Below are 121,896 nucleotides of genomic sequence, written 5' to 3'. Positions count from 1 at the left end.
GACCCGCAGGTCGCGGGATCAAATCCCGGCTGCGGCGGCTGCGTTTCCGATGGAGGCGGAAACGTTGTAGGCCCGTGTGCTCAGATTTGGGCGCACGTTAAAGAACCCCAGGTGGTCAAAATTTCCGGAGCCCTCCACTACGGCGTCTCTCATAATCATAGGGTGGTTTTGGGACGTTAATCCCCACGTATCAATCAATCAGATGACTACTTAAAGCTTTATTTCGACTCGCCTCGCAAATTATGAGTTCATTCTACGACAAATTTAGGGCTGAACCTACTTAGTTTCCACACATTCGGAATGTAAGCACAGCTTTTGTGACAGTGACGCCACACCACATGAGACATCACCCGTGGTATGACAAAATACACATGTGGCGTGTTGAGGTAAACGTATCAGCACACCGTCAATTTGCTTTTTTTTGCAGGGAATTTAGTGTGTGGCAATGATAGCAAGAAAGATGAATGCGTATACTTTATCTTTCATTGCGTGACGTGGTAGGCGATAGAAATTTGCCGCACTTGCGTTTTAATGACCAAAGCACGCTACGGTGGACGATATTCGGCGACTGCAATGTGCCACTACACTCATTCCTGTGAAATCTATAAGCCGTGGTCCGCACGATCAGTTGGTTTTGGAGACGGCAGAAATGCTACACCATATAACAGAGAAAGGGCATCAAGGTATATTTCAGTGGTTGCCAAATCACTGTGGAATCATCGGTAAAGGACGAGCTGATTAAGCTGCCCGTTCAGCTCATGCATACAGAAGATCACGACCAGTCAATACCCCTCTGTAGAACGGACGCTGCTAGAAAGCTCTGCATGCTTGCTCGTCAATGCTCCATGTCACTTTTGAATGAACCTCTTTTTTACGCATGCAAGATTGCGATTCCTTGACCCTACGTTAAGCTTAAGACTTTCACCAAAACTTCGACGAGGTGACGCTGCTGTTCTGTGCAGACTATGATGGTTGGGCGTTGTGTTTCCACGTGCTTACGCGTTCCTCATAGGAACGACCGACACCGCTGCCAGAGCACACTGCAGAGATGAATAGATAACTAGACACCTCCTATGTGACAGCCCGAAATATAACCTATAAAAAACAATACCTTTCTAATACACTCAACAAGCTAGATGACCAGCCGCTGTCATAATGAAGTATACTGAGCCATCTTCATCACTCATCACGAAAGAAGACCGTGCAAGCTTTACTGAGCTTTTTGTAAACTACAGGTCTGTCGTATTTAACCCCTCTCTCTCTCTCTCTCTCTTTCAACCCTCTGTTCTTCAACCATTGTGTAGGGTAGCATACCGGGTACTAGCCTCTGGTTACCCCCCTGCCTTCCTTTTCTCTCGTTTCTGTCTCTCTGTTTCATCGAAGAGCAGGTCCATGCTTACGCATACTTGCGCCACTCATCTAGAATTTCTGTGTGATGTCTGAACAAATAATAACTTAACAGTCATTCACAGCAGGGTAAACGCTAAATGAGTGCACCAGTGAGTGAAAGGGAGTCCATAAACTTCATGACGGTGTGAAATAAACTGCAAAAGACTGTTCAAAACCATATTTGTGGACTAGGTCATTAAACAACCCAGGCAAACACGCAAAGGCTTTTCAGGGATGTGGTTCACGAAAAAAAATGCGCGAAAGATATGTAGCCAGCCTTAAACATATCATTGAATTGTGTGCGTGTCTGTGCTGAGCACTTAAAAACCTAAGTGTTTATACTTTATACTTAACCACTTGTTAGCACCTTAGACGTGGCCAATTTCATTAGCTGACTGTCAAATCATTGATCAAATCAACAGTATTTTATAGTAAATACAGTTTACACAATCCGCTTAACGAGCTCGTCATCACGTCTCGCGCGTCCATCCACGTAATTAGTGCACTGTACGACCGTTGTTGATTTCGTAAGAACCGAAGAACGACCCTGGTATCGTGGTTTCTGAATAGATTATCAGCTATGAACAATCGGTTGAAATTTTACAGTAGAGCTTACTCAGTGAACAGTGAAGCTTATATGAGACACTGAAAAAAAAAAACACACCATCTATTTCAACGGGTGACCATGGCCCTACCGCGGTGGTCTAGTGGCTAAGGTACTCGGCTGCTGACCCGCAGGTCGCGGGATCGAATCCCGGCTGCGGCGGCTGCAATTTCGCTGGAGGCGGAAATGTTGTAGGCCCTTGTGCTCAGATTTAGGTGCACGTTGAAGAACCCTAGGTGGTCGAAATTTCCGGAGCCCTCCACTACGGCGTCTCTCATAATCATATGGTGGTTTTGGGACGTAAACCCCACACAACAATCAATCAATACGGGTGACCATGGTAGGATGCGAGAGCATCGCCGTGGGTGCGCATCGAGTTCCCGCTTCTATTATACGACTTATGAGGCGGTGCATGGTTGTCGATGCGTTTGAATTACCACTTGCCAACTCGGACGTTTACGTCCGGCTTCCCGAACCTTCTTCTGCTCTGCGGCGAAGGCGCTGCTGCTGCAACTAGCAATCAAGCTGACGTTGTTCATGCCGTTTCGCACCCCATTGCAGAGAGAGAAAATGACGGAGGCACAGTGAACGCGCGCTTTTGCAGCTTCGGTATTCGCTTGCCGGCGTTGTCATTTACGTTCAGCTTCACGAGCGTACAAAGCAACGTTGCGAAGGAGAATGCAACAGGAGGTAGCGTGTGCCGTATTATATATGAGCGCATTGCTGTGGTGGAGACTGGAGAAAGAGCAAAGGGAGAGCAGAAACAAAGGGGAGGCAGTGCTCGCGCCACCTCCTCCACCCCACTTCTTCCCACCTGCTCGCGCTCACGCAGAGGGAGGGGGAGGGTTCGCGCGTGCGTAGTATGGACGATTGATCGATTGGTACGTGGGGTTTAACTTCCCAAAACAACCATATCATAATGAGAGACGCCCTTGTGGAGGGCTCCGAAAATTTCGACCTCCTGGGGTTCCTTAACGTGCACCCTATTCCGAGAACACGGGCCTACACCGTTTCCGCCTCCATCGAAAATGCAGCCGCCAAAGCTGGGATTCGATCTCGCCACCTGCAGGTCAGTAGCCAAGTACCTTAGCTACTAGACCACCGTGGTGTGGTATGCGCAGTATGGTGGCGTGCAAGCCACAGAACGGACACTAATCCGAGCATAACATGAATCCACATATGACACTAATATAGAGCTCTAGAGAATGCGAGTGAAACGACATCCGAATGCAAAGGCTGAATCTATCTAAAGTGACAAAAGATATTGTCAGCATCATTTGATCGTAATTTAGTTCTATTTTTATGAGGTAAGAGGAGCATTTTGTGCTGTATTTGTTGAGAGAGGTCACGCTGTTGTGGTCTTGAGTGATTTATAAAACAGTATTAGAGTGAAGGCATGGAAACAGTGATGTCGTTATTTTATTTATTTTGGTGCGTCCTCTTTCAGGCATGGCGAGTAACAAAAATGATGGACGATCAGTGAATCTTAGGTTGAATAGCAGAACTTGTAGAGTAGCGACAACCGTCTCTTTAAATACGCCGGAACAAACAGTACACCTTAAAAGCATTTTCAATAAGCGTTTGTGAAAGAAAGGGTAAATTTAGGACATTTCTTTTGAAGAGATGCTGACTACCGGGCCTCGGCAAAGCCCACGCGGTCGTTGCCTCTGTCGAAGATGGTGTAGTAGCGGCCTATGAACATGTCGCCCAGAATCCATAGGGGACCCGTTTCCGGTGGAAAGTCCATGGGGGTGAAGCCGCTCATACAGAAGGTTTTTCCTTGTTGTTTCACCTGCATCAGACGGAGAGATCGCCAAGATAGTTAAAGTGCGCCCGATCAACGGTAATCCGGCAGCAAATGTTTTAGCAAATTACCGGAAGTAAGCATTATGCGAATCGATGCCATAAGTTCGCGCAGTGTGAGTTTTCTTTTCGTCAAACAGCCACAGCCAGCCAAAAGCAAGAGAAAAAAAATTAACATAGGTTCACACTAGAGGTGCCAAGTCTACAGGAAGTGCAGAGCTGAAGAAGCTATCCTGTTTCTCTTCGTTTTTCTCCTCCTTTCATCAGCACTTTCTATCTTTTTTGTATTTGATGGTTCCTGTGTCTCTTTTATTTCTGTTTATTTCTATTTTGCTTCATGCTTTTCTCTTTTTCTATATTTTTGCTGTTTGTCGCTTTCTTTTTTTTGATTTTTTATGCGTGGGTTCATTTAGTTCTCCACTCTTATCGTTGTCAAAGCGGCTGGAGATCAAGATATGAGCGACTTGTCTTCGGCAGAAGCGCGCACTCGTAATGCTAAAGATGGCTCTCCTATATGTTGTTTCGCCTGCTTAAAAGCAGTACTTAATGCTATCGGAGAACAAGAAGAAGAAGGCAGCAGTTCGCTGTGAAAGCGGGCTAAAACCTGCGCAACGCAAATAGGTCTTTTCAAATTCTATCTATCCCTCAACATATTGATAGTATAAACAAATTTGTTTACAAAGCCAGGCACTGCCAGTTGTACAGCCGATCCTCCGCGGTGCGTTGTGCTAGTTTTATAAGGGTCCGTCAATCAATCAATCAATCAATCAATCAATAAATAAATAAATAAATAAATAAATAAATAAATAAATCAGATGGCTATGCTATATGTGATTTTGCCTGCGTTACGTGAAGTGATGAACCCCGCCGTGGTGGTCTAGTGGCTAAGGTACTCGGCTGCTGACCCGCAGGTCGCGGGTTCAAATCCCGGCTGCGGCGGCTGCATTTCTGATGGAGGCGGAAATGTCGTAGGCCCGTGTGCTCAGATTTGGGTGCACGGTAAAGAACCCCAGGTGGTCAAAATTTCCGGAGTCCTCCACTACGGCGTCTCTCATAATCATATGGTGGTTTTGGGACGTTAAACCCCACAAATCAATCAACGTGAAGTGATGAGGACATGATATAACAGATTCTCCCCCCCCCCATGAAATTCTTTGCTTTTTAAAGATGGTGCAGCATGTGCAAGTGAAACTCAGATCTTTCCGAAGGAAGCCCTGATGTTATGGGAGCAGCAGCGTTGCCTACGGCGATTCGGCGGGTGATTCGGCAGAGGGTGCACTTTCGAGACGTTGCAGAGGACGACGACTTCGAGGATTCTGGTGTTGGCCTGCCGGTGTAGGTGCTTCCACTCGGCTTCCTTGGCTGGCGTCTTATCAGTAATGCCCGCGTGCCGTTTTCATTCTCGAACTCGATCGGCGTGGTTGACTCGCACTTCGTCGGTGTTGCAGGGGCGACGTCGCCATTCGCAAACGAGATCGGCTGTGCTACCCCCCGCAACGCCGGCGACGGCTGCGTTAGGTCAAATCGCTTCGGCGCATGTTTCGGCGGGCGAAGGAGCTTCGCTTCTAGGCGTCTTCTCCATAGCAGATAAGCGAGCCGAAAGACTGTTCACTAGATGAGCACTCGAACGTTGCGAGCGGTGAAGAAGCTGAAGTGAAAGAGAGGTGACACGTGGCGAGTGCGTCAAAGGCGAGGTAACGAGTGACGTCACCGCGCACTGTGAGAGAAGGCGTGCTCTACATGCCACCGCCACAACACATGCGGCAAAGACAGCGCCGTGCGGTGCGTTGGCACGGAGATACAGACGAACAGCGTTACACAGGCTAGTCAAAGAGCTGCTTCGCATTTAAGACATTTGTCATTGTAACAAGAAAGCTCATGGGGAACAAAAATTATTTCAAAATTGTAGCATCTTCATTGTGCGGTGGTTATTGGTTTTTCAGAATAGACCCTTTTTTTGTATCTAAAGGACATTTGCTGAGCGATTATGCAGTTATTGCACAGAGTGACCTCCTTTTATTTCTGATGCGAAATGTGCTTGGACCAATTTATTCTGCTCCAGTCATCTCGGCAAATATTTACGCTATTTTGATTCTAAGGTGGCTACAAAAGCTTCAACATGTTAACACAGCGCGTCTAAAAATGTGGTTATGCTCATCTTTGAGCAGTTATAACAAAGACGGTTAGTTTTTTGCACATGTGACAAGTGCCTTCATATTTCAACATGGTGTGGTGAATGTTAAGGCTAATTAGGTAAACGGGCTAGCTCTGAGAGCAGATCAACATTAGAAAAACATAGGCACTGTAAGAAAGAGTCGATGAAAGCGGGAAGAAAATGTGACCTTGGCGGCGAGAGTAAGAGACGTGGAGAAAAGTTAACAAGGTGTTTATGAGGCTATGGCTAGAGGGAAGATGGTGTGGAGTATACTGAAAATGTTGGCTTTTGCGAAATACTAATACTTAGTGTGGCTTGAAGTTGCGCAAAAGATCTCTGTTGCACTTAACAATGTTGTTTGTTTCTTTTTTTTGGCGCATAATAGGCCAAAATACCAATTGCAGTCGCACATATGAAGGATTTGTATTGAAAAGTTAATAATTCACGATCTTCTAAATGTGACTCATTTACACAACTTTGCCTCTTAGCAAAGTTGTGTAAATGTAGACAGCCATAGTGTGGGGTAGCACTATCAACGTTACTAAATGCATTCGTAGTGCGACTTTTCTATTGCATCTTACTGATATGCCCTTCCCGAAGTCTCAACTTCGAATGACTCAATGTCGCAGGAAAAGGCACGCAGTGTACGCAAGGGTGCAACTGCTGCACCAATTGTGCCAATTGGATACTATACTCTGTTGTTGCTCTGAGCAGCGGCGAAACCATGAAATTTGTGAAAATTGTGTCACGCTGCGCCGAAATTCCCGACCAGCCTCAAGGATTTTTTCGGGTGCGCTAATTTCATCGAGAAATAGAGACTACGTTGGTCACCTGAAGTTTGCGTCATCAATAGATCCAAACACGCAGACCCTAATCCAAATCCGCGGTGTAAAGTGAGGTGAGGGCACATGCGAAAAGGCATTGTGACAGCGCCGCGCAAACATTGATCCCCTGACCACAGCGGACACCTAACGGTGGGACGACGGAGGAGGAGGAGGAAGAGAAGAAATGAAAGGCAGGGAGGTCAACCAAACGCACGTCCGGTTTGTTACCCTGCACTGGGGAAGGAATGAGGGAATTAAAGGAGAAGAGAGAGAGAAGTGAAGGGCAACGTGTGTGTAGGTGTGACCTTGTCCATTGCACGCTTATAAGCGGTCGCGTAGTCCGTTCGTCTTTAGAAAACTTAGCAATGGCCGCGTCGCTTTGCTGGCCTGCGACGCGTAGAGCCATGAACCAAGGATCTTCTCTTTGGAAAATGATCTACTGTCTAGTGTCTCTAACGTTTCACGCAGCAAGTTGCGTTCGCTCGCAAAACGTTCACATGAACACAGTAGATGTTCTATTGTCTCGTCAGTGTCGCACGATTCACGTCGGGAGCTATCCGCCATTCCAATGCGAAAGGAGTACGCCTTCGTAAAAGCTACGCCTAACCACAGGCGGCACAGTAAAGTTGCATCCTGGCGGGAGAGGTCAGATAGAACTTGAAGCTTTCTCGATGGGTCCAATTTGTGTAGGCGGCAGTTCCCGACACTGGGGTCACTCAGCTGTGTTCTGTGTTCTGCGACTCCAAGGCATCCCTTCAGAGCTTGCAATCAGCTTTACGACAAAGGGTGCATCAACAACTAGTGAATGAAATAAGAGAAGTGCTTCACGAAGTTTCGTCGAAAGTACATGACGTGGTGTTCCAGTGGTTACCGCGACATTGTGGTATTGTCGGTAACGGCCTTGCTGATAATGCTGCCCGATCCACACACGCGGACGCCCAGACAACCCCAATGCCATTGTCGACAACCGACGCTGCAAGATGCCTTCACTCGTTCGCTAACACAATGTCGTGGGACGACGGAAATAAAAAACGAAAATGCATTGCCGTAGCCACCGACACTTCGCGGGAGATATCAATTTCCTAATCAGAAAACAACGTAATTGTGGCATGTAGGAAACTGAAGCTTGAAGGTATGCCACGTTTCCTTCACGCAAAAAAGCTCGGTATGCTGCAAACGCCGGTGTTGCCTGCCACCACGCTGGTTGCGATAGCAAAGGCACATAAAACATTTTTCTGTATTGAAGTTTCGTCGTCACTACGATAGATATCCGGCGCCATCGCCGGGACAATTGACGCGTGCAGTTGTTACATTATCCGGTAAAACGCGTTGTGCAAGCGAGCCTAGAAGTGGTGCCTTAAACCTAGCCTTACTGTGAAAAAAAAACAGAAAAAGTAGGGGCGTGAAAGAGAGGGGAGTGTTGAGGGTCGAAAATATTTGGGCCTCGTTCTAACCCGCGCATAACGCTCCTTCGGCCACCTCCAACCCAGTACAGTAATGCTTCGCAGAAAAGCGCATTATGTTTTGGAAGTTCTGCCACTCGTGTTTCTGCATTGCGGTGCTCCTGTTCTGGTGTGCGGTTTCAGCGTTGGAGTCCTCGTGTCTATTAATGCAGTGTGTTTGTTAGCTTATAAGGTCTAACGTGTTTTTTTTGCTTCGCACAACCCACAGGCTAAATTTGGGAGGACCGAGGTGCTATTTCTGGACACTTCCCAAAAGACGAGTCCGTTTGACGCAAACATTTAATACCAATAGCTCCAGAGTTCCTAAACACAACACAAGTCCTAAGCACTCAGTTTCTACACAGAGAGTGTCGCGGAATGTCGAAGGAGTGGCGTCTCACACATATCGTTGTGTAGGAGCCTGGGTGCCGAGCACGGGTCGATGCTCTTGTCGTCCTAGTTGGCATCGGTGTTGGGCAGCCACACGAGTCGTAGGAGAAGCAGCCTTCCTAGGCTGTCGGTGGACGCTGCACCAGCTGACGCTGCATTTTGCGCACCGGCCTCGAGATAGAGTCACGGCCGGACAGACTCGCCTGAGCTCGAGCCCGAAGATCGACAGCTCAGACCTGTCCATGGGTACGGGAATGTCAGCGTAGCCTCGTAGTTCTGGAGCCCATCAGGTCACAGGACGATGAAGGTAGCAGCCTTGGCTCAAGTCCGAAACCCCGACGCCCTAATGCGTGCTTTATCTTCCTCTGGCCACCGCTGCGACTCCTCTCCCTTTTCTCTGTCTCGCACGTGCTTCGATGAACGCTGCGTCTGCGTCGAATTGGCGCTTCAGTCATTTCTTGTTATTTATTATCATCCTTGCCAACTTCTTCCTTGCCGACTTCCAACTTCGTTCATGGCGCGCACTTCAAATTCCGCTCGCCCCGTTTCAAGTTCCGCGCACTCCACCCACTTTGAATTCTACGCACTCCATCACATAAGGATACTTGCTTGGGCGAGTTGGAAGTTATTATTGTTACGTTATTGCGCACTGCATAAAAGACCAACACTTGAGATGAAGGACTAGATGGACACAAGTGCAAAGGCTGTTAGCGCTAATCACGTGGCATAGCACATTTTCTTCAGTTACTGATGCATGTATGCGCCGCGTAATTGAGTGCAAGTATGATAGTTGATGCCTAAAAAGGTTACTGGCAATTTATTTTAGCATTGAATGACATTTCCGCTGGCCTAAGAAAAACAATTTGTGCACCCGTATTTACTTTCGCCACCCGTGCTTCTCGGTTTTACGATTCTGTCAAATATAAAGGATGGCAGCTTTTAGTTCGCAGTTTGTCAAAGGATTTGAGAGGCACGGCAAGTGATAATGTGGACTTACTCATTGTTTGCCCAATGTGGTTGTTAAAAATAATATTTTTGTTGAAACAGCAGTAGTGATGTACATTCTGCACGATTTGCGGAGGTTGTATGGTTTGTACATACTTTTTTTCCCCAAATTTGAGCCTAGTTTTTATACGGCTTTAAACTCTGTCTTTTATGATAAAAAGTAGATGTTTGCTTTTACGTAAGCTGCTCCAAACTTGGGCTTTATTGCTCCAAAATTAACATATTGCTGCTCCAAATTACATCTTGGCTGTTGCACCCCAGCCTACGCAAAAATCTACCTTGTGGCTAGGTACACTTATATACGACTACATCGCACCTGGTAAATAGAATTCTATTTTATAATAAAATATTCAAAGAGGAAAGAATGATTTCATTTCGTAAGAAATTCATAGAGCAATTTGAAGCCACATAGAACCAAAATAGCTGGTACGCTTCCCCGAACGGGCAGTGCGAAATGCCCCGAAAAGTTGGCTTTGTCTTACGGATGGGGGCTTTTTCCCATAATTTTAAGACTGCGAACTGTGAAAGGGTTTGTTAGAATCTTCAGGCGCCTCACGTGTTCGCACAGCAGCACATGCAGGTACTAATGTGTTCTTTACAACGTTAATGTATTTTTTTCGTGTATAACTAAACTCCATATAACCCGCACCTCATACTGCGAAACATGGAAATATGAAAAGTAATATCAATAACTTCCCGTAGGTTGCCATCAAATCTCCTCTCCTGCAATATTGAGAAGTGGAGCAATGAAGCCAACATCAGCACCAATGATCGCAAGTTTTATACAGAACTGTGCGATGTCTCGATCTGACTCCCACTTTTTCAAATTGAGATTTCCGAGTGAAGTGTATTATAGTTTAACCAAATGATGCATTTTTATACCTGTGAGCTGCAGTATTATTTCCTCTCACAACATTTCAAACAACATTTACAAATTGCAGGGCGAACAATTTTGTTGTAGCAGTGGTGGTCAGTGAATAAAGAAAATTGATGGCTATATCATCATCATCAGCAGCAGCCTGATTACGTCCACTGCAGGACAAAAGCCTCTCCCATGTTCCGCCAGTTAACCCGGTACTGTGCTTGCTGCTGCCAATTTATACGCACAAACTTCTTAATCTCATCTGCCCTCCTAACCTTCTGTCTCCCCCTGACCCGCTTCCCTTCTCTGGGAATCTAGTTAGGTACGCTTAATGACCAGCGGTTATCCTGTCTACGCGCTACATGCCCAGCCCATGTCCATTTTCTCTTCTTTATTTCAACTATGATATCCTTAACCCCCGTTTGTCCCCTAATCCAATCTGGTCTCTTCTTGTCTCTTAACGTTACACCTACCATTTTTCTTTCCATTGCTCGCTGCGTCGTCCTCAATTTAAGCTGAACTCTTTTTGTAAGTCTCCAGGTTTCTGCTACATAGCTAAGTACTGGCAAGATACAGCTGTTATATACCTTCCTCGTGGGGGATAGTGGCAATCTACCTGTCATAATTTGAGAGTGCTTGCCGTATGTGCTCCACCCCATTCTTCTTCTTCTAGTTACTTCACTCTCGTGGTTCGGCACTGCGGTTATTACCTGCCCTAAGTAGACATAGTCTTTTACAACTTCAAGTGCACTATTACCTATCTCGAAGCGCTTCTTCTTTGCGAGGTTGTACATTACTTTCGTTTTCTGCAGATTAATTTTAAGACCAACCTTTCTGCTCTCCTCGTCTAACTCCGTAATCATGAGTTGCAATTCGTCCCCTGAGTTACTCAGCAATGCAATTAGCGGCGATGGCGTAGTGGTTAGAGCATTCGCCTCGCATGCAAGAGGTCCGTGGTTCGAATCCCGGTGCCGCGCAGTTTTCAACCGGATTAAAAAAATCCGCGTGGTGATAGAAATGCATTAAGAGGCCTGGGGTGCGGCCTCACCGGTAACCACCGCCGGGAACGCAGTCCCTCACCAGAGAAGGATTGGCCACCCTCGTGCAGTATCTGGCCACTACCTCCCACATGCATACGTCAAATAACTCGTGGCCCTCAGTCCCCAGCAGCTGCGAAGCAACTGACCACGGCAGTGGTCAGATCTGCAACGCAGCAGAGGGTGCTAAGGATCTCTGAATCCGGACAGGCCGCCATTGGAACCTGAACTTGGCAACGTTTAACGCTAGAACTTTATCTAGCGAGGGAAGTCTAGCTGTACTATTCGAGGAGCTAGAAGGTGTTAAATTGGATATAATAGGGCTCAGTGAGGTTAGGAGGGCAGATGAGGCCTATACGGTGCTACAGAATGGGCACGTCCTTTGCTATCGGGGCTTGGCAGACACGAGAGAACTGGGAGTGGGGCTCCTAATTCACAGAAACATAGCTGGCAACATAGAGGAATACTATAGCATTAATGAAAGGGTGGTAGGTATCGTAATTAAACTGAATAAAACATACAAGATGAAGGTAGTACAGGCTTATGCGCCTACATCCAGCCATGATGATGACGCTTCAGTTGAAAGCTTCTATGAAGACGTGGAATCGGCAATGAGTAAGGTAAAAACACAGTATACTATAGTGATGGGCGACTTTAATGCAAAGGTAGGAAAGAAACAGGCTGGAGACCAGGCAGTAGGAGATTATGGCATCGGTACTAGAAACGCCAGAGGAGAGCTACTGGTGGAATTCGCAGAACGCAATAATTTACGGATTTGGAATACCTTCCACCGAAAACGAGAAAACCGCAAGTGGACATGGAGGAGCCCCAATGGCGAAAATAAGAACTAAATAGACTTTATAATGAGTGCACACCCAGGAATCGTGCAGGATATGGAAGTGGTTGGCAAGGTACGATGCAGTGACCATAGAATGGTGCGGTCTCGAATTCGCCTAGACTTGAAGAAGAATGGCTATATATAGTTGTCTATTAGCGAGATAGACATGCCATTGTACGACATTTGAACATGGAGCATAAGCTAATGTCTAAAGATGTAGGCTATACAGCAATGGGTAAGAAACTATAAGATAACCACCCGTTGTGACCGGCATATTTCGTGTTACATGGCTGTGCACTGCTGTTCCAAAATTAAATATGTTATCCTTTTCATGACGTTTTGCAGGTACAGCTTGGAAACCAGCGACATCGTCGCATAGTATCATTCTAATAATATTTGAATACATGCAGTCATTTACTGCTTGCCGTAAGGTAGAGTCTATGTGGTACATGTATACATAAGCGGTCTTCTCTAAATGCTGAAAATCCATGCAAAACCGAGTGTAGGGCAATAAAGGCCTCACCTTCAAGATATAGTCGTCCGCACTTAGCACAAATTCCTTCTTGCTAAGGTGAAAGGTGACCTTTGGCAATGACGGCAGCGCTTCGCAGTCCACAAGATACTGCAAGTAACAGCGAAGAGAAATTTAAGTTCCATGAAGTACAGTATCACGGAAGCCAATTCGCAAAGCAGTGAGTAATTGATGAACATGTATCAACCACCCCAGACCTTCCTTCATATTGAAAAGAAAGGTATATACGGGCACATGACAACATTTGAAGGGACTACCGCAGATGGTATCGTGATATGAATCCCAACTTGGTACTCCAGCTGTAAGGTACTGACTATGATACTGTCACGTAGTCGTAACGTGGATAAAGACAGCAGACTCGATGCTAAGTTCAAACTTGTGGCCAAGGAACTGAAGGTGAGATTGCAGCAACACACGGGTGCTGATAACGGCGAACAGAGCGTCGGCCGGCGGTCAACAAACAAGTGGTGATGCGCGTCGGCATTTATACACGTGTCATAAGATATTCTAGCGTTATCACTTGTGGCCACGTAGGTTCCAGAATAATGTACAATGTTCTCGAAGTGCACGAGCGTAATCTTAACGTCATTATCTACAACATTCTGGATCCTTCGTGAACAGTGCATGAGTGGTTCGCGCTCGTAATTACGTGCAGCGTAACGGGGTGATAATAAGACTTGTGAAGGAACTCAGCAATACATACAATAACAACAATTATGCGCTTTAGGCACGCATATTGCGCACTCACTTACAAACATATGTGCACAAAATAGTCAATATGAACTTTGGTTAGGTCCAGTGGTCCCAAAGTAATTAGTAATTCCTAATTGCAAAAGCAGGAATATCTTCGTTCAGTTTTCGAGCGCTCACGTTTGGAACATGCGCTGTTTCAAGCTTTGCTTTTCGAACTAAACTGTCCACAGCTTCGCATATGACGTAATTTGTGTGATTTTTCTTTCGGCATGGCTTTTGAATGTAAGTCGCGTTTACAATAATAAATGGCTTTTGAAGGAACAACAAGGCGCACCGTCACTTTCACGAATTCCGATAGAGTAGCGACTTCCATGTCCTAATATTTATTATTGAGAACTGAACAAAAAAGACCCCTTGTCTACAATGACTCGTTAACAGCCCACGTCGAAAACCCCTAACAAAAATATGTTAATGATCGTTATTTTCTGTATTGTAACGCCGATGGCTTATGAATCGTGCATTGTAAATTTGGATTGGTCTGTAGTTGTATAGTATTTTGCAGCAAATTCAGTTTTGTTTGAATGACTCTGAGGACCTCAATGAAAATCCAGAGAACAGGAAGTGCGCGCTAGAGCAGACGTTTCTACAAGCAGATTTTTCTTGTTGAAAAAAAGTGAGGTAGATGCGCCATTGTACGCCATAAGTCTATAGTGAATTTGAAGAAGGCAAGTCTGCTTGTCGCAATGCCGGCTCCAGCACACATACGAGTTTTTCATCGCAAGCCTCCATCATCCCCTCGTTGCCTCTCCTTCAATTGATTTTCGTCACAAAATAACACGTGAACTCTGCAGCGGAGCGAGGGGCTTAAATTCTGGTGGTCCACGACTTTTCTAATATTACAGTGGAACTTAACTCTAAACAGACTTTGTGCGTCTTTTCCTCAATGAATTGTGAATGCGAAGGCTTCTAATCGCAGCCACCACTCTTTGTTTACCAGTCTCTGTTTGGGGTTGAATGACTTATGATATCAGTAGGCGTCTGACTTGATTTAAGCTCACTTACAATGTTCTTTGTCTGTTTTGAATGAAATTTACCCTTCACTTATTTTTTGAATCATTGATGGGATACGTTCCACTTCGACACAAGTAATATTAATGCCCTCGTGTGACACATCATATATTATGTCTCACCTGACCAGGTGAGGCTTCCTTAGCCCCAATAATTCTGTTGATCTTCTTGACGTCAACGGATGGCCCAGTTAGCAAGGACGTGCCGGTGTCCGCAATTGCTTGGCAGCCCTTTTTACAGAAGGTCGCCTTGTCAGATAGACTAATTCTGTGGAGAACAATATTATGCAATAATGGTCAATGCCGAAGGCGTTCAGTGCTGAGCATAAAAGAAAAAAAATCATCAACGTCCGCACGCATCAACCTCCCACATAAAACACGTGTATACACACATCAACGAAACACTTTGCTGCCATCATGACAACCAATAGGTGATGAAGTCAAGGCAGGTGTAGTGCAGTTTTTTAATTGTGTTAACTATGACACAAGTATGAAAAAATGAAGTGGCCGCAACTATAGCTTGCGCCGGCAAGGATCAAATCAGGAACCTTCACATAAGTAGCGTGATGCTGTATAAATTGAGTTAAGGCACCGTTATTTCTCCCGTAAAAAGACAGTCGACTACCCCCTCCGTATATTACCACTTTCGCTGATTTCTCGGGAGAGAGATGTCTGATTGTTTATAAAATTGGACTCCCCATTTTCGCCCACCTACCTGTGCTGAAAACCAAATCGCAGAAGAGCAACGCTCATGCGCTTAAGACAGTGACTGGGCTGGCTAATGTGCTTGGAGAGTGATAAATTACGGAGGCCTGTTTGATGGGTGCACTGGCAGTTGAAGTGTAGTCCAAGCGTGGTTTCTCTTTGTTCAATATATTTTCATTTTTGGCACATCCACAGCCGCTTTCTTAACCACGTTGTTCGAACAACAGCTGTGGTCATCATTGATTTGACACGCAAAGCCTGAGTGGGAAATTCTGGTAACATATTGCCAGGTGTGTTGAAATACTCCTCCGGCAGAGCCGCTGAAAGGCCACCTAATAAATGAAGACAACGACGCTGTTGTTGTGGGGCTCGGTCTGGATTGTCCTGCTGACTGCTGACTCACGGGAATGTTTGCGTGGCCATATGCGATTTTCTAAAGGCAACAAAACAAATAGAATGTTAAGCTGAGGCAATAATTCAGTTTATTTTATATAATATTAGCTTGATCGTTTTTTATTAGTGCTATTCATTTTATTTTTTATTCCACCGTTTAACACTCTGTTTTTTGTTTAAACATCCCTATCTATATATCCCGGCTGGTAAAACAATTCAATCTCACAAATGAAGTGCCGTCCGTTTCATGGCCGATCCCCCGTGGTGGGTTTCACCAGGACTCTGAGGAACAATCGACCAACCAACCAATCATTTTGTGCGCCCTGTACACTGTGATTCCGGAATGGTAGCGACTCACGACCTCTAAATAAATATTACCCGTAACGTCTTCTTTGGCCGAGGTTGTGGGTCTTACAGCAACGCGGCTCTGGATCTCCACCATGCCTGAAGGTGGCCCACAGTCTTCGAAATCTGCGCCAACACCGGCCCTGCGATCCCTTCGTGCTTATTGACCCTGACACGTTTTGCGGAACCGACAAAACAGACGTCGACGAATGCCTCGCCTTGTACGAGCGAGTGAGCAAGCACCACAGGTGGGACGAGACGCTTATGCTTGCCAACGTCCTATTCTATGAGGTACGGCACGCGCGAGGTATGAGACCCACGGGGAAGAATCGACTTGTGCAAACCGAAGCTCCGCGATTTGTTTTGTTCGGTCGGTCTCTTGCTCGACAAATGGCAGCCAGACAGGAACTCGCTTCACGTGTTCAATTGGCTACTGAATTCAACATCGTCTACATTCAAGACGTGCTCGCCCCTTGTCGCAACTGCGACAAAGACATGCCAGAGGTAGACAAGGTCAACAATGAGTTTAAGACCATAGCTGACGATGCCTTCAACATTTTCATGTGTACGAACTGTGCCACAGTCGACTGCATCATCACTGAATGTCTGCGCTTTCAGCAAGCTGAAAACAGGCTGATGACTCAGCGCTTCAACCACCTTCCGAACACTGCTGCGACTTGCTCGTGCGAATATCCTGCGCGACCCCGCCCATGCGCGAATTCTGCTATCACCAGGATTGTTCACCAGAAGCTGGAAGCCATGACCCCTGCTACCTGTAGGCCCCCTCCTCTGGACAACATGGCAACTATTTTTATAATTCAAGCCGTCGTCTGGCAGGAGTTTGCCAGCATGGGCTTGCTACCTTCCTCCTTCGCTCGCCTTGCGCCTCAGCCAACATGGACTCCCATCCACAACCCTGACCACAACGCTGCCCCACTTGTTGCCGCAGCTTCTTCAGTTCCACAATTCCCATAACGATACCACAACCCATCTGAGTGGTGCACGAATGACGATAGACCGCTTTGTTTTTTTTTGTTCTCACGCTGCCCACATTTCCAGCCATTGCCGTAACCGATGGTCTTCCCAGCCAAGGTTTTCCAGTGACATCCGTCAGGCTGGCGTACAATATATTCCCCTGATGACTCGCGTACAGGACCATATTCCCCTGATGACCCCCTTCTGGACCTTCCATCACACTGCTCATTTACTAAATCTCAACCCACCTACGCGGACGTCGTCGCCCAGAGGAACTTCTCCAGCCGGTCGCTGTTCCCTCAGGTTAGCCAATCTGGCTCCCCTCTGCGCCATCGCTTTCCGTCACCGGATAATTCTCGTCACTCTTCGGAAAACTAACGTTTGCAGATCCTGGAGGTGGCGCTGCACTGGCGAATTGGACGCGAAACCCTCTACCGACTCCTCTTACTGAACGAAATTTACTTGCTGTCGTCGTCGATGGCCTGGCCGTTGCAGCACCTATTGGCACTGGCTACCGTTTATTTGTGGTGAGTTCAAAGCTTCGATCCCATCTCAAGGAAGCCCTGACACCTGCTGTATTTTCAACTGTGCGCGTAGCTAACGGTAGACAAACACCAAATTCGGTATGTGCACTGCTCGTGTTACTGTTGCAGGTCAGCAGACTTCGTTGCTCTTTGCTGTCCTTGCCCCTTGCCCACATGATGTCATCTTAACATTGATTTCCTGGCTAGTCACTTTGCCCTCATCGATTGCTTATCCAGCGTTTTAAAGCTCGACTGCCTTTGTGTGGTGATGCCCCTCCTGCAAGTTGCACGCGGCTACGGGCCACAGACTTTCTTCGAATTCCACCCCCAGTTGCGGTTTACATCCCTAAGATGCCGTTTTCGCCAGTCCCTCATGACGCATACTTGGCGGCTCCACTCCTTCACCTCACTCTTTGCCGCAACTCGTCGCAGATGAACAACAGCGAGATACTGTATTGGTTGTGGCCAACAATACGCTTCTTCCTGTCCTAAACTTTTCGAAGTCAGCCCAAGTTCGTTCCAAGGTATCACGCTAGCAGAGCTTTTCACTTTCGAAGGACGTAGAATTTCTTCCTTCACCCCTGCTACAAATACTGGGACCAAAGCTGTTATACCCGCGAACAATAGTACATTCCTAGGCAAAATGATATCCAGTGACCTCTAGCCTAGTCAAGTTGAAGTCTTTTGTGGTGTTTTGCTTTCTTACATCGATGTTTTTGATGTTCACGATCGTTCACTAGACCGCACAGGCATCGTAACCCACCGTATCGGCGCCGGAGACGCCAGTCCCCTTATAAAACGCCCTTACCATGTGTCGCTCTTTGAGGGCCATGTTATTGAGAAGGAGGTCAAGAAAATTCTAGAAAAAGATGTCATAGAACCTTCTTCCAGTTCTTGAGCATCATCTGGGGCATCACCTGTGGCGTCACCTGTGGCATCCCCTGTGGTGCTAGTTGAAAAAAGGGACAACAGATGGCGCTTTTGCGTCGACTATCAACATCTCAGTTGTATCACTAAAAACGACGTTTATACACTGCCTCGAATAGAAGATGCACTCGACTGCCTCCTTGGTGCCAAGTATTTTTCATCATTCGATCTTCGATCCAGATTCCGGCAAATTTCTGTCGATGACTATGACCGCGAGACGACAGCCTTGATCACACCCGACGTGCTTTACCAATTTAAGTTCCTGCCATTTTGGTTGTGTAATGGTTCTGCAGGTTTCGAACGCATGATAGACTCTCTCCTACGCGGTTCTAAATGTTCAACCTGCCTGGGCTATCTGGACAATGTCATCGTGTTCACGCCCACGTTTGAAAGCCACATCCCACGTCTGTCGGTCATTATTGACGTATTTCGCCTTGCTGGCCTCCAGCTGAATCCGTCAAAGTGCACTTTTGGGCGCCGTCAAACGACGCTACTTAGTCACCTTGTCGACACTACTAAAGTCCAACCCGACCCTGACAAAGTCCACCTTGTCCGTGATTTCTCCATTCGCGTTCCCCAAAGGAGGTCAGCAGTTTTCTGGGGCTCTGCTCATACATCCACCATTTTGTCGTCAACTTTGCGGATATTGTTCGATCTTTCTCAGATCCCCTCGAAAAGAACGTGGCTTTTTCCTTGGGCGCGGACCAGGTACATTGCTTCGCATCAATGATTCCCGCTCTCAGTTCACCGCCAGTACTGGCCCACTTTGAGCCAGCAAAAGAGCTTCGCACCAACGCAAGCGGCAGCGGCCGTGGCATTGGGGTATATACTCGCTCAAGTACAAAGTGGCACTAACCGTGTTATGGCATATTCCAGTAGCCTTCTGTCACAGTCTGGAAGGAATTATTCAATTACCGAGTGGAATGTCTAGCTCTCGTCTGGGCCATCGCCAAAGTTCGTCCGTATCTGTGCGGACGTCCGTTTGCAGTCATCAAAGATCATCATGTTCTGTGCTGGCTGTCAACGCTAAAGAACCCTACTGAAAGACCCGGCCGCTGGGCATTACGACTGAAGGAGTAAATGTTCTCGGTAGTGTACAAATCTGGGAAACTGCACAGTGATGCCGACTGCTTGTCCCACCACCCCGTTGAACCACCCGACTCCCCTAAATTGGAAGCCGACGCCTGTATTTTCGCCATCACAGACGTTCTGCACGTCGCAGATGAACAACGGCGAGATCCATCACTACTCTTCATCATGACCGCTTACAAGCCGATAATGCCGACCCTTCTATCAGCATGTTCTTCTGCAAGACTGTTTTGTATCACCGAATTTTACATCGAGAGGGCGCAGAACATTTATTTATGGTTCCACATCATCTGCGCAAAGACATATTTCTAGAGCTTCACGACCCCTCATCCTCAGAGCCATTAGGCGTCACCCGAACATACGACCTTATTGGACGGCGGTTTTTCTGGAAAGGCCTTTATCGTTTAATTCACCACAACGTTGCTGTTTGACACCTTTGTCAGCGCCAAAAGAAACCTACGACTCCTCCTGCTGGTCACCTCCAACTTATTCAAGTACCAGCTGAGCCGTTGAATCAAGTGGCATTGGACTTGCTTGGCCCTTTTCTAACTTTTATAAATGGAAATAAAGCGTTCGCAGTAGCCACGGATTATGTCACTCGGTACGCAACCACCCGAGCACTACCAATCAGTGGCGCGACTGATGTTGTTGATTTCCTCCTGTACCACGTCATTTTTCAGCATTGCGCTCCTTGCCACCTACTCACAGATCGTGGTCGCTGCTTCCTTTGTCGGGTGGTCAATGACCTACTGCGATCATGTGCTACTCATCACAACTTTAGCACTTCTTTTCATCGTGAGACCAAAGGGCTGACAGAACGAATCGACCGCACACTGAGAGACATAATTTCCATGCATTTTAAGGCAAAATTTCCTGAAAAAGGAGTAATGGAACCCAATAGGCGCGCGCGATGAACGGATAGACCGTTGAGGAGCAACCGCAGAGGAAAGATTGCAGCGCGAAACAACTTAGTCTCTAAAAAGGGATGAACCGCCCGGGGAATGCAGGCAGCGCGTTGCCAAGGTGACTAAGCCCTCCTACTCCACAAAACAGATGTCCTTCTCCTCCTCTGCAGGCTCAGTCTTTCCCCGTATTTTGTCGGTGACAGTTAGCGATGCATCGCGCTCGTTGTGCTCGACCACGGCAGCCTGGATTCGACGATCCAAGAATTACGACGTGGTGCTTGTGTGTACGCTTGGATGAGAGTGGGTGCTGCTTTTGCGTTTCGCTGCACCCATGAAGTCTGGGGCAAGCCTCGACACGTCACCAAGCGGCGCTGTATATCTCTGGCTTCAAGATAGTCATGACCAACAGACGACAGCAACAGTTGGGGAGGCCAATATGGCAGCCGAGAAGTCAACAGGCCTATCGGATATATACTTCAGTCCGACTCAGGGCAGAAAACAGTGCTCTATTCTAAAGCAAGTAGGTTATTATTATTTATTCTACCTACTTGTCGCGTGTGCGATACGGATCGCGCTTGCCAGCAACGGGCTTGGTCATGTTGTATATCGCACGCACGAAATGCATCGCGAAAGTCAATCTCGGCGTCTGCAGTTCGCTGTGTTTTGCGACCGCCTGGAAATTGGCCGCCATTGCCGTCGGCCACCCGTACGCTCGCTCATCGAGTGCTCGCCTGTCTTCGCCACCGCGATGAGCTCCGGGCTGACGATATTGGGCTGAGACCAGGTCGCTGTGTTGGCAGTCGTCGAAAACACGTTGCCGGTTCTCATAAAGAGCTTGGTCTTGGTTATAGTATGTCGCGTGCTGTGTGTGCACCAGCACGGGCTGGCGTGGTTTTCGCTAGCGTCGGAACTCACTGAAAATCGGTCGCCATTACAGTCGGTCGCAAGCAGCTCAGCGCCGTCCGCTGGCCACGTCGGCGGACTCGCGTTTGCCCGCTGCACTCGCTCGAATTTGTGGAAAAGGGCCGCCTTACCGTCGATTTCTTCGGCGCTAGCTCCAAACCAGCTCGGCGCTGTTCGTGGCGGCGGTGAAGCGTACGCTCGCTTCACCGAAGTTCGCTGGCGGCAGACACTCCGCGTGCAACGCTGTGTTGGTTCTCGCGTTCGCTTGCTCGAGCTGAACGACGTTGCTCGCTTAGGACTCGCCGACTTGTTAGCGGCACGGAGGTTCGCGGAGTTGTGGCTGCAGCTGCCGCTCCTAAGCTGTACCCTACGATGATCGAAATGAATCTTTGACGACGTGTCACATCACGGTGGAATCATTAGCATGTCATATCTCACGTATGTTTTCATTTCACCTTGCACGTATTTCTCATATGCATTTGTATTCATCCTCTGTCACGTGTGACTCACTATTTTACATACTTATTGTAAAGCCGTGGGCACACAGCGTGCTGAAGACTGTGTGCGCTGGCTTCTGCGATGCCTGTCATCCATCTCTTTTGCCAGAGCAGCTTCAGAAAGACATTGCGAGATGTGAAGGTAAAGTTATTAGTGTGTCATATTTTAACGCTTGTTTTTATATTAACGTGCACGTACTTGTCATATTCGTGCATATTCATCTTCTGTCACGTGTGTCTAACTATTTTTACTGTATTGTTGTACATGTAGCCGTGGGAACACAACGGGCAGAAGGCCGCGTGCGCTGTCGTCTGCAATACCTGTCATTATTCGCTTCCGTCGGAGGAGCTCCACAAGGAGTGAACAAGATGTGACAACGAGACTGGACTTGTACACTTCACCATGAATTCACTTCTCTATTTTTTCTACTTTTCGCGTGTTCTTTTCTGCTCAATTTGTTTCTCACTGCGCAGAAAAACAGGCAAAAAAAGTATTAGGCCTGGCGGAAAACAAACAAAAAACAACATTTGAACTGGGGACAAAAAGTTCATCCGATTGGGGTATTTCAGTGGATCAACCGTTCGTTCGGCAGGTGCAACTGTGAAGACTAATGGTAGCCCGGTAAGGTGTAAATGTGAAGATTAACAGTTGCTCTATAAGGTGCAAACGTGAGGACTAAATGTTAGTTCCTTGAGGTGAATTGTTAGACTAACAGTTACTCACTAAGGTGTAAGTGTGAGGACTAAATGTTAGTCCCTTGAGCTCATCTGTGTGGACTATTTGTTAGACCCGGTGCCGTCAGTCCTTAATGGGATTAATGGTTATGGCAGCCCCATTAGTCCCCAAAAGAACGAACCACACACCCTTTTAACACCCTTTTGCCTGAGTGTGTACGTTTCAGACGATCACACAGTTTGGGACATTGTACTATCATTTGTCACCTTTGCTTATAATTCATCGCGCTACAAAACTGCCGGCTATGCGCCTGTTTATCTACTCTTTGGGCGTGAACCTTCGTTGCCTTTTGTTTGATGCTTCCATTTGTCCCGAAATTCACGACTTTATACACTCAAGATGCTATCACCCGAGCTTTCATCGCACGCACGGTATTCCGCACTCGGATATTACTGTCCCAGGCTCCACAAAAGACCCTGTATGATGGCCAACACAGGGAAGGTGATTTTCCTCTGGCCTTTGTCGTCCTACTGTAGCTCCCATCTCATAGTGTTGCCCTCAGTGAGAAGCTTCTATCGCACTACGTTAGGCCCTACCAAGTTGTGCACCAGGTGACACCTGTCACCTATGAAATTTCTCCGACAACCAAATCTTTTAATCTATTTCACTACTACTCTCAGAACCAACATAGTGAATGTCTCACGCCTGAAGGCCTACAATGATGACGCGCCCTTTTAGACATAGCTGGCACCGAGACGGTGCTTTACAAGCCGGGGTAATGTAATGGATGTTGAAATACCCCTCTGAATTAGCCACTGAAAGAGCACCTAATGGAAGAAGATGATGACGCTGTTGTTGTGCAGCTCGGTCTGGGTTGTCCTGTTCACAATCATTTTGTGCTGCCTGCACACTGTGATCCCGGGCTGGAACCGACTCAGGACCCCTAAATAAATACTCCCCGTGAAAAAATCGCTACATGCATGTTGACATTTTGTGGGACGATGCGCGTGTGTGCCTGACGAAGAGGACGAAAGGTGGTCTCCGTATTTTTTGGGGGGGCTTTGTCCCTGGGATTCACTGACGGGAAAGTTCCCGATGCCTTGCAGGAGTTTATCAAAGCTTCATAAAGATTCAGACTGTAGAACGAATTATTACTCCTAAAGGACCTTTTTTCAAATTGCTTTATTCATTCATTAACCTATTGTTGTTGGTGAAACCATATGCTTCATTTTCTGTATTCGTTATTTCTAGTGTTCTATTTCTCAAATATTTTTGCCCTTTTTCAATAGTTTAAAACCGTGAGCTAACAAATTAACAGTATTACGTCAACCTACCCGGTTCTTTTCCAATCCCCAGCGTGGGTGCGTGCCACAGTTTCCAGGCAATTCTTTCCTTCCTTCCAACCGGTCACAGCGCTGCTGCTTGTTTGAAATATATTTCATTCACAGCCTCATCGATACGGCGTCTCTTCTCTTCCGTAACACATAGATGCTAACCATGTGGTGGGCACATTTCTGAGATTTCACTCGTGGTATGCAGGCGTGGGAATGCAGGTATGTAGAAAAAAATAAAAATCAGAGAGAGAAAGAGCGCAAGAAACGTTTTCAACGTCTTGAAAGAAAACGTGAACTTTGTTTCGTGCAAGTAATTTTGCTAGGTACGATGCGCCTTGTTGACCCAATCAAATTAAGTTGGAGACCGGTAATCGTCGAGGGTCGCGTATTCCAAGACTGGTGCAATGTGCGCTGCGTAACAACTTTGAGCCACTCTAACATAAGGTTCAAGTGTATGCAGAAGCTACAAAAAGTAGACACCTAGACGAAAAAAAAAGAAATACTACTCACCCGTCCATGTTGAACTGCCAATAAGCTTTTTTAGTCACCGGTACGTAGGTGATATCGCCCTTGTAGTGCGCTTCGTCGATGCCACCGAAAAGCACTTCGCCTCCACTTGGGTCCTCGGCGTTGCGGTCGAGATAGAAAGAAAACACAGGTTTCTCCGCTACGCCTTGATCCAACATGAGATCGAAAACGGGCGGTACATTGAGGACTGCCATCTGCGGGTAACCCAAGCCCAGTACACCATCAAACTTTCCTGCGGCGAAGCTTTCGCCGTCCTCCTCTGTGATCTCGGCAAAAGTCTGGCCCTTGACTTTCACGTTGCCCAAGCCAAAAGTATCCGAGCTCAGTTCGCCCTTCACGCTGCCGCTGCCGTACTCAATTTCGATGTGGGTGCCATTCTTGACGTAAGTACTGGACTCATTGCTGTAGTACTTGTGGTGTACGCCTGCGTACAAGGAGAAAAGTGAAGGAAAACAAGTTACAGTATGCCGTATTGAATTCTCTGCACGGTGATGGCGATTCTCGGCAAAATATCAATGCTGAGTTTTGTCTTACTAAGATTCCATGAAATGAAGACCAAAGGCTATAAGAGAGAGAGAGAGAGAGGTTTATTGACAGAAAGGCGGAGAGGTCGGCCTGAGCGATAGCTTGCTCTAGCCTGCTACATTACACTGGGGGAGGGGAAAGGAGAGAAGGAAGACTAATGGAAGTCGTTGGTGAGATAGAGAGGTGAGTATATATAATTTTTTCTAGCTGAGAAAAATGTTATAGCGGCGCATATAGTCAAGTTGCTTCCGAAATAGTTATAACCGCTCTTATGACCACAGTTGTACTGTTGGTGTCTGGCCGAGGGCCCAACACGGTCTCATAAGTTAATGACTTGCTGTGATATTGTTCAGTAGAAAAAATCCGTGTTTGTCGATGCTTGGAACTCACAAGGTATGTGCTCTAGTGTTTCTGGCACATCACAGTGTTCACAATTAGGACCGGTGTCACTGCGACCGATGATATGTCTGTAACGTCTGGTGTACGCGACACCAAGACGAATGAGGTGGATCGCACTTGCGAGTTGCCGTTTAAATTTAGGAAGCTTGCGGAACCTCATTTCCGGGTCCCATTTGTAAAGTCACCGGTGTCGCCGTTCCGGTTCGGTCCAGTGCTAAAGTGTGTAGCTGCGATCACACAGCAATGCAGGGCATTCGTGTCAGCTCGTGAAAACGCAGTGTGTACTACAGGGGCACTGGTTAAGGCATTTTTAGCTTCAGCGTCTGCCTCTTCGTTTCCCATCACGCCGCAATGCGCGATAATCCACTGGAAAGTGATGAAATGGCCATTTATTGAAGCAACTTGAATAAGTTCCGTGATTTCTATTGCCAAGATGTAATACGGACTTTGCTTACGAACCATTAAACTCGGCGGTACGTTATGTGGCCGTGTGCCCATTGCAAATTCTCAGTGCGCGGCATCCAAAACTATATCGCCGCCTGTATGAAGCTTATGTGATGATTTATTCTGGAGAGCTAGTATACATTGAATAGAGCTAAATCTACAAGCGCCACGTTTTCATTCCATCACTGATAAAAAAATTCGACAAAAGATTACTCCCAGCCTCACATTACGGTACTGCGTCGACCTTGCACCTTTCCGCACCGCTTTCCTACGGGGCCGCAATATTGTTTTGTTGTGTTTCATGTAACAAATAAAGCAGAAAGACTGCCAATATTTTCTTGTATTAGCGACACCTTTTTCTTCTTTATTTGAAATTCAAAATAAAGCCGTTGATTATGGAACATTTTGTCTGAGGTCATTACATCGTCCTCATTATTTCACATTCTTTTTAAATGCGAAGCATTTCTTGATAAACTTCGGTGCCTTTGAGCGTATCTATCTATCTATCTATCTATCTATCTATCTATCTATCTATCTATCTATCTATCTATCTATCTATCTATCTATCTATCTATCTATCTATCTATCTATCTATCCGTTTACGACTTCTAGTTCTCCTGGTCGTTTTGTTAATGGTATCAGTACCAAACTTGGCATGGCATAACATGGCTGTATAACGAGCATAAATGACTAGTCACAACATGACTTTCATGACAAGTATGTCATGAATGTCATGATTTACATTTTATGGTCTTGTTGCTCTTGCGGTGGTTTCGTTCACATAATATCTTGCAAAACTTGTATGGTATGACATGACTGCATGGCGAAACAAGTGACAGACCCTAACGTAGAAATCATGACATGCATGTCATGCAAGGCATGACTACACACCATGCTCATGATGCGCTCGTAGCCGTCTCACTAGCTTCACATATATCAAATTTGGAACTACATGACGTCAATAGACAACGAAGTTAACTGACACGTCCGAACATGGTAATCATGATATGCGTGTCATGTAAAAAATGATACATGCTACGCTCATAGCGTGCTCGCGGTCGTTTCACTAGTTCCAAATATGCCAAATTTAGTTCACGTGACGTGAATGACTGACGAATGTAAAGGACACGTCCAAACACGATAATCATGACATGCGTGTCATGTAAAACTGGACTACATGCTACGCTCATAGCACGCTCGCGGCCGTTTCACTAGCTCCACATATACCAAATTGGTATCAGTTGGCGTGCATAGATGATGAAGGTAAATGACACGTAGAAACATGCTAATTTTGACAATGTCATGAACGACATAATTTACCCCCGCCTCGTAACGTTGTGCTGATTTTAAACTAGCATATAAACCTTCCTCATTCGTGCTGCATATCATTGATTCCCACTGTACGTCGGATCTGCGAATTTTTAAATTGATATTCTGATTTTTTTAGTGCTATTGTTCATTCTGTTTCTGCTGGTAGTGTTATTTGAGTTTCTATCTATTTCATTCCTTCCTCTTTCAGTGACAATTTTTCACAAATCACTTTCAACCGTCCTATTCTTAGTAGATCCGACTTATCAGATATACCATAAATACTACAAATAGTAGCCATATAAATGCAGAAAATCATCATTAGGCCTACTTTATTCTAAATCTTCTGAACATTACGTAGCATGTGCAAGACTTGCGTTGCTTCCTGACGAGAGATGCCACACATCATATGCCTGTCGTATATTCTAGTTCACCATTGAGTTGTACTCCTCAAGTACTCAGTACGCGTATAGGCACAAAATCCCACTTTCGTTGTCTCGCCTACCACAATCAGGTCACGAGATGTTTAGTTCGCAGTAGCTCACCTTCGTTTTGAAACTACGGAGGTTTATCTATTCCGCAACTGCGCAGAGCATCTACACAAACATAGTAGTGTAGAGGATGCTTTTTTAGGCATCAAAAATATTCAAGGAAGGGTGAAAATGATGCTTTGTTAGTCCGCCTGATGTCTCATGTAAAAGAATATAACAGTACTCACGGCATGCGGCACTGCTCGATGGGCACCGGCTGGAAGGCACCCACAGGTTCGATGAGCCAGTGTCGAAGATGACTGCGAAGACTTGAGGTGGGGTGCCCAAAGTGATGTTGCCATAGTACTGGACCTGTGCCACATCAGACAAGATGATTATATTAGTCGCGTTCTTTTTTTGTTTATAAACTTTAAATTGGTGGCGTAAACCATTAGTTCCACATTTTGTACGAAAGGCTCTAGAATAGAACGTGTAAAAGGTGCGTCTTTGGCATTACGTTAGCTGACAATAAAAAAACGTCAATGATACCGTAGGGTCACCCTCGGAATGAAGTGTACGATGAGAGCGCATGAGCCGAGTTGGCAAGGGTAGGGGACGTGGTTTTTCTTTGAAGTGCCAAGCCCGCATTAAACAGGCTTGGGGAAAATGCAGTTTGCTACTAAAAATGCCTGCCCCAACCATTTGTCAGCACGCTCACTCCCCAAAATGCCTCAAATCTACATTGCAGTTGTAAATATGCATATCTCAGTAGCACCACTACTCAGGGGAAACATTTTGATACCGCTAATGTAGGCAACACACTCAGTGTGGCTAAGTTTGATTGAAACATCTTATTTGGCCTTGAAGTGGCTAATAAAAATGTCCATATCGAAGCGCGTGAACGATGCCGCAAAGCTATGCGTCAAAGGTGGCACGACTGAGTTGCTTTACTTGGTACCGCGCTGAGTTTCGTGGGTCTATAGGTGGTGACTAGATTTGTAGAGTGGCCAGTCTTCTCTGGTAACAGGCGCACCTTGCTGGAAAGTCGGCAGCATTTGCTTATTCTTGGCATGAACTGATGACCCCGTAAAAAAGCCTCATTTCGTATTATCTGTTTTTTACGCAGCACTGTTTGTGTGAACTTCTCATTATTAAATATCTGGGTCGGCAGTTTATTCGCTTTTGTCATTTTATATGCGTAATATATAATCCTGGAACAAAATAGGCATTAAATTGTGGCGGAAAACTTAAAATCATGGCAGAACTGAGAGGCAGAAAAGAACATTAAATGTTGCCTCTTAGTCCTTCGCTAGCTATGCGCTCAGTTTAATTCAAAAATGGGTAGCATAAAGATCGGGGTTTTTATTCTTAACTGCTTTTTTGCAGTCCTCATCAAAACGACAAATGGGCGCGTTTTGATTCGATTTTTTATAGTACAGCGTTTAAATGCATTTAACCTTTCTGTGAAATTTAACACATTCTCGATGTTTGGTGATCGGCTGTTTCAGCGAAAAATCTCTCATATAATTTGTTAGGCATGTGCAGGGAATGACCTAACTTTGCAGCTGCCATGAAAATTAAAATGTCATACTGGCCAAATGAAGAATGAGCTTGTTGTTTTTATTAGCTATTTTACTAGCATGTGTTGCCACAATTCTGGAGCTGCTCTCTATACAGTTTTATAACCAGCACCTGCCTGCTTGTTAGCGTAGCAGGTGCCTCTAAATCTTCATCTTCATACACTTGCATACATGATCAACCTCAAAGGACTGACATTCACGTCATGCAATCGGGTAAGTACGTTTTATTATTACATTTATTCATTTCTTTCATTGTTAAGAAAAGGGTTTGGCGAGAACGAGGTATTATAGCGATATATGAATGCTGGTCGCCCAGAGCGTCCAGCGCAAAACTTTATGTTTCCTTCATTTAGCAAATATAGCACGCTGCAGCATTATGTAGGAAACCCCAGGTGAGTTTACCCATGAACGGCACCATGCAGAAAATAGATTTTCTTCAGAACGCTGGCACACGTGATATTCAAGGCGCGTTACCACGATGATTGCTCAGTTGTAAGGAGAATTCTGTATTTTTTTACTTGTCATATTTCTCTTATTTGTCAGATACTGCTCTAGTCTATATTACGTGGTTCCAGCAAATACATTTTTTTAAGACAGTGCCACTGTCTGTGTCTTACTTTTCTTGTCCCTCTTTATTGGCGCTGTTTTTATGTGAATAATTGTGAGTGCTGTATGTGCACAGGCACAAACAAAGAGAAAAGCTTCTCCGTGGTCATTGTGCACTCCGCTGTAAGCAGTCAATGTACAATGGTTTCTTCCCCACGCAGAGTAGCAAGTTAGCGACATACACACGCCGGCTAAATTCTCTGCTTTTCAATGAAAAGCTCTCTCTCTCTCTTTCTTGCCACATAGGCCTCAGTCCGTGATGTCGGCCATCCCAGTGCGGAAAACCTAGGCGTTGGTAAACGCAATGCCTAACCTCAGCCTACCCAGCAAAAGGGTAAAAGGGAGAGAAAGAGAATAAAATGAGAGAATGGCAGGGAGGTTACCCAGAAATTGAAGCATCTGGTTTGCCACCCTGCACTAAGGGAAGGTAGAAAGGATATTAAAAAAAAGCGAGGAGCAAATAATACGCGCGAAAAAGAAAAGCACAAAAAGTGAGCTGGGGTGCTATAGCCTATTCAGTAGGCCACTACCACGCAAAAAGTTCAATAAGACGTTCAATGACTATGTGTGCGCAGACAGATTCTGTCGCCTTTCAAGCACTGAACTGACTGTTTTGACAAGGGTCTGTCGTCAAGGCAAGCTAACGCAGCAGATAGCTGGCCTCTTTGCATGCTGTAACGAGGCCAGTGACAGAAAACGTGCTCTGTCGTTTCATTGCTCCCTAAATGATCGCAAGCAGCCCTGAAAGGCTAAAACATTTGCATGCTCCCCTGAACTAACGTTGATAGATCGCCCTAACTGAGCAATGTATTGCTTATCAAAACTGAATAATTTGATTGATATGTACGGTTTAACGTCCGAAAACCTCCACATAATTGTGAGAGACGCCGTAGTGGAGGGCTTCGGAAACTTCGACCACCTGGGGTTCTTTAACGTGCACACGTATCTGAGCCTATTGGCCTACAGCATTTCAGCCTTCATTGGAAATGCAGCCGCCGCAGCCGTGATTCGATCCTGTGACCTGCGGGTCAGCAGCCGAGTATCTCAGCCACTAGACCACCACGGCGGGGCTGCTTATCAAAACTAAGAAGGATTCTGCACATAACACAGGTGTCCCTCGCGCAGTAATTCTTGACATGTTTGATGTCATCCTTCCTCTACCGAGCAGCGAAACCCTCTCACACAAACTAACAGGTCTGCTTTATGCAGAAAAGGCCAGTCTATTACGATTTCTCGCAGCAAACTTCTTTCAAAACTTGTCGCATCGTGTTTCTCTTCACGTCAAAAATCGAAACATTGGCTCCAGCGCCACTGGTTATGCCTCCTGTTTGAACAGATATTTCAAAATCAGTTGCCCGATTGCGGCTTCCATGATTCATGGTGGCTTTCATGGTTCCTATAGCCTTGAGTCGAACGCGCTTTGTGTTTGACCTCACGAGCTACTTATCCTTTCAGTTTCAAGAGTGAGTTATTCACGTCTACGGGGAAATTGAAACGAGCACATTTTTTTGCAGATAAAAAATGCGATTCAATTTCCTCAACTTTGGCCAAGCACTTGTGTAGTTTTTATGCATTTTCACGCTTTATTTGACAAAACTGTTGGATAGGGTATCTTGGAAGTTTCGTGGGTTTCAACGCTGTTACGTTCCACAAAAAGTGGGTTGACTGTAGTGCTTATGAGCTTGGGAAAGGATTGTCCGGCTATGGATGTGAAGACAAGTCATATAAGCCAGAATGTGCGGACCTATATGTGTCTGCAACAGCTTATAAGTGGGAGGCTCTGCACCAACAAGGCCTATCTTGGCTAATCGCTCACGAAAGCTATCTGTTGCGAGCCTCGTATTTGCGAAACTTGTCCGGGTACAATACAGGCCCTGTGATAAAATGCCGTGTAAACATCTCTGCAAATATGTATACACGCACGCTTGCGCCTTTTTTCCCCTTAACGCTAACGCTTATAGTTGTGCTCACATGAAACAAATACAAACGCACCCTGTATAATAATAATAATAATAATAATAATAATAATAATAATAATAATAATAATAATAATAATAATAATAATAATAATAATAATAATAATAATAATATTATTATTATTATTATTAAAAGGTCCTTTACCTTTCATCATGCATAGGATGAGGAAGCTGGGGAGAAAAAGCTGACGAGCATATTGACTACGACCCCCCCCCCCCCCGAATGTACACTTCAGCACATTTACAGATGACTGTGCCGAACACAAAAGAAAAACCAAAAACTGACTTCCAGAAAGACAAAGTGATAGGCAATAAAACAGTTTACGTAAAAAGGGCAGCGAGAAAATCCGGGAAGAGGAATTTAGGAATAGTACAATGCAATTTCATTGAAAACATCATGTAATCACACACTGCAACACTTGCTTGCTTGCTTGTTCCTTTCTTTTGTGGCTCTCACCCACTAAGGGGGATTGGCCAAGAAGCCGCTAGTTAAGGCAAGTCAATTACTTTAGATTTTCTAGACTAGAAGCATATGATTACTGTGTTTTAACTGTAAAATTAATTTGGCGCAATGTAAAAAAAAAAGAAAAAAAGGGGGGGGAGAAATAATAGAGTTTGTTGAAAATCGGAGGTGGAATCACGATATGAAATTCTCCTGAAAGTTGAATCATTGCAGTGTATCAGCTAAATAATAAGTGGTAGTGTGGCTATTAAAATTCGAGAGCTGATCGCTGACTCAGCAAGGTAATCTTTTCGTGTTATATAGGAATTCGCGGAGAGCCCCGCAGATGTTCCTGTCGCTGTGTCCCAATGAAGTGGCCCCAAAAGACATAATGTTGGGAGTATTAAGTGATATTCCTAGTTTTTTTAATAAAGTTTCGAAGCAGTTTTTTCTTTGATTTTTGAAACGGTGACATGTGATAAGAAAATGGTCGATATGTTCAGGTTCGTTACAGCTTGAGCACAGAGGGGATGGCACCAGACCAGATGTTTAAGTAGAAATTAAGAGGTGGTACACGGCAACATAATTTTGTGATTAAGACTTCCAATTTACGCGTGGCACACCATTTATTATTCCATGTGAAGTGCAGATGCGAGAAATCTGGATTCGGTATCATGATGTTTTATGAGTCTTCAAGAAGGGAAAGTTTTCTAACCTCGCTGCTGTTACATAAGCTGTAGAAGGCATGATTGGCACAATTGGAAGATCAAGAGATGTTCGCGCAAGTGTGTCAGCCATCTCGTTTATAAATATACTACGATGGCCTGGCACCCATATTATTCGCACTAGACGAATGATTTCTGGGATTAATTATTTAAAAGTTTCTAGTACTGCTGATGTCGACGAAGATGATAAAAATGAACATACGGAATACGGGTCAGACACTATCACAGCTGTCGAATGAGTCGCAGGAAGTTTACGAATAGCTAGTATAACGGCCATTAATTCCGCTTCAAATATTGGTGTATAATCTGGGAGGCGTAATGAAAATGACCAGAATAATGAGAGAGAAAAAACACCCACACCTGCCTTCTCGCCACTCATAGATGCATCTGTTGCAATTACTATATTAGTACCTGATTGAGACAGGTGTTGTTCTAATAAACCAATCAAATACTTATAGGGCAAGTGTTTAGCGTTCATGGGGAAGATATCGTCAAATGTTATTTGCACTTGGCCGATTGGTTTGACAGATGGTGGGATCTCGAATATATTAACATTTAAAGCATCTAGAAGTGTTTGAACAAATAGCACTTGTGGTTTATATACACGGGACCAATGCTCATTGAAAAAGACACCAGGCTCGGCAAAGAATACGAACTGTCGCCTTCTTAAAGAGGATTCAGAAAATTTTAAATATGTTTTTACTGTTAAAATACGAAATCTGCAAGCAAGGGTGGGTATCTGAGCTTCTTGATACAAAACATTGTTAGCTGTGAATTTTGGCACACCTAAACAACTACGTAGAGCTTCCCGCTCTAAGAGAATCAGGGGATTTATTTTGTATGCTGGTCCACCAGAGAATAGTACACATCCAAATTTAAGAATCGGACGAACGTAAATGTGATAAATCATGATCAGCGTATCTCTGCGAAGACCGGAATGGAGGCAGCCAAGCCTACCTATCATTCCAACAGTGCGTGTAGCCTTAATTTTAATATATTCAATGTGGTCACACCAGCTCAGTTTTTGATCGTACAGTACACCTAGATATTTAATACAGTTAACCTGGGGAATTCTTTCTTGATGGTACTGAAGAGAAATAGTAACTGGTGCTTCCAATGGAAAAACTATTAGAGCACCTTTAGTTACGTTCAGGTTCATATAAATTTTCAGAAACCAGGTTTCCAATGTTGCCAAATAACACTGTAAAGTCGATTGTAGTAAATAAATATCGCTGTCAGATGCAAAGAACGCGATATCATCTGCATATACATATACTTGTACCTTATCACTCAGTGGTATTGAACTTAACAAAATGTTAAATAGCACAGGCGATAGAACAGAGCCTTGAGGAACACCTCTCGTTTGGCTATACTTCGGCGTGGAAACACCTCGTTGGAAGCAGTAAAAGTTTCTGTCTTTTAAAAATTTGTATATCATATTTGTTATGTACTGCGGGAACGTAAGCTCTTTTAGGACATTGATAAGAATAGGATGTTCAACACTGTCATATGCCTTGGCTAAATCAAGGGTTACTAGGGCCGCATATTGTCGTCTGTGCCGAGCGAGCTTTATACGAGCCTCTAAATCAGCATGCGCCCACCATATAGAGTAACCTGGTCTAAATCCAATCTGGCACGCTATGAGTATCGCATTATCTGATATGAACTTTTTAACTCTAATGTAAAGTATTCTTTCTGTTAACTTAACCACGTGTGATGTTAAAGCGATTGGCTTAATGTTATCTATCTGCATTCCTAGTCCCTGTTTTTTAAGAAGCGGTATTATTTTTGCAAGTCTCCAGTCAGGAGGTATCCAACTATTTTGAAGTGAATAGCTGACAACGTTAAGGAGGTCTTCAGGAAAGATGTCGAATTACATTTTTAACATTTCTGAAGTGACGCCATATGGTCCTGCAACACTTGGTAACACTTGGTAAATGCAACACTTGGTAACACTTGGTAACTGCAACACTTGGTAACATATAGCCATTCACTTCTTTGCTCTCTTCTGCCACCAACACAAAAGGTCATTTTGAGCATGGATTTCCCGCAAGAATATGGAACAATATTCAGTCTGCGTGATTTGTTTGTCAGTTTTCTCCAGATTCCGACATCGAAAACGAAGATTGTGGCGTGGCCTTACGCGTAGTTGATGATTGCGTCACGTTGCCACCTCGCAGTAGTATCTTCGTGCTTGTTGAGTGTCCACGGGAGCAGTCAAATATGGGCGTCGCCGAAAGTAACCTGACGTTATTGCTTGATCGAGAAGCCGCCATTGCTCGAAGTCTTCTCCGAAATGGCCTGAGTATGTTCTTTGTTACGAACTTCAGTGGCGAATAAAAGCATTTTGCGAAACTCACAACCGTAGCTCATTTAGAGGCATTGCATAATTTGGACGCCTTCCCTTTGATTACGACGACCTCGACTGAGAGCAGCTGCGATACTGACGTGACTAGTGGCCTCATCGTCAATCGCCAGTTAAAACAACCTACGAGGGCAAGGCTTCTCAGTCGCCTCTCATCATTTAGTGACTGTTTTGCCACAACGTAGAAAGTCCGGTAGACCCTCCAATGAAGCACAGAATGATCACTAAGCCCAACGACCAACTAGTGCACCAACACGCTTACCGCGTGTCGCAGAAGTAGCAAGATGCCATCCATCATCAAGTGAAACAAATGCTCGACGACGACGTAATTCAACGACACGCCCGTTACTTCCCTTCCATGAACCTCCGTAGAAGACCTTGGCAGGTTGAAATAGATAAATGGGACCGAGAAAACTAGCGTTTAATACACCTGATGGTCTTTATGAACTTAAAGTTCTCCCTTTTGGTCTGTGCTCCACTCCAGCCACATTCCAACAAATGATGGACACAGTTTTATGTGACCTGAAATGGCCCTCGTCTTCAGTGTATTTAGACGACGTAGTCGTTTTTTCTACGACCTTTGAACAGCACATCAAGCGGCTTGTGGCTGTTCTTCGGGCTATTCGCAGTGCCGTCCTGTCTTTAAAACCAGAAAAGTGTTATTTCGGATACGAGGAACTCAGATTCCTTGGCCATATTTTCAGCAGCAGTGGTGTTCATCCCGACCCTGGGAAGGATACGGCAGTGCCTTTGTTCCCGATACCGAAAACGAAGCAGGATGTACGCCACTTTTTGCGCCTTTGTGTATATTACCGCCCCTTCGTGCCAATTTTTTCGAACATCGCCGACCCTCTACAACAACTCGTCAAGGACCACGTCGCCTTCGTTTGGGGTCCCAAACAATCCGACACTTTCCGCGACCTCAACGCCAAGAAACGCCGCTGAAGTTTGGTCACTTCGACACCAAAGCTGACGCAGAAGTCCGTACTGGCGCGAGCAACCTTGGCCTCGGAGCTATTCTCGTGCAATATAAAGATGGCGTGGAACGCGTCATCGCCTACGCTAGCCGCGCGCTGTTATCAGTGGAGAAGAACTACTCGACGACTGAAAAAGAGTGTCTGGTGGTTGTACAGCCATAACGAAATTCAGGCTCCCACTTGTATGGACGCCCCTTCCAAATCTTCAGTGACTACCACTCTCTCTACTGGCTAGCGAATCTGAAAGACCCTTCGGGCCGTATCGCAAGATGGAGCCTTCGGTTACAGATGTTCGATATAATGATGGTTTCCAAGTCTGGCCAGAAACGCACTGGTTCTGACTCTGTTTCCCGCGCGCCCGTCGAGATCACTGCAGAAGACAAGAATGAAGACTTCAGCTGCCTTGCTATTCTCGCATCATTAAACGTCGCCGAGGAGGAACGCGAATACTTAGAACTGCAACCACTGATAGAATACCTTGAGGGACGTCTCCCACAACCGCCACATCAGTTTAACGCGATTTGTCATCTTTCTGTCTACGTCAAGACATCTTCTAGAAGCACAAGTTTCATCCAACGAAAACTCTTTACCTCCTCGTAGTTCCTGCTGTTCATTCCGATGATATTTTGCGTGCTTGTTACGACGAGCCATCGTCAGGGCATCTTGGCTTCCCGCGTACTCTGGCACGGATCTAGAACAAATACTACTGGCGGAAACTTACAAAAACCGCCCGGCAGTACGTCAAGGCATGCGCAGCTTGCCAGCGTCGCAAAAACCCAACGATAAAACCAGCTGGTCGGCTTCTGCCTTTGCGGCTCCCTCGCGCACCTTTTGAAAAGGTCGGGATTGCTTTACTCGGCCTATTTCCGAAGTCCACGTCTGGTAACCGCTGGATTAGAGTTGCCACTTACTACTTGACCAGATACTGCGAAACAAGTGGCCTAGCGAGCAACTGCTTTTGATGTGGCTACCTTTTTTAACAAAAACATCGTTCTCCGCCACTGTGCTCCCACTGTCGTCATCACAGGTCGTGGTACTGCTTTTACGGCATAGTTGCTCCGAGAGAGATCCTGTTGCTGAGTGGCACAATGCACTGAACAGCATCTGCGTACCACCCGCAGGATAACGGGTGAACCGAATGCCTCAACAAAACAATTGCAGATATGCTTTCGATGTATGTCGCCAAGGATCACAAGAATTGGGACGAAATTCTCCCGTATATAACCGTTGCCTACAATACAGCCCTGCAGGAAACCACCGGCACAGCTCTTTTTCGTCTGGTTTACGGCTGTGACGTAACCACAATGCTTGACACCAAACTGCAACCAACTCTGCCCGACATGATTACACAGGACGCAGATGTATTTGTTCAGGGTGCCGAAGACGCCCGGCAGCTTGCGCGCTTTCGCATTTTATCGCGGTAAAATCAAGATGCTCGCCGGTACAGCACCCACCACAGACCAGTAATATACGAACCAGGTGACCTATTATGGGTTTGGACTCCCATACGTTACCGTGGGCGCTCATAGAAATTATTATGTCAGTACTTCGGACACTACCGAGTTCTTCATCGCCTCGGGGAACTCAACTACGAAGTTGTCCCAGCAGACACATCGCACCGTTCTCGTTCACATCTCCAGGTCGAAGCCTTACTATTCGCTCTGACTGCAAGTCACGAACTTCGTCATGTGGCACTTGCCTTCAAAACAAGTGTACATTTATTTCTCGCTCTCTTTTTCATGTCCTGTTTTTCTTCTCAGTGGACACAGACATTTTAGACAACTGTTCGTTGTTTTTCCGAGCCGCGTAATTCATGCGATGCTACTTTTGCTTTTTTTTCTTTGGGGAGAGGGTAACGCCACGCTGTGGTGGCAGAATAAGACAGCGAAAAAGTGAGTGGCTGCTGCGGCTAAGTAAACAGTCGTTCACTTCGAGTTATATATATATATATATATATATATATATATATATATATATATATATATATATATATATATATATATATATATATATATATATATATCGTAGTTTCGATTCCTGCTCACGGCTGGTCATTTTTTCACCCACTTTTCTTTCTTCTTCTTTACATTCCATTGGTTCTAATAACTTCCCCTATACATTTCTTGGCATTACTGTCTGTTAGATTTCATTAATATAGTGTCAAAACACGAAAAAACTAGCCCTTAGGCATACACTTCTTTCCCTTATTCATTAACGAGGGTCTCGTACTGGCAGACTTCGTGTCATTAGGTTGTATACGAGGAACTATTGATCAGCTGCCCGCTCGTAATAAGTTCACGTGCTACGTGACGCCACATATGCGCATAAAAATAGTGTTTCACACTCGTCGCTTGGCTTATAGATGGCGCTGACTGACACTCTTACTTCTAAATTCACATATAAACCAAAAAAGTGGATGGAGGGAAGGCCGCTGTGATAGCTCAGTGGCTAGAGCATCGAACGCATTATCTGAAGGTCGCAGGTACAATTCCTGCTCACGGCTCGTTTTTTCACCCACTTTTCTTTTTTCTTATTTACATTCCATTGGTTCCTATAACTTCCCCTATACATTCCTTGGCATTACTGTCTGTTAGATCTCATTAATATTGTGTCAAAACACAGAAAAACGAGCCCTTAGGTATACACTTTTTTCACATATATATATATATATAATTGCAGGGAATAAATTCTTGGACGCCGGTAAATAGTATAAATAAAAAGAAAACACAGGTCGAAAAAAAGAAAAGTTTCTTTACGTTTCGGCCGTGGGACCGGCATATATATATATATATATATATATATATATATATATATATATCATGAAGGCCAGACTCTAGGCCGAAACGTCGAAATAAACCACGTTGTGACCGCTCACGGAGGATCTACTAAACTATATATATATATATATATATATATATATATATATATATATACGTTTGAAAGAGACCTGTAGAGGTTGAAAGAGGCCGTTTATTAGGTCGTGAGGGGCAGCTCAGTAGCGGCTGACTGGTTTTGAGATCTTCCTGATCCTCTTCTTCCTTTCTCGCTCCGGGTGACAAGGGTGTTCACCGTATACGCTTTTTTGTCTTCATGCATGTGCACAACATTCCTCTCCGCGCAGAGGAAGGCCGCCGGACAAGTCAGTCGAGTTGTCGTGGTGTGAACAGTTTCAGGCGGGTAACGTGAATGACTTGAGTTTTGGCAGCTCGTCGACCACATGCCGTGAGACGAGTTATTACATTGTTGACATCTGTAAATCTGTCGACAATGACAAAAAGTCCATCGTAAGTGGCCAAAAACTTTTGGCATAACCCGCGCTTGCGCATCGGATTCCACAACCACATCAGATCACCACGGCGATAAATCACTGGTCGATGGCAAATGTCATAGCGTGCCTTCGCTTTGTCTTGCGATGCCAATTTCGGTAGTCGAGCTATGCGACACGCCTCTTCAGCGAGGCAGAGAGTCTCGGCGACAGTGACGTTGTCATGATCACAGACAGGTAATATTGGGTCGATTGTGTGCCTGGGAGAACGTGCATAGAGCAAAAAGAAAGGGCTATAACCTGTAATCTCATGCTTCGCGGTGTTGAACGCGTACGTAAAGAACGGGAGTACGTCATCCCAGTTCTTGTGGTCGCATGAGACATACATAGACAACATGTCGATAATGGTGCGGTTGGTACGCTCCATCAGCCCATTAGTTTGGGGGTGGTATAGTGTCGAATGACGCAGGCGGGATTCACATAAACGGAGTAGCTCCTCCACGACATCAGCTGTGAATTGTCGTCCGCAATTGCTGATAATCAGAGGGTGGGCCGTGTCGGAGGATGAGTTACTGTATCAAAAATGACGAGACTTCACTGGCAGTTGCGGAGGGGACGGCTGCCGTCTCGCAGTAGCGTGTGTGGTAGTTGACGCAAACAATTATCCATCGGTTGCCCTTAGCCGATTTTGAAAGGGTCCCAGAAAGTCAATCCCCACTTGTTCGAAAGGTGCGCTTGGAGATGGCATCGGCTGTAGAAGACCAGCTGAACCAGTTGATGGGCGTTTGTGACACGGACATTTAATGCCGCTTGCCACATAACTCTCAACGGACTTCTGCATACCAGGCCAATAAAAGCGCTCTTTAGTCCGGTGAAGCGTCCGCGCCAAATCTAAATGTTCAGATGTAGGGTCGTCGTGCATGACACTCAGAATAACAGTTCGCAGGCTCTCCGGGACCACTAGAAGAAAACGCGCACCACTGCTGGAGAGGTTCCTTTTGAACAATAGTCCATCACGCATACTGAAACGGCGTGCACTAGTGGAAGCGGATGAAGCGGCAAATAGTGGTGATAGTTTAGCGTCCTTCCGCTGTTCTGCTCTGAAACTGGGATAGTCCGGAAACGTAGGCGAGACAGACGCTACAAGCTGGTCAAGGTCATCAGATTCACAGTCTGTTGTGCTAAGTGGCTTACGTGAAAGACAGTCCGCATCAGCATGTCGACGACCACTCTTGTAAGCGACGGTAAAACTGTATTCTTGTAGCCGGAGTGCCCAGCGCGCAAGGTGGCCACAAGGGTCACGAATGTTGACAGGCCAGCACAACGAGTGGTGGTCGGTTACGACTGTGAATGGGCGTCCGTACAGGTAAGACATAAACCGCTGAATTGCAAATAATACCGCCAGGCATTCTTGTTCTGTGAGAGTGTAGTTTTGTTCCGGCCTGCTTAGGGAGCGACTTGCGTGTGCGATGACGTGTTCGTGGTCCCCGTAACGTTGTACTAGGACGGCTCCAATACCTATGCCGCTAGCATCCGTATGAAGCTCTGTCGGAGCAGAAGGACTGAAGTGCTGAAAGACGGGTCGTGACGTCACCAAAAACTTTAATCGACGAAATGAAGAATCGCACTCTGGAGTCCACACAAAGGAATTGTGCTTTCGTAAGAGGCATGTGAGAGGATACGCAACGTCGGCAAACTTCGAAATAAAGCTGCTGAAGTACGAACAAAGCCACAGGAAACTACGAAGCTCCTTGACGGAACGCGGCGCATTGAAAGCCTCAACTGCTGCTGTCTTCTGGGGGTCAAGGTGGATGCCAACCTTGTCATAGAGATGCCCGAGCACAAGTGTCTGGCGGTCTCCGAAGTGGCGTTTCTTCGAGTTTAAAACTAGGCCAGCGTTTCGGATGCAGTTTAAAACAGTATCCAGACGAGAGTTGTGTTCACTGAACGTGCGGCCAAAGATGACGACGTCATTGAGGTAGCACATGCAGATGTTCCACTTCAAGCCACGCAGAATGTTGTCCATAAACCTCTCGAACGTTGCCGGTGCATTGCCCAGTCCAAATGGCATCACGTTGAATTCAAAGAGCCCATCAGGGGTTACAAAGGCAGTCTTCTCCTTGTCCTCTGGGTGCATCGAAATTTGCCAATAACCGGCTCTAAGTCTACGGAGGAAAAAAAAGAGGTCGAAGGTAAGCAGTCTATTGCGTCCTCTATACGGGGCAGTGGGTATACGTCCTTTTTAGTCACGGCATTCAGTCGGCGATAGTCGACGCAAAATCTTCAAGATCCATCTTTCTTCTTAACAAGAATTACCGATACTGCCCACGGACTGGCTGACTCTTGTACCACTCCCTTTTGCATCATTTCGTGCACTTGGTTGCTAATAATTTGTCTTTCTGACGGGGAAACATGATATGGGTGTTGGTGAATCAGACTTGCCGCCCCAGTGTGTATGGTATGGCGCGTTCGAGACAGGGCGATAGAGATTACTTTGCCCTTCTGCACAAAGTCAAATACCGAAACGTGCTTCAATAGCACATTCAATCAATTTCGGCGCTCGCTTGAGCTAAGCGACTTATTTATCGTTGCCATAAGCGCCCCGTCCAAATTGTGACCACCAGTTCCGTCACGTTCTTCCGGTACGTCTGTGAGCTCGACCACTGATAAGGTCGTGTGTTCTTTGCTGACCGAAGCTAATTTCAAACCATTGGGTAGTGTCACGGGCTCAGAGGAACAGTTTACAGTCCATAGACTAGTTATTCCGCCATCGATTGACACCACACAATGAGGAACACACACATTCTTCTTCACGCAAATTATGTGCATTGGTTCTACGCTCGCATCGAAGCTGTCTGAATCCGCGCCGCGACAAACAACAGGAACACGTACAGTAGTCAACGCAGGTATGAACGTATAGCCACAGACACACAGCGTAGTTTGGTCATCCACTGGAGTTTTCAGAAGTTCTGACGGCATCTGGCCACTCACAAAGACTTTCCCCATGCGACAGTCTACAGTGGCACCACATTCTCGCAAGAAGTCCATGCCGAGAATGATCTCATGTGTCGACCGAGGAATAATCGCAAACTCTGTCGTTATCATAAGGCCCCCCAAAAATACTTCAGCACTACACACACCAATAGTGCGCAACGGCTCTCTACTCACTCCACATAACGTCGAAGTTTCATCCCAGGTAAAAACAACTCTCCGCCCTAACACGTCTTTAAAGGAAGCACTCATCACGGAAATCGTTGCACATGTGTCCAGCAAGGCCATCACAGGCACATAATCCACCAAAACACAGACTTTGTTTTTAAACATACATATAGTAGGTGTTTCTGTCAGTGGCACGTTTCCAGCGACCTCACCCCCATTGGCCGCGCTGGCTAGTTTTCCGGTGGCGAAGAGGGCGCTTTGCGACGCAGCGGTGAAGGATAACGATGAGGACTAGCTCGCGTTGGGGGCGTTAAACTCCTGTTAGATGCCGGGGAGTGGTTGCGGAAGTTGCTGGGAAGTTGCTGGGTACACCGCAGGAATAGCAGACCGGCCGAGGTCGAAACGTGGTCGCTCGTCGATGAATAGAGCGTCATCATTTGCTCTTGTGTGACGGATGTACTGGTCGGGTACGTCGTACCGAGACGTCGGGTGTCGAGGAGGCATGCGCGGAGAGCGTCGCTCATACCACGCCGCGGGAAATCTGGTTGTCATCCTTGACTGTGGGGCTGGGCTGTACTCCACAGTTGCCGCGCTCATCGTCGGTTGCCATGGGGTCAAAGGAGGCACATCCATAGCCTCACGTGGCAGACACAACTCGGCATGGTCAGCTGTCGAATACGACATTTCTCGGTGGGACAGTTCTTTACGAACAATCTGTGAATGGTAGAAAAGAGGTCGAGGCCAGGATTCATGTCCACACTGGCAATAGTTGTAACGTTAGCCAGCTGACCAAACTTGGGCGCAATTCGACGCATTTGAGCGTTTCAAACGTTCGGCAATGCTGAATGACGTCGGACACAGAACTGAGGCTTTCTTTTCCAATGTAAAAATTATACACGTCCTCAGCAATCCCTTTAGGCAGATGCCCAACTTTGTCCTCTTCCGACGTGGTAGCACAGACCACCTTGCACAGCCTTAACACTTCTTTTATGTAAGTGGTGCATGTCTCACCTGATAGCTGTGCCCATTGAGACAGTGTTTGCTCAGCCCGCTTTTTTCGTGCAACCGAGTCGCCGAAACATGCCCTGAGCTCTTCAACAAAAAGATCCCACGTCATGAGTGCGTCCTCGTGGTTCTCGTACCATACCAGTGCGGTGTCGGTCAGGGAGAACACTACGTTGGCTAGCATAGCGGCTGCATCCCAACCGTTGGACTTGCCCACACGTTTGTACTTGGTGAGCCAGGCGTCCACATCTTCTTCGGTTTTTCCTTCGAAGAGCGGTGGAACTCGATAGTAAGGAAGCGGACCAGACGATGCCGTCCTGGAAATGCCTGCTTCTTCGGGCATGTCGAAGTCACTCACGGCAGATGGTGGGATACCGGCAAGTTGAAGGCTGTGTCGAAGCTGTGGCAGTGATCGTTCCGTAGTTTAAGCGCTTACCCAGCTCCTCCACCACTCTGTTACGTTTGAAAGAGACCGGTAGAGGTTGAAAGGGGCCGTTTATTATGTCGTGAGGGGCAGCTCAGAAGCGGCCGACTGGTTAGAGATCCTCCTGATCCTCTTCTTCCTTTCTCGCTCCGGGCGACAAGTGCGTTCACCGTATACGCTTCTTTCTCTTCGTGCATGTGCGCAACAATATACATATATATATATATATATATATATATATATATATATATATATATATATATATATATATATATATTCTTAACTAGAAGAACTAGTGTTTTAAGTTATCAGCAGTAAACGAGCCAACGTATGCAGTATAATTAGAAAAAACCATTTTGCTAAAAATGGTGTAATAATCAAGTGTAGCGGATGCGGAACATGTTCTCGACTTGAATGATCCACAGGAGTGATTGGCAAGTCACAGCTGCGTTAGCGTTAAGGTAGTAGTACCTCTAACAACATCGGAAACGGGTACCTGGCCGGGTGCAGTGCCAGCAGTACCAGGGTTGAAGCCGTGGAGATTCTCATGCCGCTCCATGGAAGGTCGAGTTCGTAGTTCAGGGACACCAGTAAATGTAACATTCTGAGACGCGGTTTCGAAAACGCAGCGTGGTTTATTCCGCCACCGTTGCCACAACCTCTTGTTTCTATTTTGGAGACTACACACAGCCAGTTCATGTCCCAAGTTTGTCGTGTTAGAAGAAGAAAAAAAGTACGCCACACAAGTGCTTGATTATCAAGGGAGAAGCAATTTTAAAACTATGAATACAATTACCGTCAAAATATAAAAAAACGTACGCAGATTTATTTGTAGATAATCTTTGCGGTGCTATACTTTTGTTGCTAAGCGGGTTAAGTGATTCTGGAAGCTTGTGTTTAAGCATTTGGGTCCCACAATTTGTTCGACATAACGGTACTTTCCAAGTCTCTGGATGGCGCACTGAATATATTTGTATCCTCCTTTCTAAACAGGGTAATTGTGCTAAGAAATGGCCGTTAGCTTTAACTTCTGATTTGTATGCTATGGAGAGGTGGTAGGAGTATAGAGAGAAAATGCGTAGAATATAATGCCTATTGAATAGCAATGCTGAATGGTGGTAAAGCCTAACTACCTGTTGCAGTGTTTACCTACGTGAACAATGCAGCAATCTACATCATATGTCAAGCTCCTGAGATTTGATCACTGTATTTATTCGAATAAGTAGTAGGCAGTGCAATTAAAACAATCTATTTTCCTTATTTATATGACGTAAGGGTGTCCGCCAAAATGTATTTAAAATATTTATTTGATAAGGTTTGACATCCCACAACCACAAAATGAATATGAGAGGCGCTGTAGTAGAGAGCTCCGCAAATTGCAAGCACCTAGGTTTCTTTAAAGTGCAACTAAATTTAAGTACTAGGCATTGGGCAATTTAGACTCCATCAAAAAGGCGGGCTTCTGCAGGCGCGATCCGATACCGCAACCTGTGGGTTAGCATTTGAGCCCTATAGTGAAACGTCCAATATGGCGGGCCTGCCTAAATACTTAAATTTCACACGGCGTGTTAGTGCTAACTTCGATTGTAATTGTGCCTTATGGACGCGCGTTTAATCTACAAGATTAAACGCGCGCAAGCAAAATACATTACAGCTTTTCTCCTTCAGATAGAATGTCAGTGAACTTGAATATATATTGCTTCATCAGAGAGGTAGTTCTACTTCGCCAGTTACAAAAGTAAAGGTATTTAAACTGAGGGCAAACTATGTTTGCGTTCATTTGCCAGCGTACTTACTAAGTATTACAGCTGAACTCCTAAAAGGAAAAGGCAGGTCATGTACTGTCAATACATTAATATCTAACGTGTCCACCAATGTCTAAAGCAAGTGGAGTTCTTCAATATAGTTAGTCACTGTATTTTATTGTTCACGTCTTTTCTTTGTAAGCTGAACGCTCTTCTTTTCTAGGTTGCTCTTTTCGTGCTTCAACGTCAAAGAACTGATGAGAACTGGGCGCCATTCATTGGTTCTTTCTCGTTTTATGCTTTGTGTAACCGTAAGCTGTACACGTTAATATATAACGTGTACCAAATGTCCAAAGCATGCCGAGTCTTTCAATATAGTAAGCCACTGTATTGCTTAATTTACGTGTTTTCCTTGTTAATTTATAGCTCCACTTTTTTTAGGTCGCACGTTTAGTGCTTCAACGTGAGCTTATTCTTTATCGTTTGATACTTTGTGTAACCATAAGCTGTATTACCTAACCACATCAGCAAAACCTGGCTGCTCGAGTTTTAAGGAACACTGAGTTCCAGTTTTCCATTAAACATTTTGTGAAGAGCAAATTCTTTTTTAGCGATGGGGCTTCTGCCAACTTCTTGGACGAGGTCAGAAAGAAATGACACGCCGCTGGGTCGTGCCTTGCTGCTCTCGTCCAAGTAGCCGGCTTCCATCCCCTTGCTATGTGCAACCAATGATCTTAAATTCATTATTTTTCGCTTTGTTTCACATTTGCTTAAGAAAACTCACCGCTGCCACTTCCTGGAGACCTCTAGGTTAGCCCCAGGAAAGGAATTGCACGTGTTTGCTGACATATATCACGCTGGCAAATGATGCCTTCAAGCCCTCGTGAAGTGAATGAACAGTTCCCTTTTTGTGTACGTGTCGTTTCCTTTGTGGAAGTATGTTAATGGGTATACCTCTATAATGAATCACCTTTTTCCCCGCTCACCCCCACCACCCAAAAGTATCGGTGCCAAATGCAACTATAAGACTGCTACGGACGCGAATCATAAAGGTGTCGTCCGATTGGGGCGCTGATAGAACGTTTGCAGGATTAAGTTAGGGCAGCCAGGGAAAAATGCGTTCTTCTGAAGTATGGCGTTAGAACCTACGGATTAAAGGATTTAAGGACAGACAGAGCTCCAGGATAGGTGAGCGTGTTTTCTGAGACGAAGCGTTCACCGTTGTTTTAAACGTTGGCCCTAAAATAAGCAATCGCTGTACCCATGCTAGAATTCAATGATAAATTTGAAGTGTACTTTTGGGAACGCTTTCGGACAGTTGAGTGGGGTTGATTGCAAACCCAGCGCAAGCAATAAACATGAAAGGCAGCATTGTACTTATAATGTTTCGAAGAAATGTTTTAATCAGTTCTTTAAACTCAGATGAACGCTCTTTGAACGCCTGTGCATGGACAACAGCTATAGCACTTACAGAATGTAATAAGAAGAACTGGTGATGAAAGGTGTAAGGCGATGAACTGGGTGTAAGGCGATGAAAATAAAGCTTCAGAAAGAAGTGTGGGTATGTCTTGTATCCGTCCATTTTACAGTGATAGCTGTTATGAGATCACAGCTGCCATTTTTTTTGCGCCGTAGTCTCCCATCATGGCCGCTGCTGACGTTCATCTCCAAAAGTAGACAAAGTATAAAAATAAAGAAAAAATATTTCAGAGGTAATGTCTTTCTAACCTAGGCCCTATGCTTAGGTTCCTATTTGTTCTGCTACTCTGTAGAGAGTGGGAAAAAAGTCACAGCTTTGCCACAAAGGCGATGCAATGAATGCGATAGCAACAAATTGGAAGGTCACGTGCAGAATGGCAAGCAGATCGAAACGTGCACCGCGTTTCTAATGCACAGATAACGCACGAAACGTACTCACAGGTACAGATGAACCCAAATAAGCGTGTCAATTCTTACTTCACGTGCCTGAAAAGCGCGCTCTTTTTGCTAACGGAGACTGCACAATGGCAGTGACCTTTGTGCGCCCGATAACCACAACAGCATTGTTGCGGTGAAAACTTCAGGACAGCCAAGACAGAAGATGCTCCCAACCAAGAGATAAGGGCGCGTGGGCGTTCAAGGGCTTTACAACCACCTACTCCTCTCCGCGAGGCAAAGTACGCGTGGGAGATAAGAGCACGCGCCCCAGCGGGCTCACTGGGCCATATTGCTGGTAAGGCTGAAAACACGATAGTTCCCTTCCGAGGTGCCACTCACACGTGGTAAATGGTAGTCATATATAGCTTGCCTTTTGACCGCGGAAACACGTGCTTCCCCGTAGCTCAGTGGTTAACGCCTCACATACACGACTCGGAGATTGCACGTTCGATTCCACGCGCCAGGTTCTTTTTCTGGATTTTTTTCTTTCTTGTATTTACATATATCGTTACGTATACATATACGGTACATGACATCGACGTTGACGTTGGCGGCGAAATCCAGCTGAGAGTGCCCATATAAATGCTATCGCAATGATAGGGATCTACGCCACTTCTTGGAAAGGCTTTGCAAATTCAACTTTTGCAGGCTTCATGTTTTCTAGAAATTGAAGTTTACAATCAATTTAAGTTTAATAGAGCATTTTAGAAAATTAAGATAACAGCTAGGAGTCACACAGTCCAAATTGTGTAACGAGTGAGTCGTTAAATGTTTCCAACCCATCACGAAATGCTTAGCCATAATAATTTATTCCTGGACGTAGACCTCTGCCCCCCTCCACACAGTAAACTAAACAGAACTCAGGAAATTACGCTAGGACCCTTACAAACAAGAGCCTACCCAAACGCAATGTTACTTAACAATATTATTCTGTAGTTTTGTATTCCTACAACATGCGACAAATGCCACAACACAATAGATCTCTTTAATACGCGCTGGCGTGGCCCCGCGTTACGCAGCTACAAGGAAAAAACTTAGGAGTGGTGGGACACAGCTGTGCTCAGTGCGCCTTTTTGGGGGCGGTTACGGGCAGTCCAACGGGCCCGCAAAGCGGCTGGAAGGATAGATGTCTCGGTTGTAGCGCGGGAGCAGCCCGATTTGAGCTTGGACACTAGTACAACGTATTACACTTTAACGAAGTTCTTTCATCCATAATCCACCCTCAATTCTTCATCGTTATCAGCCACAGCATCAAGAAACTGCACGTGCCCTACAGGTGTGTAGCGGTTTCCACGCTTCTCCGAAGATGGAATAATCTGAAAATGATGCTTCGTTCACAGATATTATGATGTTTTATCGCATAATAGCTGCCATCAAACAAAGTGTACGGCATTAGCTGGCCAAGGAGTGTTTAAAATGGCTCTATTGGGGTAGGGTGCTCAACGCCTTTCACAAATCATGAGGTCGTGAAAAAAACAACAGGTTTAGATAACTTTCTAAATGATAGAATAGACTACAGAAGGCAGGAGGGGGGGGTCATAGTCTATCAACTATAAAGGGGTGCTCATTTCGCTATAGCTTAAACCCGGGAATGTGATTCGGGATTTTAGATCACGTCCTCCGGTTGTTGAAAACCAGTAGAGCCCTGAATGAACGGCTCCACTGGTCCAGTTTCAATTTCACTTTGTTTATTTGACATATATATGCATTATTCACAGTGTGAAATTTCTCTACAAGGCAAACAAAAAAAAATCACAGCATATCCACAGAGTAAATGATGACTGGTGGGGCGAAGCCTTCGTCAGTCCGTCAGTGCTTTCGTCCACCCATTCGTTCTTGCTTCCGTCTGTCCATGCGTCCATCCATCCGTGTGACCGTCGGTGCGTCAGTCCGTCTGCGTGTCCCTCCATGCGTCCGTCCATATATCCGTTCTTCCGTCTGACCACCCGTCCGTTCATGCGGCCCTCCCTCAGACTCCCTCTGTCTGTCCGTTCGTCAGTCCGTCCGTCCATCTGTATGTCGATTCGTACGTATGTCGGTCCGAACGTCTCTTTAGTGAACACTCCAAGTACAGCCATCTCACATCTTTTCATCATGTATTCATCATATAAAACTGGAGCCATCCAGCGGACATTCTAGGGACCGCTGTTTCGGGTATGTGCCACCGGTGGCTACATACACCAACGGAGGGTGGACAGACGCACACCCTAAGAAGCTTAGCCCTAAAATGAGACCTGCATGTCACCTGACGAGGCCTTTACACCGGGCTTACATGTCTGACAGCAAGGGCAAAACCAGTGAAATCAGGTGCATTGTAAAAAAATTCACTGCTGATTGCGCAGTATGCAAAAAAGGTCAAAAATAAAAAAAGGACACTTTGACACAAAATTGGGCAATAACTGAAACAAACTATATCAGTGCAAATAACAATCTTTGCAGATGGAGCACGTTAAACATAAAGTGGAAGGTAATTATAAGCATGTTATGAGACATCACAGAAAAAAACAGTTATAAATTTGGAAGAAACATTAGGAATATTTTAAGACATACATAAGTTTTCATCGACTAGTTTGATTAGGGATGGGTATAGATTGCCCAACAAAAGTATTTCATAATCTATAATATCAGTACTGTAGCTGATCCTTGGTCTTGGTCCAGTCAATGGAATAGCACTCAAGTCTTATGGCGCTTGTTTTGTTTTATAATTGTTTTAGAAGGTGGTATAAGTGTGTTTCTTTCCCGGAAAATTATTGTTCGAAGAAAATATTTATACAACTGTGGGACTGGTAGTACGTTTAGTGTTTCCTCTTGAATTCCTCTTTCCCTTCCCTGAAATTAAGCTTGTTATTCTTCTTCCAGCTTTCGCTGTGACTACGTGTGCTGGGCTGCGCACTGCGTATTGGTGAACGCGCAATGTCACAATGTGACATTGCACATTGACCACTGACACAAGGTTGCGATATTTCGTTCTGTAAGACTTACACTTTCCCGAACTACTTTTTTCAAGAACTTCAAAGAATGGAAGCACCTCCTAGCTTTGGGTGGAAATTAACTTTGAGTGCTTTCAAGGCTGCTTTTTTGCACTAGTTATACATATTTTATTTCGCTTTGTGACTTTTCACTCCTATGACTTACCCGCATTGCTTTTTTTGGGGGGGGGGGGTAGGCGCGTCTTTTCGGTGCAGTTACACGGCTTTAATGAAAGGTTATCGTATCTCTTGTAACCACGTGATAAAGTGTTGTTTGTGGTTACAACGCATAGAGTGTAACCACGACAGTGCGACCAATCTTGTCTAACACGAATCACCGCAGAAAATAATCATGACCCTTGAAGTGGGCGTTGTTTTTTCCGCGTTCTTTTGGAAACGTACATGAACTTTAATATGTCACCTGGTTACGTTTCGGAACTCACATCGATGTAGTTCTTGAGGGGCTCCGGAAGGGGTCCGTTGGCAGGGCTTAACGACCAATCATGAGTGAAGTCTAGTGGCCAGCCGAATTCTTGGTGCTGTTGCCTGATGCTTTTCATCTTGTGCAGCGGGACCCTGCCAGAATGTTGAGGGAGTCGCGTTTTAAAAGAATAGACTCAGGGACTAATTGCTGGCGAATAATTCAGAACAGCAGCGCAAAGAAGCACACGCACGGCGGCAGATCAAGATGGGACCCAGCGCCAGATAGCGCAGTGTCCCGTCTTGGTTGGTCGCCGCCTGTTTGCTTCTCTGCGCTACTCTTCTGAGTCATGTTTCATTTACTGTAATCATCGTAATTAGCTTGAAGGAAAGCAGAGGATATTATTTATGAGTGACAAAACACCCACGGAATGGCTACCGTTTTGTCAGTGTTAAGATAGTTTTTGGGGTCTAACTTCCCAAAACTACCATAGCATTTTGAGAGACAACGCTGTGGAGGGCTGCGGAAACTTCTACCACGTGTGGTTTTTTGCTGTGCGCCTAAATCTAAGAATGTGGGCCTTGAGCGTTATCGCCTACACTGTTAATTCGGTCGGAATTCTCGGAATTCGAACCCCGGACTTTCGGCTTAGCAGATGATCACCATAAACACTAGACACCACAGCGTGGATCATATAGCCAGTGAATTATTTGTTCTACTACTCTTAGACGGTTTAAATAGTGAGTGTTAGGAATTTGTTTTATAGAAATTGCATTGGCGTTGAACGAAGCAAAGAAAGTCATTTGAAAAGCATAAAAATTATCAAGGTATATCCGATGCTGTGGTTCCCTGGTATTGTCTAGATAGCAGGATAACGATTTTTGCTGCTCCTGCTGGATGTCTCATTTCATTGGGGCACACGATAAAGCACATGATTTTGGAATGGCGTGGACTCGTGTTGATCATTGAGCAGTGCTACCGACAGTGCTACGAACAGTATGAAATGCTGAGAACACGGGGGGGGGGGCATTTTGCTTCCCGTAGCGTGTCAGCAACCACTGTGCTTTTTCCGGAGTATGAACTACATGATTGCTTTAGGTATTACATTGCATTTAAACCAGGTAAACCGCTTGCTTGGTGGAGTATTTAGCCTATGTGCTCATACACTCTGGCTGTCCAACATATCCGGACTTGTTGAATCTGCTGACTGCTTGCCAACGAGTACTTTTTACGTTAGAACTGCAATACAGAAGAAAAAAGAGGCCACTCACTAGCATAGTTCCACCTTAATTTTTTGTTGAAAAATTCTTTCTCTATGTATTTTTTCGCGTATCATTAGGGCGTATTGCAACTAAGCAACCGCTCTTAACTGATGTCAACCTGGGCAACTTGGGCACAGCTTAACGCTCTACAACCATCATCGCCTTCATCATCATCATCAGCCTCACTATGCCCACTGCAGAAAAAAAAAGCCTCTCCCGTGATCCGTGAATCAACCTGGTCTTGTACTTTCTGCTGCCACGTTATGCTGCGAACTTTTTAATTTCGTCGGCCCAGGTAACTTTTTGTCTGCCCCTCGTGCGTTTTGCCTTCTCGGGGAATTTAGTCAGTTACCCTAGACGACCAGTGGTTATCCTGCTTACGCGTTGCGTGCCTGGCCAGTGTCCATTTCTTCTTTATTTGAACTATGATATCCCTAACCCTGGTTAGTTCCCTGACCCAATCTGCACTCTTCTTGTTTCCTAAGGTTATGCTTAACATTTTCCTTTGCATCGCTCGCTGCGTCGTGCTGAATCTAAGCTGAACTATCTTTACAACCGTCCAGATTTTTTCTCCGCAGCGAAGTACCGGCACGATACAGCTGTTATACACCTTCCTCTTCAAGGTTAGTAATAGATTACCATACATAATTTGCGAATGCTTGCCGAATGTGATCCACCCGTCCTTATTCATTTAGTTATTTCCCTCTCATGATTAGGCTCCGCGGTGACTACCTGTCCTAAGTAGGCATAATCTCTTACAATTTCCAGCGTCTCATCACACATCGCCAATCGCTGTTTTCTTTTGAGACTGTTGCGCATGACCTCAGTCTTATGCATATTCATTTTGAGAATTGCTCTTCTGCTTTCCGTTTCCATTTCAGTAATCATGAGCTGTGATTCGTCCCCTTGGTTACCCATTAATGCAAAGTCATCATTGAATCACACGTTACTAAAATACTCTTCAATAACTTTTATCTTTAACTCTTCCAAATCTAGGGCCCTGACAGCCTCCTGTAAACACGCAGGGAATAGCATTGTAGGGATAGTATGTCCCTGCCTTACACCTTTCTATATTTGAATTATATCGTTTTCTTTACGGAGAACTATGGTGGGGTGATTCTGCTGTAGATTCCTTCTAGTATGTTTATGTAGAGCTCATCGATGGCCTGATTCCGTAGTGCCTGCATAACTGCTGATGTCCATCATCACTCAATCACTCCCACATTTTACATTGCCATTACTCTTCACTCATGCCATTTTCTTGTAGACGAAGAATACGACTGCATTATATGTGAAAGATGTAGGCACTTGCAGTGCAATTTCAGTTCTTTACCAGTTTTCTCGACCATTTCTCTGCGTCTCTCTTCCTCTAATATCATTTTCCCGCAGGTACTGAGTAAGCTCTTACTGCGAACACATATAAAGTTTAAATACTCGGTTTACTCTGCCTGTGTATCTATGCCCTTCCATGTGCTGTCATCATAGACCACATGTGTCAGTCATGACCTATTATGAACTTCAGCAGCGCTCCAAAATGGCCGCACATCGCCTACCACTGGTGAGCTATCAGACCTCGTGTTCATAGCTACGGGTCTTCAATGGGTCTGATGAACTAAGCAATGTACAATTATGGAGTTAGGTGTCGCGTTACTTATACTGCTTCACGCATACCTTGGGTTGCCTTAGCGTTTTGCACAATATGTACCGCTACCTTTGATATATTCGCTGTGAGACTGATAGTGACGCGCAAGCATACTGAATGAAGTCGACTGCAATCAATACCCCGACAAGAAAAATGTTTAGCTTTTCTACCGACAGGAGAGATAGGTTTTGAATAACGAAATGAAGTGTTGGCGTTTCTTGCTAGAAAATGATCTGTGAAAACCTCACCCCACTCAAGTTTTCCTGAATATTGATTCTAAGTGGAATACACAGAATAGCAAAAATATAAGGACGCATTATTTTCAATGCGTTGGGCACCCAGTGGCAACTTAACATCTTGGCAAGGAATGTTCTTCTTTCTGACCGGGTATTGTCTCACCTTATCAATGCCGACGAGGCTCCAAAGAGCCCGATGCAGACACCCAGAGTAAGCAGCCTTCGTATCATCCTGCTCACATGTGCTCAACGTAGTACGGTGAGCAATATACTTCGGAAAAATCGGCCTGCTTATCTGTCTTTTAAGGGAGCCGACCGCTAGATAAACCCGTCACGTGAATGGCGGTGCTGCAGTTATCTTCGCCTCGCAGCTCTCTATTTCGCCTTCGTTCTGATTTTTTAGTTCTGAGAACGGCGCAGCAAGGTGGGGGAGTTCAGTAACATATATCGTGGCAATCATGTGAACATTCTACGTCGGTAAAGAGCCCGGATTTTTACACTCCACAAAATAAGGCGAAATATGGAAAGCGTTACAAAGTGAGAACAACGAGGGAAATGGATCATTTTGAAGCTTACGCCTGATATATTGGTTGATATGTCTCACTCAAATGCGTGATAGCGCTGCGCGTCGCCACTGTCCACAAACAGTTATACGTCATTCTTTGTCGTTTCAGAATGGTGGACACCGAGAAGAAATTCAAACTTCTCACACGAATAATGTAGAACAATATACATTGTACCAGCTCGCCTATTTTCTATAGAAATTTGGTTATTGAGACAGCGTCAGTAGACTCAGAGCACCATGCTGTGTGCTGAACATTTTTGTTGGTGTGCTATACCTATATTGTTTGAGTTATTTACAGAATTTCATCTATCCATCCATCCATTTAATGTGACACAAAATGCTAGTCGGAACGTTTTGGTCAATTTTTGACAATCCGGCAATGACACGGTTAGGCATGGTAATTTGTTTATATTTCTACAGGCCAAGTTTTGCACGTATTCATACAACATCTAATATTATGTGGGGTTTCGATTCCCCAAAACCCCACATGCTTATGAGAGATGCCGTAGTGGCGGGCTTCAGAAATTTTTGACGTGCACAGATATCGCAGTCAACGGGCCTCTACCGTTTGGCCTCCATCGTAATGCTACGGCCGCGGTGGGGATCGAGCTCACGACGTTTGGGTGAGTAGCGGAGCATCTTTTTGCAGGGAGGCTGTCTGCGCGGATAATCAGTCTCCCTCTCGTGCCCCTCTCCAAACTCGATGAAGTTCCAATGGGCAGATTTTGATTGATATGTGGAGTTTACCGTCCCAAAACCACCATTTGATTATGAGAGGCGCCGTAGGGGATGGCTGTGAAAATTTCGACCACCTGGAGTTTTTTGACGTGCCCCCAAATCTGAGCACATGAACCTACAACACTTCCGCCTCCATTGGAAAGTGCGCCGATTTTTAAAGTCATTCTATGAGTGTCTGGCAGAGAAAGCGCTTGCTTAAACCGAAACAGTTCATGGTGTTCACAACTAAATTTTTTGTTAGCGATTCGTGTGAAAATCTTGTAGCGAATGCCGCTGAGCAGAGGCCCAAATAAAGACAGGAGTTTTCTCATGCGTTTGACTAAAGAACCAAAGAGAAAATCTATTCGGTGTGGCATTTTCAGCGTACACTTGAAATCAAGCGAATGGTGTTCCTCTTGTATTTTTGAAATTGTTTTGGTTGCAAGAATTCTGAAAAAATAAACTCAGTGTGGACTTTGCACACATCGAACCCTGCATGTGAGAAAAAGTGACTTTTTTATTTTATCGCACTAACACCGCAAATATGCAGTGCAAGGAAATCTCGCCCCGTTATGAGATATTGATGTTGATCACAATATTTCTTGCGTCATTTTACCTACGATAGTGTTTTGTTTTACGCCACATTCGCAAGACACTTTATAAGGCTGTCACAATTATAAACATTCTGAAATCTCGACATCACTGAGATGAACGATCCTATTTACAAGAAAACAATAAACGATGTTAGCGAACTGCAAGCAAAAAGGCAGTTCAGAATACAACATGTGAGACAAGGGGAAGTATATTGTGAGCTTATGCTAGAAGAGAGGTGTGTGAACAGTCAAGCAGTATTGTCAACCACGTTTGATTGTTACCTGGTTGGGCATTTGGATGGGAAGCTGGTGTAGATTTTTCGAGCTGCTTATGGGAAGGTTGGCTATTTCCGTCACCAGGTTCACCCATTTATTCCGAAGCCTATGCAGTGTTTCAAATGCCAGGAGATTAGCCACGTAAAGGGCGTTTGCAGAAATTACGCAGTGTGCCCCCGATGCGCTGAACACCACTCAGAAGACGACTGCAATACAACTACGTTGAAATGCCCCAACTGCCAAGGAGCTCACAGTGCTTCCTCCAAGGACTGTCCTCAGATTAAGAAATAGATTTTTATTCTGAGGCAAATGGTGCGAGACAACTCGACTCACAGAGAAGCTGCGCAAAAAGTAAGGCGAAGGTGCCGTCATCGTCGAAGGTCCTCACGAAGGACAGTGCAAAATCTGACGAGAAAGTCAGAAACTCAAGTGAAATCGACAGGCGCGGCTCCTAGCACGGCAAGCATCTGCGCTGAAAGAGAAGATGCTGGAAGGTCTCTCTCTCTCCAAAGGAATGGCCACCCCTTCAGCCTAGACGATCTGTTGAGCCTCAACAGAAGCCGCCTACACGACCTGTTGAGCCTCAACAGAAGCCGCCTCAAGAACAAGCACAAAGTGCTGCAACGGCCGGGAAGCCAGATCCTCGCGTGATGGTGATGCCAAGATCATTAGTGGGCACCATTCGCATGTTGTTAAGCGACATGAATACACAGTCTGCCAAAAGTGCCCTTCAAGCACTGGACGCGCTTAGTCCAGTGCTAGCAGCCCTAAAGTAGACCATGGCTAACCCACCACTGTCTTTCAGGGATGAGGTTCGTAAAGCAGCAATACTGCAGTGGAATGCCAGGGGACTGAGATGCAGTGGAATGCCAGGGGACTTTCGTCGATTTGTGTACGTCAATATATTTCCCGTAATCGTCATCTGTGAGCCGAACTTATCGAGTGCAATACGACTCTCGGGATACGAACCTTTTATGTCGTCTACTGTTACTGAAAACAGCAAGGTTCTGGTGTACATTCACCGAGACCTCACTTACATCCTTCAACCTGTACCACCTCATGACGGAAACCAATACGTATGCTTAAGAGTGAAAAATAGGAGGCTCAACATCACTGTGGTTGGCGCATACCTGTCACCATCAAGCCGTTTCGATCAAAAAAGACAACGAGACATCATAGCGTTACCTCCTGACCTGTGTGTTATCATTGGGGATTTTAACGCTCATCATACATTATGGGGAAGTCAGAATACCAACATGAAGGGCAGAAGCTTGGTGTCTTTTGCCTCTGACAACCAACTTTGGTTACTGAACGATGGCAGTCCTACATTTTTACGTGGCTCCACATACAGTAGCTGCCTCGACTTGGCTTTTGTTTCGCGAAGCCTAGTGAAACATACTGAATGGTTCAGGGTATAGAAACGCACGGGAGTGATCACGTTCCAACATACGTCAAGATCAGAGGATTGTCTCTCCTAAAGTGCGCGACAAGGTTAAAAGAGTGGACTGAAAAAAATTTCAGTCTCGTATGGAAGACCAATGCCAAGAACACATATCCGATTTACAAGAGGCCATGAAGAGCACTGTAAAAGAGACTGTGTGTACGATAGCCTGCCCTGTAAGAATCATGGACATCGACATAGAGCTGGAGCGGCTTCGAGCCTTGCGACGACGAGCTGTAAGAAGGTACCGGCGCACGAAGGACATAGAGAAAATTTATGGACTGCTAGACGTATGCGGAAGATCAAACGTTGGTTGGAGAAGCTAGAATTCCAAAGCTGGATTACTTTCTGCGAGTCACTCGACCCTCGTAAGCCTTTATCGTAGATATGGAGGACGGCTAGAGGTTTGCCGTCATCGCCCATTAAGAAGTCACCATCCAAGGCCTTAGCCCTTCACCAAAATCGACCAGATGTGGACGTTGCTGAAGAGTTTTGTGCCGGATTATCAGGGCAAGCTACAGCCCTCAGCAGCTGACCACTTTCGAGCAGTTCTCCGCCACCACGTGATTCCTGTATGGACTTCCCGTTCACCATTCAGGAGCTCAAAGCAGCACTCGCTTCACGCAAACGTACCTCCGCACCAGGACCTGACGGAATCTCCTACAGAGCCCTGTGTCATCAGGGTGAGCACGCGAGAATAGCTCTACTTCAGCTATATAATGATTGCTGGCTAGAGGGCACTGTCCCCTTAAGTTGGAAAACTAGTCGTCTAGTACCATTACTAAAACCTGGCAAATCACCATTTGAACTCTCCTCCTATCGCCCGATCGCATTGGCGAGTTGCGTGGGTAAAGTGATGGAGAGAATGATTCTCGGCCGACTCGAGTGGTACTTGGAGTATCATGAGATCTACCCAAATGCCATGGCTGGCTTTCGACGGGGTCGATCATCGATCGATAGCGTCATCGACCTAATCACGTACGTTGAACACGAGAAAGGCCATAAGCGTCTTTGCGCCTCTCTGTTCCTTGACGTCAAAGGAGCCTATGATAACGTTACACATGAAGCTGTTCTTACCGCACTAGAAGAGATTGGAGTGGGTGGCCGAATTTTTAAGTGGATACGCAGTTATCTCCAAATGTGATCCTATTTTGTGAGTACAGAGACCGGGAACACGTCTACACATTTCAGTTGTCGTGGCGTCCCTCAGGGGGGTGTACTGAGCCCCGTGCTATTCAATATAACACTAATCGCTCTCCATACGCACCTACCAAACAATATTTATCTATCAACATACGCTAATGACATCTGCATCTGGACATCTGCGGTAACTCGCCTGCAGTTACGAGCGAGAATACAGAGAGCCACTACTGCAAGTGCTTTGTATCTACGCAATCAAGGCCTGGAAATTTTTCCGGAAAGTGCGCTCTTCTGGCATTTACGCGTAAACCCATGTCGAATTACAGAGTGCCAATTAACGGTAAAAATATACCATATCGTTGATCTCAAAAATTTTTGGGTGTCATAGTCGACAGAGACATATCATGGAGCCCTCATGTGTCGTATTTGAAAAAGCGATTGACAGGCATATGCCATCTTTTCAAGTTTCTCGCTGGAAAAACTTGGGGAATGCAGCCTAATGCTATGTTACGACTGCACAGGGTGCTTTTCTTTGGCTTTTTACGATACAGTCTGCCTGCATTATCAAACGCCAGCAAAACAAGTTGACGCATGATACAAAGCGTTCGGGCACAGGCGCTTCGAATATGTCTAGGTCTGCCTCAGGGTGCCTCAACAATGGCGACTATAGCTATAGCCAAAGACCACCTCGTGCAGACCCATATTGAAATTGAAGCTTTGAGGACACACATAAGGCATGTGGGCCGGACTCCCCATCACCACCTAGCCTCTCTACCAGTGAATGGACCTCATACTTCCTTTTGTCGAACAATAACTACACATGGTGACTCCCTACCAACTGGTTTTACGCCCACGGCGAGACCCTCAATTCCTCCATGGTGCCTCAAACAGCCAGCCATCAACCGGACAATACCAGGCATCCAGAAAAAACGACATTTATGAATACCAGCCCTCAAGCAGCTCGCTTTACTTCTGCTGTACGAGAAGTACCAAGACTGCACCCACGTCTACTCCGACGGCTCCGTCCTGCCAAACAGCTCAACTGCGGCGGTCGTTATTCCAACTCACGCCACAACCATCAAATTCAGGACAGCTCATGCAACCACAACAATGGCAGCAGAGCTTGCAGCGCTTCGTGCAGCGCTGCGTTTCATTAACGACCAAAGCAGGCAACCAAAAGCAGGCAACGACTGCAAGGCGGCACTGCAGTCACTTCTGTCAAATCTATGCCGTGGTCCACACGAGCAGTTGGTATTTGAAACAGCAGATATGCTACACCATATAACAGAGAAAGGGCACCACGTTATATTTCAGTGGTTGCGAAGCCACTGTAGAATTAACGGTAACGAACGAGCTGATCAAGCTGCCCGTTCAGCCCATACAGAAGACAACGACCAGTCAATACCTCTCTCAAGGACGGACGCTGCTAGGAGGCTCCGCATGCTTGCTCGCCTACGCTCCATGGCTCTTTGGAGTGAGCCTCTCTTTACGCATGCAAGATTACGATCCCTTGGCCCAACGTTAAGCATGCAGTTTCCAACAAAAATTCGACGAGGCGACGCTACTGTTCTGTGCAGACTATGGTTGGGAGTCGCGTTTACCTGTGCTTATGCGTTCCGCATAGGTATGGCCGACACCGCCGACTGTGCACACTGCGGAGATGAAGAAACAATTCGACATATCCTGTGTGACTGCCCGAAATACAACCTGGAAAGACAACACCTTTCTAATAAACTAAACAGGTTAGATGACCAGCCGCTGTCAGAAGAAAGTATACTGCGCCATCGTCATGACTCATTGTCACAGAAGAAAGCCGTGCAAGCGCTACTGGGCTTCTTACGAACTACTGGCCTGTCGGAACGCCTCTGAGTGGACTGATTTTGTGTGTGCGTGTGTGTCGGTGTTTTTCTTTTATTTATTTTTTAACTCTCCCTTTCTCTATCAACCCCCTATTCCCCAACCCAACTGTAGGGTAGCATACCGGATACTAGCATCCGGTTAACCTCCCTGCCTTCCTTTTTTCTCGTTTCTCTCTCTCTCTCTTGAGCTGCAACGCCGACAAAACATTGTCTGAGCTGAACTGCGCAACAAGCCTAATTTATTGGCATATTTGGAAACGTTCAAAAAGACCCAATGGTGTAGCAGCTACACTACAGAGCTCTCATTACCCGATCATCGCTCACATAAAGTGATTCGAGAAGTCTTGAGGGTGCTTCACTTTCTGTGGCCGGTTTTATTCACGTATATAAACATTTGTGAGCAGAATTCTAAAGTTAATTCTTGCACCATGTTGTTGTTTTATGTCACAGAACCGGCACTACTATGTTCACTTAAATTCACTCTCAATAGAAAGCCAAGTACGCCATTCATAAATCCTTAGCTGTTCGCAGATAACGATGCCTGAATACATTAGGTACTCCAATTTGTTGGCAACAGCCCGCCTTGCCAGCAAACTTACTGTCACAGTCGTTCGCAAATAATGCCAAGAACGAGTACTCAGCTTTGCTTGGCAAAAAGTTGATGATCACTCTGTCTGCTGTTCTGGTACTGAATAAACAATTTGAAATGAAACCCCCCTTCTCTTGAAAGCAGCACAGCGCCAAGATTCCTAGCAGTATAACTGTTCAATGTTGCCTACATATTCCAGGCGAATGAATAAAACCCTCGAAAGATGTGCCCGGAACTCGTGTAGTGCATTTTTGTGAACAGCAAAGCGGCACTGCGGACGATCATGAAAAAAATACACATGTGTATGAGTGGGTTCCTTCGTTGCGTGATCGATTTTCATAACATTAATTTTTACGTGACAGTGTTAAAGAACTCTTTCAGGGGAAATCCCACTGTCAGTGGCGCTGTCATTGGTTGTGAGAGAAAAACAAATTTTGAGTCGCAACTGAATAGTCAGAAAATATTCAAATCAAAGAAATAATCAAAGGTTCAACCCGAGTAAGCATTGAGCTCAGGCCGGCTGCTTCGCTCAAAAGGGCTGCATTATTATTCTTATGTTACAGACATACATACACATGCATATGTGCCACACATCAGCCACAAGCATGTGTAGCACACGTTGCAACACTTTGTGCACTTTAGCTGTTTCAGGGCATCTAAAATGCGAAGTATCGCACCATGACTCCCTTTGTGCTCCAGTGATTTTGTGAGTTGCTTAACGTTTATGACACAAACTGCGCGTAAACCAACCCTGCTTAGTGTTGAGTGTTTTGTATATTCATACGTAACCTGCATGTGCTTGCAACATCTGCAAGCATGAGGGATTCATATAGGACGCTATTTCCTTGAATAGGCAGAAAATGAATTCCGTAAGCGTCGCTTGGTAGCTTTTTGCAGGACATCTCAACAAAACATAACGACGCGACAATCAATAAAACATGTTTTGTTCTTTCGCAATCAATCCAAACATGGTTTGATGCCTTGATAACTCAAAAATCAGTTTACTCCCCCAGGCACGAACCTTCGTCCTTAATCAAGTTTAGCTTTCACAGGTAGTGTGTCCGTGTGAAGTTTAAAGAAAAATGTTCTAGCCCCAGATGGAACTAACACATTTCAACGCGTATCAGGACATCACTTCGTGATTCCTTCACATAAATGGTTCCGACGATCGGGCGGAAAAAGTTGTGTGCAGCAGGTCTTGCAATAGGCACTTCCTGCGCAAGCACGTTGTTTCGAAGCCACACACACACACACACACACACACACACACACACACACACACACACACACACACACACACACACACACACACACACGCACACACACACACAAACACACACACATAAATATATATATATATATATGTGTGTGTGTGTGTGTGTGTGTGTGTGTAATACTGCGTGGCAGAAGTATAAAATTGCGCCAGAGGTCAATACTTTTGAACTACGCAACAAATAGGTACATTTTTACAGGCGCGTCGATTCGAAAGAGTTCGAACATACGGTCGCTTGTCGCTTTACGAATTGTGTAGCGAACCCTATGACTAATTAGCAAAAGGCATAATTATGATGTAGTAGCAAGATTGCAGTATACAATCTAGGATTCATTTGTTTCTTTACAACATGGTTGATGCATGCAAGGAGAGTTGTAGCGAGAATGCCTATTGAGAAGAAGATGCAAACGATACCCGATAACGCTATCGCAGTCTACCCTTGAAGGTGAAGTCCAAGCGCCCTTGAAGTTTTCCTTTGCCTTTCCGTTCTAAAGGCACGAATGAGGAACTCTTTCGGTCTTCTGAAGTACGTGAAATACAAGTCTTCTCCTGACGGTAGCATTAACAGACTGTGCCTGTGCGCCCGTGAGAACCTATTCACCTGGTTTCTGCGAAGTAAAGTCAACTCATCCGCTTGTAATTCATAACTTGTAGGGTGTTCTTTGGCGAACTGCGCGTAAAAGCGATGCACACATTCTACGTAACCTCAAACTGTCAAGTCAGATGTCAATGGAGAGGCAATGAATATTTGCCCAAATGCCCCGCCGCGGTGGTCTAGTGGCTAAGGTACTCGGCTGCTGACCCGCAGGGCGCGGGTTCGAATCCCGGCTGCGGCGGCTGCATTTCCGATGGAGGCGGAAATGTTGTAGGCCCGTGTGCTCAGATTTGGGTGCACGTTAAAGAACCCCAGGTGGTCTAAATTTCCGGAGCCCTCCACTACGGCGTCTCTCATAATCATGTAGTGGTTTTGAGACGTTAAACCCCACATATCAATCAATCAATCAATCAATATTTGCCCAAATAGTCAATCCTTATATACGCGCAGAAATCGGAAAGTTCCTAACAGTCGACAAGTATAACTTAGTAGTCAACTTTTAAACCATAAATTTTCAGCATTCTTTATCAGCTATATTTTTTTATTCTTCTTGAAAGCATCCCCCTGTGCAAGGTGATTCGTGGTATAAATGGAGCTGCATAGGTACAGGACTGCCGCCATCGCTAGGGGCCAATCGATACAAATGCACATTATATTACATGCCTTGAGAGCTCACATCATTATCACTCGAGTTGATTGCCGCCACGTTGTAAGACTTGGTTCAGAAATGCCGTAAGCATCAAACTACGCAAATACCTCAAGCTATTTTACCAACTTTCCATCACGCTTCAGCCCGCATCAACATCAGTTCCCCCTTGTTTTATTCATCCTATAGTGCACCTAAGCGTACCAGAAATCAGGAAAATCCCTGAGCTATCATCACATCTCTGGACACACCTATATCTGCTTCTACTGCCGCACGTGGCTTATGCACTGGCGAAGTGCACCGGCCGCGTAAATATTTGCACAGATGACTCAAGGACTACCCTGTGTTTACCCATAGCAGGGATAGTCTCGTCCAGTCGTTTAACCTTTGTTTTAAGGGCTGTGAAACTTTTAGCTTTTGCGCTGCACTTTTGATCAATCTCGAATGATCACAATAATAAATTTTCAGTGACTCCAAGGCAGCCCTGCATTATCTGATATCAGCTCTGACGGAAATAGCTGGTATTTGAAATGAAAAATTGGCCCAGTATCTGCATGTTACACTGCAAGTACCGTCGAAAGACGATAGGTAGTCTGGCATCTAGAGGGACTGAGCGAAACGTTTATTTGATGTTCTGCACAAGAAAATCGGTGAATGGTGTACTGAAGGCGCTGCGCTAAAGTGCCTCGAGCGTTCAGCGAAAGCGAACGAGCGCATCAAGACACGTTACACGTGAGACATGAGCGCTATCTGGATGTTATCTTGGAGAACGAAGCGCGTGTGCCCTGTGTGCCCGTCTCGGAGGTGATAAGGTGTAGATCGCAAGGCGACGGTTAGGTGCCACCACCGTGTCGTCTTAGCAAAGCGTAGGAAACACTTGACTTTTCGTGCAAACATTGCTTTGTCAGCGCAACGTGATAAATGCTACGGTCCATATAATTGCCTATGTATGCCTTTTCTAGTAAGCGACACACATACAGAATATTGACGTGTTGTTATGGTGCCTCATATATGTGCAATAATTGCTTTTTAATTGACAATTGTACAAGTACGAAGGCTGAATCTTGAGCAATATTGGTGGTCGCTGCGTATGGGGTCGGCCATTTGGAGTATCGTTTGGCCACTTTGGTGCCATTTAGGGTACCATCAAGGGCGCACAAACAGAAAAAATGTACAGACAGACAGACAGACAGATCAAAATTTTTGCATTGAAGGTCGCCAAGAAAGACTATCGTCTTTATAACTCAGATTAATGTGTCGTTTAGGAAAAGCAAGCCCGATACATGCGGTGGCTCTCAAGTCACGGTGACGTGACAGGCAAAGAACATGCCGAGAATGTCACTCGGTTAGCTTTTCACGGCGACATGGAACAACTATACCTCTTTCAAGGTCTGATGGGGCTGTCAGTCTTCAATGATCGTACAGGACATTACACACAACACACTGAACAGACCAAGTAGGCAAAAATATCAGCCTCACCAGGTAAGCAGGTCACTACGGTTTCATATAACAACGAACTCTACCGCAGAGAGGTGACTCTGACATAGCGACTAGGTCTATAGGAGTGGCTTTAACAGTCATCTTTGTTTCCTTTAGGAATGGCTGACAACACTGCTTATGACATCTGCAGTACTTAGGAGACCCTTTGCGGCATATATTCTGCATCTGACCTTACTATGCTGCTAAGAAGCGATCACCCACAATTGATCTCAGTCGCCTTGACCCCAGGCCGAACTGCTAACTGTCCTCAAAGCTTATACTGAAAAGTAATCGAGAATCAAAATGATGGTATTGTTAAATTTTCTAAGGGCTACGGACTTGCATGAGTGGCTGTAAAACGATAATGTATGCCCCATATGACACATGATGCCTGGGTGTGTGTGCGTGCTCACCTGTTTATCTTCCCCTTTTTGTTGACTCTTTAAATATTTCCCACATTATCCCCCGTCCAAGTTACCATACCAAGCAGTAATGCTAAACTAGTTCACAATGCTATTTTTGCTCTCTTTTCTGTTTTACTTCTTTCGTTCGAACATGCCAAGTGTATTATCACTCCAAGAGGACTTTTATTTCATATTTAAGGAGTATCGTCCGCACCGAGCTTTGGCTGTGTCAGGCTGTTATGAGTGTAAATAATTTCACATATGATATGTGGCAATCACCACGACAGCGCTGAAATTAACATTTCAACAAATCACCGCATATCGCGAGGTGAATCATGATGAGTGGGCGAAGCCCTGGTGATCATTCGGGTAACCTAGAACCTCCGTACATGGCCCGATTGAGCACGCAATTGCGTGCAAACACGTGTGCACAATATAGGTTCACTGCTTCGGGATTGTCTTGACAGATTTCACGTTGTGCTGCTGGCTCGCGCTTCCTCACCACCTCCAGGTTTGCTGGACGGTGCCGACGTTTCACTTGGGCTTCCCGAGTTTTCGTTGTATCCGCAGCTTCTTGTCGGCGTTTACGGTGCTCTTCTGCTTTTTTACCCCTCAGATCTAGTTTCTCATTTGTTTGCATTGCAATTCTCACTCGCAATGCAAACGCAGATGCAAATGCAACGTCAAGCCGTTTATACCGCGTCATATTATACCGTAGAGATACTGTGGTGCCTAAAGCGGCGATAGTAAAAGAGCATCAGAGAAACCTCGAGTGATACGGGCGATGGGCAAGAGAACTAGGCACAGCTGTGGCACATCAGCAGTGCGCTGTGAGGAAGTACTAGCTTAGACGGTGGAGTGAGGGGGGGGGGGAGTAGCGTCGACCATAAACTGCTTCGGATCTAACAGCGAAGCATTCACTATAAGAAAAGATGCAGGCGAAGACAGCATTGAACTGCATATGCAATCTTGACGCAGATATTGTTGTCTGCGGCGACTTAGCAACTTCCCCTGAGGGAAGTAGCCTTATCGAGTGCGCTCACTTTGTCAATATTAATGGCAATAAAATGCCACCGAACACGCCCTTTCTTCAATTGCAGTGATTGGGAACAAACACAAGATTACCAATATACGCTAGCTGATTTGATATTGTTATACACATGCGAAATATTCACTTATGACAGCAATAATCCAAAATAATTCACATGACGAGTTTACCGTCACAAAAGCATATATGATTATGAGAGACACCATAGTGGAGAGATCCGAAAATTTTGACCACCTGCCGTTTTTTAACGCGTACCCAAATCTGAGCACACGGGCAAACAGCATTTTCGCCTCCATCGAAAATGCAGCCGCCACACCTGGCCTTCGATCCCGTGATCTGCGGGTCAGCAGCTGAGTACATTAGCCACTAGACCCCCGCGGTAGGGTCTACTTATGACAGTAAAATCTGGTAGTGAATTTCTCAAACATGCCCTACGACCATCTTCGACCGTGCTATATTTATGGCAATTCGGTTTCGAGTCCCCAACCATACATTGTAATCACCACACTGGAAGTTTTCTTTTTATTTATTGTTGAAATATATATTTTTTCGGCTCCGTAGGAACATTTTTACCTGGCGCGGAGACAATACCTTTCATCACACAGACAATAAGGCAGACATCAGGATCTGACACCCATAGAACTTCAGGTGGGGACGTACTCTAATCTCACGCGATTGTGCAATATATATTCTGAAATGCGTTCAACTAATACATGCACCTTACGCGCGAATATAGCTAACTTCAAAGAAATTAAGAAAAAAAGAGGATGACCTTTTTTAGGTCTGGTGGTTCATGCCGCCGATTTCCCACGGCGTGGGTGCCCTCTAAAGCTTTCACCAGGCCGTAAGTGCGCATGTAACTATTTATTCAGTAGGTACCTGGCAGCAGCACTTCTCTGCCTTCCCCCCCCCCATTAGCAGCGGTGGATGCGTAACTATTTCACCAAGGGTATGATTGCTTAAGATACACCAAGGGGCTTTCGGAGAAACTTATGGGGCTATTTTTCGGATTGAGTACCTAGAAACAACCGAATGCCAGATCGGTGTACTTCTTACCCATCGGGAAAAACCGTTGGTTCGCTGTCGGCAAGGGAATCGAGCCCGGCACCCGAAGTTAGCTGTATCCGCGCATAAGGTACATGCAATAAAGAAAGACGACCTGAATTTTAGTTTTTTTTACATACATGTACCATATGCGTAGAAATTGCTAACTTTAAACAAGCGCTTTCTTTTTCATTCAAAGCTTTATGCATGGATATAGCTAACTTCAACCACTGTTGTGGCGGTGCCTTGCGTTACGCTGTGATGAAGTCATCACGCCGTTGTAATAGGAGGTTGCTATTACCAGCTTCGGACTGGAACAGCAAATATAGGCAGTCCAACGGGCCCGTGAAGGAACAAAGAGACTTGGTCTTTTGTTCCGATTAGGGAGTGACCCGTAACGTGATAAAGGGCTTTTTGAAGAACCCGATAAAGTTTTTTTTATCCGTCTGTAGGAATGCCATCTAAATACCAGTACGTGGAAAAATTCTTGTTTTCATCACTTTCCTTGTGTGAATACTCTTCAGCACACCGCTCCTCAACAATATCACAAGGCCCGTTGCGCCCTGTCGTTATCTCCGACACCTCCCCTCACATGTCTGCCGAGTCACCAGTACCTTTTTCTCTTCAGGCCATTCATCGTACGCAGACAAGAGAAATCCTAGTGATAAAGCGGCAAAAGCAAAAAGCGCTACGCAATTGTTATCGAAAGAGCGGTATTGTGAATAAGCGAGATGTAAAAAAACAAAAAAAGGTTGTGTAACACCACACGATCAAACACGAGAGCGAGATAAGGTAACTCCTCCTAGACATGTACCCGTATACGTGCAGTAATACACTTAGTCGGGTATTTTTCACCGCAGAGCGGAGTGACAGTGGCGCAGCCTTGCATACCATTTGCTTTTCGTGCTAAATACACCCGAGAAGTTCGGATGGCGCCACCTAGCAGGAGGCCTGGATGACGTCTTGGGAAGCACTCTTCGACGCCTGCCGTGGCGCTCCTTCGTGACAGTCGCTCTCGCTCACTTTGTACGGCGTTGTTTGCGCTCGTTTCTTGCTTATATCAATATTCTTACGAGAGATGAAAACATCATCGATAGTGTTTCTAGTGAGACAACAAAAAACTACATTCCTTCAGTACAGTGGCCATGGGCACACGCGCTCTGGGGGAACGTTAAGGAATTCGGGATGGCCAAAATCATTCTACAGGCTGCCTCGTATGCACGTCGTGGCTTCGACACATAAGACATTGTAGTTGCCTTATTAGCTGCGTTGTTTCCCGCATGAGATGTGATTATTTCGTCTCCTAAATTAGTACTCAGCATCCGAAACATGCGTGCATCTGCGGATAGCATGTTTCTCAGTGTGCCAAATGCCACACACAGTAATAAACCTGGCAATATATCTCCAACGGTCGCGTGTAAACGATGCCTATTTCAGTGATAACCACCCACACCCTTTGTTTTTTGCCGTATTCTGCTTTCTTTTTGATATCAGAGTTGGTACGCTAACATTTTCGACAGTTCGTCGAAACAAAACACTAAACACAAAAACACTAAAACTTTGTTTACACATGCAGAAAAACATGACGTCAACATGACTGCACATCGCCTATTTTACAGATTTTTCCAGGCCTTGCACATATAGGACACTCCAACAATTTTTTTTATTCTTTTTCTTTATCGGCCGGCCATACTGGTCAGCATGATTCATCTTGTTTTTTTTTTGGCAGGACGCGAACCAGCGACTTGATCAGAGTGTGGACTCCCCTCTCAATCAAGGTGGGACACCCACGCCATAGTCTCTACTAGAGATGACTTCAGTGGAGGTTTTCTTAAACAAGACAAAATAATGCCCTGTTTAACAATGTTGGTGTGATTGCAGGGGTTCGCGACGGACGGTTTCTTTCCCTAAGTTCCATACAACCACCTCACTTATCGTACAGTCAAGTGAAACTTTACATGAAGCAACTTCAGAGACTATCCCACCACAAGTTCATGCGTCAACACTGGTGGCCTAGGACAGTCGCCAAATGAAGCCGATACACGTGAACCGACGTTTGTATGCTCTTGGCACCAAATTTTTAAAAAACAAGATTGTCACTGACGTACTTGAAAACATGCCTCATATTCCCCGCTTTTAAACGGTATTTCATTCAGAGAAACGTTATTTGCGCCGGCTGATATACTGTGCCTCTTATAAGTGATATTTACCTATCGTGCTGTGGTCGTATTTTGAGTGAACGCTGTAGTCGTTTACGGGCCCGCGCTGGGTGCGTGCCAACGTGGGCCAGTAAACAACCGTAACAAAGCCATTGGTCTACCCAATAATAAACGGCTTAGCTGCGATAATTTAAACAGCTCCCCTTCTGAAGTTCGTTGCAGCGTCGTGTCAGCAGTCATCCATGTTTTTACCTCTGAGAAAGCATTCAAGTCTGAAAAGCCACGCAGAGAACAATTATCAATAGATCCATGACAATGCACTTGATGAAATAAAATTTATAGGCCGAACAAATGGTCACCGCATGCTGTTTCAGCTTGAGGAGACAAGGCTTAATAACCATTTCCAAATATTTTCAACCAGGCTAACAACACAGGCCGCCAAAGGAAGTCATTACGTTTTCCTGATCGTGAGACTGCGAGACCATGTCTCGTATCTTAGATCACCGATTCATGGACGTAAACACCGGTGCCTACGGTTTTATGAATTGTGCTTCCAGAAACTCCTGTACTGCCAGATAGGGCTGCAGCGCCACTGACATCGATGGAATCACATGGTGAAGGAAGAGGTCGAGCGTGATCTCGTGCGGGGTGACAGCTAGCCTGGAGCGATAGATGCAGAAAAAAAAGAAAAAAATGGCAGACCCCACGTTTTGTGAGAATCGATTATATGAGAAGCACGATTGAGAAATGTTGATATGCCACTTTAAAATCAGCACAACGTTATGAGCTGGACGTAAATGATGCCGTACATGACTTCCGTGTCATGAGAACCGCGTGTGGACGAGTCATTTACCTTCGTCGTCTCTTAACGCACCTGATACCGAATTTGGTATATGTGTAGCTGTAGCTTGCGAAACGGCCAAGAGCATGCTATGAGCATAGAATATAGTTTAGTTTTAAATGTCATGCGTGTCATGATTATCATGTTTGAACGTGTCATTTACATTCATCGTCCATTCACGTCACGTAATGCCAAATTTGGTATATGGGTAACCAGTGAAACGGCCGCTAGCATGCTATCAGCGTTGAAATGATGTCTTCAGCCGTAGTGAGATTGTCAACAGCCTAGGCGTTGGATGCAATTGGGCCGATTCCTTTAGGAATGTGGCGAACTCGCTCGTATTCCGTCTTATTATTGTTCGCATGGCGACAGGGGGCCATTGGTGCAAATATATACAAATTCCAAATCCGGACAAAGGCGGTTCTCTTCCATTGAGTTGCACGCTATTGGGCTATACGAGCCGTGACGAATGCTGTGACGTTCCGAGTGACGTGGGCTGGGGTGTCACTTGACTGTTTTGTTCCGGTTTTCGGAGGAAGGCAAAGGAACGGTCGGAGAGACCGTCCGAAAGGAACCGAATGGATTGAAATGGCTGCAAGGCGGCCTCGATTATATTGAAATGTAAGTGCTTCACGAATTTTCAGCATCCGCGCACTTAGACAACATGGCGTTTCCCACTGCCACGGTTTTTGTCTCGCCTGTGCGGCCGCTGCAGCCGAGCAGAGACGACGAAGCGAGGTTAAAGATGCGTTTGAAAAGTTCACTGAAGAAGAGTTCCGACAATGTTCTCGTCTGTCCGAACGAACAGTGCGTAGCTTGTGCGACGAACTTGTCCCTGTCATCGGATGCCAGTGAGCCAATGACCTTTCCACAGAGAGGAAAGTGTGTGCGCTGCGATCTTTCACCCCCAGTTGCTTCTAGAAGAGCGTTGGTCGCGTGGAGCACATCGGCAAGTCGTCTCAGCCGGCCGTGAGCAACGCTATCCACGAGGTGACGCAGGCTATCGTCACCGTGGCTGCTAGAAAAAAGCTGGCGGACTTCCCACTGACAACAGCTGCTAAGGATGAGGCAAAGGCGGAGTTTGTGCTACGCGGTTGCATCCCAGACGTGCTGGCATGCGTCGATGGCACCTTGGTCACCATTCGCAAGCCAGAGGAATTCAGACTAACCGACACGGCGAGCTTCATGTCCAGAAAGGGCTATTATGCCCTGAACGTCATGATCGTAAGTACCGTGAGCATCCTTTCTTACTCGTCCATCGGAGCAATTGTTAAAATGTGGCGCTAAAGCTGGGAAAAGTAATAATGCAACAAATAAAAAAGAACCTTCAGGGAACTGTGTGAGAGCTAGTTGTTGGCTCGCAACGCCTTGGTAATATTAAGTGGCAAGTGTTTTGTGTGTGAGCCAGTTGCCGTTTTTTTACTGGCGTGCATGCACAATTGAGCTGTGCATTTTAGAGGTAATCGGTAATATGGGCAGCAGACGTAGCAAAAATATATACACGACAGGGAAGTATTTTCACCACGAAAGTGCTTACAATCACAATTGCATGAGCTGGCTTTGGCATTTACGAGTGTTCTTTCTCAAGAGCAACGCGTAGGTTTTCACCTATTGATTATTCAGTGGAAGTCGTAGCCATATGTACAGCAGAGGAGGGGTCGTTGCCTCCCCCCTCCTGAGTGTGCTACACCCTGTGTTTTCTTCTAAGTGAAGTTTTTTGTACCAATGACTGTACTAGTAAGCATTGTTTGCTGCATATGCGTAGAAAAAAAGATATTTATTCTGAGTATAAATGCAGTACTATTTTATATCGCTCCTCATCGCAGGTGTGCAACGCATGGCGGCACATCCTTGTCATAGACCCGTGATTCCCAGATTCATGCCACGGCTCCTGGGTGTGAAAACAAAGCCCATTGCGTGCACGCCTAGCTGCACATCTGCAGCCTGGCGAATATCTGCTTTGAAAGTATTAATGTGTACTAACTGGGGCAGAGCACTCAGCTTTTATGTTTCTATTGCAGGAGACGCAGGGTATCTCCACGAGTCATGGCTCCTAATTCCAGTCCTTGGCAGTCAACCATGCAACACTTCCGAAGGTCGATACAACAAGGAACACGCATCCATGCGTAATGTTGTGGAAAGATGTATCGCAGTGTTGAAGAGCAAGTGCCGCTGCTTGCAGCACTTTCGAACGATGCTCTACAACTACGATCGGGCAGCGCAAATCATCTATGCTTGTGTTGCTCTCCACAACATTACGTTGCATGCAGGCAACAGGACCTTGGACGAGTATGTTGTGGACATGCCACCAGCTGAGGATGACGATGGGAGCCAAGGGAGAGCCATATGCTCACACCATGCAACGTGCTGCTAGGAGACGGAGGCAGCGCAGCACTGTCTTGGGTCTTTTTTTAAGTACACAAGAACGGTGAGTCTTCATGTTTTCATATGAGACGCATAATTTATTTATACTGATTCTAGTGCATCTAGACATGACAGGGTTGGGTTTGCCACTTTTGAATACACAAAGTACTTATTCGTAATTCAATATTAAGCTAGGTGGCAATGTGAAAATGCTGCATTTTCTTTAAATGGCACATGGAATATGCAACAGAAACACCCTTTTCCGTAGCAGTGATCACAGTCATAACAAACTAGATTGGAGCAAGCATATATCAGCGGCACTTTGTGCTGATTGTTGCCATCACAAAATTGTGCGAACAATGCTGCAACATCGAACAATTTCTTTTATCAGAACACATAGAAGTTGCGATTCCATTAGTAACATGTCGCATGAACAGATGATGCATAAGTTCGTATCTTCTCATAGTGACTGGCTACAAGCGTTCAATTTTGCACGCCAGGCTTGACGAGCAATTGTGCTCGTCAAGTTTGACTTGTATTTTGTTCATATTTCTAAACATTGTATGAATGCTGAAATAACATATGATTTAAATTCTTGACTGTAGTCATGCTGCAATGCTAAAAAATACGCAAATCAAGACAGCAAACGACAGACCAGTTGTTTTGATAACAAAGAGCATAAATAATTCGCTAAACAGTCTTGCGGCTCCCAAACCATACCACGTTCAAAATTTCGTCCCGCAACGAGTCGTTTACAATGAAAACTAGATGAAATCAATCGCTGGCATGTTGCTGTGATGATTACCTTTTTCATATGTGAAACTGTGCGACATGGCCATTTACTAACTTAGTGCTCTCAAAAAAAGACTCAGAATGTAGCTGTTGTACCTTAGCCTCATTGTGCTGAAATGAAAATATCACAGTGAACTGCAAAACAGTGTGATGCAAAAAAATATCACATTACTACACAATGTGGTAATGCTGCATAAAAAGCGCAGTGAGCTAGACAACACAGAGGGGCAATACAAATATAAAAGAAACATTAACAAAAAATGTCATCTAAACACTCGTGGTGTCGGTGTGAATGACTAGACACCTTTGAAATGTGGGGAAAAATACTGCTACTGGAGCAGCTGAAACATACATAAAGAAATACATATGTCAAACATAAGAAATGCTGCACTCCTTGTACAGAGTAAATGCTAACCTAAATCTAGTAATATGTACTGAATGCGCACAAAAAACGTAATAAATAGAACAAGAACCGCAGCACGTAAACATTTTAAAAACAATAAGCAAATTATGAATGATAAAACGTTGAAAACATGGTGAAAAACAAACTAAACTATGTATATGTCTTCCGAAGCGTATAAAATTGAACATGAACAGCACCACCTAAACAAATTGAAACCGACAAATCATTAATGAATTATGACAAGAAAAAACATTGAACACATGACGAAAAATTAAACTAATATACGTATCCCTTTCTCGCAGAAAGCCCTCAGCCATGGCCCATGCCAAGGATTGGACTGCCTGCAGTACGCCCTTCTGCTCCGCTGCCGCCTTCTCCTGTGCTGCTGCCACACGCCGTGCTGCAGAAGCGATGCGGGTGGTTGATGTTTTCATCTCCCGCAGCAGCTGCGATGAATCATCGTGGTGGAAATGTTTAAGTGAGCTGACGGTGAACCCTTAACCACCTCGTCGCTGGAAGCTGCTGCTGCTGCCAAGAATTGCGATGGGCACAACAATATCCCCTCAGTCGAAGATCAACTGGTCTGCAGGCATCATTTGAAAGGGTGAAGCTTCGTGTACAAGCTATGCCCTCCTCGTGCGGACCAACAAACATGTGTTGAAACTACTCTTCATCAATCTCCTCAAATGCATCTCTCACCTTCAAACAGCCCTTTTCAGGGCTAACCAACCTTTTCCCCGGCAGTTTATCATCGCAGATATCCCATACCATGCCCTCAATACAATGTACGGTTCTTATTTACAGCCCAAGTTGGTTTCAGTCATCATAATAGAGCATGGAGAATGTTTACGCCCCTTATGTAAAATGTAAAGAAAGGGTCTACTCACCTTGAGTACCTTGTCGCCTTGCTCAAAGCTCCGGTCCTGCGCTCAATAAAGCACTAAGTTCTCGGATGCTTGCGTGTTACTGTGTTACTGCCAACTGCAGCCACTTCAGTGGCCTCCACCTCTATTTCCACCGCAGCAGTGGGAACATCCGCCTGCTGGTAAGGGTCGTAAGCATGATCTTTCAGAAAGTGGGTATTCGTTACTCTGGCTGTTTTACAACTTCACGTACTAAACATCTGCGGACAAGTTCTGCAGCTATTCAGTGGTCATGGATATCATGTATTACCATTTTAGTGCATGAACTTGCCCGCAGGCATTGCGTGTTTTATGATAAATTAATACCCCTTGTACTGCAAGGGCTGCGAACTGAGATTTTATGTAATAAACCCACCCACTTTTGAATTATTTTTCCTGCACTAGATATGGCACATATTCTTTGGCAATGCGAAAGAGATGAAGATATGCCACGAGAAAGGATGACGTCAACTGCGGGACCCACCGAAATTGGGCACCTTGCTGAGCGATGGCAAGCCGCCCTTCTCAGCGAGGCCTTCGAAGACCAGGTGTGGGCCATCCAGCGGGCCAGGGCCGTCGCCGAGGACCTCAAAAGATGTTCCTCGAACGTTGTGTCCCTGATGGCCTAGCCCCGGCCACAGCAACAACCGTTGGGCAATTAAGTTTATTCAACTCAACTCAACTATTACCGTTGAACAAGGTTCCACTAAAAGCACCCCTTCAAATGTGAAACTCTGTCATGGCACCGCTCAGAAACCAATGATACTGCGGCGACAGAGTGCTTAGCTGTTGATAGGTGAGACCAGAGACGCGACTGAAGCGTGTCATTCCAGTCAACTGTAGAACCCGGCCGCGGAAGCCAGGTAGCCAACCCCCTTCAGTGCCCCTGAAAATATACACCAATGTCAAAGAACAAATTGCCCGCGCAATTCGACGGTCACTCACGTTTGTGCCTCTCTGATGGCGGCGGCGTCACGTCGGGCCTCGTGCACCTGCCTAGGCCACCAAGCCTGCCACTCCTGCGCAGGCACTACATGATTCAGCGCGTCGCTGAGCTCTTGCCACAGCCGCCGCCAGTAAGCGATGGTGACGCCGTGCCGCAGCTCGATGGCTCTCGCCATGAGCTGGGGATGATAATCCATAAAGGCTAGCACCAGTGCGCGCTGAACCTCGGAAACGCGGATAAGCCGCTGCTGCTGTTGGCTACTGGTGCCGTAGCCCTCCGCCATAATCGCGCTCGACTGAGCCAACAACTTCGAAAGTTGCGCCGTTTAGGTTTGTATAGTGGTGAAGATATTATAGTGGTGGAGATATGGGAACAGTAACTGCTTGAAATGGTGTTGTACTTAGCGCCATTACTTACCAACCCGTTAAATTTAGCGTCATTTCAAAACAATAACGGAAAAAATACGTTTGGATTGTACCGTATTCCTTATTTATTGTTTCAAAACTAGTGACAACACTTTTTGATAGTGAGCAGTAATAGTTAAACATTTTTCAACACGTTACAGAAACTTTTCACTTTGCTATACGGTCCCCAAGTCAACGTCAAAATGATGACGCAAGCCTTCATTTCCCTCATTGGCTGTTCACTTCTCCTCGTCCTCGCGACCGCTGTAGACCGCCCACTTTGTGATGTCACCGACAGACCGCCTCCGTCCGGATTTGAAATTTGTATATAATTGCATTACAGAAAATTCTCTATATACGAAGTGTATAACTCACGTGCAAGTTGAAGACGCACAGCCAGCTTCTGTTTCGCGGTTTTGGAATGACCCGTTGAGCAACCGAAGATTTGTCGCAGTTTGTTGGCAAAGGTCGACCAATCGACGAAGTCAGCTTCATGAATAAAATACCAGGTTCTGGCTAAACTGGTCAAGTAGAAAGGGAGGTAGCTTAATTTCTCCGCTCTCCACGCCAAAACGATTAAAACAGTTAATTTCTCCGCTTCGGTCTATTTATTGGCTGAACCCACACGGTTGGTAAGGTTGAGCCATTCCCTGACTTCGTCAACGCTGAGACCCGCGGACATAGGCGGTGCATGCTCAGAGCTGGTAACAGTAGATGAAAAGTGGGTAGCCACCGGCATAGAAGCTGTAGCATTAGGGCTAAGTGTTATGTTCGATGTCTGCATACCTATGGTGGTGGCCGGGTGCAAGCAGCGACCGGATCGGAGCTCCGGGTGGGACACGAACGTAGGAGGACATCAGGATTTTGACCCACCACCACCACTCTGAAAGACGAAGTCAGACTTTACCAGGCAGGGCAAGCAGAAACGTTTGTTACACGTCGTCTCCCTTGGCACAGAACACCAACGAGAAGGAACGATAATGATAAGTATGTACAAATGAGAATGATGAAGTGCTTGGATTGTGCGTACAATACATCATACAATTCCGTTAGGCTACAATATTTGTTTGCAGGGCTGCTGAAAAGCAGGACTTGTTGCTGCAGTTGCGTCATAGCGCGCGCTGGAATGCGGCAATGTACGCCGCAGGTCATCCACCGCATGCGTCAGAGATCGTTCCTGAAAGAGGGCGCAGATCACGACAATGACCTGTGGTGTAAAGGCAAATGCATGCATTAAGCACTGCCCTTTTTGTGTGCACTCAACTAAACCTCAGTGTTTAGGCCTGACGTAGAAGATAGTATAAAAAGATCATTCACGCCACAGTTCTCTCTGGAGTGTAGATGCTTCTATTCGAATGTCTCGGAATGCGCTGGTGTCAGAGTGCGAGCTGCGCCTCTTCTCTCGCTTTTTTTACTTTTTTTTCGTCGGATAGAAGCATTGTGCTTCAACGGTGTGCTGCGGCAGCTGCTTCCTGCTGTTGCGGGAGCACGTAAAAAGAACGTCGTTGATTTTTGTAGTTAGTTGTCGCATCTTTTTGCTTTCACATGAAACTTGACATTTCAAGTCACCCAATAGCGGCGTGACGGCATCGACACTGCTGTCTCTTTAGTTTGCCAGGAGATACGGAGAAAATCAGCTCTACGTCTCTAGCCAAGCGACGCCACGGGTGGAGGTCCACGGTGGAACCGGCGGTTTGAACACTGAGCTGGTATGTGACAATTTAGTTCGAAGTGCGCTACATGAGCCTCTTATTGGAGACTAGGGTCAGTACTTATATAAATATGTTCATTTTCTCGTTAATATCATTCGTTATACATAATGATGACTTTCGCCTGTGTTTTAGGCCGTACAGAGTCACCAGGTTCATGAGGACTTAAAGCAAAAAAATCTAGTGAGAAAAACCGCGAATCAATTCGACTTGATTACTTTTTGCGTAAAATATATCTTTGTTTGATCATGCGCCTGTGCACAACCAGCGGAGTGAAGTTTTGTACTACCGTGTATAATGTGACCAGCGTGTTCGCGTAATTGGAAATCGATAGTTGTGTAGCCTGGAATATTTGCTTCGTTGAAAAACTAGCAGCCAAGAAATGTTTGTACAAACGCACCCTTCTTCTAGAACGACGAAAAAAAAAAGAAAGTTAGAAAAGGCAGTATTTGAAACACAAAGTTCGGCTACGTGCAGACTTCTACTACGAAATTACCATCCCGAGAATAAAATGAAAAATAGCAGCGGCTTAGCTCGGCTAAGCCACTGTATCGGGGCTATGCCACTGCACGTAGCATGAGCAAAGTGGCGCCACTGAACTCAAAGCTTCACGCGTGGCGCTACTTACCCGCTTCAAATTTTCCATGTGCCACAGTCAAACACACACATATACAAACGGACTGTTTACGAAGTTCATTCCGAAGGTCCGAGTTGCACAGGCGCTTTCGCTAAGTTTCTCTGAATAGATCGTCAATCGGCAAGCCTTGACGCCAGAGACGGCGTTTAGTAGTTGCTGCTTCGGTGTCTCCACAGCCCATTTAGCCTTCTTCTGTTCTTTCTTCCTCTTCCCAACCGCTCATTGTGAGGCAAATACTTTAGAATTCCATAAGTTAAGTTTCTCCATTCTTCTGCGCCGCTGAGTGACAATTTCGCTCTCCTTCTACATAGCTTCACCATACTAGCGAACGCTCCGCTATATGTATGTAGTGCCACGGCAGACGTGAGTAAAGAAGTGAGCAGCGTGACTCCAGTTTTGGTACAATCAGAATGCATATGCCGCGTCTAAGGGGTCATTCTGGAATGAACAGACCTGCGAGGCGCCCGCATTCGCTGGTCCGCGCCATGCGGCGCACGTCTTACCGTAAGCCACACAAAACTGCTCAACTTCGGCCATTGTACATCTCACTGATAAATATCACAGCCTATCCACGGAGTGAATGATAATACGTCAGCGAAACTCCGAAAGTACATCGAAAACCCTTGATTACTCCGTCAAATATGCCTAGTTGAAACGTCATATTCACGAAGGGAATGGGGATGAGGGAGCTAGCTTCTGCTGTCTCTCCGTCCGGTCGTCCATCCATCCGCCCGCCTCCCTCTCTTTCTGTGTGTCTGCATGTCTGTTGGAAACTAGGGGAGGCTACTATCAACAACTATGGTGGAGAAGCCTACGCCTCTAGGAGCTTTACTCCTAATAATATGGTTAATCTCTCCGTCATAAAAACTGGTACAAGGCGAAATTGAAACAATGCCTTCACATGAGTAGCTGACCGTTTATTGTACAGTTATGTTACAAACCTTGCACAAAGTCCAAAAGTGCCTGGCATCGTTTGATTTGGCTGCACCAACGCTGACCCTTTGTGGTACATCAACATCCATCACCCTATATAGCCCTTGCGGGGCTTGACGTGCTCAATATACACACGGACACTTTCAGTCAGTGCATATTCAATAAGCACTGACTCAAAGCGTTGTAATTGTTGAATATTTTACAGCGCAATGGGATAGAGACGGAGAGAGAAGGGACACAGCGCTGATTACACCAGCGACATCAGCGCTTTGTCCCTAATTTCTCCGGCTCTAACCCGTTGAGCTGTAAAACGTTCTACGATAAACATCCACTAACTTGCACAACTTGCGATCCTGATTCAGTGTTGTAATACGACGAGACGCATACCAAGAAATCCACTCATCGATAACTAAGTATGCTGTGCCAGTGCTCGTTCATAAAGTACGACACCGGGCTTCAGTAACATGAGAGGCAGAGAACGTAAGTTGAGCCGCGAATGTGGGAAGGCGTTGCTATAACCACTGGCTTCCCTCTCGTTGCACATAGTTACTGAATACTAATAGTGTGCGAATATTCAATATTTGCACACCATTAGAATGATAGTGAATTGCAATTTATTATATTTGCTGCGTTACTCGAATAGAATAGTGCATATTAAAAACACTGAATAATTTTCTGATATTTCTCAAATAATTAACATCGATGAGCAAACCTCAAGGAAACGCAACCTTTTAAAAGAGTGTGGTAACATAACTTGTTTATTAATATAATTATCAATACACATTAGTTCAAGGTTATATAGCATCATAGATGTAATTTATTTTTTACAGGGTGAAGGTGTTTTCGCTTAAAACACCTGTGTCACCGCAGTGGCATAGTGATCCATCCACTATCATAATGAGGGAATTCCTGGTGTTGTTGACCCATGAATATTTTAAATGCGAAGCACTTTTTAATAAACTTTGGTGACTTTGAGCGTATCTATCTATCTATCTATCTATCTATCTATCTATCTATCTATCTATCTATCTATCTATCTATCTATCTATCTATCTATCTATCTATTTATCTATCTATCTATCTAATCTATCTATCTATCTATCTATCTATCTATCTATCTATCTATCTATCTATCTATCTATCTATCTATCTATCTAGTTGCTTACGTTTGGGAGCTCTCGTGGTCACCCCCTAAATTTGGCGTAAACCAAAATTAGCATGGCAGGGTAAGATGGTTTGACGAAAATTCTGCGCAGGTTAGGACATGAATATTGTCACAATCCCGTCGCGTATGTCATCAAACTCTTCCCGCCAGAGAGTGGCATATACCCACGGGTAGGTATGTGCCGATGACATGCGGGTATGTGCCACAGGTTATTGACACTTCGTGTCTACCCAGGAACGACGAGAACACACATGGGCAATTTCAGCGCGTGATCGTTAAGTAATGCCTGACACCGGTAGCGTCGACCAAACGAATTCAAAAAATAAATGTCAGGGTCCCAGCTGAGATCAAACCCAAGCATTCTGCGTGGCAATGAAGCGTTGTACCACAGAGCTATGCCAGATCTCGGAGCTACGTTTCAAATAGACGCTAATCTTCTTGAAGCGTCAATAGTGATCGCAGTGCTGCCTATACAATTTGATAAACTTTACATATGTACTCCTTTGATACAGCCGTCACGTCGGGTAACGTCAATTGTGGTTAGTGGCCATGCGCTGAAGTTGACTTATGTAGCAGTGTCCAGGGCCAGCTTCCTCGCGAGCATCAGTGCATATTAACAGCTTCTGGTGTTGATAATACGCATGTGGCAGTTGGCATCGTTGTGCAAGTTCAAGCAAGTGGTTATTTAAAAATCTGCAACTCTTCAACATATGTCTGTGCGTGCAATATTTGTTCGTATATTTAGCGTCATTCCATGACGTGTCGCTCAATAAAAAATTACAACACAGTTGCCTTCTCTCCGCATGCTTCGCATAAAGTCGATTCCCAGTTACGTGGGATCTGCCGAACTTTTTTATTGATGTGTGAGATTTAACGTCCCAAAACCACCATATGATTATGAGAGACGCCGTGGTGGATAGCTCCGGAAATTTTGACCACCTGGGGTTCTTTAACGTGCACCCAAATCTGAGCTCACGGGCCTACAACATTTTCGCCTCCATCGGGAATGCAGCCGCCGAAGCCGGGATTTTAACCCGCGGCCTGTAGGTCAGCACCGGAGTACCTTAGCCACCAGACCACCACGGCGGGGCCTGCCGGATTTTTTTTAAAGAGGCTATTTGTACCTTTCATTTAAAAGCTTTTACAATGCTATGCTTGATTGATAAAGTTAATGCTGCATTTGAGTCTGCAGTTAAAAGTAACTTCTAAGGCTCTAGCTGCTGCTGCATACGAGTTTTCTTCAGTTTACGTAACTGTGGTGTCTTTTCATCAGTTACAAGATATCGCAATGTTTCTTGCTCAAAACTAGTGAGAACATTTTCTCGAGCAAAATGTGGAATGTTTGAGTAGTTTTGATATTGTTGCATTGCAATTCTAGGGGTGGTTTGAACAAGGTTCCCGTAGTATTTGAAAATTATTCAAATAACACATGCTTGGTGTTTGTACTCTACTTGTATTAGATTCAGTCTTGAATTTCGCTATTTGCGTACCCCTTCTTATTACGTAACATTCAATCGTCGATATTATTAGCTTTCCGTGCCTCCCATTCATCATTATCATCAGCACCACTACGCCCACTGAAGGCCAAAGGCCTCTTCCATGATCCGTCAATAAACCCGGTCTTGTGCTTTCTGTTGCCATGTTCAACCAGTGAACTTTTAAATCTCATCGGCCTTCCTAACTTTCTGACTCCCTTTCGTGCGTTTTCCTGTTGTAGGAATTCAGTCAGTCATCCTTAATGGTGAGTGGTTATCCTGCGTACGTGCTACGTGCCCGGCCAGTGTCAATTTCTTCTTCTTAATTTCAACTATGACATCCCTAACCCCGGTGTGTTCGCTGACCCACTCTGTTCTCTTCTTGTCTCTTAAGGTCACACCTAAAATTTTGCTCTCCATCGCTCTCTGCGTTATCCTCCATTTAAGCTGAACACTCTCTGTAAACCGTAAGGTTTCTGCTCCTTAGTTGGTTGGCTGGTTCTTCCTCAGGGTCCTGGCGCAACCCACTACAGGGGGATCGGCCTTGAAACAGACAGTATCTCATCTTCGAGATGTAATATTTTTACCAAATGAGATGCTCAGATAGGGAAGCTACCAGAGAATAAATAGGTAAACCAAGTATTTGAAATAAAATAAATGAAGGCAATAAAGAAGAAAAATTCAACGTGATAATATGGTTGAAAATGAAGTAAATTTATGGTTAAGGTTAACAATCAGTTCGTTTTGTGTCTTTGAGAAAACCGCACGCTGCCTCGCAAACATTCCTGTGGCTAAATCGCTTTTCATTTGCTACAAAAGAAAGGACAACCGGAAGGGATGAATTTTCTAACAGAGAGGTTTTTATAATAGTATTTTTTAGTTGTAAATAACTTGCATAATTAGAGGAAATTATGCAGAGACTCACTATTGTTGCAGTGGAAGCATGGGGGAGACTCTGCTACAACAGACCTGTGTAGATAAAAAGTCAGTGGGGGAACTGGGCATCGTAGTGTCGTAGTTGATATCTATGCCCTTCTGGAGGAGCACCATCAATTTTTCCAGGGGTAATTAAGATGACAACACTGACATGTTTCCAAGCGAGACTATGCAAACATATCTGATGTGGCAAATTTCTCAAAGCGTGCCACGACAATAAATGCTAGCGTCAGCAATATAGAAATTATGGGACTATTATGTGAGACCACTGCGAGTGCATGCGCGATTCCTTCAAGGTTGAACCTTTATGCACTGGTATCCACACAAAGCGAATGGCTCATAAATGTTTTGGGGCAAAGGCGCAAAACACTTCAAAAGCATTGGGCATATTAGGCGCCATTAATGAAGTACAGAAAGACAGGCAGTGTGCACCAAATAGTTAGCCTCCGTCTATTTATTTCTACCTGTTTAAAGTCTAATTTGCCTTCAGTGTCCGTAAGCCCCGATTATTTTAGAAATTCGGCACCATTATCTTTGACTATAGGGTGGAGCCCTTTACAAAATATTATCAAATGTTCAGCCGATTCATCCTCCTCTCCACACTCACTACATACCGCGTCAGTGCCTTCGTATTTGGCTCGGTACGTCTTGGTCCGCAATACTCCCGTTCTAGCCTCGACGAGCACAGAAATACCCCGAGATTTATCGTAGATCTTTTCCCTTGCAATTGAAGTTCAGTAGCTCTCCAGTGACGGTTTCGTAAGCATTCCCATCTTCCATATGTCCCTCTTTGTTTCCTTCGCCTTCTTTGGCTTGGTATTATGCTGTTATCAAAATAATTGCTTGACAATTTCCGCGTTGGTTTCATTCATTTAGGATCGACATTCTTCATGCACAAGTAACTGAAAACGTTCCTAGCCCAACGCTCCTCTCCCATTTTTATCAATCATTCCTCAAATTCTATCTTGCTGCTAGCTTTCCTGCACTCAAACGATGTCCATCCCATATCACCCTGTACCTCCTGATTTGGGGTATTCCCGTGTGCTCCCAAAGCAAGTATATCTATGCCACGTTCTTTAATGCGCAATCTTGCTTAAACTTTTGATTTCATGCACAATACCATATTGCCGAACGACATACTCGGGACCATGACACATTTACAAATACCTCTCCCAATTTCATACCCATACTGTAGTTGCACAGTGCCCGACTTTTTGTTACATCTGCATTACTGGTGCCCTTAGTCATTACGTATCTTTCGTGCTCCCTTAGATACTCAGCCCCGCTATTTATCCATGCGACCATGTATTAGTGTTGATGCACTCTTTCTAGCATGACTTCCTGTGTCTTATGCTCACTGCCATTGCTACTATTGAAACTCATGATGGCCGATTTTTGCCTGCTGAACTTCAAATTTAACCTATGTCCCTCATTACCACAGATGTATATCAATCTCTGCAGATCTTCCTTGTTATCGGCTATAATACTATATCATGTACATACATCAATGCTGGTAATGACTGTTCAATGTGTTTTCCTTGCTTGGCTATAGAGAGACTGAATACGAGTCGACTCCCCTCTAATTTTTGCATCTAGTCTCTGGAGATACAGCAGAAGTAACAAAAGTGACAAGGGACATCCCCGTCGAAGCCCTCGTTGTATGTTTATAGGTTCAAATACCTGTTCTTCTCATTTGATAAGTACCTTGTTACTTTTACAGATATCCTTCAGAAGATTAGTTATTCCACCTTTGGCATCTAGTGTGTCCAGTATTCCTCACAAGTCTTCTTGGATCACACTAACGTAAGCTCCTTTAGTATCTAGATATGCAAGCCACAAGGGCCTGCGTTCTTTGAGCAAAATCCGTGAAAGACAACACAGACATGAGCGAAACATGAGTGAAATGCGCGAAAAGAACACCGACCACGCGCGCAATTTAGTGCGAAAAGGCACAGACGGTCAGCCAGGTTGAGCTTCACTCGCTAGTAACAGTATTGTTGCATAGGCTTCGTGCGCCAATCCGGCAGATATGAGCGTAAATATTGTTACGAAAAAGAAGAGACGCCGTATCGATGAGGCTGGGGATTAGATATATTCGACACCAGGGGTAATGGCGTGACCGGTTCATGAGCGATCGAGCGGAGGCAACCCTACGTCTTCCCCGTCCGGCACACATGCGCGTCGCCCCCTAAAATATCAATATATATGCATGTAGCTTAACTGCGGTGGCCCAAGCACCATCTCGGCGCATCTAAATGTAAACGTCACTAGGAGAGTTGTAAGGCTTCAAGCGCGCAACATGTACAATATCGCTAGCTTGTTGGGCACAATAAGGCGACAGGGTGGCAGGACCGATTTTATATGTTACAGGTGTAACCACACAAAGGACTCGGTATGGACCTGTGTAGCGAGTAAGCAGTTTTTCTGCCAAGCCAGCTTGACGGATCGGAGACCAGAGCAGGACCAAAGAACTGGTGGAAAGTGTACGTCGTGGTGTCGTAGGTTATACAAGTGCCGTTGCTTCTCTTGAGAGGTGTAATGGTTCGGAAGGAAGGTCGCTGGTGATGGCATCCCACCGCTGCCACCAGTCTACCCTGTCTCTTGTGGTAGCTTGGCCTCTCTATGCAGCGCAGCATCTTTCGCAGCTGTCACATTTGGTTCGTCTTCGAACCTGCTGCGCTTTTCACACTTGCTAGCCTTCTCTATAGCTCTGGACTGCACCTTACTTGTTTGAACATCGTACTTCTCTTAAGCTACACTTACCGATGGCTGAATTTTCCATCTCATTGCCTCGATTTTCTGTTCCAATTGTTCGATCACCAAGGCGCGTGCTCGATCACGCTCTTTTCTATCCCTTATTTTCCTTTCTTCTCTATCTCGTTTCCGTGCCTCTCTTTCGCGTTCCTCTCGTTTCCGTTCCTCTCTCTCCCGTTCTTCTCTTTTCCGTTCTCTCTCTCGCTTCTCCATTTTCTGTTTTTGTTCTGCCAAACTTTTTGAAAGCTTTTAAGGCGTATCCAATATCCTCCTCACTGGCGCTTTCCAATATTAGCTCTAAAATTACTGACCTGCCCATTCCTTCCTTAAGCTTAATACCAAGGTCTTCAAAAATGTACAAAAGACCATCTTTTAGCAGTGTCTTCTCCTCCATGAATGCCATTGTACTTTGGTCCTGCATTTCACACATAATTAGGTGATTTCTACAACTCAAAACTTGGAAAAGGTAATCTCCCTAATTCCTACACAATCCAGTTTCTACTGAACTCACACATTTGAAGCCTGGAAAGTCAAAGCAAAGACGAAGCACTCACCACAGCACAGCACCACGTCGTGAAGTTCATCTCACCACTGCCAACCAGTTGTTAAGGTCGCAGAAGGAGGAAGTTGCTGATGACACCCCAGCACTGCCAACCAGTTGTAAAGGATGGGGGACTACCCGGTCTCTTGTGGTAGCGTGGTGTAATCGGGTGGAGGAAACGAACACTGACAAGAAGAGGATACGAAAAACAAACAGGTTTATGGCACTATTTACACATATTTACAGAAAAGAAAGGTAAGAGGTTTCACAATCCACGAGCGTGGTGGCTGAACCGTTACATGGTTCAGAGCGACGTCCAGCACTCGGCGGCGTCGTTTTAAGCCCTGTCGGCTCCTCTTCTCCGAGTGGAACACGAATCACACACACACAAAACAGGTGAGGGGGACGAGCATGCACGGCCCACGTGCACGTCCAATATTGAGTTGTTATCACTTCACTGCAAGGTGGCGCCAGTGGGGCTTTTCCTCATCGTGTGTGTGCCGCTAGTCGAGAGGTCCCACGATCCTGACAGCTTACATCAAAGGGTCCGCCGATTTGTTCGCTTAATTAGCGGGGTGATTCGCGGTGGCCGCCACTGTCTCTTCCATGGAAGATTCTGTCTTTGTTGACCTCTCTGGAACGGTTTACGATGTCGTGGCGACACGACGTTTCATCCTCGGGACAATGCCTGGCGGGCATAGGCAGCCGGCCGGTTGGCTACTTGATTGAGGATTAAAAGAGCGCCGCTCCCCCGTCAGCTCTGGCGCCGGTCACAACAGCTTCCCCGTCTCCAGATGAGTCGCCGAGGTTATCAGGCACCACTTGCTCTTGAAGTGACGACCAAAGAGTCCGCATTTGAAAGTTAGGAACTCGCCTTTGCTTGCCACATTGTCTGGGTAATTGCCGAAATCTTCGACATCGTCTGGCAGATTAGGCTCAGATGGAGCTGAGAGCCTCCCCAGTAGATCGGCTTACGTACAATGGCGTCTGTCCAGACGAATCGCCGGGCCGAACGTAACAGCTCCTCCGCCGCCCGGAAAATCTCGGCTGGCCAGCGCTTCCAACCGCTGGGCACAAAGAGAATGGCTGGTGACGAGGACGATGGCCTGGCTTTGACCCTCCAGCTGCGAACTCGTAACCAACTCCCACACCAGCTCACAATGATCGACAACAGCAAGGCTAACCACACAACACAATACCATGCTGCAGTCAAGCACATTGGACCCGCTTAAAACCCTCCAGGCTTCTCAACACAAAAAGGAAAACCTGTACGCTAATATTTTGAGACAATTTGGTGCCGCCAAAGTTACATTAATCATGGATGTGGAGATGCTTACCAAAGATGGAACGAAATGCCGTGCGAGAAAAGCACACAAAGGCAAATACAATTTGTCCCAATATAACCATGATTACACTCTTTCAAAATTAACTTCCTACCATCCGCTCTATGTTGTAACTTACTCTGCTAATTTCATGACTAGCTTCATTAAACACAACCAACTACAGTGGTTTTCGCACAAATGCAGCCTGAACCTAACTCAATGTAACTGTGCGCATTCTTCACTCTCCTAATTACACACTTACAAGGCGTAGTCGAGAGTACCCACTTTTATGTCACTCTGACGCCAACAAATCTCTCTCACACATCAGATCAAACTGCGTTTTTATACATCGGTAAAATGTATTTCTAGCCTCCGAATTCGGTGAACGCAATGCTCTCAGCTCAAGCGATCATACGATCCTTATAAGCAATCACTAAAACAACAAAATGAAGAGAATAAACCTCTCATACTACACGCACACTTATTGAATGTAGCTTCATGTCAGCCCATGTTTTTAAAGAACGCACATGACTGCTGTGCGCCCTAGCACGACATCATAGTATCATCTAAAGAGCACTAGCATACCAACACACACCTAATCATAGGTCATATCACTAAAACCTATAGCCACCACTCTTTCAAATTTAGTGGGCGTACCAAATCTTCATTCGTGAACTACATGCTTTTATCTAAAAGAAAAACTAATTTCAGGCAGTCGGCAGACTAATTGCGGGCCACTGCTTCCGCATATCAACCTAACTGAAAACGCTTACAATGCTTACAAATACGAGAAGTGAAATCTGTAGCTAAACAAACTAACCGTGGAGATGACACAGGCATACTACTGTAAAATCAAAATTAAACAAACATGCATGCTTCTAATAAAACTTCTTTGTCCGACCCTCCAGCTTACAGCTGTCCCTCACTTCAATCGTACACGTGGCGGTCGAGGTCTTGGCGGATTTCGAGAACGCACGAGGCAACGACGCGTATGTGCTATCCAGCTGAACGGCGCAGTCACGCATAACTCGCGCTTTCAGCCTGCCTCTGTCAGTCTGGCGGAGGGGACCCGAGCGATGCGTGGGACAAAGTGGCCACGCCTTCTTTGGGCTAGCTCCCGTGTGGTATTTAGCTATTGTGGCCTTTCTTCTAGGACCCCTTCGACTATCCTGCCCCCGTAAAGCTTTAAATCTCCTGCGTACATCCCGTCGCGAGGGTGCGTGCTGTGGCTAGTCCCTTTCGCCGCTGGCGCCTTACTTCCTCACAAAGGCATCTTCGCTGAACTGGCCGATGAGCTACCCTCTTGCCTTTCTCCCCGATGCTTGCTTCCTCCTTCTTGCCTTCACTTTGTCGCGCGCGTACCCTTCACTCCTCCACGGTGACGTCTGCGACCGACTTTTCCTGCACCGTTAAGAAACTGGCCTCGGGTTGCGTCATCGGTAGTTTTACAGCTCAAGGGTGCTTCTGCACCACCTGCCACAGTACTTCGGCACTTTGATTTCTTAGCTCTGTTGCCTTGTCTGGCCAATCCACCTGTGCTAACGCTGTTTTCAGGTGCGCCCTGAAACGTTCTGCGGACAAAACGGAAAGACCGGCGCTCTCCACGCAATTCCATTCGCGAACTCGCTTTTCTCTTACTTTTCGTCCGGTTGCTCGGGCGCATGCAACGAAGTTTTGACGCTGCTGCAAAGCTCTTATTTGCTACGCTGACAGGTTTTGCGCCTTCTTTTACACGCGTAGTATTGTTCGTCTTTCTCGCGGCTTCGCGACGTCTCTTTCGTCTGCGCCGCTTTTTGCGTCTCGTTTCCGAGCCTCCCGATCGCATCTCACACTCGTGAACCCTCTCACAGCTTTTGTCAGCTGTCTCAGTCGCGCGGTCTAAATGATTTTCGACCAAATCATCTTTATTCTCACCCTCTAGACCAGTGGACTGGTTAACACACTTAGGAACAATGCCCTGCTTCCCTTCGAAAAAACTTGTTTGCATTCCTGAGAGCTGTCTGCAACTGCAATGATACCATTCTCTACTGTTGCTGCTTCACCTCAGCTTTCTCCGGTGTTCGTGACTACTTCCACATTGTCTGCAAGATCAACCGTCGCGACAAACACAGCTGAGGTCTGTACCAGCCTGTCTACCGCTATTCTAGCTGTCTCGCTAGTATTAAACTGGCATAGCACCTCGTCGCATTCGCTCTGGCCTTCGTCGGCCTCTCTATGCAGCGCAGCATCTTTCGCGGCTGTCACATTTGGTTCGTCTTCGAACCTGCTGCGCTTTTCACACTTGCTAGCCTTCTCTATAGCTCTGGACTGCACCTTACTTGTTTGAACATCGTACTTCTCTTAAGCTACACTTACCGATGGCTGAATTTTCCATCTCATTGCCTCGATTTTCTGTTCCAATTGTTCGATCACCAAGGCGCGTGCTCGATCACGCTCTTTTCTATCCCTTATTTTCTTTTCTTCTCTATCTCGTTTTCGTGCCTCTCTTTCGCGTTCCTCTCGTTTCCGTTCCTCTCTCTCCCGTTCTTCTCTTTTCCGTTCTCTCTCTCGCTTCTCCATTTTCTGTTTTTGTTCTGCCAAACTTTTTGAAAGCTTTTAAGGCGTATCCAATATCCTCCTCACTGGCGCTTTCCAATATTAGCTCTAAAATTACTGACCTGCCCATTCCTTCCTTAAGCTTAATACCAAGGTCTTCAAAAATGTACAAAAGACCATCTTTTAGCAGTGTCTTCTCCTCCATGAATGCCATTGTACTTTGGTCCTGCATTTCACACATAATTAGGTGATTTCTACAACTCAAAACTCGGAAAAGGTAATCTCCCTAATTCCCACACAATCCAGTTTCTACTGAACTCACACATTTAAAGCCTGGAAAGTCAAAGCAAAGACGAAGCACTCACCACAGCACAGCACCACGTCGTGAAGTTCATCTCACCACTGCCAACCAGTTGTTAAGGTCGCAGAAGGAGGAAGTTGCTGATGACACCCCAGCACTGCCAACCAGTTGTAAAGGATGGGGGACTACCCGGTCTCTTGTGGTAGCGTGGTGTAACCGGGTGGAGGAAACGAACACTGACAAGAAGAGGATACGAAAAACAAACAGGTTTATGGCACTATTTACACATATTTACAGAAAAGAAAGGTAAGAGGTTTCACAATCCACGAGCGTGGTGGTTGAACCATTACATATTTCAGAGCGACGTCCAGCACTCGGCGGCGTCGTTTTAAGCCCTGTCGGGCTCCTCCTCTCCGAGTGGAACACCAATCACACACACACACAACAGGTGAGGGGGACGAGCATGCATGGCCCACGTGCACGTCCAATATTGAGTCGTGATCACTGCACTGCAAGGTGGCGCCAGTGGGGCTCTTCCTCATCGTGTGTGTGCTGCTAGTCGAGAGGTCCCACGATCCTGACAGCTTACATCAAAGGGTCCGCCGATTTGTTCGCTTAACTAGCGGGGCGATTTGCGGCGGCTGCCACGGTCTCTTCCAAGGAAGATGCTGTCTTTGTTGTCCTCTCTAGAACGGTTTACGATGTCGTGGCGACACGACGTCTCATTCTCCGGACAATGCCTAGCAGGCATAGGCAACCGGCCGGTCGGCTACTTGATTGAGGATTAAAAGAGCGCCGCTCCCCCGTCAGCTCTGGCGCCGGTCACAACAGCTTTCCCGTCTCCAGGTGAGTCGCAGAGGTCATCAGGCACCACTGCTGCTTGAAGTGACGACGAAAGGGTTCGCATTTGAAAGTTAGTAACTCGCTTTTGCTTGCCACATTGTCAGGGTGATTGCCAAAATCTTCGACAGCGTCTGGCACACTTGGCGCCGATGGAGCTGAGAGCCTCCCCAGTAGACCAGCTTACGCACAATGGCGTCTGCCCAGACGAATCGCCGGGCCAAACGTGACAGAGTTCAGAAGGCGAGTACCGGTGATTTCACGTGCGTGAGCGGCCCGAGTGGTAGCGTCATCGGCATATTCTCTGCTCGGTACTCCATGGGACGGTATGACGGTGTCTAGAGGCAATGTTGGTTCTCGGCCAAACAGCAGAAAAAATGTAGAGTATCCGGCAGTGTCATGGCGCGAAGAATTGTAGGCAAATGTGACGTACGGCAACGCCAGATCCCAGTCGGTGTGGTTGGTAGAAACATACTTAGCGAGCATGTCTGTAGGAGTCCGAATGAAACGCTCCGTTAGTCCATTGATTTGCGGGTGGTATGACGTAGTCAGCTTGTGTCTCGTTTTACAGGACTGCAAGATGTCGGCTATGACCTCCGACAAAAAGGTGCGGCCATGGTCTGTAAGCAGCTGCCGTGGGGCTCCGTGTTGCAAAATCACGTCCTTGAGGAAGTCGGCGGCATCTGTGGCGCAGCTTTTTGGAAAAGCTCGTGTGATTGCATGACGCATGGCGTAGTCTGTGGCCACGGCTATCCACTTGTTACCCGAGGAAGACAAGGGGAAAGGGCTAAGTAGGTCCAAGCCAACGCGGAAGAACGGTTCTGACGGAATATCAAGTGGTGAAAGGAGTCTCGCGGGAAGTGTCCATGAAGTTTTGTGGCACTGACATCTCTCACAAGCCGCAACGTATCTTCTAACTGAGCGTGGAAGCCCTGGCCAAACGGAGCGTAGGCATATTCGGTCATAAGTGCGTGACACACCAAGGTGACCAGCAGTCGGAAGGTCATGACGTTCATGTAGAACTTCCGAGCGAAGGTGTTTCGGAATGACAAGCAGCAGAGCTGGTTCATCCGGCTCAAAGCTTTGGTGGTATAATACACCATCGTGGAGCACGAATGAGCGATGGGACTGATTGGAAGATGGTAATTCGAGGCGCTCAATGATAGTACGCAAGGACGCATCATGGCACTGCTCGTCACCGATGCATGTCATTTGCAAAAGGGAAAAGACGTAAGGATTGGTGTCGGCGTCAGGCATAGTGCTCGACTCAGCAACCGGGTAGGGGGACAGGCAGTCTGCGTCCTAATGTAGGCCTCCGGACTTTTACGTCACCGTGTAGGTATACTCTTGCAGTCGCAGAACCCAGCGCCCGAGCCAACCAGTAGAATCCTTCAGTGACGTAAGCCAACATATCGCATGACGGTCAGTTATCACAGAGAAATTTGTGCCATATAAATATGGGTGGAAATTTGAGACTGCCTAAACAAGAGCAAGACATTCACGCTCTCTAATGGCATAGTTGCGCTCAGCAGCTGTGAGGAGGCGGCTAGCGTAGCCGGCAACTCGGTCGTGTCCCCGTTGGCATTGGGCTAAGACAGCTTCGATTCCGTGACCACTAGCATCGGTTCGGACTTATGTCGGAGCGAATGGGTCAAAGTGAGCCAATATAGGTGGAGTCGTCAGTAGCGTGATTAGGTGAGAAAAAGAAGCAGCTTGGTCGGTACCCTACGTAAATGTGGCGTCTTTCTTCGGAAGCTCTCTGAGGGGTCGAGCGATGGTTGCGAAATCTTTCACAAACCTTCTAAAATAGGAACAAAGTCCTACAAAGCTCCGGACTTCTTTGGCTGACTTGGGTACAGAAAAACTGGTGACTGCACGAATTTTCTCATGATCCGGCTGCACACCAGAGGCGTCGACAAGGTAGCCCAACACTGTAATTTACCGGCGTCCGAAGTGGCACTTCGACGAGTTTATTTGAAGGCCTGCAGTGCGGAATATGTCGAGAATAGCTGACTAACTCTGAAGGTGGGTTTCAAATGTTAGGGAATATGCCACGACATTGTCAAGATAACAAAGACTTCACTATTTGAACCCTTGTAGCAGAGAGTCTATCATGCCCGAACGTGGCTGGGGCGTTGCATAGCCCAAACGACATAACCTTGAACTGATATAGGCTGTCTGGAGTTAAAAATGCAGTCTTATCTTGGTCTTTTTCGTCGACAGCAATCTGCCAGTGGCCGAAAGAAACGAAGGTCTATTGTAGAAAATTATCAAGCACCAAGGAGACAATCGAGAACGTCATCGATGTGGGGCAAAGGGTAAACGTCCTTTTTTGTGATTCTATTCAGATGACAGTAATCCACGCAGAAGCGCCGCGTGCCATCTTTCATTTTAACGAGCACAACGGGGGACGCCCAAGGGCTCGAAGAGGGTTCAATAATTCCTTTGGCTAACATCTTGGTGTCGTCTTGTTTAATTACTTTACGCTCGGTGGCAGACACCCGGTACGGTCGCTGGTGAATGGGATGAGAATCACCTGTGTTAATGTGCTGCTTGACGAATGAAGTCTGGCCGAGTGAACGGCTGTCGATGTCGATTATGTCGCCGTATGAAGCCAGAAGGCGGCATAGCGCGGCTGACTCTTCAGGTTTGAGGTACGGGGCGCTCATGGAGTGTAAGGTCGCATCAAGGCACGTGGTAACCTACGAGTGATGTGGGTACTCAGGACATACGTCTGCCATAAAACAGGTGATGTGGTCGTCAATTAAGGGTCTTAGTATGGCGACCGAAATTCCTTGGGGTAGCACTTGTTTTATGAAACCGAAATTGATAATAAGTACATATATTCGGTTACAGGTCATGGCTACGACAGAGTGTGGGGCAGTAATGTCACGCGCCAGGAGAACATAAGTGATCGGCGTCACGATATAATCACCGTCTAGCCCGGGAGAGGCTGTTATCAATTCAACGTATGTGAGGGCTTTAAGCAGCATCCAGAAGAAATCAGTGGTGCACAGGCTGTTCGGGAGTTCAGGATGAGAATCCGGGAGAAGAGGAAGTTCTAGGCAGGGAATACCAGCGGCACAATCTATCAGGGCAGAATGCATCGATAGGAAGTCCATGCCGAAGATTAGGTCGTGAGGGCAATTTTCAAGCTATGTAAATAAAACAGGAACATGGCGGCCGGTAATAATGACACGAGCGGTACACATTCCACCATCAGCTATTCGGAGGGCTTCAGTCGCTGCTGACGTGAGGACTTTTTTGTGTAGGCGACACAGGGGAGCACTCATTATGGACACTTGACCTCCGGTATCAACTAACGCCGTCTAAAAAATACCATCCACATACACCTAAATCAAGTTCGTAGTAGCGGGGAGTGTCAACGGAGGATTTGGACCAGTCGCACTATTTCCTGGAGCTGCATCTTTTTTTTTGAAAAATGTCTGAGCAGGCGACATATTTACTTTATTTGAGATATGTTTTCTCCTAAGGTATACCACTTTGCTTTTCATAACTTGGTGGCATATTACAACATAAATTTCGCAATATTGTCCGCCAATACCATTGAGGTACCTAAATACGCAATTTTGTAAATGCTTTGAAGCTTTCAATTCTGCCGACAGTTAAGCCTATCGAAAAATTGTTATTTGAAAATTCATATGAAATTTTGCTTAACATTCCACAAAAGGGCCTTCGGGGTTCATAGAAAACATTATTAAGAAACGCGTTGCAATATTTTATTTGTAGCGAGAACATTACGGGTGTGAGTCCCAGCTTTTCGAGGATGCACTAAGGCAAAAACACAGGATAAGTCGGCCTCAGAAAATGGGCACCACCTTGTGGGTCGTTTGAACGTGACCATATTTACAGAAGAAAGGCAGTTGAGGTAAACGGGGAGGACCATTTTAAGCAAGTTCTTCTGGAATACCTAGATTTACGCTTTGAAGTCGATGCTTGAGATTCCCAACTTATTGGCACCTCGGTTACTGACGTCCTCACATGTGGTAGCTATGACAGTCATCTGTTTTTTTTTACGTTTGGGCTCATTACATTGAAATTTGAATAGGCAGCGAAAAAGACAACTGAAGCATTACGAATATTGAAATGGAGTAACGCTGCTTTATCAATCATTTTGATGTGCCGGTTGCCTGTTAAAAATAATAATGCACCCCCTTTTGGAGACAATGTTTGATATCATAAGGCTTCAATTCTAGAAAGCCGTAAAAATCTGCAATTTTAACAGAACATGGGCTAGTAAACGCTAACAAGGCACCCTGCGATTCAAGAGTGGCAAGCTCGGATGTTATTAGGCCGGCATCTGAAATCCAAAATGGTCACATGGCTGAAGAATGTCGAAATGTTTCATGCAAATGCTGATGACCTAGAAACAATCTGTTATTTTAGGATAGTTGAGTGCATATTTTTGCGACTTGTAGCACGGCCGTGTTGTCGGTACGTTTTCTTAAGATCATATAACGACGGATCATGGCCGTGCTTTGCTAGTGTCGACCACTGCTTTAAGAGATCTGAAAAACATGCAATGTTTTGAGCACACCATGCCTTTCGTTCAGCGCATTTATAAGCTTAAGAGAGAAGAGGCGAGAAGGCCACTCCAAGTTTTCATGTTCTACCTCCTGGGGTACTATTCTGGTGTTGGAGCATTTTACTTTATCGCTTTGTCTGCAAAGATGTACGGATTGCCTGAGCGTGTATCACTCTTATGTGATTTCCAGCATTAAAACTGAGCGAAGAGCACCGGCAATGCACCTTCACAGTAATATGTTCCTTAAAGTGTCATAACAGCTTATGTAGAACAAGAACACTTGGTCGTGTCTCTCAACGACGACGTTTACTCGATCAGGGCTAGCTCCGCCATTCTACTTCCTTCTTCCATTTCTCTACCTCCGTTGCGCGTCCCGCCAAGCCCATGCCCCTTTATTTACTTTCAACGCTGCTTATACTCTGTAACTATGGTAACGTTGAAACGACTCGAAAGCTGAAGCCTACCCGCCTTTTTTTTTGGGGGGGGGAGAGGAGGTGATTTGTCATGTGTTTATTGTCTTATATAGTGCATCCTAGAAAAGTTGGATCTCGTACCCGTAGTATTCGCGCTGCTAATAAAAGACTGCAACATGTTTCCTAATATTATTTCTGTATGATTTGCGAGGGTCGATCATGTGGAAGTTTAGTAAAAATCGAAGATGGCATTTAAAAAAATTAAATTTTCAATAGGTTCACGCCGAAGTCGAAAGTTTGAGGCCATTTATAAAAATATTTATTTCAAGTACAGCACAGTATTGGTAGGAAATAATTCCAATAGTGTCGCAATGCAACACGATAAAAGATGATAGTGACTTGTGGAAGCGAAAGAGCGTGTTCAAGATCTAACACAACTGAGCAGGAAGGTATATCTGATTCAGAATCAATAAGTAATCGGGATGTAGATATGAATGCTCGCCTTTTGAAACGCACCAGATCACCCACTAGCAAACATAATAATTCTTCTCATCCAAAAAACAAAAAAGAGTGCGAAGGAACCTAGAACTGCAGCGGACTTCTTAAAAAATAGTATCTTAGATCAAGCAGTTGATACTGCTTACTTATCATCATAGGGTGCCTTAGAGTACTTCAGTGGAACTGCCGTTCAATTCTTTCTGCAACTACAGACTTATTATACCTAATTTCTCAACAATCTCCAGACGTCATAATTTTACAAGAAACTTGGTTGTCTGCTGATCAAAACTTCTATCTAAAAACTATCAGTGCTTTCGACTGGACCAAGACTCATGTGGTGGAGGATTAATGTTTTTCATTTGATCCGAAATTTGTCATAAAACACACTTCGTTTACCAACAAATAACACACGATTATGAAGTATTGGTTCTGGAAATTCACTTTCCCGGATGCGTGCCACTATCTATAGTCAACAACTACTTTTCGGCTGGAATACAAGATGAAAGAGCCCTTGAAGTGACTGTGAGTTTTTGCAGAAACAGTATACTATTTGCGGGAGACTTCGATTCCCATCACGTTTCATGGGGATTCCGCACTGATTCATCAGGAAAACGGTTGTGGGACTGGACTAATCGGAATAACCTTATTTGTTGAAACTCCAGAGTTCCGACATTCGTTCAATGTAATTCGAGGTCCGTCTTAGATTTGACATTTGCTAGCTGAAGTGGGACAATATCGTCTTGGACTGTTTTGATACCGCTACAAGTAGTGATCACTGCCCCCGGGTATTTGAAGTCAGCATTCCTTTAGTGACGGTAGATCGCCAGGTGCAAAGTTTTGTAAAGTACTCTAAATTTGAAAAGAACTTACAGTCAACGCTGTCTTCCTTGCCCAATATGGAAGCAAATATGAAAGCTATGAGCCTTTGTTCCACCCTAAAGTGTACAATTAAAAAATCACAGTTCATTATATCTTCAACAAAGGGAAAATTCATATCTGCCTGGTGGAATGCGGATTGCGCCAGAGATTATAGATGCCGCAACGCTGCATGGAAAAAACTCCTCTCCAACCAATGTCCGACTAATTGGAGAAATTATTCATTTGCTAAAGGTACCTTTAAGAGAACAGTTTCATTGGCGAAAGACGATTATGAAGAAAAACGGTGCAGCTATTTATCCAAGAGTGGCAACAAGAAAGCTCTATTCAGATTTCTCCGTAATCGTAAAGCTATTACAGCAGACGTAAATATTGACTCAGTCATTTGTTCTCCAACTGAGTTGGTAGATACATTAACTCAAATTGCAATAGGATTGGAGAAGAGATTTACATCACAAATCAAAATAAAGTGTGCAAAACCGTCATTCGGAAATTATTTTATTGAAGTAAGGAGGGATGAACTTGCGCACGTCGTTCGTATTCTGCCAAACACAGGTCCTGGACCAGATGGCGTCACTTCAGAAATGTTAAAAATGTTATTCGACATCTCTCCTGAAGACCTCCTTAACGTTGTCAATTATTCACTTGAAAATAGTTGGATACCTCCTGACTGGAGACTTGCAAAAATAATACCGCTTCTTAAAAACAGGGAGTAGGAATGCAGATAGATTAACCTGGTTATTTAAACCAGGTTATTCTATATGGTGGGCGCATGTTGATTTAGAGGCTCGTGTAAAGCTTGCTCGGCACAGACGACAACATGCGGCCCTAGTAACCCTTGATTTAGCCAAGGCGTATGACAGTGTTGAACATGCTATTCTTATCAATGTCCTGAAAGAGCTTACGTTCCCGCAGTACATAACAAATTAAATATACGAACTTTTAAAAGACAGAAAATGTTATTGCTTCCAACGAGGTGTTTCCACGCCGAAGTATAGTCAAACGAGAGGTGTTGCTCAAGGCTCTGTTCTATCACCTGTGCTATTTAACATTTTGTTAAGTTCAATACCACTGAGTGATAAGGTACAAGTATATGTATATGCAGATGATATCGCGTTCTTTGCATCTGACAACGATATTTATTCACTACATTCGACTTTACAGTGTTATTTGGCAACATTGAAAGCCTGCTTTCAGAAAATTCATATGAACATGAACGTAACTAAAAGTGCTATAATAGTTTTTCTATTGGACGCACCAGTTACTATTTCTCTTCGGTACCATCAATAAATAATACCCCAGGTTAATTGTATTAAATATCTGTGTGTACTGTACGATCAAAAACTGAGCTGGCGTGACCACATTGAATATATTAAAATTAAGGCTACACGCACTGTTGGAATGATAGGTAGGCTTGGCTGCCTCCATTCCGGTCTTCGCAGAGATACGCTGATCATGATTTATCACATTTACGTTCGTCCGATTCTTGAATTCGGATGTGTACTATTCTCTGGTGGACCAGCATACAAAATAAACCCCCTTATTCTCTTAGAGCGGGAAGCTCTACGTAGTTGTTTAGGCGTGCCAAAATTCACAGCTAACAATGTTTTGTATCAAGAACCTCGGATACCCACCCTTGCTTGCAGATTTCATATTTTAACAGTAAAAACCTATTTCAAATTTTCTGAATCCACTTTAGGAAGGCGACAGTTTGTATTCTTTGCCGAGCCTGGTGTCTTCTTCAGTGAGCATTGGTCCCGTGCATATAAACCCCAAGTGCTATTTGTTCAAACACTTCCAGATGCTTTAAATGTTATTATATTTGAGATCATACCATCTGTCAAACCAATCGGCCAAGTGCAAATAAAATTTGGCGATATCTTCCCCATGAACGCTAAACATTTGCCCTCCAAATATTTGATTGGTTTATTAGAACAACACCTATGTCAATTAGGTACTAATATAGTAATTGCAACGGATGCATCTATGAGTGGCGAGAAGGCAGGTGTGGGTATTTTTTCTCTCTCATTATTCTGGTCATTTTCATTACGCCTCCCAGATTATACACCAATATTTGAAGCGGAAATAATGGCCGTTATACTTGCTATTCGTAAACTTCCTGCGACTCATTCGACAGCCGTGATAGTGTCTGACTCGTATTCCGTGTATTCAATCTTATCATCGTCGTCGACATCAGCAGTACTAGAAACTTTTAAATCTTTAATCTCAGCAAACATTCGTCTAGTGCGAATGATATGGGTGCTAGGCCATCGTAGTATATTTATAAACGAGGTGGCTGACACACTTGCGCGAACATCTCTTGATCTTCCGATTGTGACAATCATGCCTCCTACAGCTTATGTAACAGCAGCGAGGTTTAGAAAACTTTCCCTTCTTGAAGACTCATCAGAAATCATAATACCGAATCCAGATTTCTCGCACCTGCACTTCACATGGAATAATAAATAATGTCTCACGCGTAAATTGGAAGTCTTGATAACAAAATTACGTTGCCGTGTACCACCTCTTAATTTCTACTTGAACAGGTCTGGTCTGGTGCCATGCCCTCTGTGCTCAAACTGTAACGAACCTGAACATATCGACCATTTTCTTATCACATGTCACCGTTTCATAAATCAAAGAAAAAACTTCTTCGAAATTTTATTCAGAAAACTAGGAATATCACCTAATACTCCCAATATTTTGTCTTTTGGAGCCACTTCTTTGGGACACAGCGACAGGAACATCTGCGGGGCTCTCTGCGAATTCATATATAACACAAGAAGATTACCTTGCTGAGTCAGTGATCAGCTCTCGAATTTCAATAGCCACACTAACACTTATTATTTAGCTGATACACTACAATGATTCAACTTTCAGGAAAATTTCATATAATGATTCCACCTCAGATATTCAACAAATTCTATTATTTCTCTCCCTTCCTTTTTTCTTTTTTTACATTGCGCCAAATTAGGTTCACAGTCAAAACACAGTAATCATATTCCCCTAGTCTACAAAATGTATAGGTATTGCATTAACCACTTGCTTCTTGGCCAATCCCCCTTAGTGGGTGAGAGCCACAAAAGAAAGGAACAAGCAAGCAAGCAAGATCACTTGTACAGCTTGTTTGTTTGTTTGTTTGTTTGTTTGTAGGCTGGAATTCATTGGACATACCTACTCTGCGGGATTGACAAAACCAAAAACATATAGTAATGTGTGGACGGTGATCACACTATTGTTTACCGAAAACAGAAAAAGATGTAAAAGAATGAAGACAATATAAGAAAACATCCAGAGAGTGAGAAAAAAAGAAGACATTATTTACTAATATAATCACTATAATTTATTTTAGGTGCCGACCCGACAGCCGAGTTTACCAAATCTGATTATATTGGGATGTATGTCTCATATTTAATCACATTTTAACAGTGATAATGCATGATGATGATTCCACAGCCAAGGCTCGTACCCACTCAGGGGGATTGGCCAAGAATCAATGACTTCATTCAGTGAGATGTTTTTAATATTCAATATCAAGACCACCTAACGGAGAAAAAAAAAGAAAAAGAAAAGACACCGTCTGCAGAGTGAAAGAAGTGCAATAATTGTTTGTCACTCATTCGGATCAGACAATCATTCATCGCCTTGAATAAGAATAAGCGTAGTTAAACAAAGCTCCTGTTTATGTTGGAATATTTTTGCAGGAATAATAATCACGCAATTAAAAGCTTCCATCTTTTACTTTCATTAATGTACTTGCAAACTGCATAGAAAACGTTCTCGTGGCTGAAGCCCAGATCGGAAGCACCGAAGGAAAGTATATTGTGAAGTGCAGCCCCAGGCTAACGAATGGGATTAATAAAAGTCTTTTTCTGAGCAATTTTTATCGGCGCCATGATAAAAAATAGTGTTCTATTGTTTCTGATTCTGAACAAAAGTTGCATAGCGGTGATATCGCCAGACCAGCCCTATGCGAATAGAAATTGAACAGGGGGACACGACATCGAAATCTGGCGAATATGGCTTCCAACTGTTTTTGAACACCTATGAGTTTTCCATGGCAATCCTAATTGAGTAAATTCTGGTGCTGACGTTATTGCTTCCATAGCGTCTGCACGAAGCGAAAGTTTTCTTTATCTTGTCGCGGTTATAGTGGCCCCTTCGGGGAGGACTGAAAGTACTGGCCCTTGCAATGCTGCTCGTGCTAGATAGTAAGTGATTTCATTTATTTCTAAGCCGCAATGACCAGGTACCCACACTAATTTCAGTAGCTGCAGCTGAGAAGAACTAGCATAAGGAGCGTCTTTAAGATCATGAATTTTTTTGACGCCGTAATTGACGTACATAATGACAGAAAATCCGTGTTTATGATCGCGTTATAGGCATTCAAAGGTAGCTTTTGCAGCGCTAGAACTATTGTAAACACTTCAGCTTCAAAAACTGGAGTGAACTTCAGTATTCCTAATGAAAAAGACCAGTCAAGCCAATTAGAGTATATACCCACACCTGTCTTTTCTCAATTATTGAAGCATCTGTGGCTTTATTGTTGTTTGTTTCTGCATGTGCAAAATAATCCTGCAGTCGGCTATTTAGGACCCTATAAGATTGTAACTTGGGCTTAGAGGGAAAAAAACTCATCGAATTCTGTCTTAAGAGTCTGCTTTGTGATCTGCGCCGCAATCACATCTCAAAATTTTACATTTATCCCATCTAGTTGTTTCTCGACAAAAGCAATCTGAGGTGTTCGAAACCGTGGCCAATGGGCAAGAAAAAAGGTGTATGGGTCGTTTATAAAAGCATATTTAGATCGTCTTGGCGCATATCTACAAAATTTCAGAAACGTCTGAACCGTTAGGATACGAAAACGAGAAATTAATGTAGGTAATCCTGCTTACTGACACAAAACATTCTTTGTTACAAACCTAGGAAGCCCTAGACTCAATCTCAAGGCTTCTTGTTCATGCATAACCAGAGGCTTTATTTTGTAAGCAGGGCCACCTGACAACAATAAGCACCCAAATTCCAGCATTGGTCGCATATACATTTTACATATCATCACCATTGTGCTTGTACGTAGACCCTATCAACGGCTGCTAAGCTACGAAGAATTCCTAAGACACGTTGTGCTTTACATGCCATGCTTTCTATGTGGGAAGTCCAGTTTAGGTTTGACTTATAAATTACTCTAAATATTTAAGAGATTACACCTGCGGAGTGGGCTCTTGTTTATAACATATTGAAATTTAGATGGTATCTGATAACAGGAGTATCAATACTGCACTCTTACTTACATTTTAGGTCATGCAGATTGCATCTAGTCATCTCTCCAGCATATTTACACATCTCTGTACATTTTGATATAAACAATATATGTCACTATGTGCCATGAAAAATGCAATATCAACGGCATATACAAACACGCTCACGTTCTGGCAATGCGGGATTGTGCTCATTAACATGTTAAATAGAAATGGCGACAATACATTGCATTGGAGGACAACACCGCGAGTTTGTTTGCACTTTGACGTTGCACAACCATCTTTAAAACAATAAAACTCTCTTCCACTCAAAAATTCTCCAACCCACGCCGATATATATTTTGGGAGATTATAACTCTCTACTATGTATAATAAAACTGAATGTTCTACACTATCATATCCCTTAGCTATATCCAATGTCACTAGTACCGCATGTTGTCTTCTTTTGCGAGCAAGCTGAATGCAGCTTTCTAAATCTGCGTGTGAACACCAGATTGAACAATCTGTTCTGAAACCAATTTAATTAGGGTTTATTATCAAGCACAGGAGTGTTTAATATCAAGCAGAGGAGGCAGCACAGGAGCAGATAGCCAGACCACTAAAAGGCCAGCGGGACGGGATGCTTGCGAATAGCCCTAATCTCGTAGTGTTGATTTTTACCCTTTAGATGAAGACACTTGAAGGTATGCTTCAGCCGTTTTCAAGCACCCACTTTTGCTTTCTAGATTGTATGGAGTAATAGCTGGACATAATTTTTAAGTGCAGGTCAAAGAACCATCATTATTATATTCCTTATTCTAATCATGCAATGATATCAGTTCATCGCTGCTGAATGCATCGATAGATAGTCACCGCATCGACCCACAGTGACACATTTCCTCTCGGATAGCATCAAGCTCTGTGGCTGTTGATGTGACTCTACCTCGATTCGTCGAGTGATATATATTTTTGGGATGACAAAGGCGGAGGTATATAGCGGAGGTATGTAGGTATATAGGTATATCGGGGTATAGTACATAGGTATATAGGTATATATGGTATATAGGTATATAGGTATCAAGCGGAGGTATATAGCGTAGTAGCTCTGTCGGTGTACACGTGCACGGTACATTAGTTTGCTGTGTAAAGGTAATTGATGAAACTAGAGACTTCTTCGTGGAAGCGAAAATCATATCTAACAGACGATTTGGGTAATACCCACGGTCGTATTCGAGGAACACTTGGGGGAGAAAACCTAGCTGGCAGAATGTTCGCGTGCCATGAGGCTGCTCTTGAAAAAAAAAAAACTGCAGTCTGCGACGAGCTGACGGCGGGTGCTGCGTCTGCGGGTCAACAAGTGAAGAAACATACGCAATGGGTTGTGGCGTATGTATAGGCTGATGGGACAAGTCTGAGTTTCCTTATTGGATCCGTTCGTCGACGTCATGCGTGGTGGGCCCAAGCATGGTCGCAACCATTGAGCTTGAATGATAAATCTCCTCTTTGAGAGCATGGACATGCCTTACCGTATATATCCTATAAAAATAGCAGTGTGAATTGAAGAAGTGACGATTATGACAGGTATCATCTTGCTCCTGTCACAGTCCGAAGAACGAGAACAAAACTTTTTAATTATTATAGCAGGGCTGTGACGTTTATCGACCACGCCAGATCCCTCTTTATGATTACCCAAAAAAACTTGTAGTGCGTTACAGCTGGTATTATTGTTCTATTAATAGTTATAAGGTATCTTAGCAGAAGACTACGCCTGGGACAAGCACTGCGCATTTGCCAATTCAAAGAATGGGATCCTAAGGCCAGAGCTATTTGTCTGTGAATGTCATTTCACGTTGAAGTTGAGCACGCAGTTGTACGGAAGAAGCTCCGGACGCCTATAAGCATATGTCGTCTTTCTGTGCCCTCATCTTCACCGTGCTTTAAATTTCTGCTTTCAGTCCTGGAAGTTTACTTCTAGTCCAAACATTGAATAAGATTGGGCTGAGAACTCTCCGTTGTAGAACACCACGGTGAATGTTACATCGAACGGTGTCTCCATCCCAAGTGACCCTGTAAATTCGTTGGCCACAAAGGTAATTTACCATCCAGGTGCACGTCGTCCACCGAAGTTTATATCTTCCAGAGCGTCAAGAATGGAATATTCAGGTACACTATCGTAGGCAACATTTATGTCTAGGAAGTCAGTTGACTCTAGTTTGCGTCGGCTTCTTTCCGCTTCAACATTTTAAATCCAGTCGACCATGCCATCAACTGCAAATAGGTCTCTTCTAAAATCAATATTAAATTCAGAAAATAGATTATTGCTCTTTAGAAGCCAATATAATCTTGACAGGAGCATCTTTTTCATCACTTTTCCAATGCACCTGGCAAAGGCTATAGGCCTGAAAGAGGAAAGTTGATGAGGGCACTTGCCAGGTTCGAGCGACACAAAAATGCATCTGCATCTCTCATTCAGCTCGAAGATTTCTTCACTGTCACGAGGTGTTAAAGTGAGATAGCTGTTTATGTCCTTATGTCGTGCTTTACTGAAACGGCGGTGTGCAGCCCACGTTGCCGTCAGGTCCTGGTACCGGTGAATGCCGGGACACAGATTGCAGCGTCCATCTCATGCATTGTGAAAGGCATATCGAGGCGCTCACCAGCAAGGGGGGGCAGAATTATGGTAAGAGACTCAGTAATAACATAAGCGGTGGTCGCCCTAAGGCTATAGCAGTCACGGGCTACGTCGATTTTTCTCCAACCTTGGTGTAGAGTCACGACTCGAAATGATTGACTGCGTTATGGAATTATCTGCAGACTTCGTACCAACCTTTACATCATAGAGAATGTTGCGTTGGGTCCAGATGTCTGCAGAATGTTCCCCACCGCTGCCTGTCAATCTTGTCAAAATGCTAAAGAACATGAAGTTGAGCTCTAATGGTGATTTTGTATTTCTTTGACGTCATTCTTCGCGACGATGGATTGCACGAAGGACATTTTTTATTGAAATTCGGTTCCTCATATCTGCAATGGTAGGTCAGTTTGTCATATTGTGTGCCACAGGGAAGTAGCATTGATAAAGCCGTGTGGTGACAGCTCGTCTTGACAAATGTCTTCAACAATGTCGCGTGTGTTTTACGGATGTAGCATGAAGCTGAGACGCAAAACCACTTAGAATGTACATAGGTTGAAATGATATTTTGTTCTGGTATTTTACCGCGTAACTAGTTCGTATTTTAGACAAAATTAGCAGCTGGAAGGTGATCGCTACCACGGGCATACAAATGCGTCTACTAACATGCGATACACGCAAGGCTCCCAAATACAAATGTAAAGTCTAGGCAGCGGCTCTAGGAAGTACCGCGATAAATGTAGGCGACCAGTTACGAGTACTTTGGGTGCAGATAAAGTTTGCCAGGTCTCTGCAGTGCTATCCGAGAGAAAATGATGTGCATTGAAGTCGCCAATCACAATATGTGGGCTTTGTGTGGCTTGCGGTGCTGTATTCAGGTGAGTGCCGTCGATTTTAGCGCTTGTGTAAATGTATCCTCCGATTGGTGCAAACGTCTGTATTTCATTCGTAATCGTCAGGCTAAATAATCCTGTGTGGCGTGATTTCGCCTTTTAGGTATGCCTGGTCGTGTCGTTGACAAACTAGTTCTTTGTTTGCTCGTTGATCACTAGAAGATCACATTTTGGTATTAGGTCAGTTTGAGTCTTGTCCCGCAGACAAGAAGCCCTGAAAACTAAACCAATTACGTGTAGTCCACCAGCTGACCATGTAGACCTTGAGCATCCTTTTGCATGACGAGTGTCTGCCGCATGCGTTCAACAAATGTAATTACATATTAGATTATTGAAGCACCAATATGTACAAGTGGCTTCAACAGCTGTAAATCAGCACTATTGTCAGGGATATTTAAGCCACCAAGAATATTACGCATTGAGCCAATCAAACGTTTCAGCATAAACCTGTTTTCTCCATTATCCGCCTTATTGTTGTATTTATTGAGTGTAGTAGCATTATCCAATGAGGGCATACGTGAATATTGATGGGAGCAAACGCCACTGTAGCTTCGACGTATTCAACACCAATGAATGACTGTTTGCCTTGCACTTGCGTAGACTCTGGAGTTGTTTACTTGAAAGCAGGTGAAAGCAGGCAAAGAAGTGGTGAAAGTTCGTATTCGGTTGTTTATTTTTTACGCAATGACCGCTGCTTGTTCGCTTGTGTCAAATTAAATGACGTTAACGACACCGCACAGCCCTTATGGGGTTTTTACGGTATAGACGCATTTTTACGGGATTGAATCGTACCGGCTTAAAGCCGCTATGCACCGATGATCTCACCAGAGAAGGATTGGCCACCCTGGTGCAGTATCTGGCCACCCCCTCCCGTAGGCATTCGTCAATTAACTCATGGCCCTCAGTCCCCACCAGCTGCGGAGCAACTGACCACGGCGGCGGTCAGATCTGCAAAGCAGCAGAGGGTGCTAGGAATCTCTGGATACGGACAGGCCACCATTGGAACTTGAACTTAGCAACTTTTAACGTTAGAACGTTATATAGTGAGGGAAGTCTAGCTGTATTATTAGAGGAGCTAGAAGGCATTAAATGGGATAAAATAGGGCTGAGTGAGGTTAGGAGGACAGATGAGGCCTATACTGTGCTACAGAATGGGCATGTCATTTGCTATTGGGGCTTGGCAAACAGAAGAGAACTGGGAGTAGGGTTCCTAATTCACAGAAACATAGCTGGCAACATAGAGGATTACTATAGCATTGTTGAAAGGGTGGTAGGCATTGTAATTAAACTGAATAAAAGATACAAAATGAAGGTAGTACAGGCTTACGCGCCTACATCCGGCCATGATGACGCTTCAGTTGAAAGCTTCTATGAAGACGTGGAATCGGCAATGAGTAAGGTGAAAACACAGTATACTATAGTAATGGGCGACATTAATGCAAAGGTAGGGAAGAAGCAGGCTGGAGATCAGGCAGTAGGAGATTATGGCATCGGCACTAGAAACGCCAGAGGAGAGCTACTAGTAGAATTCGCAGAACGCAATAATCTGCGTATTTTGAATACCTTCTACCGAAAACGAGAAAACCGCAAGTGGACATGGAGGAGCCCTAATGGCGTAAATAAGAACGAAATAGACTTTATAATGACTGCACACCCAGGAGTCGTGCAGGATGTGGAAGTGGTTGGCAAGGTAAGATGCAGTGACCATAGAATGGTACGGGCTCGAATCCGCTTAGACTTGAAGAAGGAACGACAGAAACTGATACGCAAGAAGCAAATCAATGAGCTAGTACTGAGAGGGAAAGTACAGGAATTCAGAGTGTCACTGCAGAACAGGTACTCTGCTCTTAGCGAGGAAACCAACCTTAGCGTAGATACAATGAATGATAATCTGACGAGTATCATCACGGAGTGTGCAGTGGAAGTTGGAGGCAGGGTAGCTAGACAGGACACCGGCAAGCTTTCCCAGGAAACGAAGAACCTAATTAAGAAGCGTCAAATCATGAAAGTGTCAAGTACAACAGACAAAATAGAACTGGCAGAGCTTTCGAAGCTGATTAATAGACGTAAAGTATGCGATGTAAGAAGGTATAACATGGAGAGAATTGAGCACGCTCTGAAAAACGGAGGAAGCGTCAAAGCAGTGAAGAGGAAACTTGGGATAGGCAAAAGGCGGATGTATGCACTAAGGGACAAAGAAGGCAAATTAACTACCAATATGGATAGGATAGTTAAAATAGCGGAGGAGTTTTACAGAGATCTGTACAGTAGCCGAGACAACCACGACCTTAATACTATAAGAACTAGCAGTAACCCAGACGACACCCCACCGGTAATGATAGAAGAAGTGAGAAAAGCTTTGGAGAGCATGCACAGAGGCAAAGCTGCTGGTGAGGATCAAGTAACATCAGATCTGCTGAAAGATGGAGGACAGATTGTGTTAGAAAAACTAGCCACTCTATTTACGAGGTGTCTCCTGACGGGAAAAGTACCAGAGTCTTGGAAGAACGCTAACATCATCTTAATACATAAGAAAGGAGATGACAAGGACTTGAAGAATTACAGGCCGATCAGCTTGCTCTCTGTAGTATACAAGCTATTTACAAAGGTAATTGCTAGCAGAGTAAAGAAAACATTAGAATTCAATCAACCAAAGGAACAAGCAGAATTTAGAACAGGCTACTCAACAATTGACCACATTCATACTATCAATCAGGTAATAGAGAAATGCTCAGAGTATAACCAACCACTATACATAGCCTTCGTAGATTACGAGAAGGCGTTTGATTCAGTAGAAATATCAGCCGTCATGCAGACACTGCGGAATCAGGGCGTAGATGAAATATATATATAAACATTCTGGAAGAAATCTACAGGGGATCAACTGCTACCATAGTGCTTCATAAAAAAGCAACAGAATACCAATAAAGAAGGGTGTAAGGCAGGGGGACACAATCTCCCCAATGCTATTCACTGCGTGCTTACAGGACGTTTTCAGAAGCCTAGAATGGGACCAGTTAGGAATAAGAGTTAATGGAGAGTACCTCAGTAACCTGCGCTTCGCCGATGACATTGCATTGCTGAGTAACTCAGGGGACGAATTGCAACTCATGATTACGGAGTTAGACAAGGAGAGCAGAAAGGTGGGTCTTAAAATTAATCTGCAGAAAACGAAAGTAATGTACAACAACCTCGGAAAGGAGCAGCGCTTTGTGATAGGTAATAGTGCACTTGAAGTTGTAAAAGACTATGTCTACTTAGGGCAGGTAATAACCGCAGAGCCTAACCACGAGATTGAAGTAACTAGAAGAATAAGAATGGGGTGGAGCACATTCGGCAGGCACTCTCAAATTATGACAAGTAGATTGCCACTGTCCCTCAAGAGGAAGGTATATAACAGCTGTATCTTGCCGGTACTTAGCTACGGAGCGGAAACCTGGAGACTCACAAAGAGGGTTCAACTTAAATTGAGGACGACGCAGCGAGCAATGGAAAGAAAAATGGTAGGTGTAACCTTAAGAGACAAGAAGAGAGCAGAGTGGATTAGGGGACAAACGGGAGTTAAGGATATCATAGCTGCAATAAAGAAGAGGAAATGGACATGGGCCGGGCATGTAGCACGTAGACAGGATAACCGCTGGTCATTAAGGGTCACCAACTGGATTCCCAGAGAAGGGAAGAGGGTAGGGGAGACAGAAGGTTAGGTGGGCAGATGAGATAAAGAAGTTTACGGGTATAAATTGGCAACAGCAAGCACAGGACCGGGTTAACTGGCGGAACATGGGAGAGGCCTTTGTCCTGCAGTGGACGTAGACAGGCTGATGATGATGATGATGATGAATCAAGTATGAGTCATCGCCCAGCCTTGTTAGCTAATCAACTATGTTTGTATTACGCTATATGTTGGTAATGGTGGACGACTGACTCACCCAGCAACGAGTATTATTGATGAAATCGTGGGATCACGAAGTAAAGCCCACTGCAGTCACAATCATACTAATTCCCCTATAAAGCCACCTAAATCCAGCTCCGTCATTCACTGGTCTTTCATATAGCGTCGTGGAGGCAACCTAAATGTATGTATGGTGTACTGTGGAATAAGTGCAAGACTATTGCCTGGGGGTGGGAGTTGCTGTCAAGACTGCACACACAATTGCTACAAAAGTGCCTACATTAGCAACAATACTAACAAGCTAGCCTCAATTGCAGTCGAAGCTGCTGTTCCCACTTTACAACGTAATAGTGAACAATTAGGAGTGTTTCTATTGTATTATTCGAGGTAAAAGGCGCGAAGACACTGACCGTTGAACAACAAACTGTGTGTGTGCAGGCTCGTGCAGGAGTGTGTCATCTGTCGTTGTCTTCGCACTTTTTACCCCCAATAAGACCTATTTTAGTTTCCCGACACTCACGGCCACGCACAATGCCATTATAGACTCGTATATTGCTGTCTTGCACCCGTGCGGATGAGTGTGGACATTATTCATGTTACCTCTTTTAGCCGGGACTTTCGCTTAGTATTTCATTGGGTGCTGAAATGAATGATTAAAAATATAAATTTGCCAGCACCTGCAGCGCTGATTTACTAGTAAAGATATTACTGTTCCTGTGATTCTACTCTTTCGGTGGCTTACAACCCCACTTGGTGATTTCGCGAAGGCATTGCGGTGTTTGCCTCAAGACCTCGTGCTTAGAAGTCAACCGAGAGCTCGAATTCTGCTTCACAACTGGGCTTATACGCACGAACACCAGCGTGAACACTAGGTGTTGGTCAAGCAAACTCTATACTCCGTTTCATGCAGCCGGTGAAACTCAGCGAAAGCTGTTCAAGAAGTTTGGCCAGGAAGGTGTTTGAGTATACGCATCTTGCAATACAGTTTCGTCATTGTAAACGCTCATGTGAGCTGAGCAAGAGCCTATGCGAGATGCGTAGCGACGTGCTGCTGATGAGGCGCCAAAAAAGTCTTTACAAAAAGTTGTTAACAAATCCAAAATAACTTAATAAAAACCGTATTAGCGTGGCTTGTTTGTATTTGAGGCACAAAACATCTTCATTTAATAAATTCGAGGCATTTCGTAGCGAACTTCGGCGACTTTGGGCGTATCTATCTATCTATCTATCTATCTATCTATCTATCTATCTATCTATCTATCTATCTATCTATCTATCTATCTATCTATCTATCTATCTATCTATCTATCTATCTATTTATCTATCTATCTATCTATCTATCTATCTATCTATCTATCTATCTATCTATCTATCTATCTATCTATCTATCTATCTATCTATCTATCTATCTATCTATCTATCTATCTATCTATCTATCTATCAATCTATCTATCTATCTGTCTGTCTGTCTGTCTGTCGGTCTGTCTGTCTGTCTGTCTGTCTGTCTGTCTGTCTGTCTGTCTGTCTGTCTGTCTCTCTGTCTGTCTGCCTGTCTGTCTGTCTGTCTGCCTGCCTGTCCAGCCGCCTACGACTTTTACGGCCGTTTTGATAATGGGATTTATACCAGAATTGACATGGCATAACATGACTGCATGACGTCAGTGACTATTCATAACATGAAAATCATGGCATCTATGGCATAATTTACATGTCATGGTCTTGCTGCTCTTGTGGTGGTTTCGTTCACAAGACATATTACAAACGTGGTATCGTATGACATGACTGCATTGTAAACATAAGTGGTAAGCCATAACGTAAAAATCATGACGTGCAAGTCACATAAGTCAAGACTGCAAGCCACGCTTATGGTGCGCTTGGGGTCGTTTTGCTAGCTTTACATATACCAAATTTGGTGTAACGTGATTTTAGTGGACGAGAAAGGTATATGACTGGTACAAACATGATAATTATGATATGCGTGACATGTAAGAACACGACTGCATACCACGCTCGTGATGCACTCGCAACCATTTCGCTAGCTCCACATATAGCAAACTTGGTATTAAGTGACGTGAATGGGTGACAAAGTTAAATGACACGTCCAAACACGATAATCATGACATTCGTGTCATGTAGGAACATGGCTATATACCACGCTCATGACGCGCTCACTGCCGTTTTACTAGGTTGACACATACCAATTTTGGTATTACGACCCCGCCGAAGTAGCCTAATGGCCGAAGTACTCGGCTGCTGACTCGAAGGTGGCGGGAATAAATCCCGGTTGTGGCGGCTGCACTTTCGATGGAGGGGAAAGTGCTGTAGGCCCATGGGCTGAGATTTCGGTGCACGCTAAAGAACCCCAGGTGGCCGAAATTTCTGGAGCCCTCCACTGCGGCGTCTCTCACATACATATGGTGGTTTTGGGACGCAAAACTCTACATATCAATCAATCAATCAATCTATCAACTTGGTATTACGTGCCGTGTAAAGTAGATGAAAGTAAACAAAGGGAAATTGGCATGCAGCTTGCGAAAAAGTACGTCAATAATTTTCTGCCGCATACTACAGACACACTGCTCGCAAATTACTGCTGCAAAGTGAAATAGCTGGTGTCACGCTTGAATACACGCAGTGATTGGACTTACGCGTAACATTTGCTAGGCTCATAGTTTTTCTGGTTCATTATGATTGCCCAATGGTGATGGAGCTCGACTTTTATTGTGTGGATTTAAATCTGACCAATCTAAAAACCGCGCACCGGCACGATTTCTCTGTCGTGTTGTGATCGTCACAGACAGTGCTGAGTAAAAGTTTCCTCTTGCGCTGATTGTTTTTGCAACTAAAAACGTCGGATTCGTGCCCAGGTGACTTCTTGTAAGCGGGAGCGGCGTGAATAGTCGTTTTCTGATATTAAAAAAACTCAAAAGCACCTCTTGCCATCTTAACATGGTGCAACAGCTACCCGCCTTAACAGTGCAGAACAAAGTGGGCATTTGGGCGCGAGGTAAATGTGTTCTGGTCTATATGCGTGACCAGACAGAAACATACGCGCGAACCCATATAAATGATGGTTACATTCACTCCCTTTCCGCCATCCTAAAACAAATTTGTGGCCATGTACGCCGCTACACTCATCCACAATATCCATTGGCGGAAAAGATAAGAGCAGACTTTCGAAGCAACCCCTGCATCCAGTATCTTGTACAAAGTCGGGCACGTGCTAGTTAGCAATTTGTCTGTTATATCATCAACAGGTCAGTTGGAAAACAACGCTTGCTCTAGCCATTTCGCTTTTGTGTGCCTCATCTTGTTTTTTAGCTGTTTACTTTTCCCTTTTTATGCTAGTTACGTACCAACTATCCCGCTAGAACACTTCGACAATATCTCTGATTCATGACGTATGATTGAAGGTAGTTGTAGTAGCTGTAAAAACGGAGACAAAACTGTAGGAAACGGTATCTGACTCTCAATTTTCATTCCAAGAAAAACATTTTTAAAGAAAGTACAAGTGATTGAATTTTTTTTAAAAAGCTTTAATAGTTTAAACTGACTTAAAGGTTAATTGCAGGAAGTGTTATGCCAAAAGCTACGCTTTATTTTCTTGGCTCACCAGCTTTTTGGCATGTGGTTGTCTGTCTTACACATTTGACAGTAGGTACGAGGGAAAGCCGATGACGATCGCATTTATCAATGTCAGGGAGCGTCACGCCCGTGACCTCGTACTCCCCCGGCAGCAAGTGACAGGCACGGCGTAGCAACTCCGCAGACTGCGCGGCCTCCACGCTAGCCCTCTGACGTCATCTGTCAAACTAGCGTACTCGCGCATTCCTTTTCCTCTCGCGAACGCTGTTCCGAGCAGCCTGTCACCCTTTGTGAGAACGAAGGAAGTGACGTCCCGCGCAAGCAGCACGTGCGCTGTTCTAGCACGAGACAGGGTGGCCATGAGACAAATGGCAGGGTGGCCAGCAGCAAATGAAATAACATTATTTGACGTTTTACGTAGTAAGACCACGGTATGATTATGAGGGGCGCTGTAGTGCAGTACTCCTGAGATTTCGAAGATCTGGAGTTCCTTAACGCTCCCTTACTTCGCACAGTACACGAGCCTCTACCATTTCCGCTCCACTGATCGAAATGCGACTGCCGTGGCCGGTACCGAACCTGCGACCTTCAGATCAGCGGTGGAGCGCCCTAACCACTGATCCACCATGGTGACCCAGCAAATGAACCCGAAGTGCAGTTTGCAAATATATACTTAGCAGCTGTGGTTACCGGGAGAGGCGCCCACTTGGCACCGCGATAAGAGACGAAAGAATCGTAAACGACGAATGAAGGACCAAGGAGCACTCCTCGCGTTAGCGACATGCCCGAGGCGTGCGGGACTGCTGTGTACGCCAGAGATAATCATCCCAGCATCACGTACAGAATGCGCGCGAGTGTATTACATGTTCAAGAGAGAGATAAAGTTGAATTGAATACCAGGAGGTTAACCTGAAGAATTTTTTCAATTTTTTTACCCTGCACTGGGAAACGGTAAAGGTGGAACAGAAAAGTGATGAAGGAAAGTACTTGAGAAAATATAAGTGAGTGAAACAACTGTATTCGTGCCTCGAAAAGCGCGAGTTGACTCGACGTCACCTGGCTTGCCCCCCTTGGGAACTGTCAGGTTAATTCTGATCGCCCTCGGGCAGGCCCTCTGGACGGTCAGTATTTGCGAGGCCAGGTCCTCGGCCTTTCTTCATTTGCTCTTGCCGGAAAGGAGAACCGGCAGAGGTGCAGCCCTCAGGACATGCTCGAAGTCCGCATAACCACCGCATAGGCGGCAGAGGGGGCAGTCCAGGATTGGGAACCATTCGGGGTATATTGTGTGCAGTGCCGCAGGTCCTGAATAAGTGCTGGTTTGGAGCAGTCTGAGAGGTACACTTTGGTCCTCGCACATCGAAGAGTGTGGTAGGGGGAGCACTCGTCTTGAGAAATAATGGTTCTTGCATATGTATAAAATGGTGGAAAACAAGAACAAAACTTGCACACACACTCAAGCAAAGGAAGGCCGTAGTCGTTTAGGGAATGGAAGTTTGTGTGGTTATACATTAAATAAATTAAAGTGGTTGAATTTTCCGTGCAATGTGTCTGGTTTCCTTGCTCTGCAAAGAAACCGATTCTTGGATCACTCACTGTAGCTATTGCTCATGCGAGGTATGAAACGGCTGCACAACGAGTAGAGGGTCAGAATTCCAAGGACAGTATTTCAGTCTTATCGGGATAGTTTCGTTTCCAGAAACATTGAAGGTTCTAGGCACGAATGCCCCACGGAACAAGGACTGTTGCGAAGGCCACTCTCAGAGTACAGGTCAGAGCAGACAATGTAACTGCAAGTGCACAGCGAGAGGAATTACTAAAGAAGCAAACAAGGAAGAGGGGTTCATCATCTAACATGACACGCTTTACTATTCTGCTACACTTTTTAATTTTTTTTATTTCATTCAGGTTGTTATGAACGCATTTTAAGAAATGTACAACACTGATTGGACCCATAGCCATAGGCTAGTAGAGGGTCTAACTGGAGAAAGTATACAAGCAGAATAAAATTTGTATATAAAAAATGCAGAACATCAAAAAACGTTGAGTTTTCAAAAAAACGAACAAAAATACAATAATATATCATTTGGATTTAAGGTTACGTAAATGCTTGAGAAAACGTACAGAAATGTATATAGAACACATTGTTGCACTTTGCTCATAAATAATGAAATAATCAAGTACAGACAAAACATCAAACTGTGTGTAAGGCTCAGTACATGGTCATTACTATAGATCTACATGTAGCAAATATTTTTTGAGTGGGCTCGAAAAAGCCCTAGAATCTTTAATCTGAAGTGGTATGTTATTCCACACTTTAGCTCCTACGAACTGTAGTAAGTGTTCACCATACACGTTTTTAGTAGGTGGAAGATTAAAATTCCGCAATGTCATGCTTCTAGTTACACGGGGCGAGGAAGAAAAGATAGATACATCGAAAGGTACACTGTGTGCAATAAAATTATTGATGGTGACTGCGGTTTTATGCTGCCGTAAGTAATCAAAAGGTAGAATATCCAACTTGTGACACAAAGACGCACTGGGTTCATTATATGCCGCATATTGTATTATTCAAAGCGCACGCTTTTGTAATATTCGAATAGGATCAAGGTAGTATTAAAGGTCCGTCCCCATGAGTCTAAGCAGTATGACAGGTGACTATGAACAGCCCCGCCGCGGTGGTCTAGTGGCTAAGGTACTCGGCTGCTGACCCGCAGGTCGCGGGTTCAATTCCCGGCTGCGGCGGCTGCATTTCCGATGGAGGCGGAAATGTTGTAGGCCCGTGTACTCAGATTTGGGTGCACGTTAAAGAACCCCAGGTGGTCAAAATTTCCGCAGCCCTCCACTACGGCGTCTCTCATAATCAGAAGTGGTTTTGGGACGTTATACCTCACAAATCAATCAATCAGGTGACTATGAACAAACGAAAAATAGAGGACTGTGAGAATATTTCTGCTAAAATAATATCTAGCAGCCAGTAGCATACTGCAGCCAGATGCTAGCTTAGTACAAACAGATAATTTGTTTTTTCCAGTGTAACTGGCTGTCGAACAGTACACCGAGATATTTAAATTCTTTTACATGCTCAAGTTGGCAGTTGTTCATTGTAATTCGAAATGACTCACAGTTTACATTTCGGTAACGGGAGTGAAAATTTGTGTATTTGGTTTTCTTTGCATTGAGTGTTGATTTGTTCACTGTAAACCACTTAAAAATATTTTCTAGTTCTTCATTAGCTCTATATTATAGAAAGGCTATGTTATCGGCGGTAACTATTAAAGCTGTGTCATCAGCGTACATTAGCAACTCGGCCGATTTGAGTATGCATGGCAAATCACTTACGTATAGTGAGAATACAGTGGCCCCAGGACCGACCCCTGAGGTACCCCTGTCTTTATGTTTAATAATGACTACGAAAGATCTTGCATGTTGACCATTTGATGACGTCCATCAATGTAGTTAGAAAAGAGGCTAAAATTTTCACCGCGGAATCCATAGTGCTTTAATTTCGTAAGCAGAATAATATGGTCGACGGTATCGAATGCCTTTTTTAAATCAATGAAGACTACTGCGACAAGAAGGTTGTTGTGCAGGGCTTTGTCAATCTTCTGTGATAACGATAACACAGTTGCTGATGTGGAATGGTGTGATCTAAATCCCTGCTGCTCCGGGCAAAAAGCATTATATTTTTCTAAGAACAGGTACATTCGTTTTCCAAGAATCTTTTCGAATATGGTGTTTATAATGCTTAACAAAGATATGGGCCGATAGCTTGAAGGATCAGAGCGATCGCCCACTTTATATACCGGCAAAACTTTGGCATTTTGTAAACAAGATGGGTACGTCGACGTACGCAAGCAATGGTTAAATACGTGGCACAAGATGGAACTCAAAATATCAATGTTATCTTTCACAAAGCGAGCAGTAATACCATCTATTCCACTGGCTTTGTTCGTGCTTATATTGGCAACAGTGTCACGAATTTCATCCTCACTGATCTAGTATAGCAAACGTATTTGTTAAGGAGGTTGAAAAACATTTCATTTCTCTACTAGAAACATTTCATTTCTCTATTTCGCGGCTAAGGTAGAGCCGATTTCAGTAAAGAATAGATTAAATTTATCAAGTATACGCGCATTGACTACATCAGGTGATACATGCTGTGTTGGTTCTTTACCGACAACTTCTTTTACAATTTGCCATGTTTTCTTTGAATCTCCTTGTGCTTGGAAAATGAGTAGAGAATAATAGACCTTTTTTGTTGCCTCATTAGATTCACGCATTGATTTCTTAACAGTTTGAATTGACCTAAATATTATTTATTTTCTTGGTGCTGTCTTCACTTGTGGTACAAGAAGTCTTTCTTTTTCAGCAATGCAAGAATCTCTGTTGTCATCTAAGGAGTTAGCGGGGTGTTATAGGAGCATACGGACACGTTTGAACGACTGCATTCAATGGCATAGTGAAGGGCTTTTGTTATGTTCTCTAATTCAATGTTGACGTCATCGTCATACAATGTTTCAAATTCGATGGAGAGAAGATGATTCCGTAATAAGTTGTAATTGATTTTGCTTGCATTGTTGAAAAATTGTGCATTCTTGTTTGGAGTTTTCCTTATGGAAACAAAGGTAGAAAGGTGATCTGCTATCGGTTCATTACAAACACCAGCATTCACTTTCGATGATACGTTAGTTAATATGGGATCAATCGTTGTTGCCGACGTACTGGTTACTCTCGTAGGGGTATGTATGAGATCACGAAAATTGAATGAACTGACCAATTGTGTGTAATGAGTGTAGCTATGGTTTGCGGTGTCTATGTTCATATCCCCAACGATGACTGCTCGGTTCTGATACTTAGTTGAAAGACAGAAAAGAATTTCTTCCATCCTAGTGAGGAAATGCGCTGCATTGGAATTTGGTGGACGGTAAACCATGCCAATTATGTCAAAACAGTGGAGTATGATAAAAAGTGCTTCTAGATTGGGAGAGCTGTGGTTCACGAAGGATATAACTGCATATGCGCAGCCTTTTTTTTTACAAAAAGCGCCACTCCACCATCACGTGAAAATGAGTCTCGCTGATGTGATATGGTTTCGTGTCTGGGATTGTTGACATTCTCTCCTTTTTTAAACCATGTTTCTGTAGTTGCTAGCACATCAAAGTGATTTGTGTGTTTAGATAAAAATGCAAGAAGCAAATTTAGGTTTTTCCGTATACTGCGGATATTGCAGTGAAATATGTTAGTGTATGTCTTATCTATGAGCTGATCTACTTGAGTTATCGTCACAGCCATTTCTCTGAAAGTTCTGCGGTAGGTGATCAAGAAGAGCAGCTACACTAGTTTCGCGAGATCATCGTCGCATGTAACGTGAACTACCTTAGAGTTCTCAGACTTCGTAGCAAGGATTTTTCCTTCGGATACCCAGACGAATCTCCAGTTCTTATCTTTCTTTCTCTGTATAGCCTTACCTAATGGAACCTTATTTTCAAGACACAGATGTTCGTTCACGAACACAGGTTGATTTGTACTGAAACCAAGAGTTGACGTGTTAAGCCTGTTCTTTACTATTAGATCACGTTTGAAGCGAGACAAGAACTTAGCGACAATATTTGGAACATTGTTTGCCTTCGTCGGTACTCTGTGAACAACATCAATATCTTTGACGCTCACCTCAACACGCAAACAGTCGGTAATTTTTTCCACAATCTCCATTAGGTTTTCTTTCTCAACATAGGGAATGCCTTTCAGTTCAATGTTGTTCTGTCTCGAGTATTGCTGTAGATCTATCAACTTTTTCTTGTATCTCTTAATTCCTTTTTAATTTCTATATTTTCTTTCTGACGCTCGATGCTTCCATTTCTCGCCTCAATCAGTTCCTTACGCAGCGACATTATTTCAGTCTTTAGTTTTTCAAAGCTGTCCCTAGCGAAGCTGACAGATGCCCTGATGGATATCAATTCTGCATTGATAGCACTGTACAATGAATCAGTAGTGTTCACGTCTGTTTTGATAGCAGAGAGAACGTCAAGAAACTTCGTGTTCATCTCCTGCATTGTCTTCCCTATCTCCTTTACAGTACTCTGTAGTTTTTCACCTAAGGCATTGGCAAAATCTGTCAGGGCATCCATTTTTCTTTTTTTGGTTCACACTTTGTTCACGAATAGCCACAACAAAATGACAGAGAAAAACGAACGCAATGTCGCAATGACACTTGGAAAAACAAACGCAATGTTGTTTTCAATTATTAGCCGTGGCAAATACGAAGGGCGTCCCTGCTGGCCTCGAGTCTACCCTTCTAGGAACATTCAAACAGGACGTTATTTTAACTATATTTATTAATCAACAGTGGCCGTAAGCAGAACGCTTTCATTTCCGAAGTTGCAGCATTGGCCGGTTGACGTCGTTAAGATGTCCCTGATGTCACGCTTGTCTGAGAATTTCTCTGGAAAGGCAAAGGTAATGTAAAAGGTATTGTGAATAAAGGCTTGCAGTTCCATTTTTTAGTAAAACGCTTATTAAGAAACGCCTTCAGTCTTTTAAGGTGCAATGGAATTTCGTATGATATCTTTCAGGCATTCCTTGTGGCTCCAACTCCATTAACACACCATTATTTCAATTTCCTCAGGTTGAGTTCGCTGAAAAGACTTTGTAAAAATGCCCAAGAAGTAATGAACACGTGGTATCACATCCTAAGCCGCCTTGATGGTCTTGTGGTTACTGTGTTTGAAGGGTTATTCGCAGGTCACGGGATAAAATCCTGGCCTGCGAAGCCACATTTTCGCCGGAGGTGAAAATCACCGAGGCTTGTGTACCTCTGATGCATGTTAAAAACTCCAGGCGGTCTAAGTTATTGCAGCTTTCCCTACGGCGTCTTTCCACAACGGCGCCTTTTGTGGGTAGTTTTACACCCCCATATATCATTATTGTATCCGGCATTTTTCTTCTCTGTATCGTGTCAGGTTATTGGCGATGAAAATCGGTTCACCAATGTTAGCGACAAAAGCCTGCCAGTTTTGTTATCAAGAAAATATGACAATAACGCAAAAAGCCACTTTTGCTGAACCGTGCAGAGCACGCGCATGAACTAGAAAAAATATTGATCGTCAGTCAAGCGTACCTTTGCTAGTGCTGCATACAATATTGTTTAGCATACAATGCATTTTACGTTCTTTGGTGCCACTGGGAGACGCTATATACTTAGGAATGCGGGCATCACCATTCGAGTTCGCGAAAGTTTTGTACAATGGGAAGAAATTGTGCACTCCGGAATGCTGTCGGCAATGCCTTTTTCGTACCTGTTCTGTACCGTACTTTTTCGAACTGTCCCGTACCTCTTGGCTTGGGAAACAAATTACTTGATAACTCTTAACATGCCTACTGAAAATTATCACCGGT

The 121,896-nt window shown here is 44.9% G+C and overlaps 1 protein-coding gene across 1 annotated transcript; it reads right to left on the bottom strand.

Annotated features, from left to right (window-relative positions):
• Positions 1-3,402: 3,402 nt before the first annotated feature.
• LOC142787003 (cathepsin D-like) lies at positions 3,403-54,569 on the bottom strand. Its single transcript, XM_075884619.1, has 7 exons — positions 54,468-54,569; positions 51,187-51,319; positions 27,837-27,960; positions 24,425-24,866; positions 14,765-14,909; positions 12,873-12,971; positions 3,403-3,785 (listed from the first exon to the last, which is right to left on the bottom strand). The coding sequence occupies exons 1-7, from the start codon at positions 54,533-54,535 to the stop codon at positions 3,624-3,626; spliced, it is 1,173 nt and encodes a 390-aa protein (XP_075740734.1). The 5' UTR covers positions 54,536-54,569; the 3' UTR covers positions 3,403-3,623.
• Positions 54,570-121,896: the final 67,327 nt, after the last annotated feature.

Source organism: Rhipicephalus microplus, unplaced genomic scaffold, assembly GCF_043290135.1.
Source record: "Rhipicephalus microplus isolate Deutch F79 unplaced genomic scaffold, USDA_Rmic scaffold_41, whole genome shotgun sequence".
NCBI classification, from domain to species: Eukaryota; Metazoa; Arthropoda; class Arachnida; order Ixodida; family Ixodidae; genus Rhipicephalus; species Rhipicephalus microplus.
This window is presented reverse-complemented; position numbering and strand designations above follow the sequence as displayed.

Coding starts and splice junctions, on each gene's coding strand:
- LOC142787003 (XM_075884619.1), bottom strand. CDS start 54,535: ATGATACGAAGGCTGCTTACTCTGGGTGTCTGCATCGGGCTCTTTGGA. Junction 24,867..27,836: donor ATCGAGCAGTGCCGCATGCC/GTGAGTACTGTT, acceptor CCTTGTACGCAG/GCGTACACCACAAGTACTAC. Junction 3,786..12,872: donor CGGACGACTATATCTTGAAG/GTGAGGCCTTTA, acceptor CGTCTGATGCAG/GTGAAACAACAAGGAAAAAC.